The 111,959-nt window shown below is 43.2% G+C and overlaps 3 protein-coding genes and 1 long non-coding RNA gene across 8 annotated transcripts; 3 read left to right on the top strand and 1 right to left on the bottom strand.

The window, feature by feature from the left end:
• The first annotated feature begins 36,035 nt into the window (after window positions 1-36,035).
• Window positions 36,036-65,182, top strand: LANCL3 (LanC like family member 3). Of its 2 annotated transcripts, none has more exons than XM_079974526.1 (5): window positions 36,036-37,101; window positions 54,664-54,787; window positions 55,893-56,102; window positions 57,395-57,602; window positions 61,146-65,182. In XM_079974526.1, the coding sequence occupies exons 1-5, from the start codon at window positions 36,538-36,540 to the stop codon at window positions 61,303-61,305; spliced, it is 1,266 nt and encodes a 421-aa protein (XP_079830652.1). In that variant the 5' UTR covers window positions 36,036-36,537; the 3' UTR covers window positions 61,306-65,182. The 2 variants fall into 2 exon arrangements, with proteins under 2 accessions (XP_079830652.1, XP_079830653.1); XM_079974527.1 differs by having other exon boundaries at window positions 36,049-37,101; window positions 55,893-56,090.
• LOC307215345 lies at window positions 55,987-68,325 on the bottom strand. The gene is made up of 3 exons (XR_013838469.1): window positions 68,086-68,325; window positions 58,404-58,510; window positions 55,987-56,109 (listed from the first exon to the last, which is right to left on the bottom strand). It is a non-coding gene; the product is annotated as an uncharacterized lncRNA (long non-coding RNA).
• A 968-nt stretch (window positions 68,326-69,293) lies between these two features.
• Window positions 69,294-87,395, top strand: XK (X-linked Kx blood group antigen, Kell and VPS13A binding protein). Of its 3 annotated transcripts, none has more exons than XR_013838240.1 (4): window positions 69,294-69,679; window positions 74,898-75,160; window positions 80,833-84,968; window positions 86,880-87,395. XR_013838240.1 is itself a non-coding variant. In XM_079973206.1 (3 exons), the coding sequence occupies exons 1-3, from the start codon at window positions 69,435-69,437 to the stop codon at window positions 81,660-81,662; spliced, it is 1,338 nt and encodes a 445-aa protein (XP_079829332.1). In that variant the 5' UTR covers window positions 69,294-69,434; the 3' UTR covers window positions 81,663-87,395. The 3 variants fall into 3 exon arrangements, 1 of the variants encoding a protein (XP_079829332.1); XR_013838241.1 differs by having other exon boundaries at window positions 85,485-87,395; XM_079973206.1 differs by having other exon boundaries at window positions 80,833-87,395.
• A 2,409-nt stretch (window positions 87,396-89,804) lies between these two features.
• Window positions 89,805-110,484, top strand: CYBB (cytochrome b-245 beta chain). Of its 2 annotated transcripts, none has more exons than XM_079974518.1 (13): window positions 89,805-90,534; window positions 92,165-92,260; window positions 94,499-94,609; window positions 97,941-98,025; window positions 99,647-99,792; window positions 101,636-101,826; window positions 103,261-103,390; window positions 103,887-103,979; window positions 105,802-106,055; window positions 106,594-106,756; window positions 108,342-108,488; window positions 109,547-109,671; window positions 109,753-110,484. In XM_079974518.1, the coding sequence occupies exons 1-13, from the start codon at window positions 90,490-90,492 to the stop codon at window positions 109,877-109,879; spliced, it is 1,713 nt and encodes a 570-aa protein (XP_079830644.1). In that variant the 5' UTR covers window positions 89,805-90,489; the 3' UTR covers window positions 109,880-110,484. The 2 variants fall into 2 exon arrangements, with proteins under 2 accessions (XP_079830644.1, XP_079830645.1); XM_079974519.1 differs by lacking the exon at window positions 89,805-90,534 and adding an exon at window positions 90,737-90,855.
• Window positions 110,485-111,959: the final 1,475 nt, after the last annotated feature.

The following is a 111,959-nucleotide window of genomic DNA, read 5'->3' as shown; positions in this document are numbered from 1 at the left end:
CACCCTAAAACTGAAAAATACAATCTTGCAGGATATGCTTGAAGACTGTTAAGACTGTTGGTTCCAGATTGTTGTTGTTTAGTCGTTTAGTCGTGTCCGACTCTTCGTGACCCCCTGGACCAGAGCACGCCACGCACTTCTGTCTTCCACCGCCTCCCACAGTTTGGTCAAGCTCATGTTAGTAGCTTCGAGAACACTGTCCAACCATCTCATCCTCTGTTGTCCCCTTCTCCTTGTGCCCTCCATCTTTCCCAACATCAGGGTCTTTTCCAGGGAGTTTTCTCTTCTCATGAGGTGGCCAAAGTATTGGAGTCTCAGCTTCAGGATCTGTCCTTCCAGGGAGCACTCAGGGCTGATTTCCTTAAGAATGGATAGGTTTGTTCTTCTTGCAGTCCATGGGACTCTCAAGAGTCTCCTCTGATTCCAGATTACACTAAAGCAAAGTATAGGGATCAGAAGCTAGGCGGTTCAAATCCCCATGAAGGGGTGAGTCCCAGCTCCTGCCCACCTAGCAGTTCAAAAGCACATCAAAGTGCAAGTAGATAAATAGGTGCTGGGAGCTCTGGCGGGAAGGTAAATGGCGTTTCTGTGCACTGCTCTGGTTCACCAGAAGTGGCTTAGTCATGCTGGCTACATGACCCGGAAGCTGTCTGCGGACAAACGCCAGCTCACTCGGCCTATAGAGCAAGATGAGCGCCGCAACCCCAGAGTCGTCCGCAACTGGACCTAACAGTCAGGGGTACCTTTACCTTTTTTACTAGGTACAAAATATATCTATCTAGCACAACTTCTGTTATATTTACTATGAATGTCCTATGTTTTCCTTAATCTAAAATCAATCTCTTGTTCAATCTATGGATTGAACAGGAAAACAACAACTAGTAGCTTGCTCTTCATTGAGGCCCCTCCCATGTCCGTTATTGTGAAAGAAAAATGCACACAGTGGCAAAATGCACCTTTACATCTAAGTGTGTAGTTTCACCCACCAATAATAAACTGGGCCAAGAGGATTTACAGTGAAGTTTCCTCATCTGGGGCAGCCAGCATCTGAGGGTTGGGCTTTGGTGCATATGTACTTCCTTTTCCTGCCTCCAGTGTTTGTGGAGCTGCCTGTTTGGGGGCTGGGAGCTTCTAGAGAAAGTGTTCTCTCCTTGAGAATTCCTTTTCCTACCAGGAAAGCTGTAAGCAACCCTGCCTGACTTGGACCCAGCATAAGGCTCCTCGGTCCCAGGCAATGCAGTGATAATCCGCTACAATGCTTCTAGTGCTATCATAAATACCCTGAGAAGGCACGTGTGGTGCACAAGAAAGTATATTTTATAAGTGAGCTTGTTACTGATGGCAATATAGACTTTCCATCCATTTCTGCTGAAACATTTAGCACTGACAATGTGTAGAAGCTGAAATGAATATAAATGTATTGCAATTAGCATAGATTCACCCAACTAATGAGATACTGGTTTAGAAAAATAATCTTATTTTGTGTATTTAAAAGTAACATGTTTGCTGCAGGACCCAATTATTCTCCACTCATTCAAATTACAAACTCGTTTGTGATTGGTGTGGAAGAGAGTAACTGGCCGTTTGGAGAGTCACCAATATGCCCTTGCCTGAAATAACTATCATTAGCCTGAATCTTTGAGCTACAGAAACCCAGTTCAAAGACTTGTGTTTCTGAAGAGTGCCTGTAAAACTAACGGTTGAGTTGCAGCTTCAGCTACAATCTCTTGAAATTACTGTCATTGCATGCCATACAGAGGGAGCTGATCTACAAGAGGGAGAACTAGCTGCAGGCTGAAGATGGAAATGCTATGAAAAGAAGGTTGACTTTTAAAGCTTTTGTCATTGTTTGCATTAGCCTAATTCCTTAATGTTTTTCTTGTCAGTTTGTTTCTTTTTCTGCTAAACACAGAGAGAACATTTGTCCTGCATGTGTCCTCAGTCCATCTGAGGTGGTGTATTTTAATAGAGGCTGGATGGGATGCTGAAGGTGTCACCTTTTTTTGTTGTTGTTCACTTAGAAAGAATATTCTAGATGCTGTACACAAATTAAAAAGCAAGGCAGTCCCTGTCCACAGGTTTCCTGGCTGAAAGGCATGATATAAAAGAGAAGATGAAGACGCTGTCCCACCTCTCCCTTTTCTGTAACCAGGTTGGAGGGCTGCTAATAGATGACAATTCAGGGAGACAGAAGGAACCAACCTAGGCCCCATGTGGACTAAACTTTTAAAGCAGCAATGTACCATGTTAAACAGCAGGAGTGCCAACTTGGCAGTATGCATGGCCCTGGCATCAAAATTTGTGGGTGCCTGGGCCCATGGGGAATTTTGTGCGTGCTCAGGCACCCAGGACCCCATGGAATTGGCACCTATGTTAAACAGTCATGGTTTGCCCCAATGAATCCTGGGAACTGTGAGAGTTGTTGGGAGACACTTGGGAAGAAGGATTGGTTGTTAAATTAGGCTGGGAATTATAGCTCTGTGAGGGGAATAGAGACCTCCTAACAACACTCAGTCCCTTTACAGTTCCCAGGATTCTTTGGGAGAAGCTGTGATTCCTTAAATAGGTATGGTACTGCTTTAAATGTCACCCTATTAAGTGTCACAGTTGTCATCCTATTCATTCTTGGAAAGGAACATCAATTCAATCAAGACATCTTACCACAGACAATTATACAGTGGTACCTTGGTTTAAGAACAGTCCTGTTTAAGAACGATTCGGTTTACGAACCCCACAAAACCAGAAATAGTGTCCCGGTTTGTGAACTTTACCTCGGTCTAAGAATGGAAGCTGAACGGTGGAAGGGCACCAGCGGTAGGAGGCCTCATTAGGGAAAGTGCACCTCGGTTTAAGAACAGTTACGGTTTAAGAACGGACTTCAGGAATGGATTAAGTTTGTAAATTGAGGTACCACTGTACTTTATAGCAAAATGCATAGGTTGGATCTTGTTGCCTCCAATTCAGTGATTTGGAATTTTATTTATTTTAATACATAAATTACCTCCTCAGCTAAGATACAGAGGGGAATTGATTTTCCATGAATAGCTGGCCAATGCAGCATAATTTGAATCTTTGGGTGGGTGTCTATAGTGAAAACAAATAACCAGGGTCTTAATTTTAAAAATAATAATAATGGCATGTCACAATTCTCACATAGGAATCATAGCACTTAGTTTTACTGTAGATGGAGAGCTGTTTGTGAAATGGGCATGCCAGGAAAACAAGAGCTCACTGTGTCAGAGAGAACTTTTCAGAACTAGCTTTTGTCTACTGCAGTAGGATTTTTAATTTATTTATTTTTATGTGCTAGCTGTTTGTTTCCAACAGCTGCTGCATCAGCATAATGCCACAATACAAGGCATTGTAGGGGTGCCATGCTGGACATTATTCTGGCACAGAAATGATGTTCCAGCTTAGCTGACCAACATCCAGGTAGCAAAGCCATGTGATTCCTAAGTGAAATGACCAAATAGTATGCAGCTTTTACTAGAACATCTAGGTTTAAAAGTAAAGAGTTGTGAGCTGGATTCCACTTGTGAGCAGATACAGTATGGGCCACTACTAAAAATAGTATCTTTTTGAATGAGACAAGCACATGGGAGATGAGTCATGGCTTTTAATTCATCAGGACTATTGAATCCGTACATGCAGAGGAGTTGTGTCTTCAATTATCATTATTATTGCAGCCCATTGTTTTTTCACATAAAGAATCCCATGGAACAATTCCCACATGGCAGTTCTATTTGCAGATTTATTACATAGCAGCAATGATGTATATGATGCACAGACAATGTGGACTTTCTAGGGGAGGAGTCATCCAGCTGTTGTTGGTCTCAAAGTCCCATCAGCAAGGCCCAGCATAGTAAATGATCATAGATGATGGAATCGAGTCCAGTAACATCTGGAAGGCCATAGCTTATTCCAGTTCGGGATAGGGGGGAGCATAAGTTAGTAAAAATTTGGGAACAGCTTGAAACAGTTTGCCTCCCAAGTGTTGGCAGCTGGAAACTCACCCTTTTCTATGATTCTATGATTCTATGATTCTGTTATTCTATTTTGCAGCAAGTAAGTTATTTTGATCTCACTGAATTATTCATGCCATGTTTTTTTCTCATACCTTTGGCAAACTACATGCAGAGTATAGCTTTCTTTTTTCTTGGGCAGTGAAGTAATAAATACAAATACAGATCGATAGATATATTACTTGAACGCTGCCTCATAAGAAATTCTAAAATCCATTGTAAAGTAATACCTTGGTACAGGTGTAACCAATGTTGTGCCCATCAGATGCTACTGGGCTACAACTCACATCACCCCTGCCCATTGGCTGTGCTAGCTGGAACTGATGGGAGTTGTAGTTCAACAACTTTGAGTGTTCACATTGGCTATGTCTGCCTTGGGTCAACCAACACTTTACAAAGTTATGAGCAAGCTTTCAAGTTCTCCAGAACTCTTCATTAGGCTGGAGATTGAGCAAAGTAGAGAGAGGGTATATGATCTTTGTATTTTATGTTAGCCAGCAGGTATATCATATATGCAAGTTATTTCACCCTTCTCAGCAGCTTGTAAAAATTATGATGAATTCAGCAAACACTAAACAAGAAATTCAGTTGCCGCAAAAGCCACTGTAGCTGTCTAGTCTACAAGTACTGTATACTTTTCCTAATCATTGATACTGTAACAATTAACCCCAAAGCTTTATGCAATCACATTTATTTTTGAAGCTGTAACTGTGTGCTTTGCAATTAGAATCGATCAATAAGATTTCCTTAGCAGTTGCTGTTAAAGAGATATTCATAAGTTTTTAAGCTAGATCACAACTCCCGAAAGTCCTGGGAAGCCAACCATCCTCAAAGAAGGCAGTCCATTATTACATGCATTCCTCATTATCCATTTGATCTTCAAAGAAGATTGCCATCTTTCTTCTGCTGTAAGTTAATATGAAATAACATTAATTTGGATCATAAATCCAAGACACATTATAGATCTCAATTGCTTCTATGACTGTAACCAATTTAGAGTTACCATTTTAGTATGGAATGGAAAAAGAGAGAACGCAGCCAAAACAGCAGGCTTAGCACTACAGGAACAAATTAAAGAATGCATTGGGAAGTCCATTGCTTCCTGGAACATGTGGTAGGGTTGCTTGTGCATCTCTCCTGTGATGAAATGCGCATGCTCCAGATTAAAGAAGAGATCATGGCCCTTCTGAGGGAAGCAAGTGATGCACAGAGTTTTCTCCTCTGTTTGTTGTACCTAAGTTTCCTTGTAGTATATAAATGCAGAATAGCCAGTTAGGGAAAATGTGGATGTCACAGAAACAAACTGCAGTGAGGCGAAACACAAGGCAACAGGCAGAAGTGTGTGGTTCCCTGTCACACAATGAGAGATTCTCCACATAACACACTGGATATAACTTATCCCGTATCTTTGTTGCAAACTAAATCTAAAAGAAGCTTCACACTGACTACATAAACCAGCTTCAGCTCACCAGAACTATTTAAACCCGTTTTGAGAGCTTGTCACCATCCATCTTTCTGTGCAATTGTTCACTATTTCCTCTCTGTTGACTGCACATTTAAAATCTGAATGAAAGTAGGCCAGCGTACTTTTAAAAGTGAAGTTCTCAAGTGTATTTTGTACTCCTAAAACGACTGATGAAAGCAAATGCTTGTTGTAGGCAGATTTTTGATTAAATGCCTGGAAAGTACAGAACATGTTTTCATAGAAGGAAACGACAAGCAAGAGTTTTAGCTTATCTGTTTCTTACCAGCTTGTATTACCTTGCAATATGCAGATAGATTGAATACTAGAACAGTACAATACCAGCATTAAGAAGGATTTGAGCCCCATTTCTATCTAGTATGAAATCATCTTTGGATCACTGATTACCTAGGCAACCTGTTTTCTACCTTCATTTATTCCAGTTTTGAGCCAGAATGTAATGTGACTACCCTGCCCCACCCCTCCCCTCCCCTCCCCATTTCACCCTTGAAACCAAAAGGTAGGCAGAAATCCATGGAAAGCTTATGCTTATGATCTCTGAACCTTTTCTGTTCTTGCCAGATGGGCTCAGTCAACCAAAGAATTTGCTTTGCTTTTAAACCAATGCATGTAAGACTCCAGGGTGCTTTTAAGTGGGCTCAGATCTCTTACTGCCTATGCCACTAGCACAGCTTGTAAGCAGAGTGAAACATTGGCTAGACACAGTACCACTACTGCAGATTAGCACCTCCTCAAAATTAGGTGACCTAGAGAGCCAGTGGACTTCTACCTGTCCCCTCCCCCATGTGTGGTGTTTGCCCCAGGGCCCCAGTCACTGTTGACCCTGCACCACCATGGCTTCCCTTTGCCACTGCCACCAACCACGTTTCCCCAGTAATATATTCAGACTCAGGTTGTAACGTATTAACAAAGATCCCAGTTTATTGTGAACACAAACAAGTTTTAAATACTTTGAAACACTGTAATCCGATTCACCCTCTCTGTCTCCCCTCTGCCTCTAACTCACTCTGACTCCTATGCCTCCCACCCACAAGAAACCAACCAAACTAACTGCCAAAACCCCTGTGTTGAGCCTTAAACACAGTTAAGCTCCTCCCCTGGGCTTTCTTACTGGTCAGCCTATTAACCCTTTCTCCCTCTCCACCAGTATGACATCTCCATAATGAGTGGGCAAATGCCACAACATGTAGTTGGCATGACGGTCTACATCTGAAATTCCTTCTACAAAACCATTGAAATATTTCCTAGAATATTCCAATGTATAAATTTCCTAATATTCTTTTGAATAAATAGTTAATCTGAGGCTAGGATTCTGTTGCTTTCAGCTAGATGTGAGTGCATGGAGAGTTAGATAGGAATGAAATGGGGAAGAATGAGTCAGTGGACATCTTTTATATGTCCCTATGGGCTTGCTTCGCAAGACGAAACCACTAATAGCCGCTAAGTCAATAATAGCCGTGCTTCGCAAGACGAAAAAACCGCAAGACGAAGCAACTCGTGGAACGAATTAATTTCGTCTTGCGAGGCACCACTGTACTTCAATTTAATTATGTACATAGGTGAATCCGCATAAGATGTAGATTATGGTTATCCATATTCTAACTAGGGGAAAGTGCAACCGGGACTGCTGCTTTTTGGCAGTTCTTTACTCAGGTCACCTTGACATATTGCAGCATTTTCTCCAGTAAATGCTATGAGTCAACATTTGCTGGGCCACTGTTGTCACTCTCTTTTGCATTTTATTACCCATGGTGCTTTCTTTAATGTTACCATCTGGTTCTTATCAACAAGATGCAAATGATGGAGATGGGATCCTTCAGGAGGAGGGCTGGGAAATAAATTGAATGAATGAATGCACAAAGGTTTCTCTTCACTGGCTCTGTGATGCAGCAAAGTTCCACTCGGCTTGCACAAAGTGGCACAGAGCTATACAAATCCATTAGCAGGGCCAGCCAACAGGGTGCTCCCCAGAAGTTGCTGAACTACAGTTCCCATCATCCCTGATTCAGTCAACATCTGAAGGGCACCATCTTGCCTATCCTTGTATAATTGTCATCATTTTTGGCCCAACATGGCTGCTTTGGTGTTGGCTGCAGTCAGTGGCTCCTTCAGCCCAGTAGGGCCTAGGATAACAATACAGAGTGTCATATGGTAACTCAAAGACATAGTTCTTCTCAGTTTTTCTCATTCAGTTACATGCTGCAGTTTGAACCATGCTTCTTGTTCTTCTTGGTGGCATTACTTCATTCTGTCACCAGGTGTCCCCCTTGCATTTTGTAGAAAAATACACATTTCACGAATTCAGACTTATTCACTAATTGAGACAAATCACTGCATCCCTCCTCATCCTGGTTCCCAGTTACAACATTTGCATGTGACTCTTGAAACGCTACTGCACAGTCATTCTTTGATTACGGATGCTGTTTTTGAAGCAGTTTTCCTATTTTAATTTCTAATGTAGTCATTACAGGGAACTTGTTTTCTGTTACTGTTACTAAGCATATCAGTTTCCCTAATAGCAGGGCTACATCTTAAAAAGGTGATTGCATTCAGTCTAATCACATTCCTTCTGTTTTCAACAACGTAGGTCTCTTGGTTCAAAATGCATTCATGAATTTTTAACAGAGATTTTTGATAAATGTACTGGGGGGGGGGGTTGGTATTCTTATTCCTGTTGAGGTATGGCAGCAGTTGAGCTAGGATGGAGTAATGGGTGTCATTCAGACATTAGGGTGGGGGAGAAAGGGTTAATATTCCCTCCACTCATGCCATGATGCTGATCCCTATCAGGGGGGTTTTCCCTCTTTGCACAGACAAACAAATGTAAATATGCTTTTAAAGTAATTGCAACATGTAATTTTGCCCTCATTGTTTAGCTGCAAATTTAAAACCATAACCTCCTATTTATTTGGAGAGAGAGAGAGAGAGCGCAAATATTCAGAGAGCAGCATAATTTGCTCAGGAAAATAGCCAAGAAAGTAGGGCTGAGGGAATCACACAAACCAGATTCCACAGCTGAGAGTTTCAATAAAGTAGATAAAGAATGAATAACATTCTGGAACCTTAGAGCATAACATATTTATTTTCATTTTGACAGAAGCTTTGGTCGACTACAATCCACATCATCAGATGCATTAAGTGTTATCACAAGTTACAGGTGATGTATGATTTGGGGGTAAAGAGTGAGGTCATTCCAAGGGTTGTGTTTCCTTCCAGGCAACTTTTAGAGGCCACAGTTTGGTGATGAGTGATGACAGAAGCAAAAGTGGGCGGAGCAACACGTTAATTTACTCACACACCCAGCCAGTGTGGTGTAGTGGTTAAGAGCAGTGGACTCGTAATCTGGTGAACCAGGTTTGATTCCCTGCTCCTCCACATGCAGCTGCTGGGTGACCTTGGGCCAGTCACACTTCTCTGAAGTCTCTCAGCCTTACTCACCTCACAGAGTGTTTGTTGGAGGAAGGGAAATGAAATTGTTAGCCGCTTTGAGACTCCTTTGGGTAGTGATAAAGCGGGATATCAAATCCAAACTCCTCCTCTTCTTCTTCGTCTTCGTCTTTGTCTTTATCTTCTTCTTCTTCTTCTCTCGCCAGGCAAGCAAGAATTATCCAAGTTCAAGGACACATACATTCAAGCCATGCAGAAACACTTAATGCTTAAGGAGGCTGCAAAGCATGACAGGTGTGGCTGGGATGGTGTGTGGCTTTGAGGACTTAGCCCACCTTACCAAATCCAACCAAACTCTTGCCCAACCTTAATCAAAAATAAAAATGAAGATTCCACCACACCCCTGAGCAGTTTCCTCTTCTACTACTTCAGCTGCAGTCCTAAGGCCAGGCTCAGTCTTTTTGACTGTAGCTCGAGCCCATTATCTGCATTTTGTCCATGAGCAGAACAACTGCTCCCAGCTTTCCTGTGGTGGTGGTGGGGAATTATGTGTTGCTCCATGACATAATGGATTACTTTCTTGCATATGCACATATAAATCTATTCATGTTTTAAGATCTTCCTTAGAGGCAGTGGTGTCTGAGAGAGAAAGCGTCCGTGTGTGTGCGCACAGGCAAGGCCTTTTCAACAGTAGCACCAAAGCTCTGGGACTGCCTCCTCTATCATTCTTTATTAAGTTTATTCTTGAATTTATATCTGACATTCCCTTCAAGGTGTTAAAGATGCCCCCACTTTTATGTTTGTAGGTTTGTCTGAGAGATGGCCACTTAGTGACCATCATAGTTGTGTGGGTATCTAAGCCTGTGTCTCCCCAGGCCTAGACTGCCACTCTAACCACTACATTCGCCTACTTTTACACTGTTTACTAAACTGGCTGGTTCAGTCATAATAGTAGTCAGGTGTTTTCTACACATGAGCAGAGAAGAAAGCAGGAGGATTGAACTCCCTGCCCTGGTTCCCCTGCATCATCATCATAATCAATGAGGTTTCCCCAGCCACTCTAGGCAGCTCACAGCATATATTCTTTCCCCATGCAAAGGATCTGCATGCCACTGGCATGGTCCCCTGAATGTTTGTGTATTGATCATTGCCCACTGTGAGAACAGAATGCTGGACTATATTGACCATTAGCCTGCTCCAGCAGGCTTTTCTTATGTTCTTATGTAGGCATCTGCAAAGGGGAACCTATGTTTGAGCAACTTTATATGGAGAAACGTGACTCAAAGAAGTAGGAGGCCCAGGGTTTGCTCTGATTGTTTAGAAATACACAATCGCTTTGAGGTCCTCCCCCCTAGCATGGAAGACGAAGAACAGACTCCATTTGAGGATCTCTCCCTCATTACAGTCGATCAGGTATATGAAGACGAGCAGCAAAATCAGTCCCCAGGGAATGTGCAGGCGACCTTGGAATGGACAGCTCACGGAAGAACCCCGACCAAACCTATGAGGAGGCGTGTAGTGGTGATAGGGGATTCCCTACTGAGGGGAACAGAAGCAGTGATCTGTGGGCCTGACAAGATGTGCTGTCTCCCTGGGGCTAAGATCCAAGATGTAACTGAATGACTGCAAGGAATCATAAAACCCACTGACAAATACCCCTTCCTCTTGGTTCATGTGGGAACCAATGACACTGCAAGCAATAGCCTCCAGAAGATCAAAAGAGACTACGAGGCTCTGGGCAAGAAATTGAAGCAATTAAATGCACAAATTGTCATCTCATCTGTCCTCCCAGTTGAACAACGTGGCCCAGGAAGAGAGGGAAAAATAGTGGAAGTGAACAGCTGGCTTCGCAAATGGTGTAAACAGGAACGGTTTGGATTCTTAGATCACGGACTGCAGTTTCTTGAAGATGGACTTCTGGCAAGCGATGGGCTGCACCTCACAACGGTTGGGAGGAATGTTTTTGCCAAAAATCTCAGAAACCTCATCAGGAGGGCTTTAAACTGACTAATGTGGGGGAGGGAAACAGTGCTTCAATTGATGAAGATGACCATCCAAATGTCATAGACCAAATGGAGCAAACAGCACGCAGACCTAGTGGTGGGAGGAAAAAATCCTTAAATAAGAGACACGGGGGAATGATTAATGGACTTCAATGTCTGTACACTAATGTGCAAAGTATGGGAAATAAACAAGATGAGCTTGAGCTCTTAGTACAGCAAACTAAATGTTATGTACTGGGTTGACTAGGATCCAAACTGCAGCAGTCTGATTGGCCCTAGAACAATAGGATCCAAAAGGCAGCAGTCTGATTGGTCCTAGAACAATGCAGCAGTATGATTGGTTGGCAGGAACTACCCAATCATGCTCCAGATAGAAGTGAATCCACAACCTGATTGGCTTACAGTAGAATTCCGGAATTAGCCAATCATGTGCAGCCCATTGTGTAAATAATGTATATAAAGCAGATACCTTGAGGGGACTTTCATTCATTCCTCCTCACCACTATGAGCTGAATAAAGAGCATGAAATCACTTTGCGACTCTGAGTATATTTCACTGGCGACGAAGGTGGGATCCCGCTGAGCTGACTGCCACACACAGCACCGCAGCACCGCCACCTGCCGCATCGCTGCCTCGCACCGTGTATCCAGGCTTCAGCTCCGGGACACAAGGAACTCAGAATGGCAACCAACAGCAGCTTTTCGCCGTTCAACCCAGCATCTGGAGACTGGGAAGCATACGCCTCCCGTTTCACCTTCCTCCTAGAAGCCAAAGGGGTCACCGATGAAGAAGACGCCAAGAAGAGGGCAATATTCTTCAGCGTCTGCGGAGAGGAGACGTTTGAAATCGCCCGGGCTCTCCTTGCGCCTGAAGACGTCGCTACTGTTCCATACAAAACAATAATGGAACAGCTGAAGGGGCACTTTTCGCCGCAGCCCTCAGTGGTGGCTCGTCGAAATGCCTTCTACGCAAAGCGGCAAGCCCCTGGGGAAACCATAACTGGGTTTGTGACCTCTCTCCGCCAAGCCGCCCGGTTCTGCAACTTCTCAGAGCTGGAGAACATGCTTCGTGACCGCCTCGTCGGTGGCCTGAGGGATGAGAAGCTGCAACGACGCCTCTACGCTAAGAAGGACCTAACGTTCCAGGTCGCTCTGGAGGAGGCCCTGGCAACGGAAGCTGCCGAGAGGTCGACGCAAGAGGCACGGCCGAGCCAGCCATCCCAACCGAGGGTCCACCATGAAGACCTCACCGACGACTCAGGATCCAACAGGGAGGAGGTGCACCGAGTACAGCAGCGCACTCAAGCAGCCCACATACCACAGCTGCCTCGACGAGAAGGAGGGAACTGCGCAAGCTGTGGAGAAAGTCACGAGAGGAGGACCTGCCGTTTCCGCAACGCAGAGTGCAGGCAGTGCAGAAAATCGGGACACATCGCCCGGGTGTGTCGGGCTCGGCCCACCCGACGCCAGGCATCAGATGACCAATCCAAGAGCCCCAGGTCCCGGGGCCCAACGCACCAAGGCAACTCGACTGAGCTCACGGACTTCCAGGTATACCAGTTGCCCCACCCCAACGTAGAGAAAATTTATGTTGACGTACAGATAGAGGGGGCCCCATGCCGCATGGAGCTTGACACGGGTTCAACTCTATCCATAATCTCGGCAAGGACCTTAAGGAAACTGTGTCCTACTGGGGGTCCCAAACTCAGGCCGGCCCCATTCACCCTCCGGGATTTCCAGAAACGTAAGGTCCCCACAATGGGGGTGGGGACCTTCAGGGTGCAATACCGAGGGCGGACGCGGCAACTGGAATTGCTGGTGGTCAAGGGCCCCTACATTAGCTTACTGGGATTGGCATGGTTTGGACCACTGGGGCTAGCCGTCACCGGGGTGAACCACACTAGCTTACAAGTGGACGTGGACGCCATATGCAAGGAATTTCCGGGGGTTTTTGATGGGAAATTGGGACAGTATACGGGCCCCCCAATTGCTCTACAGCTTGACCCCGCAGTACGACCGGTCAGGCTCAAGGCCCGCCGGGTCCCGTTCGCCCTGAAACCCCGTATAGACGAGGAATTGGACCGGCTTGTGGAGCAAGGAGTGCTGGAGCCGGTGCCTAATGCCCCCTGGGAAACCCCAATTGTCACACCCGTCAAGCCTAATGGTTCGGTCCGCATCTGCGCAGACTACAAATGTACCATAAACAAGGCCCTTACGGCCCATGCATACCCAGTGCCAGTGGTCAGCCATGTTCTTGCCACCCTGGCTGGGTCGAAAATTTTTGGCAAGCTGGACTTGGCCCAAGCATATCAACAGCTGCCAGTAGATGAGGCCACAGCAGAGGCACAGACGATTGTGACGCACAGAGGAGCATTCAGGGTAAAGCGGCTGCAATTCGGTATCAGCGTGGCACCAGGCATATTCCAGAATCTAATGGACTCTCTACTTAAAGGGATTCCTGGCGTCACCCCCTTCTTCGATGATGTGTTGATTGCCGGGCCCACACCAGAGGAGTTTGAGGACCGCCTCCGCACCGTTCTGCACCGTTTCCAGACGGCGGGTCTCAAGGTGAAGCGGGAAAAATGTCTACTAGGAGTGCCTCAGGTGGACTTTCTGGGATTTATGGTGGACGCAGAAGGGGTCCACCCGACTGGGGACAAGGTACGGGCCATTTGTGATGCCCCAGCGCCCAAGAACAAGACTGAACTTCAGGCCTTCTTGGGACTATTGAACTTTTACCATTCCTTCCTTCCCCACAAGGCGGCGGTAGCGGAGCCCCTACACAGACTCCTGGACAAGCGGGCCCCTTGGGTGTGGGGCCAGCGCCAGGAGGCCGCATTCCAGGCGGTCAAGGACTTGCTTGTCTCAAACTCGGTCTTGGCACACTTCGACGAGAGGCTGCCGGTGGTGCTAGCATGCGACGCCTCGCCCTATGGAATTGGCGCTGTCCTGGGACACCAACTCCCGGATGGAAGAGAGGTACCAGTGGCATACTTTTCCCAGACACTCAACGCAACCGAGCGGAACTACTCGCAAATCGACAAGGAGGGTCTGGCAATCGTGAAGGGAGTAAAAAAATTCCATGATTTCTTGTACGGGCGGCCCTTCACCGTGGTGACTGACCACAAGCCGTTGCTTGGCTTGTTTGCCCCTGAAAAGCAGACCCCCCAAGTGCTGTCTCCTCGCGTCCTCAGGTGGTCAATTTTCCTTGCCAGCTACCAGTATGCACTGATTCACCGTCCAGGGAAGGCGATGGGCCATGCGGACGCCCTCAGCAGGCTACCACTACCGGAAACAGGCCCCGACCCAGCACCTGCACAAGAGGTTATGAGCCTGGAGCTGCTTCCTGACCGCCCCATTCAGGCACAAGAAGTTGCACACCATTCCAAGAAAGATAGGGTCATCTCCCGGGTCCTGGACTGGGTGTGGAGGGGATGGCCCAGCAGCAGCCCCGGGCCAGAATTCGCCGGCTACACAACCCGCAAACACGAACTGTCGGCCCACAAGGGGTGCCTGTTATGGGGAAGCAGGGTCGTTGTTCCCCAGCCCCTCCGCAAAAGGGTCCTCACAGCCCTACACGAGACACACCCAGGGGTAGTAAGAATGAAGGCCCTTGCCAGGAGTTATGTGTGGTGGCCAGGGATCGACGGAGAGATAGAGGCCTGGGTCAAACACTGCCAGGCCTGCCAAGAATGCCGCCCAGATCCCCCAAGGGCCCCAGTCCAGTCCTGGGAGTCCGCCCGAGCACCATGGTCACGCCTGCATGTGGACTTCGCTGGCCCCTTTCAGGGGAAAACATTCTTCATAGTGGTGGACTCCTACACCAAATGGCTGGAAGTCGCACTGGTACCGTCCACTTCTACGTCCGCAGCCATCCGGGTACTACGCAGGCTGTTTGCAACCCACGGGCTCCCTGACACTCTCGTCTCAGACAACGGGACTGCATTTACGTCAGGAGAATTCCAAACCTTCACAACGCAGAACGCCATCCGCCACATCCGTTCGGCGCCATTCCACCCTGCCACCAATGGCCAAGCAGAACGCATGGTGCGGACCACCAAGGACACCCTTCGCCGTATGACACAAGGGGATTGGGAGTACCGCCTTGCCACATTCCTTCTAGCACAGCACAGCACCCCCAGCTCAACGACTGGCCGGAGCCCCGCTGAACTACTAATGGGTCGGCGCCTTGCAATCAGATTGGACCGCCTTCACCCCGATAGAGCTCAGGATGAGGCAGTGGTGGGGGAAGGCAAGAACCCCCGGACCTTCGAGGCTCAGGACCCAGTGTACGCAAAGAATTTTGGGGCAGGCCCAGCATGGGTACCCGCCACAGTCACCAGGGTCACTGGCCCCGTGTCGTATGAGGTGCTAACGGATGGGGGGCAATGCTGGCGCCGCCACTGCGACCAGATACGGCGACGATTCCCAGGAGAAAACCAGGAGGAGGAAAGGGCAGAGGAGTCCCAAGGGAACAGAGGGGCAGTGAGGCCCATAGAGCACGAGGGGCCAGCAGGAGAGGCAGAATCAGTAAATACAGAGAGGACCCACGAGGCCGAAAGGACACCGGAACCAGAACCACGACTGAGTGAGCCGGTTGCGCCAGACCAAACAGCCCCATCACAGCCAGCATCCTTGGAACACGAGCCAGAACCTGAACCCCGGACCAGGGAACACCCCAGGCCGCAACGCACACGTAGGCCGCCGGCGTACCTCGAGGACTATGAATGCGACCTCCCGGGCAGGACTGGAACTTAGAGGGGAGGGGTGTTATGTACTGGGTTGACTAGGATCCAAACTGCAGCAGTCTGATTGGCCCTAGAACAATAGGATCCAAAAGGCAGCAGTCTGATTGGTCCTAGAACAATGCAGCAGTATGATTGGTTGGCAGGAACTACCCAATCATGCTCCAGATAGAAGTGAATCCACAACCTGATTGGCTTACAGTAGAATTCCGGAATTAGCCAATCATGTGCAGCCCATTGTGTAAATAATGTATATAAAGCAGATACCTTGAGGGGACTTTCATTCATTCCTCCTCACCACTATGAGCTGAATAAAGAGCATGAAATCACTTTGCGACTCTGAGTATATTTCACTGGCGACGAAGGTGGGATCCCGCTGAGCTGACTGCCACACACAGCACCGCAGCACCGCCACCTGCCGCATCGCTGCCTCGCACCGTGTATCCAGGCTTCAGCTCCGGGACACAAGGAACTCAGAATGGCAACCAACAGCAGCTTTTCGCCGTTCAACCCAGCATCTGGAGACTGGGAAGCATACGCCTCCCGTTTCACCTTCCTCCTAGAAGCCAAAGGGGTCACCGATGAAGAAGACGCCAAGAAGAGGGCAATATTCTTCAGCGTCTGCGGAGAGGAGACGTTTGAAATCGCCCGGGCTCTCCTTGCGCCTGAAGACGTCGCTACTGTTCCATACAAAACAATAATGGAACAGCTGAAGGGGCACTTTTCGCCGCAGCCCTCAGTGGTGGCTCGTCGAAATGCCTTCTACGCAAAGCGGCAAGCCCCTGGGGAAACCATAACTGGGTTTGTGACCTCTCTCCGCCAAGCCGCCCGGTTCTGCAACTTCTCAGAGCTGGAGAACATGCTTCGTGACCGCCTCGTCGGTGGCCTGAGGGATGAGAAGCTGCAACGACGCCTCTACGCTAAGAAGGACCTAACGTTCCAGGTCGCTCTGGAGGAGGCCCTGGCAACGGAAGCTGCCGAGAGGTCGACGCAAGAGGCACGGCCGAGCCAGCCATCCCAACCGAGGGTCCACCATGAAGACCTCACCGACGACTCAGGATCCAACAGGGAGGAGGTGCACCGAGTACAGCAGCGCACTCAAGCAGCCCACATACCACAGCTGCCTCGACGAGAAGGAGGGAACTGCGCAAGCTGTGGAGAAAGTCACGAGAGGAGGACCTGCCGTTTCCGCAACGCAGAGTGCAGGCAGTGCAGAAAATCGGGACACATCGCCCGGGTGTGTCGGGCTCGGCCCACCCGACGCCAGGCATCAGATGACCAATCCAAGAGCCCCAGGTCCCGGGGCCCAACGCACCAAGGCAACTCGACTGAGCTCACGGACTTCCAGGTATACCAGTTGCCCCACCCCAACGTAGAGAAAATTTATGTTGACGTACAGATAGAGGGGGCCCCATGCCGCATGGAGCTTGACACGGGTTCAACTCTATCCATAATCTCGGCAAGGACCTTAAGGAAACTGTGTCCTACTGGGGGTCCCAAACTCAGGCCGGCCCCATTCACCCTCCGGGATTTCCAGAAACGTAAGGTCCCCACAATGGGGGTGGGGACCTTCAGGGTGCAATACCGAGGGCGGACGCGGCAACTGGAATTGCTGGTGGTCAAGGGCCCCTACATTAGCTTACTGGGATTGGCATGGTTTGGACCACTGGGGCTAGCCGTCACCGGGGTGAACCACACTAGCTTACAAGTGGACGTGGACGCCATATGCAAGGAATTTCCGGGGGTTTTTGATGGGAAATTGGGACAGTATACGGGCCCCCCAATTGCTCTACAGCTTGACCCCGCAGTACGACCGGTCAGGCTCAAGGCCCGCCGGGTCCCGTTCGCCCTGAAACCCCGTATAGACGAGGAATTGGACCGGCTTGTGGAGCAAGGAGTGCTGGAGCCGGTGCCTAATGCCCCCTGGGAAACCCCAATTGTCACACCCGTCAAGCCTAATGGTTCGGTCCGCATCTGCGCAGACTACAAATGTACCATAAACAAGGCCCTTACGGCCCATGCATACCCAGTGCCAGTGGTCAGCCATGTTCTTGCCACCCTGGCTGGGTCGAAAATTTTTGGCAAGCTGGACTTGGCCCAAGCATATCAACAGCTGCCAGTAGATGAGGCCACAGCAGAGGCACAGACGATTGTGACGCACAGAGGAGCATTCAGGGTAAAGCGGCTGCAATTCGGTATCAGCGTGGCACCAGGCATATTCCAGAATCTAATGGACTCTCTACTTAAAGGGATTCCTGGCGTCACCCCCTTCTTCGATGATGTGTTGATTGCCGGGCCCACACCAGAGGAGTTTGAGGACCGCCTCCGCACCGTTCTGCACCGTTTCCAGACGGCGGGTCTCAAGGTGAAGCGGGAAAAATGTCTACTAGGAGTGCCTCAGGTGGACTTTCTGGGATTTATGGTGGACGCAGAAGGGGTCCACCCGACTGGGGACAAGGTACGGGCCATTTGTGATGCCCCAGCGCCCAAGAACAAGACTGAACTTCAGGCCTTCTTGGGACTATTGAACTTTTACCATTCCTTCCTTCCCCACAAGGCGGCGGTAGCGGAGCCCCTACACAGACTCCTGGACAAGCGGGCCCCTTGGGTGTGGGGCCAGCGCCAGGAGGCCGCATTCCAGGCGGTCAAGGACTTGCTTGTCTCAAACTCGGTCTTGGCACACTTCGACGAGAGGCTGCCGGTGGTGCTAGCATGCGACGCCTCGCCCTATGGAATTGGCGCTGTCCTGGGACACCAACTCCCGGATGGAAGAGAGGTACCAGTGGCATACTTTTCCCAGACACTCAACGCAACCGAGCGGAACTACTCGCAAATCGACAAGGAGGGTCTGGCAATCGTGAAGGGAGTAAAAAAATTCCATGATTTCTTGTACGGGCGGCCCTTCACCGTGGTGACTGACCACAAGCCGTTGCTTGGCTTGTTTGCCCCTGAAAAGCAGACCCCCCAAGTGCTGTCTCCTCGCGTCCTCAGGTGGTCAATTTTCCTTGCCAGCTACCAGTATGCACTGATTCACCGTCCAGGGAAGGCGATGGGCCATGCGGACGCCCTCAGCAGGCTACCACTACCGGAAACAGGCCCCGACCCAGCACCTGCACAAGAGGTTATGAGCCTGGAGCTGCTTCCTGACCGCCCCATTCAGGCACAAGAAGTTGCACACCATTCCAAGAAAGATAGGGTCATCTCCCGGGTCCTGGACTGGGTGTGGAGGGGATGGCCCAGCAGCAGCCCCGGGCCAGAATTCGCCGGCTACACAACCCGCAAACACGAACTGTCGGCCCACAAGGGGTGCCTGTTATGGGGAAGCAGGGTCGTTGTTCCCCAGCCCCTCCGCAAAAGGGTCCTCACAGCCCTACACGAGACACACCCAGGGGTAGTAAGAATGAAGGCCCTTGCCAGGAGTTATGTGTGGTGGCCAGGGATCGACGGAGAGATAGAGGCCTGGGTCAAACACTGCCAGGCCTGCCAAGAATGCCGCCCAGATCCCCCAAGGGCCCCAGTCCAGTCCTGGGAGTCCGCCCGAGCACCATGGTCACGCCTGCATGTGGACTTCGCTGGCCCCTTTCAGGGGAAAACATTCTTCATAGTGGTGGACTCCTACACCAAATGGCTGGAAGTCGCACTGGTACCGTCCACTTCTACGTCCGCAGCCATCCGGGTACTACGCAGGCTGTTTGCAACCCACGGGCTCCCTGACACTCTCGTCTCAGACAACGGGACTGCATTTACGTCAGGAGAATTCCAAACCTTCACAACGCAGAACGCCATCCGCCACATCCGTTCGGCGCCATTCCACCCTGCCACCAATGGCCAAGCAGAACGCATGGTGCGGACCACCAAGGACACCCTTCGCCGTATGACACAAGGGGATTGGGAGTACCGCCTTGCCACATTCCTTCTAGCACAGCACAGCACCCCCAGCTCAACGACTGGCCGGAGCCCCGCTGAACTACTAATGGGTCGGCGCCTTGCAATCAGATTGGACCGCCTTCACCCCGATAGAGCTCAGGATGAGGCAGTGGTGGGGGAAGGCAAGAACCCCCGGACCTTCGAGGCTCAGGACCCAGTGTACGCAAAGAATTTTGGGGCAGGCCCAGCATGGGTACCCGCCACAGTCACCAGGGTCACTGGCCCCGTGTCGTATGAGGTGCTAACGGATGGGGGGCAATGCTGGCGCCGCCACTGCGACCAGATACGGCGACGATTCCCAGGAGAAAACCAGGAGGAGGAAAGGGCAGAGGAGTCCCAAGGGAACAGAGGGGCAGTGAGGCCCATAGAGCACGAGGGGCCAGCAGGAGAGGCAGAATCAGTAAATACAGAGAGGACCCGCGAGGCCGAAAGGACACCGGAACCAGAACCACGACTGAGTGAGCCGGTTGCGCCAGACCAAACAGCCCCATCACAGCCAGCATCCTTGGAACACGAGCCAGAACCTGAACCCCGGACCAGGGAACACCCCAGGCCGCAACGCACACGTAGGCCGCCGGCGTACCTCGAGGACTATGAATGCGACCTCCCGGGCAGGACTGGAACTTAGAGGGGAGGGGTGTTATGTACTGGGTTGACTAGGATCCAAACTGCAGCAGTCTGATTGGCCCTAGAACAATAGGATCCAAAAGGCAGCAGTCTGATTGGTCCTAGAACAATGCAGCAGTATGATTGGTTGGCAGGAACTACCCAATCATGCTCCAGATAGAAGTGAATCCACAACCTGATTGGCTTACAGTAGAATTCCGGAATTAGCCAATCATGTGCAGCCCATTGTGTAAATAATGTATATAAAGCAGATACCTTGAGGGGACTTTCATTCATTCCTCCTCACCACTATGAGCTGAATAAAGAGCATGAAATCACTTTGCGACTCTGAGTATATTTCACTAAATATGACATAATAGGCATCACTGAAACCTGGTGGGATAAGTCCCACGATTGGAATGTAATAATGGAGGGATACAATCTATTTCAGAAAAACAGACCAGACAAGAAAGGAGGAGGAGTGGCGTTATATGTCAGGGATGTGTATACCTGTGAAGAGATCCAAGATTTAGAACCTCAAAGCCAAAGTGAGAGCATTTGGGTCAAAATTAAGGGAGAGAAGAATAACAGAGACCTCATTGTCGGAGTTTACTATAGATCCCCAAACCAAACGGAGGACATAGATGTTGCCTTCCTGGAATAGATGGCCAAGCATGCAAAAGGAAGGGAGATAGTAGTAATGGGGGACTTCAATTACCCGGATATTTGTTGGATGTCAAACTCAGCCAAGAGCATAAGGTCAAACAGATTCCTCACTGGCCTTGCAGACAACTTCATTGTCCAGAAAGTGGGAGAAGCAACAAGAGGAACAGCCATTTTAGATCTGGTCCTAACCAATGTTGATGACCTGGTTAGTGGGGTAGAAGTGGAAGGATCATTAGGCGTGAGTGATCATGCTCTTCTGAAGTTTACTATACAGCGGAAAGGAGCAGCCAAGCATACTAGGACTCAATTTCTTGACTTTAAGAAAGTCGACTTCATAAAACTTAGGGAAGTGCTGGGTGAGATCCCATGGACAGTAACACTAAAAGGAAAGGGAGTTCATGATGGCTGGGAGTTTGTTAAGAGGGAGATAGTAAAAGCACAACTTCAGGCAATACCAATGAGACGGAAAGATGGAAGGTGCCTAAAGAAGCCAGGGTGGCTATCTAAAGAACTTTTAACTGAGTTAAGATTAAAAAAAGATGTGTACAAAAAATGGGAAAGGGGGGAAACCACCAAAGAGGAATTCAAACAAATAGCCAGCACATGTAGACACAAAGTGAGAAAAGCTAAAGCACAGAATGAACTCAGGCTTGCTAGAGAGGTTAAAAGCAACAAAAAAGGCTTTTATGGGTATGTCCATAGCAAAAGGAAGAACAAAGAGACAGTGGGGTCACTCAGAGGAGAAGATGGTGAAATGCAAACAGGGGACACAGAAAGGGCTGAACTCCTCAATGCCTTTGCCTCAGTCTTCTCCGATAAAGAAAACAATGCCCGACCTGAAGAATTTGGAGCAAATGATTCAGCAGAGGAAACACAGCCCAGAATAACTAAGGAGATAGTACAAGAATACTTGGCTGGTTTAGATGTATTCAAGTCTCCAGGGCCAGATGAACTGCATCCAAGAGTATTAAAAGAACTGGCAGATGTGATCTCAGAACCACTGGCAGTCATCTTTGAGAATTCCTGGAGAACAGGCGAAGTCCCGGCAGACTGGAGGAGGGCAAATGTTGTCCCTATTTTCAAAAAGGGGAAAAGAGAGGACCCAAATAATTACCACCCAGTCAGTCTGACATCAATACCAGGGAAGATTCTGGAGCAGATCATTAAGCAAACAGTCTGTGAGCACCTAGAAAGGAATGCTGTGATCACCAATAGTCAGCATGGATTTCTGAAAAATAAGTCATGTCAGACTAACCTGATCTTGTTTTTTGACAGAATTACAACCCTGGTAGATGAAGGGAACGCAGTGGATGTAGCCTACCTTGATTTCAGCAAGGCATTTGACAAGGTGCCCCATGATATTCTTGTAAAGAAGCTGGTAAAATGTGGACTTGACTATGCTACCACTCAGTGGATTTGTAACTGGCTGACTGACCGAACCCAAAGGGTGCTCATCAATGGTTACTCTTCATCCTGGAGAAGAGTGACTAGTGGGGTGCCACAGGGTTCTGTCTTGGGCCCAGTCTTATTCAACATCTTTATCAACGACTTGGATGATGGACTCAAGGGCATCCTGATCAAATTTGCAGATGACACCAAACTGGGAGGGGTGGCTAACACCCCAGAGGACAGGATCACACTTCAAAACGACCTTGACAGATTAGAGAACTGGGCCAAAACAAACATGATGAACTTTAACAGGGAGAAATGTAAAGTATTGCACTTGGGCAAAAAAAAATGAGAGGCACAAATACAAGATGGGTGACACCTGGCTTGAGAGCAGTACATGTGAAAAGGATCTAGGAGTCTTGGTTGACCACAAACTTGACATGAGCAGCTGACATGAGTGTGACGCGGCAGCTGAAAAAGCCAATGCAATTCTGGGCTGCATCAATAGGAGTATAGCATCTAGATCAAGGGAAGTAATAGTGCCACTGTATTCTGCTCTGGTCAGACCTCACCTGGAGTACTGTGTCCAGTTCTGGGCACCACAGTTCAAGAAGGACACTGACAAACTGGAACGTGTCCAGAGGAGGGCAACCAAAATGTTCAAAGGCCTGGAAACGATGCCTTATGAGGAACGGATAAGGGAGCTGGGCATGTTTAGCCTGGAGAAGAGGAGGTTAAGGGGTGATATGATAGCCATGTTCAAATATATAAAAGGATGTCACATAGAGGAGGGAGAAAGGTTGTTTTCTGCTGCTCCAGAGAAGCGGACACAGAGCAATGGATCCAAACTACAAGAAAGAAGATTCCACCTAAACATTAGGAAGAACTTCCTGACAGTAAGAGCTGTTCGACAGTGGAATTTGCTGGAATTTGCTGCCAAGGAGTGTGGTGGAGTCTCCTTCTTTGGAGGTCTTTAAGCAGAGGCTTGACAACCATATGTCAGGAGTGCTCTGATGGTATTTCCTTCTTGGCAGGGGGTTGGACTCGATGGCCCTTGTGGTCTCTTCCAACTCTATGATTCTATGATTCTATTCTATGATTCTAACTGCTCCTGTGTAGGGTTCCACCCAATGCCAGCAGCATCATGGATTCCAAAGGTACAGAGGTCCTTGCTTTCCCCTATGCAAATGTTTGTACCAATACATGAGTAACCAGAAAGCAGGGGCAAGGCCATGTAGGGTGCTGGGAATCATGCCAGCAGTTCAACCTCACTGTCCCTCTTCCCCATGCAAAGGTTCTGCATGCAGAGAATGCCTGAATGGGGTTAAAATTACACAGACACCTCGTTTGAAAAACCCACCACAAAAATCCTTTAAACAAAACTGGTAATAGCTTCCAATGTAATGGTTACATTCATTTCGGTTAGCAGACGAAAATAGTGTTGCTTTTTCAGGAAAGTATCCCGTCAACAACAAAAGGAACACACACCAAGCACTGCTTTTGCTTTTCCCTCTTCAATCTAATGCTCACACAACATAGTCAAAATCCTACCACTGCGTAATACTGTGATATTAAAAGATAAAAATGGATGTCTATGTATAACCTGCAAAGTAATGTATAGTGCATTTTCCCACTACAGGAAACAATCAGCTCATGCTGATTTTAGTAAATGTCTTGAGTGCTGCTAAGGGAAAAAGGGTACTGAAGTGCGTGTCAATCATATACGTATTGCACCCTTCCATATTCTGTCATATCCACAGCAGAAACAATACTCAAGAGAGTAAATTAAGCAAACCTTTGCACTGCAGGAGCTTTTCCATTTCTGATTGACATTATTCCTGGGGCATTTTTCTGGCCAGATACTCACACAATTTATCATGTATTAACCTATGTTTTGCTGAAATGGCAACAAAGCATAGAATCACAGGCAGAAGTGTCAATAATTTGGCCATCACTGACCAGCATGTACACACTATGTATGCATAGAATGAAATGCATACATATGATTGTCATATACACATCAGAAAAGAGAATCCTGCCTTGGTACATGTTGACAGCCTGATGCAAGACAGAAAGTTGTCAGTGGATGGTAACCTTATACAGGACACAATACAGCTGGATAAAAAAATAAATACAAGAAGGAAAAGAGAAGGTGATGGGCTCAATTTTTTGGTACATTAGATGAGCATATCTGAATCTGAACTGAGTAGAGTGAACCAAATTAGTGAGTCAATGTGGTGCAGTAGTTATACTAGTGTTAGGGTGGGGTGACCCAGATTCAAATCCCCAATCAGTCATGAAGCTCACTGGGTGACCTTGAACCAGTCACTGTCTCTGAGTGTCCTGACCCATTTTACAGAGTAACTGTGAGGATATAATGCTGGGCAGAGGAAGAGCTGTCCTGAGCTTCTTGAAGGTATGGTGGAATATAAATCTTTAAAATACACAAAACATTGCAAGGCCAGTGTCATAAGCAAGACAGCCTTAGTGATTACTAAAGCAGTCAGAGCCAATGCAGAGGTCATGCTTTGTCATTTTTTTAATCTGATTTAATGTTTGTATTCTGCTTCTTCAACAATAAATATTGAGCTCAAAGCAGCTCACAATAATAGCATTTAAAAATAACAAAATTGCAATCACTATAAAGTAGCACATACTGTAAATAAAGCACAAAAAACCCTCTCAAATTCATCAAAACAATGCAATTTGATACAAACTCAGTGGGGGAAATGATACTTCCTTTGCTGTCTTTCAGGCATTTAAATATGTTTCTACAACAATACATTTCCATATTAGATTTTTTTAAAGGCAATTCACTTGACACAACATTAGCAATCTGACAGAATACATCTCCATGTGGAAAAATGTGTGACAAGAGCATGTAGCACAGCTCAAGCGTTGCCCACAAGGGCCCTTCAGCATGGCAGAAATGGAGTCATGTCTTTATTATGCAATTGGCTGGCAGTAGTTAAAAACATTAGAAGAGTCTCTTGTTTCCAGTAACAGCCAGCCAAATGCTACTGGGAAAGCCCACAAGCAAGAAAATGAAGGACTGAAAGCAGCAAACCCTTTTCCCCCAAGGTCTGGTATTCAGAAACATATTGCTTCTGAAGTGGGAGTGTCTGCTTAGCAATTATAGGACAGAGTCACACTACAGATCACTCTCATCTCACACAGGGGTTACATTCTGAGGATGGTGTGTAAAGTTGAAATCAAGTATAGTCAAAACTGCCCCCAGAACCACACACACACAAGCAATCTTACCTTCCAGAGCTGGAACGCCAAACAGGTCTTAACACACACACACACCCCAGCAAGGCATACAGCTTTCTTGTGGGGCCATCTGAGTTCTTGCAAGAGCCTGCCAGAACCTGGTAAGCAAGGCAGAGAGCTTAATAGCTCTTTCTGCATTGCAGTAGGCTACTGTGATTTTATTCTCCTGACCAATGACCCACATCCAGCAGTCTTCCTTTTGTGTGGTATAGTGGTTAAGAGTGGTAGACTCATAATCTGGTGAACTGGGTTCGCTTCCCCACTCCTCCACATGCAGCTGCTGGGTGACCTTGGGCTCGTCACACTTCTCTGAAGTCTCTCAGCCCCACTCACCTCACAGAGTGTTTGTTGTGGAGGAGGAAGGGGAAGGAGATTGTTAGCTGCTTTGAGACTCCCTAGGGTAGTGATAAAGCAGGATATCAAATCCAAACTCTTCCTCCTCCTCCTCCTCCTCCTCCTCCCCCTCCTCCTCCTCTTCTTCTTCTTCTTCTTCTTCTTCTTCTTCTTCTTCTTCTTCTATGCTTTCCTGACAGTGGGTGCCCAGAACAGAATTGTCATGACCCTGGTGTCAGATTCCCCTTCTTCAGAGGATGAGGTTTGGAATTCAGAACTGGGAGAGGGAATTGCTATCGTGGTCAGGCTGAGAAGCTCCTAATCTACTGGAAGCACTTCTGCAAGAAGAAACCACAGGGCCAGTTCCCCTCCAGCCCAATTACGTCCTCTGACTCCAGCTTCATCCCTGAACACCACTGCAACATAAATCTTCCCTGCTCCATCTGAGAAATCATCTGGCTGAGAAGGCTGGAGCCCTTTAAATGAAGAGGCACCTCTCAGCGGAGCTGGAGCTGGCTACTGAGGCAGAGCTCAAGCTCCTATAGAAGTCCCAGAGCAACTGCTATTGTAACATCTGAGCTCTGTTCTTATGCAGTACCCTGTACAGTATTTAGCCTAAGACCTGCAGGGAGCTGTCCAAGGTAGCCATACCTATGCTGAGGTCAGCATTTGCATCAGAACAAGAATAGGGAGCCTGTCGGTGTACAGTGGTACCTCTACTTATGGACACGATCCGTTCCGGGGTGCCTTTCGCACCCCGAAAAGTCCATAAGTAGAGACCATTTCTGCACATGCACGTGATGCAATAGAGCGCACATGCGCAAAGTGCGCAGAACGCTTCTGCACGTGCATGTGCTGTGAAACCCGGAAGTATATACTTCTGGGTTTGCCGCGTTTGCAAGCCGAAAATCCGCAACCTGAACCTAACACAACTAGAGGTATGACTGTACTGTCCATCATGCTGCCTAGCAGTTTTCATTCCTGAGCTATCCGGGGTGGTCTTGGTGGTGTTCCTCAGGACATGTGCAAACTGCCCTGTCAGGAATGTCTCAGGATTTCATGGTTTATATGGCAACCATGGATATGCCCCAAGTAGTTTCTGACCCCATTCACTCAGCAGGGCACACTCTTGATCTGCTTTAGTTTGGTTTGTGTTGGATGGAATGATGATGATCTCAATGCAGCAGAGCTTTTGGATGATCCCCCTCAAGAGACTGATAGATTCAAATGGTTTCCTGATAGGTCTTGAAGATTTTCCTATTGCCTTAACAGGCAATCCTATTGTTATTAATTAATTAATTAGTCAACTGCCCTTCATCTGAAGATCCCAGGTTGGTTGACAACAGAAAAATACTAAATGAGAACACCAAATACATAATAAAACAAAAACAAACCAAGATCCCCTCTCCCACAAACACATTTTAAAGCCATAGAATGTTAGTCAGCCGAACGTCTGGATGAAGAGAAATGTTTTCACCTGGTGCCTAACGATATGTAATGAAGGCACCAGGTGAGCCTCCCTGGGGAAAGCATTCCACAAACGAAGGAAGCCACTGCAGAAAAGGCCTGTTCCTATATTGCCACCCACCAAACTGCTGTGGAGGAGGCACACAAAAAAGGGCTTCAGATGATTATTGCAGATGCCAGCTTGGCTCATACAGAGACAATCATTGAGGTATTGTGGTCCTGAGCTGTTTAAGGCTTTATAGGTCTTTGCATTGGGCCAGAAACAAATTGGCAGCCTGTGCAGTCATGCCAAGATTGACGTTATATGTCCTGGTGAACAATTCAAGCAAGAGCCTTCTTAGTGGTTGCAACCAGATTTTGGAACTCCCTACTAAACTTTGCGACGTGGGTGGCGCTGTGGGTTAAATAGGTGTTTGGTTAGTGAAGTGATTTGCTTTTCTCTGGTGTAAAAGTGGAGTTTGTTGCCAATTTTAATCCAGAAAAAAGTGTAACAACACAATCTTATGCATGTCTACTCAGGAACTGAGCTCAATGAGAGTTACTTCAAGATAAGTGTGTATGAGGTTCGCAGTCAGGTATCAAAAGCTGGGAAAACCTGAAGCTACATCATGAGTCAGACTGATTGACTTAAGTGCTTTCCTGGACAAAAGCCTATCTGTATAAAGATTCCTTTTAGCACCATAGCCAGAGCTTGGTCACAGCTTGTGAACACTTTGCCATAGTAATCAAGAACAGGATGTTTTATTACATAATTCATGATGCTGGGTGGGTTATTTTTATTTTACCTTCTGACTTTGAAGGTACTACAAATCAGGGCAGAGTACTTAGAAAATGAAAAGTTGCTATATTTATTTTTATGCCATTGGATGCCCAGATTCTGCCAACTCCATCAAGCTGGTATATTTTACTGAAGTGCAGCTCATTCGAGATTCTTGCATTGCCAGGGATTGAACTAGATGACCCTTGGTGTCCCTTCCAACTATGAATCTGTGATTCATTTCTGTATATATACATATGCAGCGACTGAGTCAGAGGTAAAGAACCCCAGAAGGCAATTTGTTTCAAACAGAAGAAAAAACATACCTGACAGAATCTGCTAGAAGTCTATTACACCACCAATTTTAGATGCTTGCATATTTTACAAAAATGAAAAGCCAACCAAGCAAAAGCTTCCACTGTCATCACAAAATGCACCCCAGAGTAAGGGGTGCGTTTGTAGTTTATTTGAATTCTGAACAAAAGTATTGACACAAGCTGTAATCATTACAAATTAAACTTTTCCCAGTCCTTGACACTTTCTGCACACTGTGGCTGCTTCCAGGCAGCCTATTTAATGAGTATTCTGCCTGATTTGCTGGCGGCGAGATTTAGACAATGTCGCATCAAGCAAGTGTTATCCCAGTTTCCAGTGCATTTCCCCGTTACTTTTATTATTGCAAGAAGCCCAGTCTTTTGTTTCACAAGAGCTCCAAATCAGCTTTAATTGTGCAGCCTGAATTGCCAGAATGTGATTGAATCCCACCCTCCAAATTCCAGCAGCCTGGAAGGGTCCTCTAGTTGACTTGCAGCAATAACATGGGGACAAGAAGTGCTTAGCAGAAGAGCAGTAAATACATGTGAACAAAAATTGATTTGGAAATGTTTTTGGCAGCCATCCAGACAAGTCCTTCAGGTAACCTAAGGCAAACTATATTCACAGACCTTTTTTCAGGATGTTTATAATTTGGGGAGACAAATTATGTGGTTGAGAGACACTACTGCTATCTTCTGCAGATGTTCTGTTTAGCCTGCTGTCAGCTGCAGAAAGATTAAAAAGCCCCAGGTGCTTCCTTACCTTTCCCAACATATCAGGCCCTGGGATTCTGGATCACGGACTGTGTGTGGTTAGGATTATGGTTGTGTACACTGAGGATCAATATATTTGATTCATGTACACCAGGGATTCCCAAACTGTGGTCCATGAACCACGAGTGGTCCACAAGTTTAATTCAGGTGCTCTGCAGCATCTTTGTAAAAATACAAGTGTTAAGGTGACAGCTGTGTGTGCCCTGCCTGCACTCCCTAATCAGGACACTATCCTAATGCCTTAGTGTTGATACTGAATATCCAATGTGGCATGGAGGTGTCCTCTTATCCCTTGCCTCAGGCTGTAAAATCTCTTAAAGATGGCCCAGCTGAAACTGGAAAATGGGGCAGGTGGTGATCAGGGAAAGGCAGTTCAAATGATGGCACTATATAGTAGAGTTTCTTCACTTAAACAGCTATACATAGCTTCCTCTCAGTTCTTCAGTACATCTTGTACCTAGTGCCCCCCCTTCCCGACCCCAGCCAGTTCCAAAAACCAAGCAAAATTATGTTAGCTTTGCTGCTTCTTTCAGCACAGGAGTATTAACTTGTCAATTTTCTCTAGCATGAAAAAGCCTCCACATTTAGAAAGCTTTACAGAAGGTCTGAATGCCAAACATGTCTAGCACCTGCTGAGAGAGAGCACAGCGACTGACTTGAGGCTGAGGAGAATGCCTAATAGGGAACCCATCTGAAGTTAAACACCGATGTCAGGTTTAGCCTTTGGATTGCAAATTAGGTTTAGGAGAAATGAATCCATACAGATTGAGCCTTATGAATCAGTGTTTTAAACAGAATTTGTTTCACTGCCAGAAAAGGGAGAAAAATAATTTAATCACCTCTGTTTTAATGTGTATACTTATTACTGGAGATAGGGGAAATATCACAGTGGAACATAAACAATTTGGCCACCTTCTGTCCCTCTAATTTTGAGTGACATTATAAAAGGCATAGTTCTGGATCAGCTTGTTTCAGGTGATCATACCAGTTTAGTATCACGGTATCCATTTTGTAAAGCAGCACTTTAAAAGACAGTTTCCTAAGACAATAGCCAAGGACACCATGTAGAAATGTGCTTTGTTTTTAAAAGGCTGTGCCAGGGACTGCTTAGCTGTGATGCCAACAGACAAAGGCAGAAAGTATGGAGAAGAATATCCAGGTAAATATTTGAGATAAAAAAAGCACTTATCAATGCTGAGTAATTTGAAATACTTCCAAATATGATGAAAAATAAAACTAAACACACACACACAGCACTCAAGTATTTTGTAGTAAAACAAGCTCTCATGGTATGCACTACAAATATATTTATCATTGTACAGTATCTGAAATAAAATACAGGAAAAACAAGCTGTGTGTTGGTGTTTGTGGGTGTACTGTACCTGCCTTCCCTGAACCCTTGCCCCACTATAGCAACACTAGCCTACAACACACCTTTTTGTAACAAGTGTTTTATTTTTGTATTGCTAAGTTGGTACAAATTCACCATACTGCCAATGCAATGTATTATTGCCACCTTGTCAAGCTCTTCTAGTCTGAAGGTGCGTATTCCCAAGGCCTTTCTTCCTGAAGTCAGTGTAAAGTGCCTTTAAATTATTCAGCTGTGCCCATGCAATCATGTTTTGCCACTGTCACTGCGTTGTCTGAATCTATATATCAGTCTGAATGCACACCCACCAAATGCGAAGTACATTGATTTAAATTAGGAGTTCCCAAATTGTGGTCCATGAACCACCTGTGGTCCACTGGTGGCTCTTGGCATGTCAGTGGAGAACACTTACAGTATGAATTTTATAGACTTTTATGCAGTTCAAATTGTAGTACAATAAAATAAGCAATAAAGGCAGTAAAAGTGGTTGGCCAAGACCCTCAAGCAATTTTCAAGTGGCCTGTGGGGCAAGAGGGGAGTTTGGGAAACACTGATTTAAAATCACTTTGAGTTGTTGCTCTCGGAAAAGGCAGAAGTCCAAAACCTGATTTTTTTTTTTTTGTTCTTTCTCATTCTGCTGCCTTTATCATCAAAATGTAACTAAGGCAAAATACATACAGTGATGTGCCTGTAGGCTCTCACTGCTATCTAGCCCCTGGGACAAGTTTTTTTTTGTGAGTCTATGCACAAATGTCAGCAAAAAGACAGTGCTATGAAAAATAGATGACTGTTTTATTGTATCTGCTAGCAATATTCGTTAACACCTGATCCACAGAATTGATGGAAGTAGAATTCACACAACCATTTTGACAGGGCAATGATATGATGAAGCCAAGAGAAGTTAACTTTTTTTTTTTTTTGCTGTGCTGTGTGCTTCGGTGCATCATCTGATACTTTGTAAAATCATGGCTCACTCTGTCCTACATTTAAACCTCTGAGATCTGACACAGACAGTTCTTCATCCATGACAGTTCTTCACTCCTGGCTTTTCTTTTCTTTTTTGCTGCAGCACAACTACTCGAATATATGAATTTGCTCTAATGGGAGCAGGTGGACAATCCTTGTCCTTATCAAGGAACATGCAAACTATGCTAGAAGTTATCCAGAAGAAGACTAGATAATTATTTGGGGAGGTGGGGGAGCAGAATGATGAGTCTAGAAAAGACAGCACATAATATCAATGAAATGGAAAGGATCAGCAAACAACATATCAACTAGAGGTGAGTTTTAATAAACAGGCCATCTGGACTGAGACTATTGGAAGAAGAGATATTTATGAACATAGCTGTCAACTTACAGATTTGAAAATAAGAGACCAGCAGCCAAAATAAGGGACCTGCAGCCTCACCTGTTCCAGGCACTCCAGTCTTCCTGTCCTCCTGCAGTCTGGTCAAACTCATGCTGGTAGCTTCGAGAACACTGTCCAACCAACTTTGTAACCAGAGGTTCAACTGAATAGAATCTGAATCACATGCAACACAAGGCCTATGCAACTTCAACTTAAGATGGCTCCCCGGCCTGACTTTGCACTGCAAAGTTTGCAGCAGCACGTGCAACAAAATGGCGTTCAGCATTCAAAAACCCCCTCAGCTTGCATTAACTAGCCGCACACAAGGCATGCAAGCTCCACCCCCCAGTCGTTCTTAGACTTCTTATTGGGTGAGCAACACAGCCAAGAAACACAGTTGGAGCCTCCCTCCTCCCTGGCCGGCAGGGAGGGAGGGAGAGGAGCTGCTTCCTTTGAAATTTAAGGGACATCATTTAAGGGACATTTAAGGGACATCTATCAATAAGGGACAGCAGCAGGACATGATGCTGGAATAAGGGACTGTCCTTTCAAATAAGGGACACTTGACAGCTATGTTTATGAATCCCAGATGTAATAGCACTAGAGGATGCAAAACTTTCCTCGGTAGTTCTCTTGGCTTTGTGCTTTACAGGCAGTCTGTGTACACTTGCCCACTTTATTGCTTAAGGGTGATATCCAGTGCACCTATTCCTAAGAGGCATACACTAGCAAAACAGATTTCCCCCACCTCGCCTCTCCCTTTCAGCCCCCACAAGCCCTCAGAGTCAGTTCTAGCCTCTAGGGGATTGGGGGAGAAGATATCTCTCTGTGTATGTGTGCAGTGGGAGGAAATGAAATGAAAGTGTCATTGCATAAACAGAGCTCCTCTGGTGCTGCTGTAGATACAATCCTCAGTATGGCCATATTTGTTTTCCCAGTTCTGAATTGTAGCTCCCCCCACCCCCTGCAACCATCTACATGTAACTTTTAAGCAAGCAGCACCCAGGATAATCTGGATCAGTTCACTTACATAACTATCTTAAAATAATTAAACTCATGCTTTTTAAATGAGAGATTAGCATTCCATGTGTTTACAGGATTTCCTTCAGCATATTCACAGAAATCACAGCAAAAGGGTTAATTGCAAGGCTTTAGACTTCATTTTCACTAATTTGAATTTGTATTCCAATTAATATATTCCAAAAATATAGCACCATGGTAAATATATTTTGTAATGTATTGTCACATCTGGCTTAGCCTAAGGTTAGAATGCTAATGTTGATCCCATAAAGCACTTGGACACACAATTAACATTCACAATGAATTATTCATGTTCTTAAGAGTGTTTAAAAGCACCGTATGAGCCAAAACTGAATTAAATTAAAAACAGTTTTAGCTAAAGAAACATGACATTAAATACATCCCTGTTCTGACCATAGTTGTCATTAATGCACAGAAGGACCTCAGAGATACGTGTTGCTGTCTATGTCAGTTAGTCAAGAGAGAGTCTCTGCTAAGGACTACTAAACAGATGAGTTGGCCACAAATCACTCAGTCAATCAAATAAATGGCCCTTAATTACTTATTTAAACTGATATGCTTTTGCATCAACAAGATCGCTCCTTGTGGTTCTTTAGCTGCTAATCAACTTGCCTGTTAAGATTATAATCAGAATAGTGGTGAAAAGAATAAATATTCTGCAAGGAGCAAATGCATGGAAATACCTGGTAAGTACAAATATATGAGGTTGCAATCCTTAAAAAGTTACAAAGGAATAAGACCCACTGGACATAGTGTGGTTTACTTGTGAGTAAACAGACACATGCACAAAATAATTTGAGGAGCACATTGCTTTATCAATACTAATGATAAATAAATAATATTTTTTTACTCTGGGGTTAAAGAACAGGAAGCAGATAGTAGGAATAAATGGATTGTTCTCACAATTATCAGTACTGGGACCTGGAGTTAGGGGTAACTTTACATATACATTTACAAGGTTTGAAGTGGTAGGGATTGACCAGGAACGAGACCTCAGGATCATGTTAGATACCTTGATGAAAATGTTAATGCAGCATGCAGCAGCTATGAAAAGGGTGAATTCCATGTTAATAATCATTTAAAAAAGGATTGAAAATAAAGCCGGCAATATTTTAATGCAATTATACAAATCTGTGGTGTGACTGCACTTGGAACACTGTGCCAATTCTTATTGTCACACCTCAAAAAGTATATTAGAAAAATGCAAGCAAAATGATTATGAGGCTAGAGTAACTCCCTTATGACGAAAAGTTAAATTTAGGGTTTTTTTAGTTTAGAAAAAAAGTCATGAAAGAGAGATATGATAGACGAGGGGTGTATAAAATTATACAAGGTCTTGAGAAAATAGAGAGAAATCTTCCTGCCTCAGCTGAATGCTGGAAGATTCAGAACAGATACAAGGAAGCACTTCATAAAGCAGAATATTTAAGAAATACAAACAACCTTGATAGCCAAGGTGTCTGTAACAGTAACTGTCTAGTAGCACACATGGTGCAGGAAGAGAAAAGAGTTGACAGCATTGGAAGCTGCTCCCTCTGCAAGGTAATGTGGTTTAGGAAGTAGGAAAAACTCCAGCTGCATGAAGATTGATCCTGAAATTTTCAAATATGCAAAAGTTGATTGTGCATCCTGCAATTGCATGCATGGAGCTTTATAGATGCAAGTGCATTTTCAAGTTTGAAGAGGTGTAAGGCAGGGTTTTCAGTTCAACCATGCATTGATGTTCTTTGCATTCTTCTGCTGGGTGCTGTTTTTGCTCAAAGTGAATAAAGGAAGACCTTCATTTTGTAAAGCAAATTTTATTTCTTAAAAGTCTAGGGAGAAGATTAAAAGTGAAAACTAAGGGATGCTACTAAAAATTAAACATATGCCTCTGGGAAACAGCTGTGTGTGTATGTGATGGTATGCATCTCTCTGGGTTAGGAAGAGTCATTATGTATGGGTCTCTCCCTGCGCACTATTGGAATGCAGCTCTTAACAGCTTTCCACTGGGATAATGTGGCCCATGCTCCAATAAAGTTCCTTACCACTCTTGTAAGTAGAGGTGAATGAAATTTGGCACAAACTATCATGCAATTAAAATTAATACATTCTAAATGTATTTAAAGGAGATACATTGTCCGTTAAGTCCTATATCTGCACTTCATTGTGAACCTTGGCAAATGCACAAGCTTAGCAGAGCCGAGTCAGATAACTTGTGAAGTATTTATAGACAAATTGCCTTCAGGGAGTAAATGCTGGTAAGCTCATGCTTTTATCTAGATTTGCAACTTAAAGAAAATGTAATTGGGGAAAGGACACTAAACCAGGGAATAGGAACTTAGTATGTGTTTTTGGCACTACCTAATACAGTTTTCTAAAACGAATGTCTCATAGCAAGCACAGCCAGACACTGTTGGCTGCAGTCAGTGAAAATCTGCTTCGACTTTACAGTTTCCTCTAATAACAGCAAGGTCATTGCCACTGTGGGTTCAGAAAGAGCTGCCTAGTGTAGCAATTTGTAGAGGAAGTGCACCTGTGCTAGCAGTAGAGCTTCTCTTTTCTGGTACTGCATCTCCTCCATTTGTTCCGTTCAAGATGAAATTCCTTGCCCTGTTCAAGTATTGTAATGTATTGCTGAGGATGAAAAGAAGCACTAAGGTATATTGACATGGAAATTCAACTGGCTGTGTGCGTGCTTAGGTTATTATTACTTACCTCTTTTTGTATTAAAAACACATTTTCAAACATCTTAACACATTCTACATTAAAAACCACGGCCATCAAAAGTTACTTGTGAGACCCAATACATTAAAATAGCAAAACGCCTTATCACCCTCTAATAACAATAATTTAAAGTTTCCTCTTCCTAAAAGAAAAGAAAAAGGATCTGTTTCTTATTGGCCATTCTATATGTATGTGTGTGTGTGTGTGTGTGTGTGTGTGTGTACACGCCTCCACTATCCGAGCGGTGTTTTGGCAGACTGCATGAAGCCCTATTAAAAAACCTATATAATGAAATTTGCACTCATTGATGGACGGGCGTGTGGGAGAGAGACAAGAATACAGTAAGCTTTGGAAAAGAGCTGCATATATTTGAAACAATGGCTCTCTCTTCCGCCGCCCCACGCCGCCGCCTTGACACGCGCGCGCACACGACAGACTTCAGCGAGCAGCAACAGCGGTGGGCGGGGCGCCGTGGCGGTGGGTGGCGCATTCTTGACAGCGGCGGCTGCTGCTACTGCCAGGCGCTGAGGGAGAGTGGCCGCCTCTTCTTCACACCACAGAGGAAATAGCGGGAGGAGGAGGCGGCGGCGGCGGGCTGCTGTCTCTTGCCGACATTTCAGGCAGGACTGGAGAGAGAGAGGAAGCGAAAGGCACGGGCAGAACATGCCAGGCGCCCTGGCGAAGAGAAGCCGCCTTGCTCTGGGCTGAGGGAAGAACTCCACGACCTGATAGTTCCTCCCTCGCCTCTCTGCTCCGAGCCGGCAGAGGAACGGGCTGCTCGGGAGTGGGACACACCTCCTCCAGGGGGCTCCGCTCGGCTTCCCGGCTGCGGAGCGAGCGGCGCCTCGGAGCCCCGGTGGGCGGGCAGGCGGGCCAAGAGCGCAAGCGCCCCGCGCGCCGAGGGAGCCCGGCTGGGTCCGCGCCAAGCATGGAGAGCAAGCGCTGCTTCGCCAACCGCTTCGACGACTACAAGGGCAGCCTGCTGGCCGGGCAGGGCAAGGAGGCGGTGGCGCCCTTGGTGACGGCCACGGTGGACCGCATCCTCAAGGAGGTGCCCCCGCTGGGCGGCGCCGAGGCGGCGGGCGGCCTGGGAGGCTGCCAGGGCGGGCTGTACGGCGGCGTGGCCGGCGTGGCCTACATGCTGTACCACGTCGCGCAGTGCCCGCTCTTCGCGCCCGCCCGGGACTCGTACCTGCGCGCCGCCAAGCAGCTGGTGGACGCCTGCGTGCGCTACGAGGAGGACTGGGCCGACGCCGACGCCGACACCCGCGCCGCCTTCCTGCTGGGCGGCGCCGGCGTCTATGCCGTGGCCGCGCTCGTCTACCAGGCGCTCGGGCTGTCGGACTGGGCCAGGCCGCTGGGCAAGTTCCGCGAGCTGTGCGAGCTGTGCGCCCCGCTCACCTTCCTCGACTGCGGCTCCGACGAGCTCTTCGTGGGCCGCGCCGGCTACCTGTGCGCCGCCCTGGTGCTGAAGCAGAAGCTGGGATTGGAGGTAGCCTCGAGTCCCGGTCACGCGCCACACTCGCCCTTTGCCTTGCCTTAGTACAGGGCTTCCCAAACTTGTGGTTTTGGAACTACAACCCCCATCATCCTTAGCTAGCAGGGCCAGTGGTCAGGGATGGTGGGAACTGTAGTCCAAAAACAGCGGGAGACCCAAGTTTGGGAAACCCATCCTTAGTACTTCTTCCTTCTTCCCTTCCTTCCTTCATTTCCCTGCAGTAGGCATGCGAGCCTGGTGCAGCAAAACCTGCAGAGAGTCTTGTGGCACAATATAAACACATAAGCCTTCATGGGCTAGAGTTCATCAGATCTGAGGAACTGGACTCTCATCCAGGAAAGCTTATACCAACTTTAAAAATAATTGGCCTTTATAAGCTGCACCAAGGTTCTCTGTTGAGCTTTGGTGAAGGGTAAAACGACTTTCCTGGACACAAGAGAGAAGGTATTGGCTTGTTTCCACACAGGTCATCCCACTCTTTTGGGATGTTCTTTGCTCCTGCCTTCACAGTTCTGGATGTGATATTTGATCTTTTTGTCTTTACAAACCACTGAAACTTGGTTCATGCGTTTAGCCTTGTAGAAATGGAAGGTGTGCAAGGTGCGTGCAAGATCATGCTCTGTTCTTGACTTTCCCATATTTACCCAAACTTGTAGCTCTTTAAAGATATTCTAACCTTGTAGAAGGCAGATGCTACCTTGAAACAGGTGTGTTTGTCTGAACATCAGCAGCAATGGATTCAAATCACATGAAAGGGAATTCCAACTGAACATCAGGAAGATCTTTCTGACAGTAAGAGCTGTACAACAATGAAACAGACTCATTTGGAAGGTGGTGGACTCTCCTTCCATGGAGGTTTTTAAGCAGAGATTGGATGGCCATGTATGATCTAGTTGAGATTCCTGCATTGCAGGGAGTTGGACTAGATGACCCTTGTGGTCCCTTCCATCTCTATTATTCTATTATTCCAAGCTCTATGCACTTCCAATTGATTTATAGACATTCTGATGTTCATAGGCACGTAGGTTGGTAGCAGAACTTGCTACTACACCCCCTTCCATGCACACACACATGTATTTGTTCTGTACTGCAGCATGCCTGTGAAGCAGGGATAGGGAACCTGCGACCCTCCAGATGTTGCCGTGCCACAGCCCTCTTCATCCCTGACCATTGGTCATGCTGACTAGGATTGATGGGAGTTGGAATCCCCACATCTGGATCCTTTAAAGAGTTTGTGGATAGTGTCTATATGTGTACAGGTTGAACTTATGTAAGTTTTGTGCACAGGTTCAAGAGAACCCATGTTAGTTGGTGACAGGAATGGTGGGCATGATTCAACTCTTCCACTCTACATGCCCATTTCTATATGATGATGAGTGCCTGAAAATACTTTTCCTTCTTACTAGAGGTTCTCCAGAATAAATAATTTGGTGTCTTCCAGCCTTAACTTTGTTGCCTTAATCTTGCTTGCCCTCCCTAATATCTTGAACGCAAGGGTGCAGTTGTTTCCTCCTCAAGGTGACAACATCTGGGACAGGGAAGGAATTGTGATCTCTTAAGCAATTTTGCGTTTGCAAACTCTTATTTCCTTGCTCCACAAACAGGTGGATGGATATTCTGACCTAATATGGGGTAAGGCGCAAGGGGCTTCATTCAGAAAAGCCAAGAGGCACAATTGCTCTAAAGCCTCAAAATCTGTTATCTGAAGGGTTTGTCTGGAGGCAAGCAGTGAAGAGTGCTTCAAACACAAAGGAAAAAGCTGCACAGTGAATTGGTTCCAGATATTTATCAGGGAAGTGTCTTTCAATGCTTCTTGAAAAATGCTTGGGGCTACTTCTCTTCCAGCTCACCTAAGCAGCCCCTGGACTTTTTCATTGGTATAAGGGGGGGCAGTTAAATACTTAACTATCTGAGGTTCTGAACCCCTGACATAAAGCCTGGCTACACCCATGGACTTTTTCCATCTGGGCTGGGTCAGCAACTCTTTAGCCTCTGTTGAAGAGATGGGGAATCTGTCCCCCTCCAAGTCTTGGACTGCAACTCACATAACCATGGTTGGACATATTGGCGGGTGCTGAGGAAAGCTGAACCACATCTGGAGAGTCTTAGGTCCCCCATCTCTGTTCTGTTGGCTTGGGCTGGTATGTGTTTCTCAACTGTACCAGGTAGCCTATTCTTCTACCCCATTCTTGAGGAGATTGATTATACTGGGAACACTTGGCTAACCCTTTTTTTGGATGTAGAAATGGTGACTCACTGATCATTTTCACTTTTCTTCATCTCAGGGGCTCAGTTTTAGCAGAAACCTAGTGTTACAACAATGGAAGTTTCATATATTAGTAGAACTGACAGGTCATGGAGAGAACAGGATGTGAAATTAAGGACATCTGGTTTTTGGTCTCGGAGCAGTGTTTTTCTGAAATATGGGACATTGCTATAAATTTAGAGGTAGCCCTTGAAATATGGGATATCCATATTCAAGTGTAGTTGTGGTATAAGTGATATGAGAATCACCCTCTTGATATCACATGCTGAAATTACAAGATACAAGACACTGTGTTGTGACACACATGTTTGTTTGGAAATTCATCTTGTCTTGCTTCCTGATGTTAGTGTGTGCAGGATGAAATATTCCTAGTTTGAGAAGCACTCAATCAGTAATTCAGCTACTATTGTAAAAGTCAATTAGTTATATAAGAATCGACAAAGTTTACTTACACAACATCTTCAAATCTTTCTTGTTTAAATTTACTTTTAAGTTCTCTCCCACCACCATAAAAAACTGATAGAAAGTGAATGAACACTAGGTTTAAAATAGGTGTACACTTGTGCTATATATTATAAAGCTAAGTGTAGATCAGTTTATGTTCAGATTTTGGTTTTGAATGAAAGTGGTTTAGGGATGAGCAACTTCACAACAGTTAACTACAGATTCTGCATAAAGTTGGTTATTGGTTTCCATGATAATGATTAAGATTGTGTGTCTCCAAGTCATCATCAGTATTCCTGTTTACTATACCCTGCTCCCTCTCCTTGGATTCTATTTTATAGGAGGTTTGGTTATAAATAAATCAAATAATTCATTGGACACTTTATTCAGTTTATATCAACCTTTGTCAAAAGAAAGGAATGACTTCAGGAGGCTGCAGTCTAGCAAAACTAATAATAATAGTGTTCTTCTAGTTCATATAGATTGTTTTCATAAACCACTTTGAGTTTAATTCTTTAAATAGTGACTAATAAATAATTGTGAGCATAGAATATAATAAAAGCATTGCCCTTTACTTTAACAGTTTTTATTAACACAGCCACTTGCATGTTGGGTGCTGATTAATCAATTCCTCCCAACTTGTTGCTTTAGAGGAAGAAATAAATAGTGGAAGTTGCAGACCATGGAAATCATTACAAAGGCAGATTTAACACACATAAATAGGTTTAGGTTTTGTCTTTGGTATGTGGTGTGCATGACCATATTAACCAAACTATTCACTGACAATATTGCAAGAATGTTTTTCATATGTTTCCCCCCAAAAAATATATCATGTTCTGTGACTAGACCTTAGACTAGGGTGTGTGAGCTGCTTACTAAGATTTTCCCCATTTTCCAGCCACATAACTGCATTAATTTTAAATGGAAATTGCAGTTAATCCCACATATTGTTAAGAGCCGTTACTTCCACTTAGGACTCACAGCCCTAAGAATGTGGTCTGCAGGGGATTTGATTTTACATTGTGAGAAAGCTGAACATGAGAATTTATATTTTATTCATCTAAATTAGACATCCCATATGCCATAATAGACTTTTTAATACCAATATAATTGCATTCACACCAGGGAATTGCACCGGCAGAACTGCTTCAATTTTGACAGCATAAAATCTCCGGTCTAGGGCAGCATGAAAAATAACTTTCTAACATTTATGACTGGTTTAAGTTACTGTACTGCTTATAGCATTAACAGCATAATATATTTTATAACTGCAGCATTTTACATCTGTAAATTTTAAGCAGCAGGAGCTCAGTGGTTTATTATTGGCAGTGTACATCATTAAGCCCAGTGTAGAGAGCCATTTTGCCCTTGAGCTAGTCAGGGGGCATGAGCAGTGCAGTGGCTGAGGAGTGGAGCTTGGTTTGGGGCAGTCTGAGCTTAAACTCACATTAGCCATTAATTTACTAGATAACCTTTAGATCAGGCTGTGTCTCTTTCCTTCAGCCCTGCTCCCCTCCAACTGTAGTATTAGGATAGTGTTACTTACGGTACCTATCTTAGAGGGTAAAGATGACTGAAATAATGTGCCTTAAGTGCTTTGAGCACTATAAAGACAACATTATCTGGCTCAGATTTCTCTGCAGGTTGGGTAGCCAATGTGGTGACCTCCATTTGTTGTTGAACTACAGCTCCTGTCATTCCTGATTACAGACCATGTTCGCTAGGGCTGATTGGAACTTTTGTCCATCAACTCCAGAAGAATGCTATGTTGGCTGCCCATCTCTGGACAGCTTCCTTACAGTATCAGTAGGTATGTAGTATGTTCTCCATCATGTGTAAAAGGCAAATGCTCCTTTGTTTTTTAACAATGGGTCAAACTAGGTGTGACATTTGCATAGCTGCTCTCCTCTGCCGCTGCCCCTGCACTTAATTGCATAGCTGGCATTGGAGCCTCAAGATGGATTGACACTGGTGGTGCAAGAGGAAGAGGGTGTTAACCCTTTGCCCCTGCTATAGTCCATATTGTAATAGAGGCCTTTTGAACCTACTATTCACAATGGGAGGAAAGCTGCTGTTGGCACCAGTCTATCATGCGTGGTTTGGCCATGTCTGTACAGATCTACCCTCCAACATTTCTCTGATAAAAATAGGGGCATCCCATTCCATACCTTCCAACATTTCTCCTAGGAAAAAAGGGACATCCTAAGGAAAAGCGGGACATTCTGGGATCCAGTCAGAAACCGGGACTCCTTCTGTAAATCCGGGGCTGTCCCTCAAAAATAGGGACGCTTGAAAGGGTCTGCAGGGGCCTGTTACCTAAAGCCAAAAAAGTATGCATCTCTTTCCCCATGCCTCTGTCTCTTGGATACATTGTATCTCCTTGCATGCCTACTAAATTTCCAGTGAGGAATATCTGTAAGTGATTATCCATCAACACAATTCATTTTGGAATAATGAAAGTGTGGTTTTCTAGGCTTAATCCTCAAATGTAGAGGTTCTCAGTGGGAGTGAGGCTCCTAATGTTGACAGCGCTGCATGACTTATTGCCCCCCCCCCCAATAACCCTTTCCTTTGGGGCTATGTTGGTGGCCATCACTGACTTATTGTGGGAGCAAATTCTATATTTTAACAATGTTGTGAGCCCAGTTCGGTGGTACAAATGTGACATGTTGGCTTTTACATGTTATTGTAATTATGACCAATCCTGTGGCTGTATGTTAATTCTATCAAAATTCATAATGAGAGTTGGTTAAATGAATGTTATGGGATTCCTCATTTCCTAAAAAATATGTTGTAAATATTTTTATAGCATACGATAAAACTAATTTCCTAAAAACTAGAAGAAATGTTAATTGAATTTTGGGTCACTTAAACTGAACTCTGTTTGACACTATTTAAGGTAGGACAGTTAGTATATGAAACAATAATTTCAATTTTTAGCAATATTGTAATTTTGCTGCCCACCTAACCTGCTGCCTGAGGAACATGTCCCCTTTCCCGCTCTTAGATCCTGCACTGAGACCAGTTGAGAAAGAACAAGGAATTCGAAAAGCTAATCTTAACAGATGGCTTGTTATCAAAATGAAGGGCTGGTATCCCAGGACAAAAGCTGATCATGGACAAACACTCTAATTTTAGCAACTCTGCGGGAGATATTGCAGAGTTTAAAATACTGTATTAACATTTGAAAGTTTCATAATGGCATGCAAGGCACAAAGCCCAGTCTCTGCACACCTATTTGCAGCTACCTTTCCATAAAGCACCTTTAGGTTCTACTTTGCCACTTGTTAGTTTCAGCCCCAGAATGAAAGACTGACAGTCCTCGAAGGAGGTAACCTCAGCAGCCTTGCTCTGCATCACAAGAGAACAGCACGAAGAGAGGAGTACAGATTTCCATGCTGATTCTATTCTGCATACAGAGAGCACTTCAAACCTAGCACTCCCTCTGAGCCATATGGCTGCTACAGAAGCACCATTATACAATGTCACTTTATCACAGAAGTGCTGATATAGTGCTGCTGTCAGGATTTTTTTTTCCCAGGATAGAAGATTAAGTACCAGAGCTCATAAAGTGTCAGGAGCACAATTTATTTTCTTTAAGAATGTGCAAGTGTGGCATGCAGATTCTAAAATTATAATACCCCCTAAAGAACTAAGCCGCTTCAAAACTTGTATACGTAGTACTGCTTGGTAGTATTACTGTTGTACTAAAATATTATGCCTTTTGAGACAGAGGGCAAACATTTAAATTAATTAAATATTACATGTACCTGTACAACCCTCCTTGTTAGAAGCTTGAATACCTATTGGAAGATTGATCCACCTGCATGGTTGCCAAGTTGAGGCCCTGCAAGGACTAGGGATGCATTGATCAACCTATTTCTGCCCCACACCAATGTTGTGTGTATACATATATATAACTTATAAACACAAACACACACACACACACACACACTGGTACACTACTAGTACATGCAGAAAATGAAACCAATGTCCAGCATTTTGTGCGCTGATTAGACAGAAGACTGAAATATTAGAAATCCATTCAATCCCTCATGCTTCTTCTACCCCAGGCCAAAATTATTCTGAATAGCTTTTATTCTGCATTCATGGATACTGATGTGCACCCATGCTTGTGCTTCCTGACTCTTGTGTACTAGGGACTGTGGAGGCCTGCATAATTCCCCTTGAGAATACAAGCCACAAGCTACAATTACTTAATGCAAATCTACTGTGCTTGTGAAAGATGAAAAGTTTTTTTTAAAAAAAATAAAAATCAGGCAAATGTCTTCAGTAGCTTGGAGGTATATTTAAAATTCAGCCATAATTAAACTCCATTCATTGTTTCTAGTCATCCAAATGCTTGCTGACATTCAGTTAATCTTATGCACACTGTATTCTGCCTGAGCAAAATATAATCTTACATTAACTTAGTGAATTCAGGGATGCTAATCTGTCGAAGAATTACAATTCTAATTTCATATACAAAAATATTCTGAGCTAAGGAATACAAAAAAATTTGGAGCCTGCACACACAATATGGCAAGCTGCTTTCATTCCCTTGAACATGTACTGTATAGTCTTACAACGTATATTCTGACAACAAATTGGACTACATAACATCAGCCATACTATGAAGAGTTCATCTAGCTGTACATTCTCCAGTGTGATCTATGCCATCACCTGTCAACAGTATCCTTCTGCTGTTTATGTAAGCCAAATAGGTCACTCTCTACACAAAACAGTAAACTGAAACAAATTAGACATTTAAAACAGCAGTATTCAGAAAGCAGTGGGAAACCATTTCACTCACTGCTGAGCTTAAAAGTCACCCTGCTTCAATGAAACAGCATCAAAAAAGGGCCCCAGAATGAAGATGCAAAGTTATAATTCATAATATTAAACCATATCTAATTTCTGGCTGTGCTGATGATCCACCAGTATGTTGCTGCTTTGAAAAATGAGTCCCACATTGTTTGACTCTTGCATTTGTTTGAGCTCTGTCTTGGAAGGGGACAAGTTGGAAAAGGTAATTTTATATACAAAATGGAATGCACAGCCAGAGGAAAACCCGTATCTCCCTCTGCACAGAACAACCCTCTCAGCACATATCTCCAGGAGGAAACAGGAGAGTAGCTCATGATGAGGCCTTTATAGTTTCCTGGTAGTAGAGTTGCAGGAAATCCTCATGACATCCCTACCCTATAACTATTCACCTGAGAAAAGGGTAGAGTAGATTTCCATACTTACATATGCAGGAAGTTGTTGAAGATCAGCCAGTGCCAGATCAACAAATTTTCCCACATAGGACAGAAGTCTGTACTGTTGTCCCTCTCTCCCTGATTGTGAACGCCACACAACAAATTTTATGAAATAAATTCCATTTCTCGATTCACACATACTAATTGTATCTGAAAGAATGGCTTATCCTAATCTTATCAACAGAGTACCATTGTTGGCATCAAGAGACAATGGAGTGCGCCTCCAGGGGCGAAGTCAAACTGCTGCGTTAGCAGCACTGAAATGACCTCCCCAGGGTGCAAGCCTGGGCAGTGTGTATTTAGAGCCTAGGGCTTGCCGATCAGAAGGTCAGCGGTTCAAATCCCCACAACAGGGTGAGCTCCCGTTGCTTGGCCCCTGCTCCTGCCAACCTAGCAGTTCGAAAGCATGTCAAAGTGCAAGTAGATAAATACAATATTTTTCGCACCATAGGGCACACCGGACCATAGGGCGCACCCAGTTTTTAGGGCGGGAAATCAAGAAAAAAAATATTCCCCCCCCCAGCCCCAAAGAGCAGCGTACAGGCTGTGCACAACCTCTCCCTGCCGGAGGGGTTGCGCGCGGCTATGGCACGAGTCTGACCAAACTGCAGGAGGCAGTGGAGGACAGGAGTGCCTGGCGTTCTCTGGTCCATGGGGTCACGAAGAGTCGGACACGACTAAACGACTAAACAACAACAACAACAATGGCACAGGCCAAGGCAGCGAGCAGGATGGATCCCGGGAGAGGCTGCGTGGGGCTAAAGAATCCATAGCCCCGTGCAGCCTCTCCTTGCCGGAGGGGTTCCGCACAGCTATGGAGCAAGCCAAGTCAGGTGGCGGGATGGATCCCGCTCGCTGTTTTGGCTTCCCCTTTGGCCCCGTGCAGCCTCGCCTTTCCGGAGGGGTTGTGCGCAGCTATGGAGCAAGCCAAGGCAGGGGGCAGGATGGATCCCGCTCGCTGTTTTGGCTTCCCCTTTAGTCCCGGGAGACGCTGCGCAGGGCTTTCCTGGCTTTTCTGGGAGGTGGGGGGATTCCCTCACCTTTCGCAAAACCGGCAGACGCCGCACACACTTTAAAAGGGCTGCACGGCTTCTTCTGGCTTTTCTGGGAGGTGGGAGAAACAACTGATGCGGCCAGTCAGTCCCTTCTCCCTCCTGGGGAAAAGCCCGCATAGCGCATGGAGCTTGTGTGCGGCTCTTGGGGGCTTTTCCTGACTGCCTCCCCCCTGCATTCGCTCCATAGGACGCACACACATTTTCCCTTGCTTTTTAGGAGAGAAAAAGTGCGTCCTATGGTGCGAAAAATACGGTAGGTACCATTCCAGCGGGAAGGTAAACGGCGTTTCCGTTCGCTGCTCTGGTTCGCCAGAAGCGGCTTAGTCATGCTGGCCACATGACCTGGACGCCAGCTCCCTCGGCTAATAAAGCGAGATGAGCGCCACAACCCCAGAGTCATTCGCAACTGGACCTAATGGTCAGGGGTCCCTTTACCTTTACCTGCCCAGATGACAAGATACTCCCACCACCACCCCGGCCTCACTGATGTGGCCCAATGGAAAGTAAAGCAATATGTTTGGCACCAGCTTGGCTACAAGAATTGCGGAAGGAGGCGTACACTCCTTCCAGGAATTCTTCTTTCTTTCTTTCTTTTAGCTGTTTCAGATAAAACAACAAGGAAGAGACTTCTGGCAATTCCAAAAAGTTAAAGCGGCATAAGCTTTCATGGGCCAAATTCCAGTTCCCCAGATGAATGAAGTATAACCATAAACTGGCAGGATTATATACACACGTGGGTGGTGGAGAGGACCAAGACTAGATGGAAATGAATTATTATTATTATTATTATTATTATTATTATTATTATTTTATATCCCGCCCATCCAGCTGGGTTTCCCCAGCTACTCTGGGTGGCTTGCAACATATAAAACACAACAAACCATCAAACATTAAAAAACCCAAGATAAACTATACAAGCAACAAACAAACCAATAAATCAACAAAAACCAATAACAACAACAATAATAAATAGCTTACAGTTATATCCAAATGGAAGTAACCGCCAACCCCAATTTAACATTTAACCAACACCAGCCTGACAAAAAATGAAACAGAGGAACCAAAATTAGAACTATTTAAAACATTTTAGGCAGTTGCCCCAACCCAGGGAGCAGGTCTTTCTTCCAGCACTCAGACAGTAGCAAAAGAACAGTGATAATTGACACAAACAATTGACAAGTCAATTTCTAGTAAGGTTGCCATGCTGCTTGCTTGCAGCAAGATCTACAAAGTCTGGTAGTACTTCAAATAATGACCATGGCTCTGTGGTATAAAATAATTATATGAATTGTTTCACTGTGTCCTTTTAAGGCTCCTGTAACCAGAAGACCCTAAAATTATAATAATAGCAATTTCCCATAAACTCAAGAAGTGACATTTCAGATATGCCTTTCTTCCCCTTTCTTCCCTGCATGTTGATTTTCTATTTGAGCCTGGACTTCCTAAAGATTTTTCTGTTTAATATTTTGGCAGCTATTCAGCTGAAAAGCCCAGAATTGCATTCCTCTGCCTTTTCTACTCAATCTGGAGCAGCATTCGCCTTCTGGTTCTTCTTTTGGTTCTGCTCTATCTTGTCTACTATATTGCTTACTATGCTCATTCTTTTTGCCACATGCTGCCTGCATCTGTCCTTCTGGCCCTTCTCTTCTGGCTTTGTTTGTCCAGTCTCCCAGGCATCACCAGGCATCTGCTGTCTCCTCAGAGTGCCTCCTTTTCATTTGCAATCTATTTTCACATTCTGTTTTCCTGAGCTGCTCCAATATGTTGTGCTGGCACAGGGGAGCAGACCTGCAAATTGAAATTCAGCAGACTATTTTTGTAAGCGTCCCTTTGCAGACACAATGACGTGCATGCTAAAGAAGGGAGCTAAACAGCCAGCCAGTTGGTCGCTGGAGTTTTCTTCTTTTGAGTAACTCTTGTGCCATCTTCTGCAAAGTGAAATTGGGGAGAGTGGGGCTTCTGGCACTTATTCCAGAATTGCCTTCCTGTGTGATTACATTCCACATACCTCATTTCCAGAAGGCTGTAGCTCAGTGGCAGTGCATGTGCTTTGCATACAGAAGGTCCAAGGTTCAATCACTGGTATCTCCAGGTGTAGGGATGATGGGAGAGTCTCTTTTCTGAAATCCTGGAGATCTACTGCTAGTACAGTGCTGAGCTAGATGGACCAATGATCTGATTCAGTATAAGGTAGCTACATTGGATGAGGATTATTTCCATTGATTTGTTAGTTGTATATACAGCAGATAACAGTGCACACTAGTGCTAGTTCATGGGTAGCCAGCATGTTGCCTTCCAGATGTTGGATTGCAGCTGCCATCATCCCTTGCCATTGGAACTGCCTGGAACTGATGGGAATTGGAGTGCAACAACATCTGGAGGTCTCTACATTGACTACCCTTGCTGTAGTTACTTCTCAGAATAACTACTTGCACTCTGAATCCAAATACAATAGTTGCTACTTAAGTCCTGTTGATTATTTTCAAGCAATAACTCTTGGATCAGGAGTTTTTTATCTCCTAATGCCATGTTATTTCTCTACATCTTTTTTGCGCCTGAGGGTGACTTTGTGTGTTACATCATGGGTTCTCACAAAATGGTGGCACAGGGTGGAGCCAGTCACAAAATGGTGGTGGACTTGGTGCTGGGCTTGTTATAGTCAGCTTTTACCTAATATTTGAAAGGCATTCCTGTGAACACACCCTTGGCAATTGCGACTCAACTGAAGAGGCACCTGTGTGATCATGTTTCAGACACAAAATATCTCTTAAAGATTAGAGAAAATATGTAATAGACTCATATTGAGGGAAAAGGGAGTCTCCTTTACACTGTAATGTGTGAAAAGAATCTATCTGCCCTTCCTAGAACAATTTTAGTGCTTAGCATTTAGCATTTGAATGCAGGTGGGATGAAAGCATCACCATTAAGTATTTGATTATTAGAAAATCTTTAACCATGTAATAAGCTGCTCCCATCAAAAAACAGTGCCTTAGCAAACCCACCTTGCATACTAAGGACATACTGTTTTGATTTCTATTGGTGCTCTTGCTTGTCTTTGTCTTGAAGAAATATTTTTTCTTTCTACCTACTGGGAATATTTTTATACTGACTGAATCACATTTTCTGACAAAACAGTCTTTTCCTCCCCCAAGGAATGCTTATTTTATATGCAGTGACAGCTGAGAAGGAGGCACAGGAAGGCAAGACTAACATAGCTTTAACCTTGCCTGTATCCAAGGCTCAAATGCTAAATGTTTAATGAGGAGAATTTACCTTCCTGCTCTTTTGCTACTGCAGATTGAATGGGGAGAATGTGCTTCTTACTTCCGTTGTTCCTCCAATTCATTTTTGCTTTCTCTCTCTCTCTCTCTCTCTCTCTCTTCTTGGAACAGAGTAATATCAAGCCTTATGTGATGTCTGCATTCAGAATGTGACTTCAGTTGTGCTTGGATTCATGTGCTTGGTTCCAGGCAATGGCAACAGCTGTCTCTTTATGCCACAGGAGTTTCTCTAGCTGTCCTTTTGTAGTTGCCTATGGTGTGTGTGTGTGTGTGTGTGTGTGTGTGTGTGTGTGTGTGTCAGAGAGACAGTATGTGTTATATAAGAAATGAAAATGGATCTGGCATGGAGGCTACTGGGTCAAAATCATAACCACTCGTTTATGGGGGAGGGCATAGAATACTGTAAAGTTAAAGTGTCTTGAGACTTCACAACCTTCATTTGATCTTCCTCTCTTTCACAGATCAGCATTCTTCTGTAGCCTAAGCTAATGTTTCCATTCATTGGGTTGTTAATGCAGCACAAATTGCAAATCAGCAGGCAAAATAAAAGTGGCTCTTTGCCAATGTGGAGTTCTCTTCTCTTGTGCTTGCTTGTTAGCACCAGTGGAATATTAGGAATGCTGAGAGTATATGAAAATGAGCCACTAAAGAAAAACAGACAAGGTGTTTTTTTGGAGTGAGCATTTCTTGTGGCTTGCTTTATTTAATCATAGCTCTTCTAGATATACATTTTAATTAGCTGACTCTTCCACCAGTCCAATACACTTTTAGAGGTCACCTGACGCGGGTGGTGCTGTGGGTTAAACCACAGAGCCTAGGACTTGCCGATCAGAAGGTCGGTGGTTCGAATCCCCGTGATGGGGTGAGCTCCCGTTGCTTGGTCCCTGCTCCTGCCAAGCTAGCAGTTCAAAAGCACGCCGAAGTGCATGTAGATAAATAGGTACCACTCCGGCAGGAAGGTAAACAGCGTTTCTGTGCACTGCTCTGGTTCACCAGAAGTGGCTTAGTCATGCTGGCCACATGACCTGGAAGCTGTATGCTGGCTCCCTCGGCCAATAAAGCGAGATGAGCGCCGCAACCCAAGAGTCGGCCACGACTGGACCTAATGGTCAGGGGTCCCTTTAATTCTGTTCTGTTTTACTGTGAGTTGTGAAAAAGGATGAGAGAGCCATCATCGCCTGCTGTGTGTTTTCTCTTTTAGCTATGAGCATTCTTCTGTAGTATGAGTTGATGCTTCCATTTTAGGGGCTGTTTATGAGGCATAAATTACAAATAATTGAGCAAAATAAAAGTGGTAAACAGATTTTTTTCAGGGTTCCAAAATAATTTTGAACAGAGACAACAGCGGAGAGACCAGAAATGAGTGCATACAACAAGAGCGACAAGACCTCAACACTCTTAGAAACTCAAAGTCTATCTCCAGCCACTACTCTGTAACAGTGTGCCATCTCTCTCCCTCTTTCTCTCTTTTCCCACTTGGCAAAATAACACCCATAAATGGATAGATGAGTTGCTATTTGATACCAAGAGTTGCAGATAGCTGTTCCAGTTTATTTTTTAAAAATATATTGTTGTGACAGTTTACAGAGCAGGACATGGTGACTTTGTCCCACAGTCCTGCAAGTCATACCATTGCTACAGTATAAGAAAGATTATTTTGGGTGACCGTAGTGCTTTAATGATAGTGTGTTTCTGGGGTAACCTGCTTCTCCATATAAAGAGGCTACACATAGATACAACAGATGTGGGGGATTTTCCGTGCATGACATTGTAACGATGGCGTAGTGCAATATATTTTTTGATCTTAGGTTAGATTAATAGCCGTTGTGATTTATCTTCATCATCTTAAGGTGTGAGGAATGATTGTCTTTAGATTAACATATTATGATTTGTTGGCATCAGGTACAAATTAAAATGAAACCATTGCTGCCTAACTTGTGATGAGTGTAGGCTTTTGATTGTCTTTCCCTAATTTATATATTTATGGTTTGGTGGGAAGACTGGGTGAACACTTTTACTGTATTAAATGCAGCAGTACAGTTTGCACTGGAAATGGGACAGCCCCCAAACGTTGGGGCCAAATTGTAAGTAGTGTCCAGTAACCCAATTCTTATACCTGGTATTTCTATAGCTGCATTGGTTGTGAAATAGTTATAGTAATAGTATATCGGCCTCACTTCTTATTTTGTTTTGTTTTTTTGCAAAAGTATTCTATTGTGTCTTTTGCCCTTTTTGGCATCTCCCCACCAAACCCTCAAATAGATCTTTAAGAATGGGAGTTGGAGAATCATTTTGTGTGTTTTGATGCAGAGGATGAATGTGCTAAAGAAAAAGAAAAAGTAGTCCTGAATCATGAAAAGTAGCTAGCTTGCTTGTTAAATCCCTGCTCCTTGAGATCACTGGCAAAATTCAGAAACAAAAAACATACAAAGCATCACCTTCCATGACAAAGACTTGGAGTAAATCACTGTTCCTATAGGCTCCATCAGGAAAAAAGAAACTGACCTGATGGCATTCAAGACCCGTTTTTGATGTGCTGCATTGCAGCATAGCTTTAGAAGCCTATTCTACTGGGCCAAAACCCTCTGAATGCTGAGGTTAAGTTAGCCTGTTGAATACAAACTGTTCTTCATTTCATAGCATTCTTTGTGTATACCACAGCTGCTGCAAAAGCTCCCTCTGCTGTTCGTTCTCCACAGTTGTGAGATATAAAATGAATGCCTTTTGTTGATGTCCTTACGAACAAGTATCATAAGGAATAAACCAAATCTACATAGCTGACTAATAAATTCAGCTTGTTAATTCTTCATCCTACAGATTATAAGCTCTTGTGGGTTGTTGTTTTGTGTGTGTGTGTGTGCATTTTTCTTTTCTTTTATGGCAGTATATATGAAACTCCAAAATTCAGAGTTGGGGAATACCTTTGTTAGGACCAACCCAAATATGTACCACAAAATTGTGGCAAGCTTTCAAGTTCTCCAAAACCCTTCAGAGCTCTTTAGGTGAATATTTACTTCATACAGTGGTACCTCGGGTTACATACACTTCAGGTTACAGACTCCACTAACCCAGAAATATTACCTCGGGTTAAGAACTTTGCTTCAGGATGAGAACAGAAATCGCACAGCGGCAGCAGGAGGCCCCATTAGCTAAAGTGGTGCTTCAGGTTAAGAACATTTTCAGGTTAAGAACAGATCTCCAGAATGAATTAAGTTCTTAACCTGAGGTACCACTGTATATGCAAAAGTAAAGGAGTGAAGGTAGGAACACTATTCAGGTGTTGCTCCAATTACTTTGGTGGAAGGGAGCAGGTTTCGTCTTCCTGAATGCAGCCTGTTTCTTATGCTCCATTGAACTTTAATAAGAAGAATCAAGCCCACTCTTACGTGTATAGCCATGCCTTGGGTGACATTTCTTGGTCATGCTGGAGTGTGACAGTGAGAATGAAAGCAGTAAATGTCTTTTAATATAACATAAATAAATCAGTATCCTGCCCTATAATGATGTAGTGCAATAACCCAAAGTTATGAGTGTTCTAACTATTTAGGGGAAAGCATCAGACATGGGATATTGCTTGACAGCCCACTCAGCTGTGATGAAGGACACTGAAGGTTGATTCCACCTGGGTTTCCATGTTATATAAAAGTATTTTGTAACATTTGGGGCTTTATATTGCTGTTTATATAATCATGTGAGGGATTTTTTTATAGGCTTGGGCCAATGAAGCATGAGTGGGACTCCATCCATGCAACAGGCTTTCCTGCTGCGCAATATTGCATGCCCTGAAAAGCTTCTCTTGAGGGAGAGCCTGTGGATTGCTGTGGAATGGGAGGTTGCGGGCAGCTGCAGCAGGAGAGGAATCAGCAGAAATCATTGGTAGGCAATTGCGTGAGCAGAAATGCCTTCCCCTCACACAAGAGACCTTTTCTCTGCTGTAAATTCCCCCTCTAAATTCTTCCTAAATGATATGAAGCCTACCGATGAAGAAAAATAGATTGAATAGGTACTGAGGAAATGGTTTAATTAACTGTTACGGTAAAATCTGGGTGCGAGGCTGCTCTGCCACCCAGCTCGTCAGACTAAGTCCGCGGGTCCCTGCGGAGGAAAATGAGCTCAGCCGGAGACAGGAGCAAGCTGCAGAAGATCCAAGTTTATTGCGCAACAGGTTCAAGGCAAGATTGAACAGCGAGAAAGGGGTGACATGAACTTTTGAAACTTCCCTCCATGTCCCAGAATACAGTGCAAAATACATCCCAGTTACATCATGAATACATTAAGAAGAGGTTGGGTTACACAGGATTAACATATGGAGGAGGGAGGGGGGAATATGCAGAGCTGGAGATATGCGCAGAAAAGCACATCCTGAGTACCGGTGATGAGAAGACAATGGTCCATGTATGCATAGTTTGCCGCCTGGCATTGCCCGGAGGAAAGGCTTGGCAGAGTGATTTGACAGGATTAGGGTCTTGACACCTTGCTTGAGGGATTATGGAGGTGTCAGGGGAGGTGTCATGGAGTCCTAGAGAAATTGAGCAAATTGGCACATTGATTTTCTATGAATTTTATAGATTTTAGTCCCTTTTGACATTGACAATTGGAAATAAATGGATATATTGTAGCGAAGAAGGTGAAGAAGACATGCCCCCCCTTCCGTATCATTAACTGAAGTGCATATCGTTAGGAGTCTAATTAAGAATATGCAAAGGAGATTATTCACTCATTTTGTACGCATGTTCTCCATCATTGTATAAAACCCATTTCAAACAAAGAAACTGGTGGCTCCTTCAAATGTACCTTTTGTGTATTTCATTTCATCCTTCTGGATGAAACATGGAACTCCCATGATGCATCCTGTTGCCACAAAACATCTCTACCCTGTTTGCAGTGATCTATCTCTAGCAGCACGCAAAATCCACCAATCTTGTTTACCATTTTCCCAGCATTGTTCGAAGTGATAAGGAACACCTGTAGGCAGTGTTTACTGGGAAGTAAGGAGCAGCGGCAAGGTGCTGGAGAGCAGAGTTCTCTTTGAATGTTGTACAGCTTTCCCTTCACCCCCTAAGACAGGCTGCCACCCTCACACATGGGACTGATGGAAGCTGGAGTTCAGCAACATCTAGAAGGCCATAGTTTCATCAATCTTCTTTAAGGATTTGGGGGATCTTTCACCTTTCAAAGGATACCTCAGGATGAAATGTTAGAAATTACATTTCACGCCTACCACGTCTGATGGGTTTTTCTCCCTTTAGGTGTTGACTCCACCGCAAATCAAGTCAATTTGTCAAGCAATGTTAGAGTCTGGGAAACAGTATGCTCTGAGGAAGAGAAAACCAGTTCCACTCATGTACTCTTACTATGGAACAGAATACCTTGGTGAGTAGAGACCTTAAAATTAAAGCTTCTAGGTGTATTCCTGCTGATTTTCTAGCAAATTTCCATTGTATTTTAATGGTGCAGGATCTAAGAGTAAGCCTGAGTAAGTCCCATTGACCTAAACAGGGCTTGATTCAGAGGAGACATGCATAGAATTCCACTATGAGATATCAAATCTGTGCACCCAAGAAATATAATATACAGACTATCTATCTATCTATCATCTATCTATCTATCTATCTATCTATCTATCTATCTATCTATCATCTATCTACCCAGTGCTTTTTCCCTTAAAAATGTTTAAGGGTACTCTCATTTTCCTACTCATATTGAAATACTGCCCCTCAATGAGGCCAAACTTAGATTCACAAAATGTTTAGGAGTATGCGTACCCCTGCATCCCCCCAGAAAAAAGTACTGTATGGACCAAATGCACATCCTTTGTTTTCGCTGTCAAGTGTTCAGATGGATCATCAGTAAGAATTATTTTATACTAGGGACTCAAAACAACAAACCTGGCTATGACGTGGTCTACATGAGCAATAGGTGAGGATGAGGCTCGAAAATAGTCAGATCTAGAAACATTCAACTGGGGGGGGGGGTTGTCCTGAAAGACATACTAGGAAATATTGTATAAAAATTGATATATATGCAAGCAGAAATCTTGTCTTTAGTGGTGAGCCAGAACAGGGTAAATTCTGTTAGGCAAAGCTTTTCACCCTTACAAAAAAAGGGCACTGTATCAGCAGTCTTGCGGGGACAGGGGTGAAAATGTTGAGCTCTTTTTTAAAATAACAAAAGCCACTTTGAAGGTTACTCGCTGCACGATACTCTGAAGGATCCTCCTCATCTCTGTTGGCAAGCCCTTTGCCAGGAGCTGATCCGTGTCCCTTCCATTCTCTTGTTTAAATCATTTGTCAAATGAGGGAGAGGGTTCACGCTGTGCAGTGTCTGACACAAAATGTACCTTTTCTTTTGCAAGAGGTGGCTTGCCTTTGAGTGGAGCTTGAGCCACCCAACAACAGGTTTCCTCCAAGATGCAAAACCCTGCAAAAATTCAGTGCACCGCTACCTACTCTATTGTAACTGTTTCTGTTCTTCACAGGAGCTGCTCACGGCCTTTCATCCATCCTACAGATGCTGCTTTCCTACTATGAATATATTCCGCCTGCTGATCAGGAACTAGTATGGCAGAGTGTTGACTTTCTTATGGATCAAGAGCAGAATTGCAACTGGCCTCCAGAACTAGGAGAGATGATTGAACGGGAGAATGAGCTTGTGCACTGGTGTCATGGCGCTCCAGGTTCTTCTCAATGTAGATGCTGTGAAGTAGATGCCAAAAAGTAGTCATTAAAACACAATTTCACCCAGTGCTGTTTTGCTGAGAAACAGGCCAAATTCTATCCATTCGTAACATTTGATGTGAGGCTGCCACATTTTTAACGTTACGCTCTTACTTAAATATTTTGTATTACTGAAGTGACTAGAAGATCAGACAATGGAGGGAGCTCTCAAAACACATGGAGATTCCTTTGCTACTGCAGCCATTAGAAATCTGAATGCATTGCAGCGTAACTTGTTCATGTGACTATGACAGTTTACTTGCATTACCAGAATCCGGAGCATCCGTTGAGGGACTTCTTTCTGGTGGAAATTGATGCAGAGAGCATCATGGTCCTTCTGGGACTAAAACCTACTCATGAAGAATCAAACAGGGTCAATCACATTTGTGATCAGCCCTATTCATTCTTTTACAACATCCCCTCTGTATATAGTAATGCAGCTCAGAATGTAATACCAGCCTGATAAACTGCTTAATTGTGCACTGCTGCATGTCTAGTGGATTTGCAGCAATGTAAGCAACACATACATTCTTTAAATCCCACCTTCTGCAAAGTGTCTCCCCCCTAAGCCTTTTTTATTTATTTTAAAAGCCCACCAGTGATCTTTGCTATCATCTATGCTACCAGCCCCTCCTTATCATCCCACCTTTTCCTGCCCATAATTTAGATTGCAAACAAGCATCTTGGCAGGTGCCCCCCCCCCTTAATTGCAGTAGGCAATAGGGAAGGTGTGGAGAACATTTCGCCCTGTGGATGTTGCTGAACTGCAACTCCCATCAGCCACAGCAAACATGGCCAATGGCCAAGGATGATGGGCATTGTAGTTCAGCATCACTTGGAGGGCTGCAATAGGGAAGCAGGTTAGTGAAGCAGAGTACTTTAGTGAGGATAGCTGGGGATTTGATTTAATTTTAATTATGTTCTTACATTTATATTCAGCTTTTCTTTTCTCGTGGAATCATGGTTCCCAGGCAGTAACTGGCTAGACCTGCTTGGCTCTTCTCGTGCCTTCAAAATACATCTTATCTGTCTATCCATCCTACTATGAATTATATCATTCGGTCATAAAATAAGATACCTGAGTGGGCAGGGGTGGGCTTTTAAAACTGAAAAACAGTGATTATTCCTGTTACCAGTCAACTAACCTGCACTTCACACCTATAAATATGAAGGAGAGAATACATATGATCTTATGTAGTAATTGTTCCATTATTCATTTCTTCACTGGTACTTACAACATTTCTTTGGATTGCTATTTTCCTAGGCATTGCATACATGTTTGCAAAAGCATACTTAGTTTCTAAGAAGCCCCAATATCTAGACAGTTGTATCCGCTGTGGAGAACTAACTTGGCAGAAGGGACTACTGAAGAAAGGACCTGGAATATGTCATGGAGTGGCTGGCAGTGCTTACGTGTTCCTGCTCCTATACAGGCTAACTGGAAATTCTAAGTACATCTACAGAGCACAAAGGTTTGTTCTTTAACAGAACCTCTTTGAATATTGGTGTAATCCTTGTTCGGCACACTTTTTTGTTGTAGATCATATTGCTTTTTAATGCTCCTTTAAGTTTAAGCTTCTTGGAGGTAACAACGTCCCTGTTGTATTCAGACTGATTTCTCAGCAGTGAAGAGAAGAGACCTAAAATACTGTTATGCCTCCCTAAGGACCAAGTTAGATGTACCATTAAAAGCATTTTTCCATTTAATGGACTTGTGAATTTTTTAAAACATGGAAATAGCTGCTGTAGGGGTCTCCTAGCAGCAGAGGTGGGGAGAGAGTATAAACTCCCCCCCCCGACTGTAATACTATTTTTTTAATAATAAAAAAAACCTGGACAGTGCTATTTTGCATTGGCATCAATAGGAGCTTTTCCTCCCAATGCAAATAGCAACATGGGAGGTAGAAGAACATGTTTTTAATTGGGATCACAGAAGACAATTTGTAGGATCACTTTCTGAGGTAGTGATATTGCTCTCCCCCCTCCCCCCCCCCACATACATGCACGACAGCTATTTCCATTTTTTAAATAATAAAAATTCATGCAAATAAAATGCAATAACACAGTTTTAATGTCATATGTGGCTTGGCCCTAATACTCCAAGCAATGAGGAGCAACTGTTTAGTTTCTTTTGAATGAGAGAGCACTAGGGTGTTATGGCATTTCTGTGATATTTTCGTTATTCAAAAATATAAAAGCAGAGCATACACATGGAAGCAGTAGATCCACTTCACCACACCAGATCCCTCACCCTGCACCACAAAGTACTTCACCTTGGGCCAACTCACAGCTCATTCTCCATCTCAGCCTCTGTCTCTGTGGTCTCTTCAAAACTGCCAATTCACAGCTCTCTCTGTCTCCTCCTCTGAAGGTGAATTGCCTATTCAGGAAACATTCACGGCTATTAAACAACATTAACATTCTTTTGCCAAAGGTGCTGACTCCTATCAGTTGTCACTTTACGCAAAACTAAAGTGATAGACCCAATTGCTGGTGTCATTCAGAATAGCACAATAGCTCCTCCATGAGGCTTTTGTAGCCCTCTGACTCCAACGGGCTAGGAAGCCAGATAAGCCGGAAGAAACAGGACAAAGGATTGTTATCTACAGCTTCCTGTTTCTGGTGCGCTAGGAATGGAGTCTTCCCCAACACCATGGGAGACAGACAGACAGAGATAATCAGAAATGGATGGGGAAATTTCATTATCTGCATTCCTCTTCGAATGGAAGAGGAACCAGGCTCTCACCTGCAGTTTGCCTGGTGGTCTGGCATTTGCTTCCCCATGGAATGTGAGGGCAAGCAAAGGCACTGAGTGCATGGAGCACTCTGGCTGCCGTGACCCCCCCCCCCCCATCCTGTTCCTGGAAGCACAGGTTTTCCTGCTAATTGGATTTTTATTGGAGTACACTACAGACACGTGCCAGAGATGATGAAATTAAAAACAGCGAAAACAACCCAGCTCCAAGGATGTAAAAGGTTTGGACTGAGAGCGGATTTCATTCTGTGAAAGAGGCAGGGGAGCCCACGGTTTGCTTATTTAAAGCTTTTTTCTACATTTATGATATGACAATCCTCCCCAGAATGCAAGTTTTATTAAAAATATCCGCACAAATGAGGATGGAAGAAATTGGAATATAATATGGAATTTAACAAAATTGGAATGTATTCGAGATAATGATAATTGGCCATAAATCAGCGACAGGGAGGAAAGGAGTCTACCAGCTATGGGAATACAGTGGTACCTTGATTTACGCACTTAATCCGTTCCGAAAGTCCGTTCTTAAACCAAAACCATTCTTAAACTGAGGCATGCTTTCCCTCATGAGGCCTCCTGTTGCCAGTGCCCTTCCACTGTTTGGATTCTGTTCTTAGACCAAGGTAAAGTTCTCAAACCAAGACACTATTTCTGGTTTTGCTGAGTTTGTAAACCAAATCGTTCTTAAACCGGGCTGTTCTTAAACCGAGGTACCACTATAGATGTTTTTGGATTAACTATCTGCAGTCTGGATTCAGACCCTTCTTCCTAGGCTGGAAAAATGGTGAAGTCGGCTTGTTTATGGAAGTCGAATCACAGTATGAAGCGATGCAGTGACTTTTAGAAACTGTGAGATAACAGCTTCTCCTGGGGCATGATGGGAACCATCAACAGTTGCAGAAATGAACAATACAACACCATACATGGATGGGGAAACATCATGGCAAAAACTTTCACACACAGGAAAGAAGAAGGATTATAGCTATAGTTCCTCACTTGAAACTTTACAAATTATCTGTTATACCAACATGAATAGAAATCACAAGGTTGAAGCTGCTATATAAGAGATTATTATATCTGAGTGGAATGTGATGGAAATTATCAAAACTTTGGAATGCAGAAGAAATGTAGAAGAATGAACTCATTAACTCTAGCATGCGAGGGGGCCAGTTTAATTAAATTATATAATTTGACACTTGAATAATTGGTATTAATAATTGTATTAACTGGATAAAATTGATATTGTTATAATGAGGCTATTGGAATGACACTGGAAAATTATATATACATATACATAGATAGATAGATGATAGATAGATTGTTATCTACATCTTGGTATTTTAAAGTTTCTGAAGTAGTATTTTGTAGTTTGGCTTTGGAAAGTAGCTATGAGTATTAATAAACATATCAAGACATAGGCTTCTTTTCACCGCAGAAAACCTCGACTTATTTCTTGCTATCTCTACGATCAGCCAAGAGCACCTTCTTAATTTCTGCATCAAATTAAGGCAGGAAGGACACATAAGGATGCTTTTGAAGGTTGCACCACAGCTGTGGAAGCTAGGACAGCTTTTCCTCCCAAAGAGAGTCATCCTTTGAAGGCTTGGTCTTGGATGCATTTCATGATAATTTCAAAAAGACAAAAACCCTAAAAACAAATCACACATTTGCTGGTTCATCGTGGGTGGGGACATGTGTGTGTTACTTTGCTTTTGTATTATAGAGATATGAGTAGTAAAGGTTTTGGTAGAAACTGCAACCTGAGGTTTTTTCCCGTGGGAACCAAGACACCACTATCCTTAATGGAGTTTTGTGATTCCCCCCTCCCGCCCAGATCTATGGAGCTCAAGTTGGGATCCAGAAGGTCACCTAGTCCAACTTCCACATTGCAACACGTGGTCCCCCATTCAATTTGAAACCATACCAAGACATAGCTTAGCTTTGTAAATGTGCTAGCAGTTATATTGCTGCCATACTCTTTCATTGAAGTTAGTGGGTTCTGGTGGGCTGAGGAGTTTGCAACAATGCAGCAGTGCCAGTGTTCGCTCCATGTGTGAGGTCTGGGGTGGTTTAAAAATGGTCTGGATGCAGCCGACCACACAGCCAGGAAATGAATCTGTCCATAACACATAAGAACATATTTGATTAAATCTGGTTCCAAACTGAGGACAATTTTGAATCCGGCTTGAAATAGCAACATGTTGACGTTACTGTACAGAGTAACTCTCTCTTTTTTGTCTTGGTTTCTTCTTTCCCTTAGGTTTGCTGAATTCTTGTTTACTGAAGAATTTAAGGCTGGTTCCCGGGAACTGGAAAGTGTTTACAGTCTGTATGAAGGTTTCTCAGGGACAGTTTGCTTCCTGGTTGACTTGCTACAGCCTAACCAAGCTGAATTCCCCCTCTTCAGTGTCTTTGTGTAAAATGGAACATGTTCCACTGCCGGGACAGGATATAGGCACTGTTTCAGTTCACTATCAAGGAAAGCGATTTTAGAATATGTCCATTTCTGCATTGCCACTAATGAGATAGCCTTAACGTTGCAGGGTGCGGGGTGGGGAGAGCAGGTTTAACACACACACACACACACACACACACATATTCTGGGGCTTGGGAAGGGAAGCATGTGGTTTATAAATAATAGGTAGCAATTTTATTCGAAGGTTAGAAAAGGGTCTGGCATTTTTACAAAACTGAAAAGGAATCAAAAGTCAGATGAATTAAGGGAAGTTAAATGAAGTTCACAAAAACTGACAGCGTTCTGTCTTCCACAAGGTAGATTGGTTAAAGGACAAAATGCAAATTTGGATTTCAGAGAAGTGCAAGTGGGGGAGAAATGTGAACAATGCATTATTTAAAAGCACACGAAAAGTATATTTTTCTGGTACATTGGCACATTCTTTTGGGGAAGACGGGCAATAAGAAAAGTAAAACTGTCAAACATGTTTGACATATTCCAGAAATTCATATTAGGGCAATGTCTTTATTAGGCCAATCAAAATGCCACAAAAGAGCATGCCGGGTTTTGAGCTCCCCAGAATTCTTCATGAGGTTAGGTGGCAACAACCTGGGAGAAAGCCGCCCAGCAAGAGTCTTAAGATGGAGTGTAGGAGATAGCAGACATTCAAATAAAGCCCATTTTACGTACCTTGCAGGAATCAAGCTCCATTGTAGCCTCCTGGCAAGGACTAACTCATAATGGCAAAGTGCCCTTAAGAGATGGGAACTCTGCCATTGTTGGCTGGGGATGAAAGGTGCTAGTCCATCAACACCTGCAGGGCCAGAGGTTCCCCACCTCAATTCTAGGTCACTGTTTCCCAGTGTGGGCAGGTGAAATTGTTGCCTTTGCTTACCTCTTTGGCAACAGGTTTTCTCCCCTCATTCTAATCCTCAGCTATAGTAAAATTGCAAAATCCTGCAACAGAGATGGGTGCTTCTTATTGCACGGGTCCTCATAGGATAAGAAAATAATCTTTGCTGATGAGCTACATTTGGTTTCATAAAATATATTAAACAATATCCCCTTGGGTTGAATCTAAGGCTCCCTGTGGGTGATGTTCTGCTCTCAGGATGCTAAGGGAGCGAAGTAGAACTGGTGCAAATTGTGCCCCGCCCCCACCGCCACCATTGGCGGTATACAAATTAATTAATAATAAAACAACTATATATTGTACAGTTTTTTCAGGAATGGGTAACATCTACCTAAAATTGCAAAAACAGACTGAAACAACGCAAGATCTTGTAGGAATCCAAGCCTACACATTTGTTTAGAAGTCCCTTGTGTTCAGTAGGACTCGCTGTCAAGAAAGTGTGTTTAGGATTTCAGCCCAGGTTAAATTCTTAAATGTACTAGGTTGCTTCTCTGTGTAGTTAAATAGAAGTTTAAGTAATATAATGTGTTTTAATTATGCTTTCTTAAAGAAAATGGGTTATTAGTCTTTGCCATATATTGTGTGCCTATTTGTGATGTATAATTCCTGCATCCTGGTGTGTTAATCATCCCCTAAGGCGCTATGGCCATTTGTGACTCATGAGGAACAATCTTCAGATCATAGTAAAGCCAGCTATTTTAACTAAATGTAGAATTCTTGAGTAAAAGTATGAAATATTGTACAAGCATTTTTTATTAGAGCTGAGCTATTGTTTTAGTACCAAATATGTACATGTTAGTAAATACCTATTGCTTTTCTACAGATTTAAAATTTGCTAGGAATACTGTGGTCCTAGCTTTGCTTATAATGTCCTCCCCTGACACTTTGTTTTTAAGTGTTACAAATATTCTGTGGGGGCTAGGAAGGCAGCTTCTCCCCCTTGATCTCTCTGCATTTTGATGTTTTGCTATGTACGGTAACTTATTTCAGGGAGAAGTGCCACTGTCCGCCTCTTTACATAATATTATTTCAGTACTAGTCTGTGTATGAACTCTTATTCCTCAGCCAAGGCAAACAGCCACCACTATACTATATTATATTCAAATTGTTGACTGGAGGAGAAAATAGAATTTGCAGGGAATGTGTCCAGTCCAGCAGCTTATCTCCTAAGGCAATCCCACGTGGTCAAGTAAAGGAGGCCCAAGTGCACATTAAAAAAATATAGATGATGAAGATGTAAAATCATTTTATGAATTTGTCTTTATTAAAAAGGAAGGCTCTTAGGAGAATTGCATATTATGCTTCCACTTCTTACTTTCTGAAGTCAGCGATACCTTGGATCTTGAACACCTTGTCACCCAAACAAATCGGCTCCCGAATGATCAAAACCTGAAAGTGAGTGTTCCAGTTTTTGAATGTTCTTTTGGAAGCCGAACGTCCAATGGGGCTTCTGCAGCTTCCGACTGGCTGCAGGAGCTTCCTGCAGCCAATCAGAAGCCGCGCTTTGGTTTTCGAACGTTTTGGAAGTCAAACGGACTTGTGGAACAGATTGCATTCGACTTCCAAGGTACAACTGTATTGCCCCAGGTGTATTCAGTAGAGTGTGAGCTTCCCACCTCTGTGACATGAATATAGAATGCATACCATAGTCAGGATCTGTTGGGTATACAGAAAATAAAATTTCAGCAAAGAAATACATAAGTCTAGCAAATATAACAAGTCCACAATATAATGGGAAGCTAAGCCAACAAATACACAATGAGCTACATAAAGTCCTGTCTCAGTCTGATATCGCAGCCCTTGACACTGACTTGCTCTTGCAACAATACAATTGGCTAAGTAGCTACCAGCGCGAAGGTAATTTCAAGGCAAGAAACTTACAGTGCAATCCCGTGCACATTTCCTCAGGAGCAAGTTCCAGTGAGTTCAGTGGGACTTATTCCCAACCCAAGTAAGTATGCATAGGATCACAGCCTTAAAGCGCAATCCTTAAGAGTGTTTTCTCAGAAGTGAATCTCTCAAAGTTTAATGTGTTTAAGATCGCGGCCTTAGAAAATAACCAAAAAAAGTCTTATACTGCTGAGAGAAAAGCATACATACTGCAAAGCCATAAGCCAGCAATACTCAGGGCCCATGAAACAATACAGCATTTTTAGGAATGTGGCTAGGCGTATTCCAACAAAACAGCACAAATCTTGTTTCATCATACAACTATTTATTCCCCATATACTGCACTTAAAGAGTTGAATTGCCTTGAATATCAACTTCAATTATAGCAGGATTTTATCATAATTTGTGTGTACTGATGAATAATTTCTGTTCATACAGACTTTGCTAGTAGTCCCTCGTGCTATCAATTTGTATATATACTTAAGTGCATATTTTCAGTGAACAATATTGTGATAAAAAAATATTCTTGTGTTTACAAACTGTAGATAACATAGCTATGTTATTTGAAGAGAGCTGTTATTATACTTCTGGATGAAGTTTATCAAAGTTATTATTGCTTTTAGGTCTCTGTGCATGCTCCTCACATTTTGGCATGTTTTGAAAATTGTAGTTTTCACATGTTAACCCTGATAGTAATTGGTTATCAGTTAAGTTTAACTAAAGCAATATGGTATAGCAGACCATGATATTTAATATTTATTTTACAAAGCAGAGTGCTGCTTGCTGATCAAAAATATTTATAATGTAGTAAGGTTATATAGTGATAGACCAAAAATATTTTCTATACAATATTTGTATAATATATACAGTGGGGATAATATTCTTAAATCCCTCTGTTACATGTAGAAAGAAACTAATCTCAACCATTACATTCTGTGTTAATCCTTGTTGCCATTTCCCTGATGGAGGGAAAAGAATACAGTGATAGTGGGCTTGAGCCTCTATTTGGGGCTATTTTTGGCAGGAGCTCAGAAATACAGTGGTGCCCCGTAAGACGAACGCCTCGCAAGACAGAAAACCCGCTAGACGAAAGGGTTTTCCGTTTTGGAGGCGCTTCGCAAAACGAATTTCCCTATGGGCTTGCTTCGCAAGACGAAATGTCTTGCGAGTTCCTGCGGGTCCCCCCCCCTTTTCCCCTTTTCCTAAGCCGCCGCTAAGCCGCTTAACAGCTGATCGCTAAAAGCCGCTAAACTGCTAATAGCGCTAATCCGCTAAGCTGTCAATGGGCTTGCTTCGCAAGACGAAAAAACCGCTATACGAAGAGCCTCACGGAACGGATTAATTTCGTCTTGCGAGGCACCACTGTACAAACAAAGACTTCCACAAAATCACTTAGGCCTCATCTGCACTACACATAGTGGTTATAGTGGTAGACTTGTAATCTGGTGAACCGGGTTCACATCCCTGCTCCTCCACATGCAGCTGCTGGGTGACCTTGGGCTAGTCACACTTCTCTGAAGTCTCTCAGCCTCACTCACCTCACAGTGTTTGTTGTGGGGGAGGAAGGGAAAGGAGATTGTTAGCCGCTTTGAGACTCCTTAGGGTAGGATATCAAATCCATCCTCCTCTTCTTCTTCTACAGCAGTATCATACCACTTTAAACCATCACGGTTTTCCCCAAACTACAGTTCCCAGGATTCTTTAGGGGAAAGCCATGACAGTGAAAGTGGTATAATGCTGTTTTAAATATGTAGTGCAGAGGGGGTCTTCAATCCTAAAAGGTGATGTGTCAGGGAACACTTACTTGGAATTAAGCACATCACTGTGAAGATGAAGATGGTTACATTTATACAGCTTCCTATCAATGAATATTCCCTGACTAGAGAAAACCATGCCACATCTAATGCATTGCCTTTGAGGATGATTTTGTCATTTGTTTGTTTTAGAGCGCCCATCATCCAAATAGGATGACAAGGGGTTCATAATACAACAATAAAAGAACAGAATAACCTAAGAATAACCACTGGATACAAAAAAAATTTAGTTACAAAAAAAGTAACTAAAATCAGAGGATTGCAGCTCCCCACATGAGTACTGCAGACCACAGAACCAGCGCACACAGTGACCCTGACCATACCTCAGTATCAACCAAAAGCCTGGGTGAATAAGTAGTGACTTCAGTTAGTGACAAAATAAGGGTGATTGATGCATCTGTAGAGAGAAGGAATTCAATAAACAGACGTCGCAGCATTATCACTATAAATGTTGGCATTGACTGAAGTAGATTCAAGCTCAAAATGTTAGTAAAGACCAGAGGTCTGCTCGCAAATGTCCATTAACAAGTTCATGTGCTGGCAAAGCCACAAGCTGGTGGCAATGCACATGAGGTAGTCTTAAAGTAATGTGTATATCTGAGAACCAGCAAAAAGCAAGAAGAAATGTTTTCATGTTGCTGAAATGTACCCTTTATTAGTTACCTCTGTCCATTTATTTCAGCACATGGTAGTCATTTCATTAGTATTGAAAACCCTCTGCTTTGATACCTGCTCAGTGTCATATATCATCTCTTTACCAAACAAACTTGATTTATTCTTGTAGAATCGCACCTTAAATAAAAGTCCATGCCATGTTTTAAACACTGTGATACTTCAAAGCGTGTCTCTTGTACTCGTTTTGTATTGTACACTGGAGGGATAGTTAAAATAGGGTTGTTGTTTTTTAGCTTTTAAAAGCAGTGATCAGAATATTGGCTTAGCAATGAGAGAAGAACTCCATGTATCCATGCTATTTATATTTAACCTATGTGATATTTTGCCTTAATTCAAATAAAGTATAACTGTATTGTGGCTATTTTGTATTTATTGGAACAATGGGCCATACAGATACAATGCTAAACTGTGGTTTGGGAGAGGGATGGGGGCACCTCTCTCCCTCCAGATGTTGTTGGACTCAAACTCTCATCAGCTCCAGCCAGCAAGGTCAGAGAAGAGGGATGGTGAGATTTGTATAACACCAGCTGCTCCAGGGAATGAATTTTTAAACACTTTGGAAGCCACAGTGACCTGTCTGCAAGCCACTTTGTGGATAAAGTAATCCACCAACAGCGTGAGGCAGGCAGAAATGCTGTCAGCAGGGTGTCATGCAGTGAAATTTTTCGTAGGAGAACAGTTGGGACCAGAGGCACCAGCTTGTGAAGGTGATGTGGGGTGGGGGGGTGATGTCCTATGTGTGAGCATTGCACCAACCTCCCTAAGCTGGGCAGAAGCTTCCCAGGCTTTGGGAAGGAAGCACCAGGCCTTAATGCTTTAATATTCTTAATTTACCAGGAACATTTAAGGGACTAGCCTACCTATTTCCCCCTAGTCCACTGACCATATGCCACTGGTGACAATGGGGCATGCACACCTGTGCAGCTTACAGTTTCATACACTTCAAACAATTCTCAGAGTGGAAGGAAATGGATTTCCAGTGACACTGATGGGTGATGATATCCAGACATCCCTTGTGCAATGGACTCCTGCTTGCACAAATGGGTCTTCTGCTTCTCCCAGAACCTGCTGTACCGCCTAAAATCTCTTCTAGGGGGTTGGGACTCCTCCAGAGCAGATTGAGAGCTTGGGGAGCTTGCAGGGGGAGGTGAAGTAGGAGAGTCCTGCTGTTTCCACTCTGGCACAGTGTTGAATCTCACCCAAGGTAGGTGCTTGTGGAATGTCAACTACATTTCTCTTTTTCTTTACAAAAAATGTTTTTAAAAATCAGCTGTTCTATACCTAAAAAACAAAACCTGTCTTTTGTGCTTTGAGTGTTTGCTTTTCTTTTGTAAGTCTGTATGTGTGGTTGAACTATTTGTTCTGGCGTGGGAGGTGATTATACATAGGGCTCCTGATTGGTGTCGTTTCTTTGTATTAAAAAGTCGAAACTAAACAATTACCTTTGGCTTACCTTTGTACTACAGCTTGAGCTGTCAGGCCACTATAAGAAGGTAATTCCTTGGCACAGAAAGCTCCACCCAAACGCTGGTCATAAAGTTCAAATACAAGCTGTGAGGAAAGTGGTAGTTGTTCAAATATGTAAATAGGACCAGGGAGTGAGAGACCTGTAATGCAGAACAAGGAAACAGTGGAGTCATGTCCACTAAAAGCACCTTGTTGGAATGTTTAGTAAACAATTCCAAACCTTAGCATTTATTAGGGATTAAGTCCTATTGAACTCAGAGGGACTTACCTTTGTGCTCTGTAATAGACCGCATATTTAAGATATGTACACAGGAGCCTTGTGGAGTCAGACCAATGAACCATTTAGTTCAGCCCCCTGTTCTCAAGAGTGGCCTACTTTTATCTTGCCTTGCCTCAAATTGGCACAGTGTGCATGGACCTCACCCCACCTATTTTATCCCCACGGCAACCATATGGGGCCAAGTCTGAGAGACTATCCAGTTTGCCTCATGCCTGGGCAGATACCTGAACCTGAATCCTCTCCTGGTAAGTGGTGTTGCCAGCTTCTTTTCTGGCGAGGCTCATCTAGTGTTTAAAAAATACACCAGGTGGAGTCTCTTATCTCTGGGAAAATACAGGCAATGGCCACCCATTGAATTTCTGCCTGTCAGGCATAAGTTAAAAGCATATTTAATATGTCTCTTATTGGGTGGGAGGATGGCGATCCTAGTAGCAAACATACCAGCCAACTCCCAAGGGGCCAAATCCCCAATAAAATATTTCAGGGAGCTGCCACCAGCAAGGTCGATGGGCATTGCCATTTGAATGCTGAGCATGTCTGGTGACTTGTGATTGATTATGTGTGGCAGGGCTTACCTCCCCCCTCCCCCAACATTTTACTCATATTTGTCCTGCTGCTGGTACAGACTAGGATGGGCTACCCCTGAGCTTAACCTGAGCCAGGCCCAGGCCATGGAATCTAAGAAGCCAGGTGAACAAGAGCGCCCCTCGACTGGGGAGGGCGCCGCAAGCAAGCAGCTTTCGCAACTCCAGGCCCGGCGCTTCGGGTTCTTTCGTGGATCCTCCTCCGCCATCCCCTCGAGCGGCGCCGAAGACAACGAGCCTCGTCCAATTGGGCGACCGGCGCCGCAGCAGCAGCTCGCCCAGGCCTGCCCCCTAGCGGGCGCTTGGCGAAGGCGCGGCTCGGGCGTCTCCCGCCGGCAGCTGGGCTCCTCGCTGGGCTCCGGGAGATGGGCAGCTGGCGGCCTCGGCTGCGGAGCTCCGCGCGTGGCCAGCGCTGCCCTGCTCCTGCCCGCTGACTGAGCCGCTGACCGGCTGGCTTCCCCGCCGGCGGCGATGAAATTCCCGGGCTCGGTGCTGGTGTCGCTCTTCCTCTTCGTGGCCGAGACGGCGCTGGCGCTGTACCTGAGCAGCACCTACCGCTCGGCGGGCGACCGCATCTGGCAGTCGCTGACTCTGCTCTTCGCGCTGCTGCCCTGCGTGCTGGTCCAGTTCAGCCTCGTCTTCATCCACCGAGACCTCAGCAAGGACAGGCCGCTCGTGCTGCTCCTGCACATCCTGCAGCTGGGACCCCTCGTCAGGTGGGTGGGGGGCGTGGGCCCCGATCCCCGCAGGTGCTCCTGCAGGCGAAGGACCGCCCAAGCGGGGAGGGCTGGCCGGGTCAGGGGAGGGGGTCGCCGCCCCAGTTGCGCTGGAAGAGCAACGCCCCACAATGGCTGTCAGACATCTCAGAATGCTGGAAACACACTCGAGTGTCTGAATTGGGGACCAGTTCCAGCCTTATTGTCCATTAAAAAATCGTTCGCTTCAGTGGTAGATTCTATGCCGAGAGATCTGGATAGGGAATTGTGACCATTAAGATAGCGCAAGAGCTCTTTGTTGGGTCAGATGTGCAAGATAAAGGACCATTTTGTTTATAGTGAATTAAAAGTGTTGGGGGTTTTTTGTGTGTTAAGCTGTTTGCTGCACCCATCAGGACATGGTCTCCTTTTATATGCTTGGAAATCTCCCTCCCTCGCCATGCATGTTAATGGATCTGTACTGTGTGCGGTTAAGGGTCTGTGATGCTTCCTATCTGCACAGCTGCCTGCTCTGGCTTTGCCTGTGAGCAGTAACTGGCAGAGAAGCATGCCTGCGTTTGGTCACAGGCACGCCCATCTGTAGAGTGTGCTTCTGGAAAGCTGTATTGGAATAAGGGAGGCAGTGGTGAGAGAGCTGGTCTTGAGAGTATAACAGGTTCACACATCTTGAGTAGTCTTCACCTTTTGGGTTGAGTGAAACTATTTCAGCTTGTGGGTAAGACAAAGGGGAAGGAGGCCGAGTTTCTTGTGGACCACACACAATTGCTCTTTGAAAATTGAAGAAGAAGAAACTGGATATTTCAAACCTATTTTTATCTACTGAAAATATTTATAACCTCCTTTTCAGACATCTTGTTTTTTGTTAACATAATAATAACATAATAATGCCAAAATCAAACTGCTTTGTTTTTGTTGTTGTTGTTTTTTTAATATCCACACACACACGTCATCATCCTGGAAGCAATTTGCCATTTTCAAGTCTCTCTCTCTCTCTCTCTCTTTTACCACCCAGAGGTAAATTGTGTTGCTTCAGCTTCAGCAAGTATTTTCCTAACAAATTATTCTATCAGTTTCCTTTCTGTTTCTGTTGATTTTAATTTCAGGGAGGTAACTGTGATGGTTGGTTGCAGCAAACAAAAGAGAGAAAAGCTCATGGCATAATAAAAATGTCTTAGTCTTTAAGGTGCCTTTAGACTTAAATTGATTTTGTTACCCATTATTGCTCTCTGAATATATCATATCTGAACTTTGACGACATTGTAAGCCACCCAGAATGGATTTTTTTTGCCTAGAAAGGCAGGGTATACACTTTAACAGAAAAAAATAAATTTGATAAATCATTAACTATTGTGGCAGTTATCCCTTCAAGCAAAGAAGCGTGAGCAGTATCAAGTTTCTTACCAGTTTGTTCCTGAAGCCAAATTGTACATGCAAATCAAACACCAAATGGGGGGGGGAGCAGAGGGAGGGATAACATAACAATGTTTTACAGGACCCAATACTGTTATCCAAAACTTTTCTAATATCATGGATGGATGCCATCACCTGCCAGCAATCCCCTCCTTGCTTTCTAAATAAAAGGTGGGGTATAAATGCAATGTTAATTAATAAATATTAAGCTCTGGAAAAACATTTCAGTCTCCCAAGGTATTCTGCTGTTGACCTAAAAGTTACCAGTAACTTCAAAGAGTAAGTCCATATACACAGCTGCACATAAGGAGCCTGAACCGGAAGCATTTAGTAGTACTGCATCAGAGCAATCGTTCCATGGTTTCTCAATTGGCCATGGTGATTGTAGGAACTCTTGACATAGGGAAAGCCAGTTAAGTGAATTAGCTATCAAGTTTACACATCTTATTTATACACTATTATACTATGTGTTTCTGATGCACATTAATAATGATTAAAATGTTATTATACAACAATAATACATATCAACTTCCTAAGCAGGCTGCAGAATGTCTTTCCTTAAATGTTTTCAAGAACAATTTGGGCAGGGACCTGTCAAGAATGTGTTCACCAAAGGACACCATACAGTAGTCCTTTCTGTGATTATGTGGAGTTGTGTACAGCTTAGTGCAACACAAATATTCCATCAGCAAAAGGATCTCTACCTGCATAATGGAATGTTCTTCCCCTCTTCTTCCTTTGCAAGTGGACATCCTTGTGCTGCTGAGGCATGGTGGTTGAGTTCCACCCATGAATTTCAGAATCCTAAGAATGAGCTAAAGGGGTGTTCCACATGCCCACCTTAACTTCTTTCTAATCAGAGATCCTACTTAAAAGCAATCGTGAAATTCAGAAGAGTTATGTTAAAGCAACATCTGCTCTTTTTCCCCATTCAAATGTTATGTCTACTCTCTCTCTATATATATAATTAGTTTTTCAACATATCATTTTCAACAATATTTAACTTTTATATCTTATACAGTTTTTTTTACTTCACATCAATCACATCTGAAAATTTTCCAATCTATTCACTTAATTTACCTTTCTTACTTCCACTATTACATTTAACTCTCATAACTAATATCTCTACTTTGCAATGTTTCATATATTTCTCCTTACAAAACTTCCTTTAGTCCTACAAGCATAATTTGTTGATTACAGTTGCTCTTCAAATAATTCGTATATTTCTTCCAATCTTCTGTGAATCTCTGGTCCTGCAGGTTTCGAATCCTTCCTGTCATTTTATCTAATTCTGCGTAGTCCATTAATTTTGTCTGCCATTCTTCTTTCATCGGAATTTCTTCTTGCTTCCATTTCTGGGCTAACAATACTCTTGCCGCTATTATTGCATATAAAAACAATTTAACATCTTGCCTATTAATGTCCTCACCTATAATACCAAGTAAAAATGCTTCTGGTTTTTTTAATATTGTATATTTCAGCATCTTTTTCATCTCATTATATATCATTTCCTAGAAGTTTTTTACTTTCTTACATTCCCACCACATATGATAAAATGTCCCTTCTTTTTCTTTACATTTCCAACATTTATTATTTGTCTTATACATTTTAGCTAATTTCACAGGTGTAATATACCATCTATAAAGCAACATCTACTCTTGGGGACTTCCGGGTTGGCGCCTCCGGCAATGGCTGAGCTCCAATCGGGAGGAACTTACTCCGTGAAAAACAGGGTCTGACCGCCACGGCGAAGGCGGAGACCCACTGAAATCACAGGCAGAAGAAGCCTGTGAACCTGGGATTCGGCTGGCACCTTTTGTGCCTCCCCTACTCGCGGGGAAACCCTGTTTAGGGGATCCGGAGCGATGTGGGGTTGGCGGCGCGGTGCTCTGAACCGACTGCTTCTTTCACGGAGTGAAGCTGCATTGCTGTTGCTGAAGAGCGCTGACTTTTTCCTGTGGACAATTGGATTTTAAACAACTACCCGTGAGTAGAACAGAAAATTGGATCTTTAAGTACCTTAATTTGGCGCCGAAGCGGGAAGGTCATAAACAAGAAGTCCGCCTTCCACTTTTGTAAATAGACTGAAGCAAAGATGTTACAAGCTAAAGTCTTTGAAAGCTTTTGATAAAGGATTAAATCTCCATCGGTTAAAAATACAAAACCCCCCTTGGAAGCAGGTAAAGAGGGGGGAAATTTTGAACCTAGTAAGCCTGCAGGAGTGAGGGGAAAATCAAATTACCACACCTCTGAACCTGGGAACAGGCTGCCAGATGACGCTTGGGGAAAGTTTATTGACAGAACGGATTTGACAGCTAGCTAAAATAAGAGCAAGATACTGTTTCCATTGTCCTCTTCTGCATTTAAAATGGAGGAAAAAGTAACTGAAAATTGAAACTATGATTATTGCCTGAGTTGTGCTTGAAAGAACTGATACAAGTGGAGACTGTTTCCCTCTAGAGGGAGCCTTTGAAATTGTTATAGGAGTGTAACTGGGAGGTCTCCAGCTGCAAGATAAAGATTCTGAGAACCAGAGATTGACCTTGGACCATTCAAAATGTTGATAGGAGAAGTTATTTTGACTGCATTATGCAAGACAAACTATTTGCTGGAAGAGATTCATAAAAAGATGGATGACATGACTTTTAAAATGGATAATTTGGAACAGAAAGTGACTAATATGAGACAAAAAGCGAGCACCAACACAGAAATAATTCATGACCTGGCACAGGAACCTACCTTGGCAGAACAAATGGTGGAGGAAAAGGAGAAAGTCATTGTTTTTGAACCTAAAATAACACAAGCGGGATCCTTAGTTCTACAGAAGCAAATTGAGGACTATAAATTGAGGCCTTTTATGATTGAATCTAGAAAAAGCCAGATTTTGAGGATTGGATCCTGGCTTGGACTGAAGAAGGAAAGTTGGAAAGATCTCTCTATCCAGGGATTAATTGACTTTTGGGACATGGACTTGGATTTGAAGGAGATTGAAGTTTTGGGGGCCTTTGGATTTGGAGGAATCTTGAAATACGTCCTGAAACACTGTATAGACCCTAGCTTCAACTATGGAAATTTGGCTGAACTGTCCAGAAGGAATAAAGGTAATGTTAGGATGGAGTTCTCTCGAGACTTGCTCTCTAGCATTAAAGAATATGAAGAAGATCTGCAGAAGGGACCTGGAAAAGAATTAAGAGCCTCGGACATAAGATCTCCAGGTTGATGGAATGGAATTGACGGAAAGGACTGGCAGAATCCGAAACCAGGGAGAGGAGTTGATGGAAGAAGATTGGAAAACTTAAAGTTTATATATAGAAATATCGCAAAATTAATGAGTGATAGAAAAATGGTGGATTGATATTTTATGGATTTAGCAGAAATGTTATAAGGAGTTAAACATATACAAGTATTTTAGTTTTAATGTTAAAATAAGGTTAAAAAAATTGGTGAAAGGAGGGAAAGTAAAGTTACATTATATTGAGATAAATTACAGAACAAAAATTGGAAAAGATGGAAAGGATTTGCTGAAATAGATAATCGAATTAGAATACAAAAAAGGGAGGTGTGAGGAGGTCAAGGAAATAAGCGAATGAAAAATAAGTTGGGAAGATTAGTTGTGTTTTTTGTTTTTTGTTCCTTCTTTTTCCCCCCCTCTTTTTTTCTTTTCTTATTGTGATGTGTTATTTTGTTTTTGTTTGGTATGGTATTATTGCTTTTATTTTTGCTTTTTGTAACCCTTGAAAATTTTAATAAATATTATTTTGGGGAAAAAAATAAAGCAACATCTACTCTTGTCCATTTCTCCCCACAGGTGCGTGGAGGTTTTTTATATTTACTTTCATGCAGGCAGAATAGAGGAGCCTTATGTCAGCATCACCAAGAAGAGGCAGATGCCCAAAGATGGACATTCGGAAGAAGTTGAGAAGGAAGTGGGCCAAGCTGAGGGCAAGCTGTTTACACACAGATCTGCGTTTAGTCGGGCATCGGTGATCCAAGCTTTCCTAGGCTCTGCACCACAGCTGACGCTTCAGCTGTACATATGTGTCCTCCAGCAGGAGATGACGGCAGCCAGAAGTATGTATAATTGGTACATTTTTCAGTATTCCATTTTGGTGAGTGTTTAGAGATAGGGATTATGGGTAAGTAATAACTATATCCTCTCCCTTATTGAGCTGTTTAGGAAACCAGATGCAGGTGGAAATGGTTAATGACCTACATTATGGTTGTTTTGGTGAAGAGGTGAAGAGTTATTAAAATTCCCCCAGCCCTTTTCAAAACCTGTGCTTTTAGTGTTCTGAATCGCTGTGTATGTGCTGTAAATATATATTTATTTGCTTTTACTCTACTCCTTGTTGGAAATGTGCGCCAGAAATCTTTAGGATGCAATTTGATATTTAATGTAGGCTATTACGTTTTTAATTGTGCTACTGTCATTTTTGTGCTGAAAGCCAACCAGAGGAAAATGTTATTGAGTAGCTTTACATAAATATAGCAAATAAATTAAGCAGACTGCTTCTTTACTAAGAGTTACAGACAAGGTTATAAGAAGTGGAAAGCCCTTCTACGAATTATAGCAGGGAGAAGAGAACTCCCAAATTCTGTCAGCCCCAGCCAGCATGGGCAAAGGTCAGAGATGAGGGAACTGTGGTCCAGCAACAACTGGAGATAACAGGTTCCCCATACCTAGGGATGCATTTTCCCCCCAGTGCTTAATTCATAAAAGTAGAAACAATGAGACCAAGACTCCCCACTCTGTAATATCTCATCCCTAATCTTAGCTGCTTCGAGCATACTAATAGGACCTCTTAGAAGAAGAAGAAGAGGAGTTTGGATCTGATATCCCGCTTTATCATTACCCAAAGGAGTCTCAAAGCGGCTAACATTCTCCTTTCCCTTCCTCCCCCACAACAAACACTCTATGAGGTGAGTAAGGCTGAGAGACTTCAGAGAAGTGTGACTAGCTCAAGGTCACCTAGCAGCTGCATGTGGAGGAGTAAGGAATTGAACCTGGTTCACCAGATTACGAGTCCACCGCTCTTAACCACTACACCACACTTAGCCCAGGGGTAGGCAAGGTTTACCTCACCTGGGCCGGTTCACTCCAGAGGAGATCTCTCTGTGGGCCGGACTATGCACCCACGATTTCCGGCATCTGCGTCCGTGCGGATGCAATTTTCAGTGAGTCCCCGCGCTGGGGTGGGGGGGACTCGCCAAGCAGGTGGCTCAGTTTGGGAGTGGTTCGTGGGCCATTTAACCAACCCCCGTGGGCCACTTGTGGCCCATGGGCCTTAGGTTGCCAACCCCTGTCTTAGCCTTTTTCAAACGTTAACAAACTTCTATGGACACAAACAGCTGGCTACTTGATTTTTAAAACTATGTTTAAAGTATTTGCTTGCAGTGATGCTTGGGGAGGATGTTTGCTGCTGTTGCAAACAAGCAAAGAGCATAATTTTGTCTCACAGCAGAAATACATATAATATAGTAAACCATTCCATATCTACATTGGGGGATCTGGATATAGAAACAACTTCTTGTGACACATTCTATGTGAAAATTAATTCAAAGGAGCAGCTTGAAGACACCCAGGGTTAGAAGAGTATATGTGTGGGAAATCCTATTAGAGGTCTGAAATTAACTTCAGCACTTTCAGACTCATGTCCAGAGATTAATTGCTTTAAAGTTAAACAAGTCTCAGGAGTACGTTGAAATAGCAGTGAATGTGGCCCTGAAAGATTAATAAACCAAAAATCCTGATGACCGTAGACAAGTGGATGGTTGCTAAGTATTAAATTAAAATAAATGGAGCAGTTGTGGTGAGCTAGTCACTCGACTGGTCTTGCATTTCCCCCCCCCCCCCGGCAGTGTAAGTAGATTTAGATAAAGCACATAAAGTTGATGTGCAGGTGACTCATGCCCTATTGTAATAGCCAATCGTGTGCATCTGTTCGGTGGCAGCCATTGGTCCATCTAACTCAGCATTGCCCATGCTGTCTGGCAGCAGGGTTTCAGACAGGAAGTCTTTCCCAAGCCTACCTAAAGATGCCGGGGATTGAAGAACCTGGGACCTTCTACATGCGACAGCCGTTTCCTCAAGATGCATAAGTTCTCATACATACATTTGGAACTTGCATATCTTGCAGTGCAAGCATCCTCTTCATGGGCAACGTAAAAATTCAGAAACCAAGAGTGTGGATCACTCACACACCCACTTCTTTGGAACTTCCAGTTATCGTGCAAAATGGATTTGGGCTGCCGCATAATGTGTAAATTGGCATTTTCATTCTCTGCAGGGCAACCAACTGAGCATCTAGCAAACACTTTCCTTTCAGAAACTAATATGAAATAACTAGATCCAATTTCTTTTTTCCATTGAAAATTGCTGAGGGTTCTAGGCCTGAAGTTCCCCATACCTGCATTGCATAAAATGAGACAACTGCGGTACCTCAGAGAGCAAGCACTGGGGGGGGGGGGCACATAATTTGCATCCCCAGCTGCTGTTTTCTTTCTTCACTGGCCCACCTACCCAGATTGCATGTAGCTCTTCAGAGACATACCCTGCCTTCCTTCTCCCCACTGCAACCTCCCCTCCCCTCCATTTACTCCTTTCCTCCCCCCTGAGTGGTTATGGTCAGAAAACGTATGATATGGGAAGCTAGCTGTAGGTAAGCAGTTTGGGGTCTCTGGATGGGAAGTCACCCAGGAACCAATGTATGCTATCTTGACTTCTGTCATGGAGGTGAGGTGGGCTAGAAATGCAATGTGATCCAGTTGAGACTTTGGTCTTGCTACAAAAGAGTGAAATGCTCTAGGATGCTGGCCTTGTTTTATTATTTATTTTTATCTATTAGATTTACGTACCACCCTTCAAGGTGGTTCACAAGATAAAAATACAAGATAAAAGCACAAATAAATAGTCAAAACAGAAACAAAATAATAGAAAAAGATTGCTGAGTCCTGAGTTCCCTCTGTGACCCCGTGAGACCCTGTTTTTATGTGTTTAAATCTACGAGTTCCTGTTTTAGTATGATTTTATACTACTGTTTTATGTTTTATGTTTGTTTTAATGATACTGTTTATTGTGTGTGTGTGTGTGTGTGTGTGTGTGTATAATGGTTAAATCTTGCCACCCTCCTAAATCTCTCATCACACACACACACACACACACACACACACACACAAAGTTATTTGTTAAGGTTAAGAATTTAAGGTCCTAAATTCAGAAGGGCTTCAGAATTGTGCCTCTTCTGATAATTTGGCTCTTCTGCTATACTCATAGTTTTATTTCATTTGTTCCGTTTAGTTTTGAGTGTGTGGTCAGTTGCCAGTCTTAGGCAAGTATGGAGCAAAGTGTGAAATTTTTACTGACACAGTCGAAAGAAGGTAACTTAGCAGGACATGCAGAAATTCAGGATTCCTTTGTGCAAGTTGGTCAGGGTGACCGGCCTTCATGGTGGAGAGGCTGTCACAGGGCTGCAGTGATGGGACAAGGGCGGGAACCTGCACCTGCCAAGACTCCCTCAACGGAAGAGCTGCTGAGGGCATGGGAACCCTCCCTTCTGTGGCCCTTGCCAGAGCGGCAGGCTGAGGAGAAAGCAGCATCTCCTCTTTCTCTCCCAGCCACTGGTAGAGGATTTGCTGGAAAGAGGCTGAGGAATGGGGTGCTGTAAGCCCCCGCTTCCTGTCTGAGCCTTGGCTAGGGGTGTGAGGAGGACAGAAGGAGTGATTTGCCTATTCCTGCAGCTTTGGTGGCAGGTGGAGGGGCCAAGTTTTACTCCCCTCCCGTACCTTAAAAAAGAGGCATGTTTGGTTTCGTTATTGCAATGCGTCATTATGATGGTATAGTTTGCCTCTTGAGGATTTGCAACTCGCCATACAATTCCACTTCCAGGTGTGGCCCTCAGGCTGTTCTAGTGTGTCTCCGGTCACCCTGACTGCAAAGCCTTGGCACAGTCCTTGACGCCGCCCTAACCAAGTGACAGCCCTGTGCTGCTGCCTTGCTTGGTTGCTCCTTTGATGTATGGTTTGAGTAATAATGGGAGTTGTAATCTGAAATAATCTCCACCTGACATATCTGTGGGAAGGTAACGAAGCAGTTTCTGGCAGGATATCGCTGAAATGAATGGTCTGGAACAAGTCCAATATTGGTTTAAAAATACATTGAAAAACCAGTTTGAGTGGCACAAGAAATTCAGTACTTGCATTTTAAAAAAATGACCTTCAAGTGTGTGTTTTTCAAAAAACAAAACAAAAATCCAAATACCTGCAAAGCAACAATTAAAAAAACACCACACAATCCAAGCATTAAGACTTCATCACAATAATATCCCTGTTCTTCACTCCACTGAAAGATAATTGCTGTAGGTAGATATATTTGGAGTACCTGAATGACAAGTGAAATACATTCTTGCAAGGTCTTATTATTCTGTGAAAGCACTTGCACATTTTTTCCCATAACAAGTCAAGGACCCATATTTTAGGAGAAAGCAAACATTAGATATGAATGGGCTAGACTCAACATGTTGATCTAATTTCATTCACATTGCAGCAGGAAAATCCAAAGAGAGTAGATTCAAGACTGCAGTGTATGTGGAACACTATATTAGATTGTATTGAACTTCCAATAGCTTGGTAACAGATTTCATGAGTGTGGGTCATCATTCAAAGCTCTACCCACACAGAGGCACCCCAAATACTGTGATGGTTAGTATTGTGTCATTCATCTCTCTCCCTGCCACCCTGTTTGCCCATTCAGTGCAAAGCACCTCAAAGGATGTAATTAAGATGTGGAGAACCAGAGGATGTGGCAGAGACACTCCTCTTGATTGCAACACCCTGACTGAATTTAAAATAAAACCCTGAGGGAATTGGGCATCTGAGTGTTGCCCACAGTTTGAATCCCAGGAAGCAACTGGCATGTATTACTCCAGGCTTCCTCAACCTCGGCCCTCCAAATGTTTTTGCCTACAATTTTCATGATCCCTAGCTAGCAGGACCAGTGGTCAGGGAAGATGGGAACTGTAGTCTCAAAACATCTGGAGGGCTGAGGTTGAGGAAGCCTGTATTACTCATTGAAGTAAAAACATTTGTGCCTGTGGAAGGGGAACTGAGTTAAGACAGTCACCCTCTGTTTATTAAGATGAGAAGCATCCCAGAAGGTCCTGGCTCAAGGCCTATCTCAACTACAGAATTAGGAAGTTGCTATCATTTCTTTTTTAGCTGTGGCCCCTCCCCCAAGTGAGCAAAACAGGAATAACACAGCGTTATTGAATGAGGAATAGTGAAATGCTGCTACTTAGCACTTTGCACACTTAAAGCTCAGTGACTGCAAGCCTTGAGTTTGCTCTTGCAGCAAATTCAGTACAGCTGCTGAGACTTGAATAGCTTTGTGGTTTGTACCTGATGCTGATGAGAATGCTGGAGTTTCTCTCAAGGCCCAACATGCTAAAATATTGTCCTGGAGCTGCCATGCTCACGGTGTGAACATAATAGTTCAAGGAAAGCCTTTAGCACAGTCCAAGGAGCATGCATGCATTTGAGGGCCGCAGTTCATTTCTCAGTGTTTCTACATGGTTTAGGCACATGGATTAGGAAAAGTGTGTACTGGGATAGTGCTTAAGAAGATACTATAAGCCACATCAGTTTAGGCCACTTGAGTCAGCCACTTCCAATGAAAGCGTGTTCCTGCCGTACGATGCTCTCTGGGGAGTGCTGCTTTCAGAAACGTTGATTGCCTTCTCTTTCCTCAGGCATCTTCATGGTCCTTTCTCTCCTGTCAATCGTCTATGGAGCACTGCGATGCAACATCCTGGCCATTAAGATTAAGTATGACGATTATGACATCAGCGTGAAGCCTGCTGCCTACCTCTGCATCTTCCTCTGGAGAAGCTTTGAGATTGCCACTCGGGTGATAGTCCTGGTCCTCTTCAGCTCTGTCCTTCAAATCTGGATCCTCCCAGTGGTGCTAGTGAATTTCTTTGCTTTTTTCTTTCACCCGTGGATTCTCTTCTGGCAAAGTAAGTGCACTTTGCCGGAAAATATAGAGAAGGCTTTGAGCAAAGTGGGCACTGCCATTGTCTTGTGCCTTCTCACTTTCCTGTATGCCGGTATTAATATGTTTTGCTGGTCAGCTGTGCAGCTGAAGTTGAATGATTCCGACTTAATTGACAAATCCCAAAACTGGTACAGGCTGGCTTTATATTACATTGTGAGGTTCCTTGAGAATGCTTTTCTCTTGCTGATGTGGTATATGTACAAGACTGATGTCTACACGTATGTATGTGCCCCATTGCTGGTCTTACAGTTGCTGATTGGCTATTGCATAGCTGTTCTTTTTATGCTCGTGTTCTACCAGTTTTGCCACCCGTGCAAAAAACTTTTCTCCTCCAATATTTCAGAAGGATTGGCACTGTGTTTCAAGTTGTTTTGCTATGTATGCAAACCTCTTGCATCCAGCAACTCTGGGGAAAAGGCAGACTTGAAGACCCCAGATGATACTGTTAACGATGCCCAGGACAGCTTCAAGGCAAATGAATCCTATAATGGAAATGCCCACCAAAGTGTTTCGTCCAATGCCTAGAACTGCTGTCAAGGAGCCACCACTCTCAAGACTTGCTTATTTTAGCCCCTGGGTCTGGAAACCTTTCTGGGAAACTTCCCAATGGTGGGCGGGTCCAGAGGGAAAAGTGGGCGGAGCAGCAAATGTAAATTTTACCTTTATACAGTAAGCTAGTTTCTTCACATACTCCTCTCTCCGTCCTAAATCCAGGTAAGTAAGAGGCACAATCAGAGTTCAAGGGCACATTCCTGCTAAGCAAAAACATCCAAGGTGGATGTGACTTGGGAGGCTGTGTGGCTTGGGGAGAGTCCCAAATTTCAGGCAGAGAGACCCGGAGGGCCACATATTTGGGCCTCAGGTTGCCACCCCTGGTTTGGGTGGTTTAGAAAGAAGGATGCACTCTGATTATCCCTCTGACCGCGATGGCAGGAGGCACATTTAAGTCCTAGCATTGCAATGCTGGTATGGTAGTTCAGTGAGTGTGAAGATACTTGGGATTTTAACTGTTGGAAACAGACAGCACCCCTTTATGGATGGGATGCTCCACTGCATCTTGACTTTAGATCAGGGATTTGTAACCATTGTCTGGGTGGACCTCTGCAAGCCATGAAACAAAAGGCAAGGCAATGACAAAGTGGCTGACTCAAGGAACTTCTTATTTCATGCAAGGACCGAAATCAATCAGTGAAAAGGAGCATTCAAAACCTCACAGGTTAACAATGTGCTTTAAAGTTTTATACAAACTGGGCTGCTTCACCTGCCACTGAGTGTCGAATTTATCTGGGTTACGTATGACATGATCTCATCCTGACTGCGTGCATTGGAACTGGGAGCTTCTGAATCCATAATGGAAAGTGATAAAGTAACTTGCTGTTGATTCAGGCCTTGGCCCCGTCCTGTCAATTTTTCCTTCAAAGTGCCACAAGTGTTGATTCTCTCCAAACAGCTTAAACACTTGGTTTTTAGGTTTGCTTCTGTTGTTGGATTCTGATTGTCTTGGTCAATTACATTTCTGCTTTGTATGATGCTAAGAAAGCTTTGGTGAATGTAGCAGTAGTTAAGGAAGCATTTAGTCAATGAAAATTTTAGCAATGTCTTGCAGTTAATACCCACTCTTTTACATGAATATTTCCAAATGTTTCCATTAAGTCAAACCTACTGATATTACTGAAAATGGGGGGGGGGGGCTATTCACTAGAATTATTACATTAAATTGATTACGTCTCCAAAACAGTGGCCAGGTTGGCAGAGTGGATTTCGATGTTGAGCATGGGAGGACCTGATCCAAAAGCCAGTGAGCTGCAAAAACCATTGGGCGGGTTTTGAACAAATAATTATATTTGACTGTTTACTGGGTTTGCATTTTGCCTTTCTTCTAAATTTCTCAAAGTGATGATTTGCAGGCTGGTCCTATGCATGTTTACTTGGAAGTAAGTCTTACTTTGTTCAATGAGGCTTATTCCCAGGAAAGTGTACTCCCAAGAGAGAACTGAAGTCTTAACCTCCCAATAATTTTGACTGGTCAAGAGTATCTTTTCCAAGGCCACATCAGTGCTGGCCAGGATCAGTCCGACTCCCAAGATCAACACTCTACTTACCCCACAAGGTTACTGTGAGGATAAATGAAGTAAGAATTGTAAAGCAACTTAATACACCGAACCAGTTCTATAGAAATGTTTAAATAATATTTAAAATGACCTTTGCCACCACAGTGCCGACAATAGTTGGCACCATGGTAGCTGAAATCCATGGTGCAATTAGCTGGTGTAAGGTGCAGTCATCGTTTCCTGCTTCTGGTTTTTATTGAAACACACATAAAAAAGTGCTGGCTTTTGCTCAGTTCTACAACCGAGCAGTATATAAATTTTATAAAATGAATTAAGTGTGTTTGAACAGTGCAGCCATGTAACAGCAGGATCAGGGGGCAAGTTTTAGCGTGAATTAGCATGACAAATGTGTATCTTTATCTTTTTATACAAAATATAATACGGTCACCTTATCTGTGCACATGTAGCAAACTCCCCCTCCTTGATATTCTTATTTTTAAAAAAGAAAAAGAAATAACACCTGGTGGTTATTGTTTTATATCTGGAAAGCTGATTTGTTCCCAGAATAAAATAATTAGTCTCTAAAGAGAAAATGCTGTATGGGTGTTTGTAATTTACCTTCTTTGAGTTTTGAGTTGGGAGGGGAGGGCAGCGCATCACTTGGAACGCAGAATGTTATAGTCAGTAGGAGAAGTTAGTTGAGTTGTTGGTGATTTTATTTATTATTTTCACTTCCTTATTTTATTTATTTATACAAGTATTCCTATACTGACCTTATAGCCTGCCCGTTGTAAATTATCCTAGAGTGGGTTACAAAAATGTCACAATTAAAACAAGCGCAAAGCCAGAAAACCAGTAAACTAACCAATATCAAAACAGCAGCACAGAACAGCAATGCAGTAGGGAATATATCCACTAAACCAAAAAGCCTGAGTAATGGGATGTGCCTTGACCAATAGTTGAAAGGCATACAATGATGGCACAAGATACACCTTGGAGAGCATGTATTCTTCTACTTGGGGGACCATCACAAAGAAGGCTGTCTCATGCTCTGCTGCCCAGCCAATCACAGAGGGTGGCGGCACTACCAGCTATCCCCTCCGGTTCTCCCTAGGCAGGGTGATGAAGGAGGAGGTCTCCTTCAGATATTTGGGGGCCCCCAAGTTGTTTAGGGCTTTATACAGCAGTATTCAGACCTTGGTAGCAAATTGGCAATGAATTTTGTCAGTTAGAGAAGGAGAAAGGAACAAGGATTGGCTGGGAAGCAATGGGTTTAGAGATTTCTAGTGCTTATCACATTTGTCTTAGATCTCATTTTACTATGGATTTGTTTTAGCACTAATCTGAAGCATACTTTAAGCACCATATGACTGTGGCACAGTTAATTCAATTTTATTATATTTTTGGCCAAGAAATTAATTTATCAAACATAACACCTGAGAACGCATCTCTGAGAATATTTAACCGTGTTAGAAGGCTTAAATAATCTTCATGCCTCTGTGCTGCTATTTAAGTGAATATCTGATAGTTGTTAAAATCGAAGGGAAAGTAAAAGAGATAAATTTGTAAGAATTCTGGCTAGCACATATTTTACCTTCACATTAGAAACCAAGAGCATTTGTAAGCAAGAGTATCATACACACAAGTTATGTACCTCAATTTCAGTTAGGTCCGCTTCATAAATGGGGATTTTCCTATGCTTGGATCATCTTTAAGTAGAAAAACTGTTGCATATGAAATGCTCAAGTCTCTCAAATAGGAGGTACTGAGGGTCAAACAGGTGAGTCACACATGTCAAGATGTGTTTGGCCAATGTGCTTTGTGTTTTCCCTGTTGCACTGGTCAGATTTTTTTTACTGGTTCAATCTGACACCAAGATTTGAACATAATACCAAACCATAAGTTGGTTCTATGAGGTCAAGCCTGGATGAAGTCTCAGACTTGTGTGCTCCGTCCTTCCCTCCCCTACTGATCAACTGGTTACTAACTGGTTTTCAGCAATTCATCATTTGGCATCATATTCATGCCAGCATACTGTGGTTTGTACTTGCCCATTAAAACCTATCACAGGCCTCCTCTTAGGATTCAAGAATCATATAAATAAATAGAAATTCCAAGTTATAAAGCACAAGAGTTAAAAATCAGTGCTTTATTCAGGGAGTGACATTATCATGAAGAGTGATGGCAAATATTAAGCCTGACTTCTCCATATAGCTTTTCATAATGTTAACACTACAAAAACAAAAATCCAAAGGTTATATGTTACATCTGTGCCTCTCATACCTCAATCTCCTAGGCTGACAGAAACAAATTGAATTTAAGGCGCTAAAGGCCAACGAGAAACACACTCCTCAGTAATCAAAATGCAGTTTCAAGCTTCCAGATGACTATAATGAAGATTAATTGAAGAATAATTGCTTTACAGGAGTTCAAATTTAGGCACTGCACCATCTTAATGGGGGTTTTTTTTTTGGAGGGGGGGTTAGTGTCTTTACAGCAACACCACACGAACAGGTATAATAATCTCCAGTGCACAGAACTCCAACTAAATGTGACATTTAGTTGTACAAACAACAGAACCTTGTAAAGCAAAGTCCAAGGTAACTTTAAACAAATAAGGTTTCTGTGCCGATGGACTGTTGCTGTCACATGGCAACTGTGAGTTCTGCTCTGAGCCTGGAAACAAAAAATATACTATATGCTTTATTCAAAATGTTTTAAATCTGCTTTCCCCCATAAGTCCCAGTGTTAGAGCTCATAAAGCTGCCATCAGGATCTCCTGAATGTTGTTCTGTCTCCTTAATCGGTTCATTTGCCCCCCACCCCCACCCCCGCTAACTTGAGCTCTCAGGTATGCTTCAGCGAGTATCGTTTCCTTTCTGCATATTTCAGCATAGTGGGCACTATTGTCTTCATTTGTGCAAACTGAAGTCCAGACCCAATTCTGACACACAATCTTGCATACCTCCCAAGTATGATCTGTAGAATCTGGCTGCCAGACTTGTCCTTGATCCTCCAGATATTCCAATATGTTTGGTTGGCATTTGTGCCTTTAATAAGTGGGGGAAAGCAATCTCCGTTCCATGTTTAAAATGTGTGCAGCCCCTGTCCCTATCTTGCTGTTCACCAATGGCACTCTTTCTTCATGCCTGGCGTGGAAACACATTACAATCTCCTCCTGCAATTTGTAGGTCCTGTTTCCTTTTCTTTTGTGTTCCTCCCCACCCCCTCCCCGCTCTAGCCATTTGGTTTCTTATAAATCATTTATGGGAACTCAGCCAGGTTAAAGATTGAGGGCTCACTGCTTTCTTCCTGTGTGTCTTATTGAGGTAGCAGGGCGTGCTTGAAATTCTAAAAGCAAACAAAAAGGGGAGACATTGTATATGAATTAGTAGGGAGAGCAGGAGAGAGGGGAAATGGTAAGACATTACATGATATACTGGTACATCTGATCAGCAGCGTTGTAAATTTCAGTGCTGGGTTTGCTTAAACTCATGCAGCCTATTGCCAAAACCTCACCAATTGTCAAACTGTTCTTCTTGACTGCTTCTGATCATGTACTTTATTTATGCATGATCTACCTTAAAACTCTACTTCTTTTCTAGGTCAGGCTGTATTCAACTTTTTTTTACTAAATGCAAACACAAATACATGGCACACATTTTACCCCTGAAATGTGTATTTTCTTCAGTATTCTCCTTTAACATAATCTGGATTCAAGGAGGTGTGATAGTGAAGACTGACCTCTCTGTGTGGACTAGGGGTGAGTGAATTTGTGAATTTCAGTTTTTCTTAGTTTCTCATTTTCCCACTCTGGAGTTCAGTTCTCTGCATTTTCACATCAGTTTTTTATATATATTTGTAGAGACCTCATGAAAATTCATGAGTTTTAGTGTGACTTTCTTCTAATATACACATTTCTGCTCAATATGTTCATCTTTGCAAAGCAGTTTTCCCAAATGGAATGCACTGTTGTGTGCTGTTTTAATATCTGAATTTTTGCACACATTACTTGGCCAGAGAATTGCATTGCACAATTCAGGAAAGTGCAAATATTCTTTTGGAATATTATGTAGATTTGCCTTTGAATGCAAACTGAATCCTATTTCTCCTTATCACTAGTGTAGATAGAGGCCAGGAGGAGCTGGAGTCAAGTCTGAAAAGATTGTCTGTGGATACAGGAAAACTCTGGTTTTACATAACCAGAGAAAGAAAAGGAGGGGAAATTCTAAATGAACTAAAATCTTGGCAATACCCCTCTGACAGGCATTTTCATATGATCAAAGTGTTGCAAAATCAATGTGAATTTTCCATTTGTTGCACAAAACTTTCAATCACCACATCTCATTTGTTAGATGGGGGAACTTTCTGATGAATAGGTTTATGACTGTTACACATGATATGCTGCTCTCTGGACTATGAGGGAGTGGCTGCCATTCAGACAGAGCTGGAAAGAGGTGGGAACAAGAAATAAGCACATTCTTTGACATACATCAAACTTGATCATTGCATTCCAATGAAGAGTCAGTGTGGTGTAGTGGTTTGAGTGTTGGACTAGGACCTGGGAGAGGAGAGTTAAAAACCCGATTCAGTCATGAAGCTTGCTGGGTGGGCTTGGGCCAGTCTAACCTACCTCACTGGGTTGTTGTAGGATAAAACAGGAAGTAGGAGAACCATGTAGACCACCTCAATCTCCCTAGGGTGGAAATGCAGTAAATTAAAAATATATTTATTTGAAGCAAATTCCATTGATTTTACTAGAACGAACTTCTGAACAGTAGCACAGAGCCTGTTTATTTCAGAAGCACGCTTTTGACAACCAGTCTAGTATAAATTAATAAATTCATGATTTCAATTTTATTCCATACTGAAGTTGAAAACAATATTTTGATGGGCAGACTTTGGATTTAAGACCACAAGCTTATGGGGCTTATGTGTTGCCCCTAACATTTGTACGGTGCCTATCAATTTTAGGTGCTCTAATAATAACAAATGTTAAATTGACATGAGAAAGCATTTCAAGCGTTGTCTGAAACAAGAGTGATATTTTTAGTTGGCAGCTTAGTTTCTGCCATCTGGCTTTCTTTTTCCAGCTCTGTGGTGTGTGACTCTGTTCTGCTGTCGTCTTGTCTGAGAGAGAGAGAGAGAGAGAGAGAGAGAGAGAGAGAGAGAGAAACAGAAACACAACAGTCAATGTGATGGTGACTCCCTGATGAACGCAGTAACATACAGCTAGAAACAAGGAGAGCTGTCTTGGAGAAAGGCAGTGTGCTCTGCTGCCTCTCATCCCCTGCCCACTGCCCTGAAACTTCAGTTCTTGTTGAATACCCTGTAGTTCCAACCATGCATGTAGACCAGTGGAGGGCAGTGCAGAGTAGAACCATGCAGCAAAATGAGGATAGGTAGTGAATCATTTAATGAGCTACTATATCAGCATCTTACATTAATTTCACTGTTTTATAGTGCTGTTCCTTAACACTCCATGGCCGGTATTCAGTTGTCTTTTTCTCATAGTAAGTAGACCCACTGGATTTAATGAACATGACAAAATTAGGTCTGTTCATTTCAATGGGTCTATTCTGAGTAAAACTTAATTGAATACTACCCTGTGTGCCTCACATGCATTATCTTTGTAATCCATACAATGCACCTATGTACTTAGGCCAGTTATATAGGGTATCAAATAAACAGCATCATATTGTCAGATAATGCATCTGATGAAGCAGATTGCGGTCAGTGGGAGCTTATGCAATAATAATACATTTGTTCGCTCTTTAATGTGCTACAAGATTCTTCACGAATAAACCCTGGGGTGGAAAGAATGAGGATAGTGGTTTGTTGGATGCAGTAAGTTTATGGCCCAGTTGAGAATTGTAACATCTCCTGCCTCACGCTGTTAACCATTATGCTTGCTCTCTTGCAGGTTTTGTTTCTGTTGCACGCTCAGGACAAACACTGTATAAGTGTTAGATGGGATCTCAAAATTGCATCTGTGTGCCAGCTTTTCTACAGGAAGACTATAATGTGCAGTAGATCTTTAGGCTGCTTCTCAGGCAAAATATGCCCCCCCAAGCGGTTTCCATATTATTTGTTAACACATGCACGATACAATATAATATTAAAGCTATTTTATACACCCATTTCCTCCACAGCACTATTAAAAGACAGTGTGAGTCATACAATCATAATGATCAGCATAATTATAATATTTCAGAGCCAGACTATAATACATTCCTTCAGCCAAAGTCATAATTACCCACTAACGGCCATGTTTTGTTTTGTTTTGTTTTGTTTTGTTTTGTTTTGTTTTGTTTTGTTTTGTTTTGTTTTGTTTTGTTTTGTTTTGTTGTTTTGTTTTGTTTTTAATGTCTTTTTCAAAGCAGAAAGGAGCGGAGATCTGATATCTTGCTTACAGACACATCACAGCAGATACACCGGCTGGCACACGGTCCCCTTACCCTGCTCCTCAGCTGATGCTTCCAGATCAGCAGAGGAATTACCGTAGGCATTGCATTTTCCTCTCCATCACATCACTGATTTGGCTGGGGCAGCTGTCTGGTTGCGGGGGGTGGGTGTGGGTGGGATGGGATGTCTCGGAGGCCCAGACTTGGCACCTAGGGCAATTCAGCCTCCACAACTGTTGATCCATTTATATGGATGTGTGTATTGCAGGAGGCTACTTCAAATTCCTGGGAAGTAGACACTAAGAAAAATTCCTTTGTGCATAAATGAAGGTGCAACAAAAGTAGAGTTCAGAAGATTAGGTTATCTTGTATCTCACCATTGTTCTGAAGCTCAGGGTGGCAGGAGACAGGGAATTAAGCAGTGAACTTGCCTGATATAACAAATTATCAGGTGACAGCAGTTCCCAGTGTTGCACCATTTATGTTACTGTACTCAAAAGTTTATATCAAAATCTGCTTGGGGCTGGCGCAGGGGTTGGATGGTGTTGGATGGTGTGCATAAGGCTGCAGATGGAGGGTGGAGTTGGTGGAAATCCTCTCCCCTGCCCCACACCAAATGAGCAACACAATCCAAGCCATTGACCATAGGAGGAAGCAAGCACATTCATTCCTACAATTCCTTTCATTCAACAATTCCTTTCATTCATTTTACTAATGTGAAAAGGCTGGACATTAGAAACATTTATGATGTATAAGTGATTAGCTAATTGCATGCAAACCGAAATAGGGAAATAGGCTGTGGCAAGCCTGTAAGCTTTCACTTCCTGTTGGGGGAAAGTCCCAAAGTCTCACATACCTCAGAACGATCTGTTCAGTGTCTCTCAAGCAGCGATCAGAATGGGCAACTGGATAGAAAATGAGGGACTTTCCATATTTGTCATTGTAAGTACAATAATAATTTTTAATAAGACTATTTTTCTTTCTTTCAGTGATTGCCATTGGTTTATTATCATGCAAACATCTTCATCAATAAAAGGTGTTTTTTAAAATATATATAAAAAATTAAAATAAAGGCATTGGGTTGTATCCCACTACATTCCACTCTGAAATCAGTGTACCTCAGTGGATCTATTCTGTGTGTGACCAGCATTAGATACACATCCTTAATGTGATGGAAAGGAAGCATTCAGAATGAGGAGATTCATCAAAAGGCTTGCATAAGAATGTTTGGTCTGTGAAAAAACAACAACATTGAATTGAAATGTAAGAAAATATTGTAGCTTTTAAAAATGCTTAGTCAGTTTAGCTTGATTGAAGGCAATCAATAAATGACAAAATATTCAATTGGAAGGGGCGGTAAACTATGTCGGGCATGGAAACCACAGCTTACAGAAGTCTTACAGAAGTTTTCCACCTTTCTGATGAAGTTCTTGATGCTACCTTCCAACCAAAAATCCATTAATGCGATTAATCTAGCCATGGGTAATAGAAGGGGCTCAAAGTCTCAGAAAGTAGAACTATGTATGAATTTTTAGAATTTGTGTTGTACACGGATGAGTAGCTTTAAATACAATTTTTATGTTATTGTACAGTATTTTCTTTATGCACTTGGTTTTAAATATATGTAACCTTTGTGTATGTTCTGGAACTGAACATCACTTTAATAAAAAAATTCTTACAAAGTTGATAAATAAATGGGGGGGGCTACACTGCACATGAAATATATACTATCCCTAATTTGAAATTTACCACCTACATTTTAAAAAATGTTATTAAATAACAATCTCATTGTTTAATATGCACAGTGATCACATGAAACTGATAATTATCAGACTGTTTAGATTAAGTTGAACAAGAATTGATGTCAAAATTCCTGAGATGTTCAAACTAGTTTTGACAAATCTTTGAAAAGTTGTGTTCGTCTCATGTTAAAAACTGGTATGATTTATGACTGGAGAAAGGGGTATTTACCAGAACATGGAAGATTTCCTCATAACCATGGGTGTTTCAGGGCTGGTTCCACATTTAACAAGACTTCTGTAAAGTTTTCTCTGGAGAAACAAATTTCTGCATCAGTGGGCTTCCTAGGGTGGCAGCAGGGTGGCCTTCCATGCCAGGAAAGTTGGCACCAGCATTTAATAACACCCTTGATGTGGCGATGCTGTGTCATTGGGCATTGTTGAAAATGCAAATGGCTACCACCATCACCACCCCGTCCCAGCTCCTAGGGCAGTTGTCAGTGCAGTTGAGATCCTAGCTGATTCCCAAGGGTATTGTGAGCATTTCCCTTTGCCAAATAATTTTAGAAAATTAATTTGATCCAGTTCTGATCATTTGTTCTGTATTTTATGTTGTTTCAATTATTTTATTGTAAGTTGCCATGATTTTTTTTTAATGAGTGGGTGGTTTATTATTATTATTATTATTAATAATAATAATAATAATAAAAATAAAACACTCTGTTCCCTAGGAAGAACAGACTCAAAAGTGTTCCAGTTTAAGTGTCCCAGTTTAAACTCTTGATTTCTCAGCAATTGAAAATAAATTAAGATCATACATTTTTTTCCTTCAGATTGTGTGGCTGGCTATAAATATCTTCCTCTTCTGGTGGTACTACTTGGTATATGACCTTGGAAGGGAATACATCTATACAAGAGAACTTCTTGGGGTAAGTACTAGATGCATATTTACTGTAAAGGTAAAGGGTAAAAGGACCCCTGACCATTAGGTCCAGTCGCAGACGACTCTGGGGTTGCGGCGCTCATCTCGCTTTACTGGCCGAGGGAGCCAGCATACAAGCATGACTAAGCTGCTTCTGGCTAACCAGAGCAGTGCATGGAAACACTGTGTATTTACTGTACACTGATGTATATTTACTGTACCTCTGTCAAAAGAATGTTAATTTATGCTGCATCTCAGGCCTCCTTAACTGGGTGTAAGTAAGCCCCATTGAATTCAATAGGACCTACTGCTGGTTTAGACACAGACCCCATCTGCACTAGACATATGAAGCAGTATCATACTTTTTAAAATAGTAATGGCTACCCCACCCCAACTGTAGTTGGTTTCCAGGCAACTCTGAGAATGCATGAGAAATGTGAGGAAAAATTGATTGACATGACATCATATAACCTCCCTGTAAACAAGTTGGGATAAACAGGTAATCCTAGAGCAATCGTGGTTTCAACTTGACTATTCAAAAATACAGCAGTCCGGTATGTTCCCACCCATTCACTTTTAAGCAATCATAGAAGTTCCAGTATGGCCACTTCCCTTCCTTGCTTCCATTTCCCATTTTCTTCTCTCACTTCTTGTCAGAATCAACTACCAACTCAGCTATGACTCTCAAAAAGATGTTTGTTATTTGGAAATGACTGTGGTGATTTGGCAAGACCTCCAGAGATCAGTTGTAGGAACATTATGCAAAGGTTCACCTTCATGATTCTTCTAAGATCAAATTAGATGTTGTTGGTCTAGGCAACTCTTATCAGACTCAGCTAGCATGGCCAGTGGTCAAGGATTATAGGAGTTGAAGTCTCACAATATCTGGAGGGCCACAGGTTCCCCATCCTTGGTGTGGAGACTGTACTTTTTAAATTTTATCATCTTCCAAAACAGTTTTTACCGTAATTAAAAACTAAACAAAGAGAAATATCACACTTAGCATATGAAAATATTTCCTGTTCAAGTGTCTGTGCCATTACAACAGGTTTAAGTTCCCCAGTGGGACAAATATAAACCAAACAGAGAGAATAAAATTCCTTCACACGTACTCACTCATTCCAAGCTTGCAACACAAGTTTTATTTTAAACTGTGTGTGTATGTATGGGGAGAGCAGGGTTGGCCCCACTGGTAAGCAGAGAGAAGTAGCTGATTTGGGGCAATATGAAAGGAAAATTATCTCCATTCTGAAGGAAATCAGCCCTGAGTGCTCACTGGAAGGACAGATTGTGAAGCTGAGGCTCCAGTACTTTGGCCACCTCATGAGAAGAGAAGACTCCCTGGAGAAGACCCTGATGTTGGGAAAGATGGAGGGCACAAGGAGAAGGGGGCGACAGAGGACGAGATGGTTGGATAGTGTTTTCGAGGTTACCAGCATGAGTCTGACCAAACTGCGGGGGGCAGTGGAGGACAGGAGTGCCTGGCGTTCTCTGGTCCATGGGGTCACGAAGAGTCGGACATGACTAAACGACTAAACAACAACAACAACAAAATTTACTCACAGTGAGAGTAACTTTTGGAATTTTATGCCTCAAGTGCCAAAAGTAACTTGGCCTGCCTTGGGTACTGTATATCTTGACTTGGGGCCTGGGTGTCAGGAGGGACATTTCTGCCTCAGGCAGCAAAATGTATTGGACTACGTACCTTGATGGGGTAAACTTCAAAGTACATCAAAATGGAGTGCAAAGAAGAGAAGGGATTTTTTGGGGGGTGCCTGGTAAACCCCCCCCCCTTCTGCTTAAGCATGTGCTTTTAGTTATTTCCCTTCCCATCTCAAAAGAAAGGTAACTTTTCTTTTGAGGTGAATACTGTAAGGAAATGTTTCATTCTGGGCTCACTGAAAATGAATTCACCCCACCAGTTGAGGTGGCAATTTACCAGGTAATATTCTTGCCTCCATTAGAGGTATGGAATTCACCTGTAGTAGCCAGTTGACTAGACGTGTTATCTTCTGCTAAATCTGATCATGTAAATTAGCTTTCTATAAACCATTTTGCAATAGACGACCTGTCCTTCCATTTAGTCCAATTCTTGTTTTCTTCACGTTCATATATACTGGTCTGGCATCCTTAACGTTGGTGTACCTGGAACATAAAGGTTCAGATTAGTTTTCTACCTCTCTTCCAATTTATTCTTCAGATAATGCTGCTTAGTTAATTTGAATCCTGTTGTCTTACATTTTAGCCTTTCCTGGCCCTGGCTCGGGCACCTGCAGCATGCCTGAATTTCAACTGCATGCTGATCCTGCTTCCTGTCTGTCGAAATCTGCTTTCCTTCCTCAGAGGCTCCAGTGCGGTAAGATGGAGAAGTATTTTCCATTGCTAGTGATAGTAAGCAACCTACAAAATTGTGCTTGTTCAGTGCAACTTTTGTTACAATGAATGAAGTATCTGTGAACATATTCACCTGAGCTGTTTCTGTGATGAAAGTATGAGAACATTCAGTGTTGATTCATATTTCTTTCTGTCCTTTTGACACAAAATGCAGGAGAGCTTTCAAAATATGTTTGTTCCCTGTCAAGAAAAACTCCAGATATTGCTGCTTTTAGACAGTTGGCTTCACACACTGACAGCCAGCCAGGACAGAACAGGGGCAGGGGGGCTACAATTTTGAGAAGACCTACTCTGTGTCCTCCTGGTTAGAGGGAAAGGGGAACCTTTTGGTAAAGATTATTGAAATGGGACCTACATTTCCCATCTGCCCTGGGCCTATTACGAGCTGTGCATTGCCCTGCAGCCAGCATGCACACAAAGGGAAGCTGCAATCACACTTTGCTGGCAAGTGCACCAGCATGTTAAGCATTAGCAGAAGGCAAAGATGGGGTGGTGGCCCAATCCTCACCTGACTTGCAGTAGATTGCATCACTCAACCTTACTGAGAAGCAGAGAAGGAGTGGTTGGTGCAGTGCAAATCAGAGGACAGATGAGCCCCGCTGCCCCAGTGTGCCATCCACTACTGATAATAAACTTTTGAATTCACAAGTTATGTTTTTGGATGCAAAGTTGTTGTTTTTTTTTTTAAAAAAAACAACTTATATTCATACCTTTAAATGTTAGTCTGTGAGAATTCTCTGTCACATTATTTTGAAATGCCAAGGGTGACCTTAAAGTCAGAAATATGAAACAGGTAAGAAAAATACATTGGACTGTTTTGATTACAGTGCTTTCAGAAGAGTGGTGTGCTTTGATGGATTCTTCTCTTTGGCAAAAGGAATTCTCTGCCTGATAATTAGGCAGCATTTGCCTGTAACTTGCACTGTAATGTAATAAGCACCCAGTATCTCATGGGAGTCCAGCCACTGCAGTTCTTATAGGAGATAGTATTCCTGCCTCATTACTCTTTATCCCCCCCCAATTGTTTTGATTACTTTTGAGCTTGTTAAATCTATCATTAACCCAGGACTGACACACATAAATTAAGAAATCATATATAAGAAAGCAAATATGCTCAGTTCATCAACAATGATGTCTTCATTACAAAAACAAATAGTCAGCTCAGCTCAGCAAGAACATGCTAGTTGTATCAGCTACTGGTAATGCAAGCTTCACTGCCCCCCATAATTGGGCTTCCTCATTCACTTAAGTGGTGATATCAGCTCTGCATACAGAGGAACACACTTAGCAAATTTAGGATCTGGCTGCAAGAAATTACTGGATTGGATCAAATATGTCCATTCTTTATAAGATAGCATAGCAAAGAAAGAGATAGTCATGCACTGTGTGTGTGTTTTTTGTTTTGTTTTGTTTTAAGCCTTCATTTTTCCAGCGTCATCTTGAATTCAAAAAGACACAGTATGCATTTAACTTAGCAGAGTTGCATGGAATAAGATTCTTCTTAGTTTTAGCAAAGCAGCTTCTAAATACCATCGACCAAAGCAGCCATATTACTCAATATCTGTCCAAGCTAAATCAGGGAACAAGAAACTTCCTTTACTGGCAGAACTATGGGGAAAATAGCTCTTTTCCCCAATTTTGGGGATTAATTTCACTTCTATTTTCACAAGTAACTTCTAAATTTTCCAATAAGATTTTCTTTACTGAATGAGACAAAAGCAGAAATAATGGCTACATTAACACCAAATACCCACCCTCTCAGATTCTCATTTGTTGCTCAGTCCTTACAATGCATGGGTTGACAAATTGTGGCCGTTCATTCAGCACCCTGTCTGTTTGTTTACTAGATTCTGATACTACCTTTCAACAAAAGGTTCTAGGTTGGTTTACAGAGAGAAATACAAAAACCATTACATGCAAAACCATAAGATACAGTTCAGACAGTAAAACAACAAGGAATCGGCTGATATATAAAATCACAGAATCATAGAGTTGGAAGGGACCCAAGGATCATTTAGTCCAGCCCCCTGCAATGCAGGAATCTCAATGAAAGCATCCATGACAGATGTCTATCCACCCTCTGTTTAAAAACCTCTAAGGAAAGAGAGTCCACCACCTCTTGTGGGAGTCTATTCCACTGCCAAAGAGCTCTTAACATCGAAAAGTTTTTTTGAATGTTTAGTCGGAATCTCCTGTCTTGTAACTTGAAGCCATTGGTTCGAGTCCTACCCTCCAGAGCAGGAGAAAACAAGCATGCTCCCTATTCCATGTGATAGCCCTTAAAATATTTGAAGTTGGCTGTCATATATCCTCTCAGTCTCCTGATATATGCAAAGTTAATGGTAGTTAAAACTGTTTTCAAAGCCTGCGAGGGTCAAAATGTATTTGCCTGGCACTGTAAAGAGAAGAGAGGCACCTAAGGGAGACTCTGTAGAGAGACAGTTCTATCTTGGCCACAACTGAGATAGTTCATTCCTCAGCTGCCACCAGCCTCAGACCGGGAGGCAAGGAGCCCTGGAGGATGGTCTTTGTCCATCAGCAGGTTCATATGGGAGAAGGCACTCCTTTAATGTAAACATGCACTTTAAAACAATTATCAGCTATGAGTGAAATATCAGTTTGTTATGTTTCCCAGCAAAGGATGATTCTGCGTTGTGATGAAAATTCCCATTGGAACTCTTTAGGGGGAAAATAGTATATCATCTAATTCAAGACTGAATAATAGGCTTTCATTTTCTTACTTCAGTATTTGATTTTACAAAGAACCTTCTTTTAATTAAGATATAACGTGGCTGGTATGAATTGGTTACTTCACTCCCCCTGCCCTGCCAAGGTGGCAGAATAATTTATTCTGAAAAGGTGGGAATGTACTGCTTCTTCACTGTTTTTATAGTAAAATTTTGAGTCAGAGGACACGGGAACACTTGCTGGCTTCTCTGGCTTGGTGAATGCAGTTTTTTTTGAACCCCCAGCTAGGAATCCAGAATAAGCAAGCATCCTCTCTTGCAACAACTTCATCTCCATATTACATTGTTAACATACCAAGCTGGTTTTTAGCCACTTTGTTGTTATTATTCTAGCAAGAAATAGCTTTGTTTATTAAATTGTACGTTCACACTTCTTTCCCCAACGGGATCTCTGCTGAAACTTGGTAATATGCAAATAAATGTATGTAATCAGTTAAAGGCAGGTAAACAAATGGTTTATAGCCTTTTTTTTTTTCCAATAAGCATCTCATCAGAATTTTCCAGGCTTAGGTTAATCTCTTCACACTTCCTCTTTTAAATCGCTAGTGCTGCTCAGTACGTGTCAGAAGACAGTTGGACAGGAACCTCACATTTCACAAGCTGGTGGCCTGGGCGATTGCACTCCATACCAGTAAGTGTTCTGAAACTCTGCATTGGAAGAAGCATTGTTGGTTTTAGTGACTCCTATGAGTGTAGCATTTTGCAGGAAGGGTGCAGAAAGTGAAGGGTCAGAAGGTGAAGGAAGATGTCAGTGGAGTTGTTTCTAGAAAATATTGGGGCTGGGAAGAAAGTAAGTGTTTTCTAAATAATAAGGACATTTATTTATTAAGTGCTGCAAGTCACCAGAGCTTGATTTAAACCATTTAAAAACATAGGAATCCTGACCCTCCATAGCTATTTCCGTCACATTTAGAAATACAAAATGAGGGGGGGGGGAGGGATAGGGTACAAGCCCAGTAGGCCGTACTCTCACACTCACAATTCAGTGGGTTCAGTGCTTTAGCACTAAACTGGTAAAATCAGGAGGTTTCCCCTACCTTTGTCATGTCATATTCCCTGCACAGTAAGTGCACTTGTTGACTCTGAAAGTTCTTATTCTTACTTCCTTTCACTTCTGCCTAAGACAGACACCTGAAAGTCCCACTGAATATTATTAAGTGCTGAGGTCTAATTAAAGCTGTTGCTGACAGCTGTGGTGGGCAGCAGATGTGGGGGGGTAGAGCAGAAACAGTTAAAGAACCAATGGCTGTAATCATATGTCTGTTTCTTCTGTTTTCATAACTTCTCCCTGTTAAAGTCCACTTGCTTGACCATCAGATGATGTAAAAGCCACTTATGGAACTTTTTTGAAAGATAATGCAATTTTAGTGCTCATTTCTGTGCTACTTTCTTCCAGAAAAAATATATATTGTTTGCAAATAGTATGGAAATGGGTGCTAAACTTGCTGGACTATAATGTGGAAATGCACAGTTAGGGAAACATTGTGAAAATGGAATAAGCCATATGAATGCAACCTAGGAATACCAAGGTTTGTCCCTTGTACGTTTTCCAAATCTATGTTTCTGAGTGAGATGGGAGCAGAACTAAGGACTAAGTTAACACCAAATATTCTCATTCTGCCCAAATGGTCTTTGGGCTGTCCCTCAATCCTTACAGCACAGGGTTTAACTAATTAATCTGTTGAAGGGCCACAGTCAGCATCGCCAGCAGTCAGGGATGGAGGAATTAAATTACAAACTCATGGAGCACATCTACTTGGTGGACAAGATAAAAGGCTGCACATTTTCTACCTGCAGTAACTGATAAGAGGAGAAAATTCTTAAAAGAGAATGCTGTCCCTTGTCAGAATTTTGAGGGGCTTTTATGCTTCCATTCATTTAAGTTTTGTATAAGTTTGTTCAGATTTGCATGAATTCATTTCATCTCCTCCCATTTTACTTTAAAAAATTCATTTAAAATAGGAGCAATCTTTCCTTTTGAAAGGGGCATGTCATAACATCTGTCAGGAAAAACAGGTATTTGACATTTACTGTCTTGTGGTTTATTTAGATCTGATTAAACTTCTGTTGATGTCACCTTGTGTTTGTTCCGTACTGCTATAAATTTACGTTTTGTGATTGTCTGGTGGCCAGATACAATCAAATGAATCTGAATTTGTAGCCCATGACATCTGGAGAGCAGCACATTGGCTACCCCTGTACTACATTATTCTAACACCTTTTGGATATGTTTTCATGTTTTTATTTTTAAGCAATCCATACAATTGCACATTTATTTAATGTTGAACGGTTGGTGGATGCTCGCAATGAATCGCAAAGAACCCTTAAGACTGCGCTGTCTGATTTGGGGGATATTCATGGAGACTCTTACCTGAATTTTGCACGATCTAAAATTCCGGTAAGCAATCATATTTCTAGAGAAACAATTAATTAGTGGTGGTTGCAGAGAGATAACTTTATTTCCTTCTGTAACTACTGCTGTTCCGTTATAATGCTGTTTGCATCAAAACAGACTTGGTCACCCTGATTGATGACCATCAGGGGAATGTGTCCCTGTTGGTTCTCCTTGACCTCTTAGCAGCTTTTGATACTGATGACCATGATGTTCTTCTGGAACGACTCAAGGAATGGGAGTTGGGTGTACTTTATTACACTGGTTCTGCAGGGTTGCTACCAGAAAGTAGTACTAGGAGACCATTGATCAGCACCATGGCTTGGGGACTGTGGGGTCCCACAAGTTTTCATTCTGTCTCATCTGCTAATTACCATCTATAATATGAAATCTTTGGGAGCTGTCATCCAGGCATTTTGAGCAATGTCATCAGTATTTTGGTGGCACACTGTTGTATCTTTCCTTTCCACTGGAATCATAGAATTGTAGAGTTGGAAGGGATCCAGAGGGTCTTCTAGTCAAACCCCTTTTCAATGCAAGAATCTCAATTAAAGCATCCTTGACAGATGGCCATCCAGCCTCTGCTTTGAAACCTTCAAGGAAGGAGAGTCCACCACCGCTTGTGGGAGTCTGTTCCACTATCAAACAGCTCTTACAGTCAGAAATTTCTTTCTGATGTTTAGTCAGAATCTCCTTTATTGTAACTTGAATCCATTGGGTTCTAGTCTCAGGCACAGGAGAAAAGAAGCTTGCTCCATCTTCCATGTGACAGCCCTTTTGATATTTGAAGATGGCTATCATATCTTCTCTCAGTCATCTCTTTACCAGGCTAAACATACCCAGTTCCTTCAACCACTCCTCATAAGGCTTGGTTTCCAGACCTCAGGAGAGTCTGTGAAGATGCTGGACAAGTGTCTGGAAACAGTGACATATGGGGGCAATAACCTGGAACTGAATCCTGATAAGATACAAGTGTTGTGGGCATATCTGGGAATTAGATGTCTGTTCTGCACCTCCCTGAAGGAACAGTTTGGAATCTGGGAGTAATCCTGAATTCTAACTTGTCACTTGTCAGTTTCAAGTGGCTCCAGTGGCTAGGGAGTGCTTATGCTAAGCTTAGGCTGGGTCTCCAGCTGCGGCTGTCCCCAGAGAGCCTGGCCTCAGGTATCCATACTCTAGTGACCTACTTGCTTGGACTATGGTAATGCACGCCACATGGGGCTGCCCTTGAAGACTGTATGGGGGCTACAGCTAGTGCAGAATGCAGCTGCTAGGTTGCCAGTGCACTGGGGCCAATTCAAGGTGTTAGCATATAAAGCCCTAAATAGCATGAGACCCAAGTAGCTAAGAGAGCACCTCCACTGATATCAGCCATCTTGGACCCTACAGTTAGAAGGTGGGGCCTTGTTGATGGTACTGCCGCCAAGGGCTCCCCACACGGCACTGACAAATGACAAGGACTTTTCAGTGGTGGCTCCCCATTTGTGGAATGCCCTCGCTGGTGAAGTGCATCTGTCACCAACATTATTAACTTTCAGGAGGAATTTGAAAACGTTCCTGTTTGCCTGGGCATCCCTGAGATTACTGGATGAGAGAATGTTTTAAAGTGTACCCATTTTCAGATATCTTAACTGTAGCTTTTTAGAATACTTTTTATTTTAAAAGATTGTTATTATGTTTGCTGCTCTGCTCTCCTTTGGGAGGAACAGCAGGAAATATATGTAATAAATAATCATGATCAATTGTTTTTCATGTAGAACTTTATTCCCTCAGCTGTCTTGAAGAAAGAGATGCTGCACAATTCAGTGGTGAAATATTTGCTAACGTTCCCATACTTTTCTGTTCACAGAGCCCTGAGGGTTGTCTCAATGTAGCATTCACAACCTTGGCTGGCCTCACTGGTGTTATCATTACACTGTGTCTAATATTAATTATCACATCATCTACTAAAACCATTCGAAGGTCATACTTTGAAGTATTTTGGTTCACCCATCATCTGTTCATTTTCTTTTTTGCTGGTCTCGTCATCCATGGAGTTGGGTAAGTATCTATTTATTTTGATACTCCACTAAATAACTAGATGGAGGTGGAGTCAGAGTACCTTTATTAGGACTAGCTAAAGATCACAGAACAATGAATTTGTTCTCAGGATTCAGTCAGAGAACTCTTCTTCCAGCTAAGTGTTTACAACCAGACATAGAAGCCAACTCCTAGGGGCTAAGGTCCCTTCAGTCTCTCCTACAAAATATTTGAGGAGGGCACCCCACCCCAAGCTGATGGGTATCGCCATTCAAATGGGGTGGTGTGCTGTGTCTTTTGATTGATTATGCAGGTGGGGTTTACTTGGGCCCCCCAATATTTTATTCAAGTTGGCAGATAAGGAGGATGATCAGTGCACTTACTGAGCTGAAATGAAGCAAAAGCTTTCATTGACAACTGTCCAGTTCATCAGACATATACACATGGTTGCAGGAGATCAGAAGGAAATGAAATGCAGAAAGCACACATAGTGATCTTTATTCTGCTACTAACAGTGGCAATTCACAGGCACACAAAAAAACTGTCATTGACATTCTGATCAAGTTAGACAATGCATGTAGAAAAATAAAATTATTTGTCTTGACTTGATCCATAAACGATAGAACCCCTCTGAAGTTTCTTTGTTCAGGATGCAGTGTCCTGGGAGGTGGAAATGTTCCCACTGCTGGTTTTTTGATATTGCCATTTCTGATTTCAGATTTGGGTCAATTTATTCTTTTGCATAGAGAATGACCTGTTTGTCCTATTTAGAATGCAGAAGAGCATTGTTGGCAGATAATGGCATATATGACATTGGGAGATGAGCAAGCGAATGAACCTCTTAACTTGTGGGTGACATTACTAAGTCCTGTAATAGTGTTGCCAGAGTAGACTTGGAGATATCATTACAGGACATTATTATTATCATTATATTATTATTATTATTATTATTATTATTATTATTATTATTATTTTCCCTCACCCTTCATCAAAGGGTTCCAGGATGGGTTCCAGCAGTTCAAAAATTCAATATTATAAAGAAATCAAAACATATTATGATCATAGGAACAGGGTGGGCCCTGAAAACACCTGCCTCAGGTATCAAAGGCCAGGGTAGAAGGAGAATCTAATAATGTCATCCACAACCTCAGAGGTCCATTCATTTGCTCATCTTTCAGTGTTGATATATTCCATCATCTACTACCAATGAATTTCTGCAGTCTATATTCTTCATCAATCAAAGAATGCATCCACACTGCAGATGATTTGAACTAGGATTTGTGTCTCGGAATTAACCTTCCTAAAATTACACATTACAAAAAGCAGAACATACATGCTATGCCTACAAAATAAAACTAAATATATTTTATATTATGATATGAAAGTAATTATTTTTAATTTTGGTTATTATCCATTATCAGCATTGCTCATGTTGATTTTTGCTGTTGTCCCCAGAAAAATTGTACGTAAACAGACTCCCGATAGTTTGAGTGTCCATGATCCAGATACCTGTGCCAAGAATTTCACCCTCTGGGGGGAAATACCTTCATGTCCTAAACCACAGTTTTCTGGAAATCCTCCTATGGTATGATCTGTTGGTTGTTTGCTTGCTTGCTTGTTTTAAAAATCTAGGCACTGAGACCATTGAAGATCTTAATGGGAATGTTTAGCAGTCAGATTACCACCAGAAAGGGCAAGAGTAATGTCAATAGATCAGGGCCCAGCCAGGTCAAGAATTAGTCATTCTCACACATTCAGTAAATTTGTATGTATTTACTGATGAAAAGGAAAGATATAATAGATGTGCACTTTCAAGAGTAACTCTAAACATTAGATGAAGGGTAAGAAATCTCTTAACAGGAATAGATTTTAGAAATAAGCCCATTGTGAACGAAGTAACTTTCTAAAGAGACAAAGCACTTGCAGAAGTTCTTGTGAACATTGACTATGGTGCAATGAGCCCTCTGAGTTAATTGCTGAAACCAGTTCCTGCATGCATAATGCAACCTTATATTTATTTAACAGAATTTCATACATTCCTTCCTGTCCTTGCTTGTTAATTCTTCCTGTTCTGTTGACAGACTTGGAAATGGGTAATAGGCCCCATGATTCTATACGTCTTTGAACGGTTGGTACGGTTTTGGCGATCCCAACAAAAAGTTGTTATCACAAAGGTAAGAGTGATATAAATCAGCTTGCATGTTTCACTTCGCTTAAAGCGTTATTCATCCTGGAGTTACCGTAGAGTAACTCCAGGATGAGGGACGCAGGTGGCGCTGTGGGTTAAAGCCTCAGCACCTAGGACTTGCCGATCGAAAGGTCGGCGGTTCGAATCCCTGCGGCGGGGTGCGCTCCCGCTGCTCGGTCCCAGCGCCTGCCAACCTAGCAGTTCGAAAGCACCTCCGGGTGCAAGTAGATAAATAGGGACCGCTTACCAGCGGGAAGGTAAACGGCGTTTCCGTGTGCGGCTCTGGCTCTGGCCAGAGCAGCGATGTCACGCTGGCCACGTGACCCGGAAGTGTCTCCGGACAGCGCTGGCCCCTGGCCTCTTAAGTGAGATGGGCGCACAACCCCAGAGTCTGTCAAGACTGGCCCGTACGGGCAGGGGTACCTTTACCTTTTTACCTTTAACTCCAGGATGATAGGAATGTCATCTAAAGTTGATACGAATGTCTCCTAAATTTCAGAATTTGTTATCTGCATTTACACAGTCAATACCTGTAGAAAAAAGAACCATTGCTCTATTATAGTCTTCATTAAAATGTACATTCAATTTATCTGAAAGTTACAGTCCTGGTGAGAGACTAGTCCCTATTTTCCAGCGACAGTCCTGCATTTACAGAACACATCCCACTTTCTGACTTGATCCCAGAATGTCCAGTTTTTCCTTAGGACGTCCCTATTTTTGTCAAAGAAATGTTGGAGGGTATGAGAGACGAAGAAAAAACTTCCCTATTGGCTAACAGGATTGTGGCATCACAAATTAGTTTCCTTAGCTATTTCTAAAAAAGTTTGCACGTACCAAAAAAGGCAGAAAGGAAACCCCAGCAAAATAGCTGCAGTTTGATCAGTAATCATTGGGGAAACTACACTGTGATGTCACAGTGCTGTCAGCTAATGGAGGGCATTTTCAGTCTCCACTGTTTCCAGGCAAGCCTTAAAGTACCAGTAAATTTCATTGAAAACTATAGTAGAGCAATTATTTTTGGCTGCATTTTTATATTTCTTGTCAGCTGTCCTGGGAGAAAGGGTAGACATGAAAAATAAGTAGTTGGGACCAAAGGCACTTACAGACTTTTGCTATTTTGTGGGTGGGGTTTGTTTGCATACTGGCAAATGTGGGTTCTTTAACTAAAGAAGATTTGCACAACAACAAAAACCCCTGGCCTTTCTGCATTTAGAAATATGCTTGAGAGGATGTCATATAGCCAACCTGCAAATAAATCAGAATGAATTTCAAACATGCAGCTGACACCTGGACGCAACCTGATACTAATATCTGAGAGAAGAAAAAGTCCCTATTTATCCTCTGGAGAAAATGAATCCCATCTTGGGGGAAGGGCTGTAGGTCAGTGGGAGACCATCTGCTTTGCATACAGGAGGTCCCAGGTTCATTGCCTGGTAGGGCTGGGAAGCTCCTCTGTCTGAGACCCTGGAGAGCTACTACAGGTCAATGCACATCATACAGTCTGAGGGAGCCTGCTATGTTCCAGTGCTGGAAATATGCCTCAAAATGTTACAAACCATCAATATAACTTATTTATAAATTATTTACTATATCTAATGCTCTACACTTAATCATATATTTAGCAAAAGACTCGGAAAGTGTTTGTCTTAAATTCTTCATTCAGATAATTATTTTTAGAGAGTAAATGGGCTTAGGATTTTGCAACCATTTTTCACAATTCCTTCGGCCAACCCATCCTGATTACCTAATGCAAGCTCAGACCATCCCATCCTTCCAGTGTTCTGAGAGCTTTACTTCCTGCCTCCTAGGTTGTCACGCATCCTTTCCAAACCTATGAGCTCCAGATGAAGAAGAAGGGCTTCAAGATGGAAGTTGGGCAGTACATTTTTGTCCAGTGTCCTGCAGTGTCCATGCTGGAGTGGCACCCTTTCACATTGACTTCTGCCCCCGAAGAGGATTACTTCAGCATCCACATACGTGTCGTTGGGGACTGGACAGAACGCTTGTTTCAAGTCTGTGGATGTGACAAGCAAGAATTCCAGGATGCTTGGAAACTGCCCAAGTATGTGCAGAATAAACATTCTATGAAAATGTTTGCAACACTCTATGTAGGTCAGTTAGTCCTAGTGCTGAGGTTGAGGCCTCAGACTGACTCAGGGAGAGGAGCACAACAATGCTGTTGTTCTTACACCAGATTTTATAACCTGCCAGCACAGAAACCAAGCAGAGAGAGAGCTATCAGTTGCTAGGCTTAGTGGTCTGTTAACCTTAGATCCGCACACCACAGTCACTTTTGGTCCTTGCCTGTTCATAAAAACCAGTTTTCTAAAAAGGCACTGTTACAAGATGGGTTCACTCTGGCATAAGTGTACATGCAACCTACTCCTGTGCATGCCTTGGGCTATTTTTGTAGCTGCTCTAACTCCTAGTTCATAGGCTGTCTCAGCATTCATGGGCCAGGACTACCAAGTGGAACTAGTCCCTGAACAGTGCCGCTGCAAGATTGGCTTGACTCTGACCTGTGCAACTATTGGATCATTAGAGTATGCATGGGCCAGTCCCAGTTGTTGTTGTTGTTAACTGTGTTCTCACTGTTCTAGGATAGCTGTCGATGGCCCCTTTGGCACTGCCAGTGAAGATGTATTCAGTTATGAAACCGTGGTGTTGGTTGGAGCTGGCATTGGGGTCACCCCTTTTGCATCAGTCCTCAAGTCTGTGTGGTACAAATACTGCAATGATGCCTTAAACCTAAAGCTCAAAAAGGTTTGTTCCTGACATATACCAAAGCATGTGACACTTGTTTCCTAGTGCTGAAAAGTGCATGGAAACAGAGATTGGGAAGTATATAAAGACAAGTGTTGGGCTTGATTCAGATCTATATGTGTGAAAATAGCGCTGTGAAACACTATAAATTATTAGTTTTATGTCCGTATAAACAAATCTGGCCCCTTTCCCATTCTTAAGTCCATTTCTCCACACCTCTGCATCAGCTTGCTTCTTTTGTTCAGTTTCAAAAAATTATCAGCATTTTGGTGCACTTTTCTCCTAATATGCACATTTTTGTATGTTATTTTGTCCAATGTACACTTTTTTGCAAGCAACTTTCACTAAAATTATGCATTTTCTGTTTGTACTAATTCATACATATTTACAATACTTTCCCCAAATATACATATTTTTGGATACATTATTTGGCTGGAGGTATGGCATTGCAAAATTTAAAGACGAATGAATTTCAAAGGACAGGTGCATTTCAGCTCATGTATGCTTTAAGTGACTTTGCATTAAAGTATGACGCTCAACCCTCTCCCTACTGTTAGTTCATGTAGATGCACTTTCACTTCTACATCCAAGCATGGAGAACTGACAGCAGAGATTCAGCAGCATCTCTACCCCAGTCCCACTCCACAGTGGGTCCCTCTTTATATGCACACAGTGACATCCTCTATCATTTTAAATCTAATCTCTGTAATTGCAAGATCTATTGGAGCATGCAACCAGAGTGCTGTTTTGGGATGAGTATCAACATATTTATTTTTAAAATGTGCTTACACTTACATTTATTTTAAAAAATGTGCTTACACTTACATTCAAAAATAATAAGTGCACAAAATATTAAAACATACAAAAGACAGTAAATAAAATGTCATGATATCAATAAAGTAACAGAAATATGACTGGCTACTTCCTACAGTGATCAATAATATTTGTTGCTTGGGAGGCATTTATAAACAAGAGTATCTTAACAGGGGTAAAAAACCTAGGATCATAGTTGCATATCTGTTATCAAATACTTCAGATCATAGAATGACAGCCCCAAAATCAACTTTAACAACTATTGCAGTTCCCATTTGTCTTTTTCATTAAGCAATAGAATTGCTTAGCTAGGGGTAATTCCAGAAAAACTTAAGGTGGCAAAGACCATTCTTAGTTGAGCAAGCATTTAATTTACTATGACTGAAAGCTACAAGAGCAGCACAAAATATTTTGAAGAATGCCTACTACCCCTTGCTACCCATTGGAGTAAAGTCTGAGTTTTGTCCTCACCTTGCCTGAAGGTTATCCTTCATGCTGCAGAAGAGAGGACGTCTACTCATCATGGTTGCACTTGCACTTGAAATCAGTTCATTTTGAAGGACTTTCTCAACTTCTTCCTAGACAATAAAGGTGGTCACTATTGTAGCCTTACAATAATACTTTACTGTTGATCAATGTGATCATCAGAGGTGATCCAGAGAACTACATTTATGTCTTCGGGGTTTTGGAGCGGGGGGAAAGGAAGAGAATGAAATCGCCTAATTAAACACATAATCTAATATGCTAACCAGTTCCATCTTGTCCCTTCCAGATTTATTTTTACTGGCTCTGCAGGGACACTCACGCCTTTGAATGGTTTGCTGACCTCTTGCAATCAGTGGAGACTCAACTGCAGGAGAAGAATAATCCAGACTTTCTCAGCTACAACATTTATCTGACTGGTTGGGATGAATTTCAGGTAACTTCCTGCTGTAGTCCTTTCCAAGTAGTTAGGTTCTTGGAAAGACAATGAAGTTACAACAATCCTTCTGCCTACACCCACCCCAAAGTAAAAACCCCATGGACACACTTCTGCAAACCTTATTCTCACAGTGATGTCAACTCCACTTTTACTGGCTGCCACATGCTGGATTCTTGTTATGAGATGCCACCACAAATATTTGAAGGGGGCATTTGCAATGGCGCACCAAAAGCTGAATCATGTATGGAATGGTCATGTGGCCTGCTTGCCCATTTGACTGGGAACCAAAATTAACTGCCTTTTCCTAACATTCATTTGTGGCACCAATGGCATTTCTTCCCCAACCCATCAGTAATTGCAGCATAGGGTGATTTTGTTGCAATCTCAGGTGTGTAATCACAGATCTCTGCATGCAGCCCCAATAAAAATAGGGGTGGGTACACTCGCTGTTAAGTAAACAAAAAGGAAAAGGAAAAAGAAACTCACATAATGAGCCAGGACACAGTTAACATGACATGCAGTTAGTTCCTGAAAAAGAGCTGCCTGATGGTAACTAAAGGAGGAAATGCATGGGCCAGATTCAAGTACCCCATTCCACTAGCAGGAAATAGTGCAAGGACTCCCAGTAGAGATTTGGGGTTTTCCAGCCTTTCCCCACTGCATGTGGCTCCACATCTCCCTGATCTGCTCTGGAGGGTTGCCTGATGGAACAATCTCCTTAGTGCTACATTGAATTCCACTCAAAGTGTATGGTTGGAAATGCAAAATATTGCAAGTCATAATAGGCCCCCCTCACTCAGTTATTCCAATTTCATATAAGTTCATCTGCTAGAGGTGTGTTGTTCCACTGTTGAACTTCACTCTGCTATTTTAGGAGTATGGGGTGTCTGTCTCTGTTTCTGTCTCTGTCTTTTATCAGTCTGTATCTCTCACTCTCTCTCTCTCTCTCTCTCTCTCACACACACACACACACACACACACACACACACACATGCTATCACCCTCTGGACCCTACAGCTATACAATAAGGACATTATTTGCCTTCCTTTTTCCAGGCTGCTCATTTCATGGTGCATCATGATGAAGAGAAAGATGTGATCACAGGCTTGAAACAGAAAACCTTATATGGGAGACCAAATTGGGAGAATGAGTTCAAAACAATTGCAAGTCAGCATCCAAGGTAAATTTGTTCCATAGTGCCTGCAGAATATGGCCTCATTTTTGCTGCTATACTTTATCTGATAATTTCTCTTGCTATCAGTTCCAGGGTTGGTGTTTTTCTGTGTGGACCTGAAGCCTTGGCTGACACCTTAAATAAGATGTGTATTAGCAATTCGGAAGCTGACCCACGAGGAATACATTTCATATTCAACAAAGAGAATTTTTGAACACACTCAAATGTTTGTTTGTTTCCAACGAAAAGCTACATCTTATCCTTTGTATTTGGGCACTATGGATCTTAATTTTGCTACATTGAGCTCTTGTCTCTCTGGAATTTTTCCAAAAGTTCCACATCTGCTTGCCTTGGCTTTTGCATTCTGTATAATTTGGCAGAAACCAAATATTGCATATTAGACTGCCTTAGGTTATAATCCTATACACACTTACCTGAAAGTAAGCTCCAGTTAACTTAATGGGACTTTGTAATGAGTAGGCATTCATAGGACTGCATTGCAAATTTTATATTTCTGTTCTCATTTATTTTATATAAATAAGATTGAATTGCAAAGAACTAGAACATTTTAAGTATTTGTCACGGTTATGTTTTAAACTTCATAAAGGTGCTCCTCAGGTCCTAGTTTCAAGAGACATTCCACTTTTGTTTTTATTATTTAACCATCACCCTTAATCATTAAAATGGAGGCATGATGTGGTGTCTAGTGTCAAACATATTGCTCAACTGAGACATTGCATATTTTTGAAAGTGGCAAGAGTTCCACTTGACTGAAATTTATTTTTGGCAAGCCACATAAATAAACATTCCTGCAACTTCCTTCTGTCTCTTAGCCTTCTGATTCAATGTGAACAAATTTAAATGAAAATAAACATTACGTTTCACAGATTTTCTCTCATTTCTACATCAGGGAGAAATTCTACAATGATACAAGTTTGTTAAATAGTGTCATGCTTAATCCCATATTCTCTCAGGCACACCTTATTTGTTTGACCCTACTACAGTCAGTGTGGCAGGTGATTGATGTGGTACAATCATCTCTTACTTTCAAGCATCTGCAACTGTTAATTATGTTCATGTTGCTCATGACTTATGGTTTTGTGGGTCCTGCGTATGTCAAACAGGATGTTTATTATTACTCAGTTCATCTTTTCTAGAGCTATCTCCCCAAGAGCCTTGTCCAGTCCCACCTCTCTTTCAGCTTTTAGGGAGCAAGTGAAAAGTGACTTGTTCTTCTACACCCAAAATTTGACATGTGAGCAGGGTCACCCACCAGTCAGTCACCTGACATCACAGTGACCATCACAATGGCATCAAGTGGCCTGTTCAGTTGATTGTCTGGTCTTGTGAAGCCCCTTTCAATGTGCTGCTTTGCAGAGTGCTTCATGAGAGTCTTAGCAAGATCTGACTACCAGCTACAAAGGTCACTTGATGTTATTGAACAGGGTTTTGCGGGCATCACTGATCAGCGATTTTTACATGCTGCACACCTGATGTAGACAGTACATTAATATAAAAAATATATTGATGTATGTGGACAATGTTTTCCTTTAATCACCAAATAACCAAAATTACTGTACACCGTGCTTTTTTTTTCTTAAAAGAATGTTTAGGGATACTTTCATTTTCCTACTCATATTGAAATACTGCCCCTCAACGAGGCCAAACTTAGATTCACAAAATGTTTAAGGGTATGCGTATCCCTGCGTCCTCCCAGAAAAAAAGCACTGACTGTACACACATCAAGATTAAGAGGTAAGTCTTCCTTTATAAGCAGTTTGACTTCCAAGCTGCTGTGAGTTCTGTAAAATTCACAAATTAAATGCTATGCCCTTTGGAGCAGTGCCAAGATGACAGGATGTATTTTATCCATTTACTGTTGTACAGGGCTAATAACAATGATCGTAAGCATGTTGATTTGGAAGATGGTTCTGTTGCAGTAAGACATACCTCCCCCCCCCCCATGTATAAGATGATATTTTTTCATGGGCAGAAATTGTGGGTCATCTTATACATGGATAACAGAGGGGCGTTAGGCGATTGGTGGCAGCAGTCAGTAGGAGAATGGCAGCAGCAATTGGGAGTGTGATTGCTGTGGCAAGGCCTGCTGACGATTGACTGCTGCTGTGGCAATTAGGCGTTTGATTTACACCAGCGGCTGGTTGCGCTGAGTGGTCAGGTGGGCTTTTGGCGGCGAGCATGCTGACGATTGGTGGCCGCAGCGATACATGAGATTTGCATTGGCAGGTAGGCTGTAGCGCGATTGGTGGTAGTGCCCCCCAAAAGCTCACTAA

This window comes from Podarcis cretensis (assembly GCF_951804945.1).
Source record: "Podarcis cretensis genome assembly, chromosome: 4".
NCBI classification, from domain to species: domain Eukaryota; kingdom Metazoa; phylum Chordata; class Lepidosauria; order Squamata; family Lacertidae; genus Podarcis; species Podarcis cretensis.
This window is presented reverse-complemented; position numbering and strand designations above follow the sequence as displayed.

Bases quoted from the DNA above. Each gene is read 5' to 3' on its own strand.
- LANCL3 (XM_079974526.1), top strand. From the start codon at position 36,538: ATGGAGAGCAAGCGCTGCTTCGCCAACCGCTTCGACGACTACAAGGGC. The intron at 37,102-54,663 runs GTAGCCTCGAGT...TTCTCCCTTTAG, and splicing joins AGCAGAAGCTGGGATTGGAG to GTGTTGACTCCACCGCAAAT. The intron at 54,788-55,892 runs GTGAGTAGAGAC...TGTTCTTCACAG, and splicing joins CTATGGAACAGAATACCTTG to GAGCTGCTCACGGCCTTTCA.
- XK (XM_079973206.1), top strand. From the start codon at position 69,435: ATGAAATTCCCGGGCTCGGTGCTGGTGTCGCTCTTCCTCTTCGTGGCC. The intron at 69,680-74,897 runs GTGGGTGGGGGG...TTCTCCCCACAG, and splicing joins CAGCTGGGACCCCTCGTCAG to GTGCGTGGAGGTTTTTTATA. The intron at 75,161-80,832 runs GTATGTATAATT...CTCTTTCCTCAG, and splicing joins GGAGATGACGGCAGCCAGAA to GCATCTTCATGGTCCTTTCT.
- CYBB (XM_079974518.1), top strand. From the start codon at position 90,490: ATGGGCAACTGGATAGAAAATGAGGGACTTTCCATATTTGTCATT. The intron at 106,056-106,593 runs GTATGTGCAGAA...TCACTGTTCTAG, and splicing joins GATGCTTGGAAACTGCCCAA to GATAGCTGTCGATGGCCCCT. The intron at 106,757-108,341 runs GTTTGTTCCTGA...TGTCCCTTCCAG, and splicing joins TAAACCTAAAGCTCAAAAAG to ATTTATTTTTACTGGCTCTG.